This window comes from Zosterops lateralis, assembly GCF_965231275.1.
Source record: "Zosterops lateralis genome assembly, chromosome: 4".
NCBI lineage: Eukaryota > Metazoa > Chordata > Aves > Passeriformes > Zosteropidae > Zosterops > Zosterops lateralis.
In genome coordinates this window covers 70,862,691-70,967,206 of record NC_139765.1, presented here as the reverse complement: position 1 = coordinate 70,967,206, position 104,516 = coordinate 70,862,691, and the positions used below count along the sequence as shown (strand labels likewise).

The window sequence follows — 104,516 nt, the reverse complement described above, 5'->3', positions numbered from 1 at the left end:
CACTCCCGTTTTCCAGCTGTATCTCTGAGGTTCCCTCTTGCCTGCCAGGTTTAAGTGGAAGGCTCCAGAGAACAAGAGATGGGGATGCAGGTAGTCAGTTTAGATGGAGTCTCAGAAGCAATTAGACATGACTGTCAGCACAACTCTGGGAAGGGGAGACAGACGGCTCGGAACATGCTCACCTTCCCGCGACACACCGTGAGCACAAGACTCAGGACATAAATTACATCATCTCAACATGTGCCAGTGTCCTGCCACCAAGTTATTCAGCTGCTGAGGACAGAGTTGTAGGATTAAGCAATACATCATGACTAGATACAAATGAGGAAAGAATAACCTCTTCCCTCTCTTCCTCAGGAAACGCAAAATAAAACCCATCATCTTTAATCCCAGACAACTCACAAATCTCAAATTTTCCCCCATAGGCAAAAAGATCACTGCATGACTGGGTTTTATTTCTTTTTCTTTTTTTTCCCCCCACCTTTTCATCTTACATTTGCTAACTCAAAATCCAAAGTCAGAAAAAATATATATATTTAGTCAGAAGTACGTCAGTTACATTTTATTAACCTACTCCAAGGGAAAAGCTCCAGGGATTCACCATACAAGTATAAAACCCCTTTCAAACACCTAGGGGTTACTATATTAACTTCATCCCAGCAGTCAATCAATGCAGTAAAAAAATTAAAATACTGAAAATGGATGCTTTTCCCCTCTTCCATGTGTCCAGTGATTGCTCCGTTACAGCGTGATGAGGTCCACCAGGTTGCCTTTAGGAGGGGTCATGTTGTCTGGGAAGAAGTTGACTAACGTGTCAAACAGCTGAGTTCTCTGGGCATACGTGTGGTCAACGTCTGAAAATCCTGGGGGAGGAAGGAAAGGGGAAAGTTAAGTCACTCCTCCCAATCCCAAACACTCAGTTTAGCAGTGGAATTGTCCATTTGGGATAAATATTAACAGCTCCCTCTGCCTCCACTAATAAGGCTGCCAGCTCTCTGTCCCACTACTGTGAGCACATATACAGAGATTATGTCACCCCAAGCCAGCACTGCCATCAAAATGCCATAAAAAGTAATAAACAAACGCCTGTCAAGCTCACTGACAGCCCTGAAGAAAAGGGGGAAGCAGGAGTTCTCAGGGGACTGCTCTGATGTCCCAGAAAACAAAATCCATGTAGCTATTTTTATTTGGTGCCTCATTTCTTCTGTCCTCGGGCTTTCTTCATTATCTTCATTGCCATAACCAGAATTGCTCCTTGGATTCCTTGGAGTTTTTCTTGAGATAACTTCTGCTGACAGCAGGAGTCCCAAATCAGACTTTGTATTTATTCACTGCACTTGCACCTGGCTGCATCTTGGCACACAGGAGCTTTGCAAACCAGTTTCTGGAGTGCTGCCTCCCAACACGGCAGGGTTTGGTTTGCATTGTTTATCTAAATGCTACACTAAAACGATCAGCAAGAACAATAGGGCAGGCACACAATGATCTCCTCCACTTTGGATTACTTCCACTGCTGCTATCTCAAAGGAATGCTTTTTAATTCAGTGAACTCACTCTTCAGTTAATCAAAGTCAACCAAGTTAGTCAAACCAAAGAGGATTGGGGTTTTTATTTTCAAAGCATGTCTGGTTGTACATATCCTCCTATCTGTAAAACCAAAATCTGGATAAAATATTGTACTAAGTCAAGAACTAATTCGTCTTTTAAAATGCTTTAAACTAGAGAAAAGTTTTGAGGGTGGTGAAGCACTGGCACAGGTTGCCCAGGGAAGCTGTGGATGTCCCATACCTGAAGTGTTCAAGACCAGGTTGGATGGGGCTTGGAGCACCTTGGGATAACGGAAGGTGTCCTTGCCCATGGCAGAGGGGGTTGGAATGAGACAATTTTTGAAGGTCCCTTCCAGCCCAAGTCATTGAATGAGTCTATGAAAAATCCAACTTTTCTGAAACTTGGGTTTTCTTTCTTTAAAAAAAGTTGATCTTATAGGGTCAACTTGATGTCTTCCAAACCACAGAAACTCAGCAGAGCTTCCTCATCCAGCAGGGCAGAACTGCAGTGAGCTTTAATTTTCCCTCCATTTCTTAGATTGGGAATTACACCTCCATCAAAAACTGATGTCATCCATTCTCTTAGTGAGAGCTCAGTGACTTGAGGACACCCCAGCAGTACAAGGATGCAATTTCTGCCTGTAGCTTTCCCATAGCTTGCCCAGGATGAGTCTCTGACATCTCCCAAAGAGTTAACTGGACAGAGCAGCGAAACAAATCATGGCTTTGGCTCAGCCCTCCTGTTTCCAGCCCTTCACGCCACTGTTTTCTCTGCTCTTGACACTCTGCCCAAAGAACTCGTTCTGTAGAGAACAGAGCGAACCAAACTACTCCAGGAATTGCAGTTATCACAGCAAACAGAGCCGTAGCCATGCTGTGAGATTCCAAAGTGACATGACAGGAGGTGCTTTATTCTGACCAAAGCTTCTGTTTACTTGGGTAACAGTGAAGGATCAGATGTAATAAGAGACACAAAATGATCCCAGGAGGCATTGGTTTAAAACCACGGATGTTGACAGATGTTTTAAATATGGGTTTGAAGCATTGGACACTGGTCATTATAAATAACCTCTCAAATGTCTGGGTAGTGGCACTTTGCATATTGAAAAGAGCCTGCAATGTTGATAGGAACTATAACATTTGATATAAAAACCAGTAGAAACTAAGAGTAATTATCAAAGAGAACATCATGTAATTCCTCTGACACACAATACTCACCAAGAGTCGTGAAATCCGAGCCAGACTTAAATAATGCTGAGGCAAGAAGCTGGAACTGCAGAAGAGGAGGTAAAGGGACAAAGAAAGAAGAAAGTGTTATTAACCACACAGGCAAAAACCCCCAAAGGATTCACAGAAGTACAAGTAGCTTTAGAGTTCCTCTGTTTTCTCTATACAGTCCTGGTAACTCCTGTGCCATACACATGGATAACAGCAGCAGGCACTTTCACACGAGCACTACAATTCGTCACCTTGGCACAAGTTAGATGGTTTTTCTAGAATTAGAGCAGTGTGGACGTAATGAAAGGTATCTGACTGAGAGCTCTAAAAATCTCTTTTTTACATATAATTTTTTGCCTCTTTGGCAGAAGGTAAGAGTCCCTTCCACAGAGTAACATTCCCAGGGATTAACATGGAGCAGGCTCAGCAGCCAGGGATTAGATGGCACAAAAACAGGGTAACTGCTGGAGTGATCATGAACTTCTTGAACACAGAGAAAGATCTGCCCAGAGAAGCTGTGGAGGCCCCAACCCAGGCAGTGTTCAAGGCCAAGCTGGACTGAACAACCTGATCCAATGGGTGGCATCTCTGGCCATGGCAGGGAGTTTGGAACTCAATGATCCTTAAGGTCCCATCCAACCCAAACCGTTCTGACTCTAATCACAACAACCCTTCTGAACTGCCAGAGATCTCGTATCACAAATTTAAGGCAATATCTTCTTAACTAAAAATAAAAATTCTTTGTTTGGGAACATCAAGACCATGAATAAAAACATTTTAATTAACACATTCATGGTTTTATTCCCCCTTCATGTCTCACTGATAGATGGTGACCACAGTGTCTTCCTCTGCCCCTGACTGCTGTTTCCAGTTACCCAAGGAACAGCAAAGCTTAATCTTGTGCCTCCTGCCTGTGTGTCTTTTCAGCACACAGCCTGAAGGAAAAGAAGGGAAGAAAAAACCAGAAGACAGGCAAATATGTTCAGGAAAGGAGTAGAAAGAACAGCCAGGCATTACATATCCATCAGTTTAATTTCAATTTCAAGAAAAAATGGGAACACAGACAATTTGTAGGCATGTAGGAGTGGAGAAGGTGATGAGTAGCAGCCAACGTGAATTTGGCAACAACAAGTTGTAGCACATCAATCTGATTCCTCCTATGAGGCAGAAGGCCCTAGGGATGGGACTTGGCAATAGACCTTGTCCATTCTGACTTTCATAGGAATTCTAACACTTTTATATGATATTTAAGGCACACTGTCAAGGCATCACTTAGATTAGGCCAACAGGGGAAAGACAAACAGGTGAAATAACTGTACTGTGGGTGGCCATCAATGGTTTGACATCAAAATGGAGCCTTGACTCAGGAGTGATTCATCTGTGCCCCAGGGTCAGCATCACCCAGGGTTTTCAGTGATAACCTGCTTGGTAGAACAGGGCAGGATCACCAGACCTTACACCACACTCAGACTGACTGCCAGCATGGAACAGACAACCTTCCAACTGTTTTTCCACTTAATCCAAATTATAATGATGGATTGAGGTGCATTTTGCCAGGGCCAAGTGCAAATCAACAAAAACAGGAAAAATCAGTTATACAGAACAGGTGCAGAGGCTCTGTGAAAATGCACTTAGGAGCTACAATAGATCAGTATCACTTTATTATAAAACTGACAAACGCATGAAAAGGAGCAGAATCTTTAAATAAAATACTCTTGCTGTTATCAAGGTTTTAAAGTCTTCTCTACAATAAGGTGCCCATTTCTGGATGCCCTGTATCAGTTAGCAACATACAAGGAATGCAGTAGAAAAAGAATTAAGTGTTCTGAAAACCAAGTTCTATGAAGAAAGCTCAAAGGAGTCAGGGCTGCAGAGCCTCGACAGAACAATGGCCAAGAAAAAAACTGCCAGAAGTCACAGATGCAAAAGGCTGCTCAAAAAAGTAGACCTACAACCAAATGCAAGAAGCTACAAAAACACTTCAGTAAGATCAGTTTCAATGTGACGTCAAAGGAAAAAAACAGGCTAAAATAAGGACTGTAATGTTCTGGGGTAATTCTGCATCCTTTGGGGAGGGTATGGTGAGAAAGATACAGGATTGACAAACTGGAGATCATGAGGAACAGGGTGTGAAGTGCCCTCCTGAGTGTAAGGCCTGGTTACACAAAACCACAGTAATGCCACACGTGGATTCCACCGTGAGCCTCATTTGTGAGAGCAGCTTGGCTTCCCAGCAGCGCCGCACTTAAACAGCTGCCCAGCATAAATAGCTCCAAAAGTTCCAATAAAACCCGTGGCTAAATCCGTGCAGCTTCTGAGAGCAAATGCCACGCTCTGGCCATCCTTCCCTCCCACACAATTGCCTCAGGGGCCCGCTGCCAGCTGCCTGGTGGCACATGAAGCCGGGATAAAGGGGATGCCACGCACTTCCAGGGGTTCTCATGCTCCTGCAGGAACGCCCTGCTGGGAGCACAGAGCCACACTGGGGCTCAGGTGCCCGATTAAGGGGCCAGATGAGCAGGGTTCAGCCAGGAACTCGCTGAACTGAGACCAAAACCCCGCTGAAAACTGTCTCTGCCAAGTATTCCAGCCTCATCTGCACCAGGCATGATGGATTTTCATGGCTATGAGTTTCTTTGGGGCTTTTTGGGGAAGGAGGATCTTGTTTCCTTCTCCACCGATGGTGCCGCACTTGAGTTAACCTTGAGGGCCGTTGTTGGTTTGGTTTGAAACTAAATTTGTGTATCAGCTCACACTTGAAAAGCACTTTCTGATGGAAAAGTCAAGCATGTGAGTTAAGAGCATCAGTTAAGAACAGTGCTGAGCCTAAGCCAGTTCACTCTGCATTTGTATTACAATCCCAAACCCTACAATGTTCTCTCAAAGAATCCCTACTTTTCTCCCCAAAGTGTAGGACAGTTACTGCTCACTCAATACCAGGTCTCCTACATACCATTCCCAGCAGATATACAATGTACTATTTTCTTCACAAAGTTCAAGCTTCGTTCTAAAGAAAGAATCCATTTCTTTGTCGACTTTCTTATCATATTAATTGTTATTCTAACAGATGGCACTTCAAACTCTGATTAATATTGGGTCTGTTTGAAACTAACAGTATCTGATTTTTCAAAATATGTAGTGTTATGCAACAGCTTCTGAATTCACAGGAAAGCAAAGCCTTCAAGCAAATCACACCTCAGATCTCTCCCATCAGGCACCAGAATAAAACACCCAATTAATGACCATCTAGGAAAAACAATTTGCTTAATATCACACAGCAACTCTGTTATGGAGGCAAGAGCAGAATTCAATTATCCAGCAGAAGCATCCAACTGCTTTAATCACACCACCACCCATTTTCTTCTGACAATCCCTCTGGCTCACTGGCTTCATCCATTCCAAATTAAGCCTCCACTCAAAAGACAGCACTTCCCTTTGTTATACAATTAACTTCTCTCTCGGAGATCCAACCAGCCTTCTGAACAGAGCCAGGGGTTCCTTGGAGATAAACAGATCTGGTTAACTAATAAAAGGTTATATACCATGTCTATTTTTATATATTTGCTGCACACCTCTGCCTTTGCACAAACAAAATGATTAAGGGGGAATGAGTAACTCTTGTTTGGGATACCTGGCAGGTTGTATGAATCAGACACAATTCCTCCACCTCCTCCTCTGTAATGCCTGTATGTGAGTTCTCAGATCACAGCATAAACCAGTTCCTCAGCTTTGACCAGTTCTCTGGGGCTGGTGACTCTCAAAGAGGCAAAGAGAGGCTCAAACCCTTTGAGGATGGAGCTGTCGCTGAAATTGGGAAGGCTGAACACTGTTTTTGTAAAGGTTCCTTGGCTCCAAAGCCTCTGCTCCTGCAGCACTCAGGCTCTGAGGCTTTACAAAGAATCACAGCAGGACACAAAGAAGAGAAATAGGCTTTTCTTAGCTCCTTCCTAGAACTATTTTTCCCATTTGGGCTTCAATTTTCTCAGAAATATCAGTCTAATGCAGATTCAAACAATACTTCTGGGCCCTGCTGGCTTTATCTGTCAAATTTATTAAAGACAAGGTCTTAAGAATGGAAAGTATGAAGCAGCCTTGAACAGGGGCCTCCAGCCTTAGTCTACAAGCAAGTCAGGCCTCAGACTGGCCTCCAGGTCCTTGCCCTTTCTCCTACCATGCTCCAAGAAAAACATACTGGGAGTTTTCCTTGTGCTTTGTATCTATTTTACAACAATCATGGGATTGAGCTTCATCAGTTGTTGAATCTCCATGTACAAAATTATCCTGCTCTCCCATACTTGGAAAGCACTGGACATTTTTTGTGTCATCTTGATTTCTACTGCAGCCCATTTAACAGCAGCAAAGTTCTGGGTATGATTATTGCTGTGTTCAAGGGGCATTTTTAGCTTTTGAACATGAACTACTGATGTTTCTGTGCTTTAACAACACCTGTTTTTCTCTAAGAACAAAACCTGGAATTCAATTCGATACTTATTTTGACCATTCGTTTATCTTTAAAAGCCTGCTGTTGTAATTTACCACCAAAGTCACATCTGTGTGTGACACAGAAGAACAGCTATGCCAGCAGAAAATTTTACAGCAGCAAATACAACTTTTAATCAGTTAAATCACAGGCAAAATTCCCCATTTTCTAGGGATTTACCCTCCTTTTCCTACAGTGTCAGGGCTATTAACCCGCAGCCAGTAAAAAAGCTCCACTGATTTGGGAACACTGAACTGACTGAAGAGGTTTAAATGATGTGAAGCAGAATCACAGTTAAAGAGAACTGGATCTGTGTTTGTGGGCAGAGAAATTGCTGGCACACAGCCTGTGGCTACTAAACCAAGCACCCATGCAATACCTGTTACTTGCAGGCATCTACTTCATCTCAGGGTAATAAAAAAGGGAAATAAAAATATAGTCCTCTTAGCATCCCTAAAATTCACAGCAACAGAATGAAAATCTTGGGGTATGTTCCTACTATCAATCATTCATGCTACTTTAAACAAAATCGGTTACTAACGCCAAAGTAAGTTTCAAGAACAGTCTGTTTGTTTTCCTTGGCATCCAACTGCAAACAGCTGAACGGACTTGCCTAAGTAAGTTAGAAGGAATTACTTCTATTACAAAGCAAGCAAGCCTCACCACAAGGGGAAATTCTGCTTGTAATGGTATATAACACCACCCAGATCTCCATCCATAAAACATGAAGCCATACAGGCTACTCTCCAGAGTTATTGCACAAAGTTGAGGATAAAACTGCTCAACCTGGTCCTTCCCAAATTTAACAGTTGCCCTGGAAAGAGGGAAAACAGGCAGGAATTGATTCCCTAAAGCTCTAAGAAGCCTTACAGCATTCAGTGGCTGCAGCCAATCACATCTATCGCCTCTGCTATTAATCAAGATACAAATCAAATAAAAGCAGGGTATGGAGGTGTCTGGGCTGAGAGACATAATCAAACTGGTGCTTGAAATTCGATATGGAATCCAAAAAGCCTGCGTCAGTCCTCTGGAAAGCACAGGAGCTATTTGAAGATGCAATGCCAGAGCAAAAAGCCAACTCGATGTGATAACCGGAAGGTAAATTGACGTCAACTGGAAATGCACCCAGTCAGTACCAGCCCAGCAGCTGGCTCTGGGCCACAGCCCTGGCAGAGCTGGCCCAGGGTAAAAAAGCTTTGCAAGTTAAAGCTTTATGACCAGCACAATAAAGAATAATTAAAAAAAAAAATACAAAAAAAAATCTCCACCAAAACTCAAACAAAAAAGCATCCCAGAAAATTGTTAGATGATTTTTGGAGATGGCTGGAATGGCTGAAAGCTTTAATTCTGCTGAATGGCGTGTGCTGATCCAAGGGCTCAGTACAACAGACAGAAGCTATTGGATTTTGTTTGGATCAGACATTAGGCCTGCAGAGAAAGAATCCACAATATATTCACTCAGTTGGACTGAACTATGTAAGCTCATTCACTGGATCATTAATGTTCAGACACCAGTGTGCTCTCTGAAAAGGGGTAATTGTTTTTTTCAAACATTTTATTCTATTTCTACCTGGTATGACACAGCTTCTACATTCCCCCAAAATCTCAGAGAAGCCTATGCAGTCATGTAAATTCTCCATTCCTAAAAGTGGACAAGTTGAACACCGAACCGGAAAAAGGAAAAGCAGGATATTAAAGGCTTTCCTGTGCCAGATGTGCCTAATGTGCAGCTTCTGCAGCAGCTCCTTCGGTCTGTGGGCGACAGGAGGCAGCAGGAACTAGGAGAGGAGCTTGCTCATCACACCACAGATGTTTGCTGCTCAGGGAATAATAAAAAGGCCCAGCCAGCCATGAGAGGCAAGATCTCCTTATGAGTAACTGGCTGAGGAGAGACAGGCTACCAGCACACAGGTGTGACGTGGAGAAAAAAGGAGATCAGAGAACACAGGACACATCTTACAGGAGTGGGAGGGAGCAGAAGGGAAAAAGAGAACATAAGAATGGGGCTTGTACTGTATGGGTTAGTACAGGCTCAAATAGGAAGAAAAAACCTTGAATTCTGGGTTCAGTTTTGGGCCCCTCACAATAAGAAAGTCGCTGAGGGGATGGAGTGTGTCCAGGGAGGGGAATTGAGCTGGGGAAGGGTCTGGAACCCCCAGGAGTGGCTGAGGGAGCTGGGAAAGGGGTCCAGCCTGGGGAAAAGGAGGCTCAGGGGGAACTTTGTTGCTCTGCACAATTCCCTGACAGGAAAGGGCAGCCAGGGGGGTGTCACTCCCAAGTAATAAAACACAGGACAAGAGGAAATGGCTAGATATCAGAAAAACAATCACTAGAAGGGTTGTGCAGCTCTGGCACAGACTGCCTGGGCTGTAATCCCCATCCCTGGAGGTATTTAAAAGCCATATAGATGTGGCACCTGGGGACATGGTTTAGTGGTGGCCTTGGCAGTGTTGGGGTAATGACTGCACCTTAAAAGTCTTTTCCAACCTCAAAGACTCTGGAAGTGTAACTACACTGGGAAGATGGCACATATTGGGGAGGGGGAAATAAAATCTCCTTTTCTACCTTAAGAAAAGGAGGATCATCTGTTGTCTTTCCTATGTTAGAAATGACTAGAGAGGATCTGAAACTACTTGATATGGAACAATTTAAACAAGAAACTATTTACAGAGAACAGAGAGTCACAGCACTTAAAATGTTTTGTTGAATCACATGTTTATAAAGGCTGATTAGAATTTATGACGAATGCGATCACTTCCAAGATCCTGATAAGAGTAAATTTTTTCCAAATTCTAACCCTACAATTCCATCCTGTGCACACGCAAAAAGCATATTCTCCTCCAAGACCTTTCAGTGTCTGTATAATCTTTCCTTTAGCTAAAGTAGCAAGTTAAAGCCACCAGATTAAGAGATTTAATCCAGGGACACAGCATGGAATAGAACTGCCCCTCCTCCTATCATGATTTTATAAAAGGAGCTGTTGAATCCCTTCCCGTGTCATTAAGGAAAGAAGACAGCAAGAACCCCAGACTTTTCCTTATCTACCCATCAGGAGCTGAACATTGGCACATCTCAGCTGGCTGCCTCAAATTCCATGTGGAAATTAATGCCAGAGTCAAACCAACCACCTTATCTGACACTTCTCACTATTTCTTTAATCCGTTTTGTAAAGTGACACGCACTGTGGTACTGGAATCAAAACAGGAAATGGGAACAAATTCCTGGAATAAATAAAGAACATGCCTACTGGAAAATATTCAAAAGGCAAAGGAGATAAGATTTTAAGGGTAGCAAGCAACATATAGGTATAAACTACTTCCAGAAATAGTGATCATCTTTGGAAAAGCTGTCCCTCCCTAGAGATGTTGAACATTGAGAAACCTGAGCATGAGTTAAGCTTCTACTCCCTTTCTACTGCACAACCAACTACAGACTGGTGACATTTCAGAGAGTTTACATTTCAATTAAAGCTCCCAAAATATACACCAGCACACTGGAATTAAAACAAAGGCTCAGTCTTCACTCTTAGGAGTACAAAAGCTATTTTATCTGGACGTGCAGTTGTTAAATGACTGTTTCCAAAACAGTATGACTTAGGTGCAGAGAAATACATGATACAGCAAAGTGTCTGGCACCTGCAGAGCTTTTACAAACTGAATAAAACCCAGGTTAAAGAGGCTCAAAACTTTCAAGGAGAACAGAGTTTAAATTTCTTTAGGACAAGGATCATTGATCCTCACCTCCTTTGTCTCCTCGGGGTCCGAGTGATCCACGGTTACATATAAATCATTCTGCAGGTACTTCAGTGCACTGAGAGGGTCAGTCTGAGCTTTCTCTTCAAACCTGCAGAGAAGAGACAGAAAATTTGAGCAGAGTCATTTCCTTCAGGCCTAAATACTACTGGTTCAACGGAGAGCAAAACTCCTCTGATAAACCCAGTATTTCCAAAGAAAAACCCATTAATGGCAGCCCATGTTTGCTGGAATTTTAAGCCAGACCAGAACATGGAAAAGGGTTTTTTGGGAGTGTAAAGGAGTTACAAGGGCAAAGTATTATGTTCTCTCTAAAAATATTTAAGAGTATATGCACAGAAACTTCTTAATATATAAACTACTGAGTACAGCTTGTTTTCCCCAAATGAAATAAGGTGTGAGTAGCACCTCAGAGATCAGATACAGGCAAGCCTTGAGCAGTTCAGTCCCTGGGATATTAACATCCCACCTTTGGAAAGAGCACAGCTCCATAAAAATCCTGTGCACCACCACCATTATTTCCTCATTTTCTTTTAATGAACAGGAACTGCAACTTCTGTGAATTCCCTCCAGAAGTGAACAGAGCCCTCAGGAAATGATTCTGGGCTCAGCATCCTCAGTGAGCAGAGCTACTTCCCTGCAGCACTGAATTGGTTGCATAAGCCTAGAAAGGATGAGGTTTAAAATCATCTTTTTCCTCCTCTCACCTACTCACTGAGTGCAGCATCACACTGTTTGTCATTTTCTCATATTATTGGTGTTTGTTGTTTGTTTTTTTTTTTTTTTTGGGGGTCATTTACCTGGCTATTTATACCACAGTGGACATGTGTAGCCTGAATTTTGAAACTGCCTAAAGATGTCAGTGATTGAGCAGTGCAGGGAGCACAATGACTTTGTCTGTCACCTGATGCATCTGACAGATTGGTCACTACACATGGTTTCAAACATAGATTTTCTCAGATGACACCACCATGGTCCAGAGAGCTGAAAAGCTTTAAATGAGTGGAACCACTGCCACCTTGTCTTTTTCCACCTGCCCGGCTTGGGTGACTGGTGCTGAACAAGTTCATAGGAAAAACAGGAGTCCTGCTGATCTGTGGATTTGCTGTGGATGCAAGACCAGTACCTGTTCTGGTACCCAGAGCTGAGGGGAGTACAGGTAAAGGACATCCAGTGACTGCACAGCAATTCAGCTCCAGCCCTGCACCCATCTCACCATCCCTTGGTGCTCAGGTTTGGCTTTCACACAGATCCCAAAACTGGGAGCAGAGCCCATAAACCCCAAATTCTGCCAAATAACACACAGCAGCATTTCCTTCAAGTGCAATTTAAGCAAGTAGAAATAAATAATCCAGAGCTGTCTCTGGAGGCTGCACAGCTGCATTTCCATACCACCACATCTGGGTTTAATAAGCCTCCCAGATAACTGGGCAAGGCTTTTGTTAATTCTTGCAGGTATTCACATCTACTGTGTGCCTAATCTCAGTGTCTCACCCAGCCACAGTGGCTGTGAGTTGAGTACAACAATTTCCTTGCTGCCTCAGAAATAAAATACCATCAGGAAAACCTGACCTTCCAACTCTTGTCAGAGCCTGATAACAAAGAATTCTCCCCCAGAATGCAGGGAGAGCTATTTACTGCCTTCAAATGATTTGCTGGGTCCTGAAAGGCTCTCTCACTGCTGCAATTTCTTGACTAAGGCAACACCATAAGCTTGATTTTGAAAAGCTGTTACCCTAAATAGCAAATCTAAGGCAGCTCTGAAGCATCCAGAGTGCAGGAAGCGCTGCAGTGTAGCTGAATTCTGCCCAAGTGAGCTCTTTCAGGAGTTTCTGAATGAGAAACTCTGATGACCTCACCACGGTTGAGAGTCTCAGATGTGCAAAGGCATCCAGCCCCCAGACTTCATTAGCATCCTTGCAGGCTGTTACTATCTCCAAGCACAGTGTTTCCAAAACATACTCCATTTCCTTGGGAGGTGACAGCACCAAAACACATGTTGATGAGCAGCAGAGTGAAAAGGGAATCTAAAAATTCCCCATGACTCCCCACACAATAACCAAATTTTTCTAGTTTTAGAATAGCATAGGCAAAAATGAATCAAGTTAATTTTGTAATTCAGCCCTGGCTCGCTGCTTTTCATTAAAGTAATTTCAAAAAATAATCAAGACACCTGCACAAGGTTTACAAGGGACCTTGGAAATCCTCTAGTTCCATATAACCAACAAAATGACATTTCATAAAATGGTTTATGAGAGATTTGAGCCTTAGCAACTTGGAAAAAAAACGAGACACCTGAAAAAGAAAATTGCAAACCACCTTTGTTTCTATACCTGTGCTTTCTGATGAGGTATTTGCAGTGTCTTAGCAGGTATTCCTTTGAAGGTCGACAGAGCTTCAGAGACCAGAAATCATCTAATCTCATCTTTGGAGAGCAGGATTTACCAGGATTCCCTCCAAATAAGTAATGAACCTAAGGAAATGAGAGGCAGATCAAAAAATTGATTGTTTGTGTAAATCCACTGAACAAAGACAATTTACTATGTCAGCAGCTTTGCAGAGGTTTATTCTGGTGGGAGAAACTCTGCCTTTTAGACAGACTCTGCTCCATCTTATTATTAGTTTCACTTTGTCCCTCTGGAGACAAAGAAAGTTCTCTTAAACCATTTACATTTTAAGATAATAAAAGAATTGTAATGTTAGAGCATCCCTCTAGCAGATACCTGAGATATTTATAAATAAAGATCCAAAATCCAAGCAAACTCTTTCTTTAGGAAAAAACCTATGAGCACGGTAAGTCCTTAAGCACTGACAAAAGTGAGTTGGAAGTCCTAAAGATGTCCAAAGTAAAGTGACAGCAAGCCCAGTCCAGCATAATCCAGACTTACAGAGAGAGGCAAATTTCCAGAAGACTGGAAGTGTCACAAAAGGACTGTTTATTTCTTCACTACATTTTTCTTCCCATCGTGTGGTAATTTCAGACTCTGAACTGTTGATATTAAACACGCTACAAAGGACCTTCAAATACTGAAGTTTAACGAGTCCAAGAGGCTACCTTTCCCCACGGCTTTAAAAATAATCACTCAAAACAATGTATTCTGCATCCCACTGCTGTAGGCTCTCCTTATTTATATCAGAGGAGTTTAGAAAGGTCATTGGAACAGAGGTTTCTAAAAATAAGACTCTTCAAAACAAGCACATCAAACAGCTCCTCAGATAAAGCTGGGCAACTGCGATGATTTAGCAACCTTCAGAGTAACTCAGAAAATACTACTTTGTCTTGTAGTGCCTTACACTTAGAAGTAAAGGCAGAGCAGTCTTTACTTATTTACTGTATCATTACAGTGAAGACAACAAGCAATGCAATTTCCCCATACAGAATCTGGACCCATTCCTCCTTAAAATCGCTCTTATTGTCAAGTTTTGGGCCAGCTGGGTTACCAGAATTTGATTAATCCCACAGAATGCAAGAATAAATTATGTTTTTCTTCAACGCAGACTGTTTAGGACTAGGGAGAATTTTTAGAAAAATCCATGAAAGGATCAGTAAACGTGTCACAGTAATTTAAATTTATGAGTTAAGGAATTTATGAACCTAATCTGTGGGTTTGTGCTTTATTGGTTCATATGCACAAAGCCCTAAGTTTACTGAGCTTGTGTGTCATATGCACTAAATCAAATTTTAAGTCTATTTACGTATGAGTTTGTCCATTGAAGGCTGACAGTGCTAAAGAATGACAGTTGCTTCTGATGTGCAGGACAAAGTCAGGCACCTTTGGTTCAGAGAATCCTTAACTGTGATTAGTTCATTCAAACATATCTTTTTTTCCTAGGAATTTTGATAACTATCTGTTCTTGTTTAGTCACCAACAGGTGAGATTAAATCCCTGAGGATAATGAATGAAGCTTTGTGTGTTCTGAAGTGTGAGACCAGCTCTCATGTTTACTTCATATTGACATAAAAAGTAGTTTAGCACCTTATTTCAAAATATGGTAAGTGAGAGCTACTCACCATATTAATCCAAATATTCAAGAAGACTATTTATTGTACCATCTTTAAGAAAATAGCTACATCTTAAGAGCAAAGAGACTAAAAAAAAAAAAAAAAAAATCACTTCATACCTTGTGCAACTCATCATACACCAGCTGATGGGCAAACCTTGGGCAGGGCTCCTCTTCCTGAAGGCTTTTACCTGGATTCTCTTTTGCTGCTTGGTCATTCTTATAAACACAAGACCTGAAAATTCAAAGCAGTAAAGAATTATTAGTTGTACCTACAGGAAGCACAAAAAAGTTGCTGAAAGGCTGGAAGGTACAAATGATGTAAAACATCAAAGATTTTCTTACTTCTCTCTATCTTGTCCTCTATTATCCCATCCCATTCCTAGCTCTACAAAAAACCCAGCCAGCAATCAGAGGTCACCTTGGCTGAAAACAGTCCTCAAGCACAAGCCAAAAAGGAAAACAATTCTAGAAAATTATTTGTCACGAGCTTTGGGGATCTCTTCAAATGTTACATTATTTGCCTACAGAACTGTCAATATGAAGTATTTTTTTATTATGGAAAAAAACACCTTGGATCCAGAAGAGCTTTAGACCACAGATTATAGCAGAGGTTGTATTTTAGTCAGTAATTTCCAAGCAGATTTAAGTTATAACTGAGAATTCACTTTAAAAAACCAACACTGACACCTTTTGAAGTGATTGACCCCACTTTAGAAGAGGCCTTGAACACAAAATCTCTGCCAGTTCTGCAAAGGAACAGTGGTAACAAGCTACTAAGTACAACTCAGTGAACAAACCAGGAGATATTTTCTCAGAATATCAGATCTGGCACAGAGACTCCTCCATCACCATTCACTTGCACCAATTTCCTCAGTTTTTAAGAACTAGAGCCATGTCCACTGCTATTATCAACTTACACTGGACTGAATCTGCTGCACTGGTGCTGAATCCAGGCCTTGAACCCTTCCTTCCTACAGGAAAAATCTTTTATAACTGCTCACTTCCCCTCATCCTCTCCACCTGGCTCCAATAAAGATGTTCACACGATTTCTCTCCCTCATTTGGATTATTGCCATGATACTGCTAAAGGCAATGGGAAAAAGAGGTGCCTCAAGGGAACTCAGCTGTCTTCCACAACTTCCAACAATTCCATGGTTAATAGAGGTTATAGAATTACCTCAGGGAGACAGGATTGCTTTCTAAATATAGTCAGTGTAGAAGTCAGAACTTAGGACTTACCAACTGTTCCTCACAATGTCATAAATCCAGAAGGAATTCCTTACGTTTTCTTCCCGCTTCTCCTTGTCTTTACTGAGCCCTGACAAGACATGGATTTCATTCAGTTCAGGATCAATGGTGGCCCTTTGAGTGAAACCTGTCATTGGAACTGGGAAAAGAAAAATAAAAGTTACATGCTGAAAATAACAGAGAATGCAGGAAAGGATCCAAACAAATGAGTTTCCTTCCCCTTGCAATTCAGCAGATCATCATCCAGAGGCCAACTTCTTCCCTGTTAAAGCCAAGTCCAATGAAAATTCTCTTCTTCTCTTCCTATCTCTGACTCTTGGAAGAAAAAACAAACCATTCTCAGAGCTGCTGTTTCCTAGGAAAATCTAGGGACAGAGCCATTTGGGAGACTACCAGCTCAGAAATGAGGACTAGGCTGCCTAACATAGAGCTAAATGACCAGATGACCCTCACAAATATGAATGGAGCGATTTTGTTATTATCTCATCTGTAAAAGGAAGCATTGATTCCAGAAAGCTTAATTGCAAAAGCTGGGAAACTCCAAAAAATTCAAGATGACCTCACAATTCTATAACTCAGAACCCTACAGGACAAAGATGTCAAAGAAGCTTTTTGTATTTTCTGAATAATCGTGGCGTAATTACCAAACTATTCTTCTGTCCCACCTTCGGATTTGGAAACATGGCGAAATCCTGCGGATTCCAATAGTTTCCCTCATAATTCCCCGAAAAAAAAGGTCAGCAAATTTGTTTGGCAGTCCTTTTTGTTTGTTGTGTAATTCCCCGTTTCCTGTTTCCCTGGGCAACCATCCTTCCAAAATGTATTTGTGAAGGGCACGTGATCTCTGTTTACGGATCCTGTTTGTCTCCTTTCCCTTTCTGGGTCAGTTTACAAAGGCTGGTAAAGGTTCCTGGCCTTCGGTCAAGATTTTGGCATGAAAAATTCTCAGAACTCTCGTGTTTTGCAAATTCTTCCTTGCAATTAAGTGAACTGCACCCACGGCCCAAGAAAACGAGTCCTACATTAATAAAACATTTCATATTGTCGTTGGGGAATACACAAAACGGTATTTTGGAAACTCGTTCTGTAACTGGTTTCATTCTCACGCTTCGCTCTTTTCGTTTGTTAGGCTAGGAAAGCAATAAAAGAATTTAAAAATTCTGAGTAGAATTTGTTTTTCTACAATTTTAGCCCCTACTGAAGAATTTAGCAACACCACAAAACCTAAGCATGTATTAAAAAAAAAATTTAAAATGCTTAGTTCTCATGTAAATTTAAATAGAAACTGGAATATATTTGGATAACTCATTCTTGGACTCACTTCGACAAAATCCTTATGATTTTACAGGAGGAAGAGGCTTTGGAGCCCTCATCAGCATAAACCTGTCTAGTTTGACCTCCAATTTTGCCATAAAGTTTTAAAGGAAAATGAATCCACTTTATAAGCAAATGGGTGGTAGAAAACAGAAAAAAAATAAGGGAATAACACTGACACAACAATGACTACACACCTTGTTTTATCTGCAAACCACAAAGAAGTTAATTTTTAAATAAGGCAAACAACGGCTGTGAAAGTCATCTCATAAAGGAAATTGAAAACAGAAAGATGACTATTGCTAAAAATTGCTAATTTTTGAGAAGTATCATGCAAAGTGTTTGCTTGCATAGCCAGGGACTAAGTTGCTGACCCAAAAGGATTAAATTGAAGGTCTGTTTGAGACATTTCTGGCAGGAGAGCCATCTAAATTTGATCAGCAATGCTAATGCACATGGAAAATGTCTTTGCAACCCTATCTGCTGCTTTGAACACTTGAGACCACACCGGGAATATTACAAAAAAAAAAAAAAAACCCTGTGCAAATCTTCAGAGCACTAATACCTCATTGAAATGAAAATTATTATAATCATGAGGAACATAGCTGCTCTATTACCACTGATACTCAAAGCATCTGAAACTTGTCTATGGAAGTCCCATCCCTCCTCCTGAAATGTTGTTAAATAAATTAATTTTGTATCTCGCTTATGCTCGATTTCCCGAAGCTGAAATTATTATTTAAATAATGAAGGAGGGAAAAGCTGCCAAAGTTCAGTGCTGGTGGTTTTTTCCACTTGATATTAAGAATAGAATTAATCTGCAGCAACTGCAATCAAACCCAGATTCAAGTCAAGTAATTTTAGGCTTCCCTCGGTTGTAAATCAAACTCTTCTTGAGACTGTTTGAAATTCAGAATGCCTAGAAAAGTATCGGAAATATAAATCCCCACATTTACTAAGGACCGAAGACAAGGAGTAACTTACATAAACTCTGTGACCTATCTAAGCAACTGTGTAGAAACTGTATTTAAACAGTGCCTTAGGCAAGAAAGAGTTGACATCTGGTCTTTTGCAGAGGAGGACAAAATGAGAAAGTTGGATGCAGTGTCATTAAAAAACCCCACAACACGAATTTGATAAACAAGTCCCTGAAAATAAACAGACAAGACACTACACAGTGAGCAGGAGAAGCTGTGACATTTTAAACCCAACAGAAACGTCAAAAAAGATGTTTTCCAAGGGAAGTCTGATCCTTGACAGAGCAAAAGGGCTCCATAAAAACCTCAGGACTGAAATACTTCCACTAGGGGGTAAGAGAGGTTCATCATCTGCAAATGCAGCAGACTGGCAGGAAATGTTGGACAGAATTCAAACGAGAATGGTCTGAGTATTAGAGAGGGACATGGGCTGGAAACGTCGGAAAAATACTTGTGACATTTAGGTAACAAAATGTACATTGGGAAGGAAATCTAATTCTGCAGGGGCAAAAAAACCTGAACCTATAAAAATGGGCCTATAACAGTGACAATAATTGATTGCTTAGGACATAGCTTTTTATATTTCAGGACTTGGGAGAAAGAAGTCAAATAACAAGAGGTGAGAACCAGAGCACCTCCAGATCTGTTATTTGCAATGCACTAGATCCAAGGGGTGAATGAACGGTAAGAAAGGCTTCATGCAAGTTCCCTCACTTGGGCTTCTTCACAGAGATGTAAGATCAACTTTGGAGCAAATCCCCACCAATTCCACACCTTCCAGGGCACCTCTTGTGTCAGCTGTGGGCAGCCAGCTCCAAGGACAAAGCAGTCACTGAGGATTTAGCCCTTGGTGTTTTGAACACTGGCCTGTGGCTACGTGGTATTAACTTGGCTCCTACGACAAGACACCACTTATTGAAGAGGAAAAGCTGTAGAGATAAACACAATCCCAACACAATCCCAAAAAGTCTAGAAGATGGTGAATGCTTTTCCTGTGCTACTGAATTTTTTCTTTCCCTTAATCTCATTAACCAGCCCAGGGTATAAAGGCAGTAACTACCTGAAAATAAGAGGTCTGAATCCTTGCTCAGGAACTTAGTATTCTCATTAATTTTTACACAGTAAAAATTAAAAGCTCACGGCCTCAATATTTAAAAACAATATTCAGCCACACAGGCTTGGAGTTCACAACCAGTTCCATAAGCAAGCAATAATTCCTGAGCAAGCTCTGAGGAGATGCTATGGAGCTCTGTACCCTGTAATTTCCATTTAAATGCAACACATGGGGAAAGCTTTTCTCTGAAAGTGACACCTAATCATGGAACAGCCATGTTCCCACTACCACAGTCCCTGCTTACAGGAGTTTATGGGATCAGAGTGATCATTTCAGCCAGCTGAATATTTTTTGGCTTGTGAGTGCAAACAGCTACAGTTGTTTCAAGCGCAACCTTGGCTGCTGCCAGTATCGAAGCAAGAAAACAGCTTTTACACAGAGACAGAGCTTGCAAAGCAGGAAATTTAAATTCATTTAATTCTAGGGTGTTTTGAGTTGGAAGAGACCTTAAAGATCATCCAGTGCCACCCCCAGCCATGGGCAGAGACATCTTCCACTACCCCAGGTTGCTCCAAGCCCCAACTTGGCCCTGGACATTCCCAGGGACCCAGGGGCAGCCACAGCTTCTCTGGGCAAGCTGAAGTCAAGTTTATGGTTACACAGATGTGGTTCTCATACTAGACAGCATTTTGGAAAGTAAATCTCATCTCTTACATCCACGGGGATACTACAGCAAATTTTTAACACACTTTGAAATGCAACAATGGCCAAACAACTCTATAAATTTACAGTCTACAGGCCATGCCTGAAGGGTTCATGAAGGATAAATAAGAGAAGCGAGTTCACTGACAGGGTTTTAGTGCCACCTGAGTTATGAAACCCTCAGAACATGTGACTGCCAGTCTCACCACAAGTCTCCTCCCTCCTTGTGATGCCTCATGATTACAAAAGTGGGAGAAAACTGCATCACGTGGACACTGCTGCTCACCAGAACCTGGCACCTCCCAGTGGATTAATTTTTAAAAAGTGAGAGTTTGGCAAATTATTCCATGCTCCTCCTTGTAGTTCCTACAAAGCGGAAGCAGCACCTCCCACAGATTTTAATGGAGCAAGTCATGGTGAGTGATAGCACCAGGCCAGCTGTTGACACAGCAAGATAATGATTATCCTCTTGGATTTTTCCTGATGAGACTGCATCTGGCAGTCTGCCAAGGAGCAGCTAAGGAGACCATCTGAACAGTTTGGTTGTCATGTTGACAAAGCAACAATCCACCGTCCAATGCTTAGATATCTTTGAGAGTTTGGAAAAAAAGGGACCAGTCAGTAAATCTGAATGGATTTCTGAGATCTAGACCGCCTGCTCTTCTCCTCACACTCACAGGTAGAGGAAAGGATTTGAGGATTATTTTAGAGAGGCATCTCACAAGATGAAAAGCACAAAAAGTCCCTCACAAAACAAAATGCTTCCATGGCAAGGGATATGCTGGCCACTGGGCCAGACCTCACCTGAACACAGGCACACCATGCCAGGTGTCACTAAGAGATGATGAAAATGGGATATTGAGGCTGCCTGTCTGAGCTGGACCCCAGCCATGCTGATCCAGCTGTACTATCTATTTTGATTCATGTTTTTTCTGACTTTGCCTTGTTTCTTGGGCTGGGCTGTGTCGCCTCTGTCCGTGGTACTTATCCATGAATTTCCCCATCCATCAGGTGCACAGTTCTGTATGTGAAATGGGCACCTGCCCAACAAGAGACCTGGGAGCTTCACTGGTAGCTTACAAACCATCTGTAGGCTGCACTCAAGAACCACTTCACCACTACAACGAGCCACAAGAACTTTCAGTCTTGCTCACATTTGACTTTGGAAGTTCCTCAGTGCCAAGGGATATAAGATGCTCTGCACATCCTCTTGCAGAAGGAATTCTCCCTCTGAGCAGGAGCTCTTACACTACTTGTAAGTAAGGGCCAGAGGGGATTATCACAGGAACCTTGACCACAAATGTTGCCATAAGCTCCCTCAGAGCTGAAATGAGTGTCCATGATTAGTCATGGATTGTGCACTAAGGGACTCAGGAAAATTCCCAGTCCAGCCCTTGGGGGCATCTCCAGACCACCTGTATCCTTCAGATACACACCATTTTAGTTTGTTAGGGGGGGCTGTTGCTTGAGTGTTGTTTAGGTGCTTTTTAAAATATAAAACTGCTCTAAAAGCGCGCCCATCAACATTCACATTTCTGCCACTCCTCGAAACACAAACTCTATTCAACGGTACTAAAATTCCTCTGATTTGCACTTCTGTTATCTTCCTTCACATCCAACACATCACCACAGTTGCAGGTTTAAATTTGTTAGAATTATGTATTTTATTTCAAATTATGAAAATTTAAGTGATACTTATCGCCCATCATTCCCAAACACATCAGCCATCCAAGGAGCTGGTCACAGGATCAACATCAGAGGCACAAACAAAAGCAAAGAAATGCTGAACAGCACAAATATCTCAGCAGATGAGAGCAGCAAAATCAACATATCATCACCATGGTTTTATAGCATTGCAACGACTCTGTGTTACTGATAGTCCTTATTATCCATTTCACTACTTTTCAAAAAGAATCTCCCTACTCCACGAGATATTTAAACAAATGCACAATTAAGTTCTTTTAGAGAGGGTAAAAAATCAGAATAGCTCAACTAAGAATAGAACTGAATGCCACATGCGAGCCAGGAACAAAATGTAATCATGGGACTTTATAGGAACATTTAGGTCAGGCATCCTCAACTTGACTCATCACACTGAGCAGCTTAAAACTTCACAGCGACCAGGCAGGCAATCACTTTGTTCAGACAGATCAAAAATGGTGCATCACTACCTAACAAGAGCACAATAAAGACTTGCTTTTTTGGGGTGAAAACAGTGCTGTCAACATTTGCTGTCTGAATGTAATAAGCATTTTGTTCTCTTCCTGTTAAAATGCAAATTATCCCAGCATTTTCTTTCAAAAGCAATGGAAACGTTCAAATCCGTTTGTTTACTTTCTACACGCACAAGAACAGTAAACCAAAAAAAAACTACTTGTGAATTATTTCCAGTGAGTCATTTTCTTATTTAAAAAAAAATAAATAAATCTTCTATTCATCACTTCAGGGCCTGTGGGAATGGGGAGAAGGGCTAAAAATTTACTTCATTTCTCATTTTCTTCACTGAACCTCACAGTTCCATGTATGAAAAGCACAGCTCAGTGTCCTGACAAACTCAGTATCTTTAAATCTGAAGCAGAGAAAGGTGCCAGCCTAAAGTCAGATGTTTTCAAGCTTCTGGCTATGAAGACACATAGCTTGAAAAGATCAAAATTGCAGAATGTTACTGATTTCCTGGGGGGGAAAAAAAAAATCAATTTTTTAAAAGCTCTAAGGACAACAAAGGGAGCGTGGGTGTGTGCAGAGCAGCATCAGGCAACGTGCACCTGAATAAAGGAGACTGTCAACAAAATGAGCTGGTTCTTTCTTGGAAGCACTCAAGTAAATAAATGACTCCAGAGAATTAGAGCTTGGGTACTTTTCTCCCTTATTGGCATAACTAAATTAATGAGCAAACAATAACTCCTCAACACCAGTAATTCACTTCAAAAGTTCAGCAAAATTACTTGCTAAAAGTTAAGCCTGATCAAAAGGAGGAGGGCATATTAAATTCAAGATTAATTACCTTCCTGGGGTTTTTAGTAACTAGAAGAAGAGATGATTGGGATGGAATATACAAAAACATGAGACATACTTGTAATTTCTGTCCCATAGTGGTACATGGTGCAACTCAAATTTCAAATTCTGAGTTGTAGAATGAAGATCAGGGTATTTGTAACAGGAAAATGATGTGCTTATACATGCAGAAATGCTTTTTGGGAAGAAAGGAACATTTTTCTCTGCCATTTGAAGAGAAAAGGCATGAAATCAATTCTTTATGGTTGTGTTACAGGCCTTCTGGGTGTTTTTAAAGACTTCTGTCATACAGAAATACACATAGGATATGTAGCTCCAGTGCTTTGAATCACACAGAACTGAAGCCCGGCTCCTTCCTTTTTCTTTTTTTTTTTTTTGCCCCTTTCTGATATTTATTACAAATATAAGAGGACAACAGTTTGGTCTCATCTTTCTGATCAAAACAACTTCTGTCCCTCTACTCCAATTCTCTGCCTCCAATTCTCTACTTTACCTGCCTTTCTACTGATTATCTCATGATAATTTTCACTTAGTGAAAACCAGAAAAATAAGAATTTACCTTCTCCTTTCCAGGTTTAAGGACTTCTTTTTTTTTTTTTTTTGTCTTCGCTAAAGTTTCCAGAAGAGGTATTCTTTGTTCTTATTTTGCTGTTTTTTGTTTTTATTTCTTTTGAGCTGCTATGTGGTTTCATGCATCAATTATTTGTATTGTGCTCAAGATGAAGAGTGTCAAATGACAGAAAGGACAGAAGAGCTGGCATGAGTTTAACCTGCACAGTGTGGAGTTTACCTGGGTTAGTTAAGGATGCCAACCACAGGTTGTGAACCTGGCCTTTCACCTACATATTTCTCCTTTTACAATATGTCACCTTTCACAGTACATTTCTCATTTGTACCAACAGAATGAAATTATTATATAGTTATCTTATCCTCTTACCCATCCCTGAATCTTTCTTGGTGCCATCTGAGATAATGTCCACGTGGTCACTGTCCACATCATAACTGAAGAAGTCGTTCAAATAAGTCTTTGATCTCTGGCCACCAAATACATACAAGCAGCGATTTTTCTGGAATAGAGGGAGAAGAAAAAAAAGTCTTTACAAGGTTCAAGACAGTATGTTGGTCAACTGTGATCATTAACAGAAATATTTATCATAGAATTATAAGTGGTTTGGGTTGGAAGGGATATTAAAGCCCATCCAGTTCCAATCGTTTTCTGCTGTCCCTGGTTGCTCCGAGTCCCACCCAACCTGGCCTGGAACAGTTCCAGGGATCCAGGGGCAGCCATTAATGAATCAAAGAGGAACAGAGATGTCTCTTCTAAGTTTAACATCATTGTGCACAGGTAACTGATGCAGCCCTGCCTCACCCAGCTTTAACTTCAGAACATTAAAGCAGCAGCTCATCTTTCAAATTTATTATTAAAGAATTAACAGGCTCTGTCTCTAAAATCCATCATAAAAATCACTGTTAAAAACCCAACAGGAACAAAAGACAGACTGTAGGAGAAAGCATCCAGGTACCAGCACATAACTAAATTCAGTACAGGCAACTGGCAAAGAGCAAGCCAAGAATAACAGGTTTATTGCTTCTCTCAAGTCTGCCAAGTGGAAAGTCCGTAAGAGGCAGATTATTTTTCTTTCAAATGGTTGAGAAAACAGAAAAAGGACTTAAACTTCCATGACCTGTGCTTACAGAAACCAGTATTCTTACATTTACCACAGACACCTACTTGAAAGATCCTCAAGTCCTTGTGCAGAATTTTGTGTGGCAATATGTTTTTCCACCAGATTTTAAAGAACCATTCAAAACAAAAATAAAACTGAAAGCTCAGAAAGCCCCAGTATTCACTGTAAAAATTCTCATCTTTCACTTGAAAGGGCAAGAGAAATAAAAATCAGCAATTTCTTCAAATTGGTAGGTTTTGAGTTGATGGTATCAGTAAATATTTAAATGTCACAGCATTAATTTTAATTCTCTGTGGTTCTCTTCTCTTAAATAGACATGTGTTTGATGAACACAACTGGAAAGGCAATGGAGGGTGGTTTTTAATACCCAACATAAGAGTAAAACGCTAAATACACCTCATACCCACCCTTTTGCTTCTCCATGAGGCTCTGGGTGAAGTGTCCATAATTCCAGCTGTTTACAGCTGTTTGCAGGTGCTCAGGACAACAAAGAGCAGCTCCAGCACCAAAGGCTCTGAGGCCTGTGCAACTCAATGCACATCCATTAAGTCCCATTCTGGTAAAACACAGAGCATCTACCACGCCAGAAGCTTCTAAATCACTCTACTAACTTAAAAATAATACATTTTTAGGTCAAAATGAATCACAGCTTTTGGACCTATTTACTATTATTCCATTAAAATCAACTCTTTTAAAATTCACCTTGATTTTTACTTGAAATTTTATTCAGTTGGAGTCATGAAAGCTCTGAAACTTGAATTAGCACCTCCTGCACTTCCCAAAGGAGCATCAGAATGTCAGCAAACATCGACTCAACTGAGACAACACATCACTTGGGAGTTTAAAGAGCTCAAAATTTGCAAGAAAAACCAAAACCAGATGTTCTCCTTCAAGTCAGACACCATAAATCAAAGCAGGGTGTGGATACTTACAGAATGGAACAACATGCAGTGTCCTATCCGGGACTGGATATCCTCGGGTCCGGCGTTGCAGGAATCCTCCCTCAGGAGTTTCCATGTCTGGCACTGGCAGTCGAAAGCAAACAAGCCACTGAACTGGGGCTCACTGGCTCTGCTGTCGTCCACACTGCCATTGCAGGTCAGAATTCGGCCCCCAAAGGTGTAGATCATGTGTTTTTCAGAATCCATGCACATCTGCAAGAAGCGGGGAAGAAGTTTTAGGCAGGGACAGTAAGACCTGAACACTCTGAGATCTAACATTAAACACTCCTCTCCTGCAAGCAATGCCTGCTAAGCTAAGACAGTGCTCTGCACACCTCCTGAGACTCCAGCAAACAGAAAAGGACACACATCTTCATGGTTGTCAGGTCTTAATCTCATAAAAGAAATTTAAATCACAAGTCTAATTTCTATATGTCATTTAATATGCAAAGGAAAAGACTAGATGTACCCTTCATCACCTAAAACACCTGCTGGTTTCAAGGAAAGTACTTGAGAGTCTTCCACAAGGACTCACAGGGTTCTTTTCCATAGACCCACAGATTCCACAGGAAAGATCCACAGGGATCTTTTCAAGCCACATCCTTATAGCTAGAGTTAACAGAGTGTCACCTTTGGCAATGGTTGTGCAAGGGAGAAATTCAAACTCACTGCTAATTCACTGCTCACCAATCAACTGATGCAAAAATCAGCCTGTGATTTGTTACTGAGATTCCATGCCCAGCACACATTTATTGTTACCCCCATTACCGGAACACAAAGTAAGAGCATAACCTGGCCAAAGATCCCTCATGGGAGAGCAGCAGAAATATGTTTCATCTCCAAACCTAAACTGAGGTTATGGCACTCATGAGAAACACTGCAGCACAAATCAAACCAAACCCCATGACTCCAGGTGATGTTTTCAGACAAAGTGTAAAGCAGAGGTTTACAAAATACCAGAGGGGGGGCAAAGAAAAAGCAAACCAACAAACAGACAAGATTACAGTAAAATAGAGATGCTACTCAGCAAAGCCTACACAACACACTTGTAGTACAGTACATTTCTGAAGGTTAAACAGAAACTGCTATTGCAGTAGGTGCTGAGGGAGAGCTGCAGATTGACAGAAGTCAGTGAGGCCCTTCTTCTCTGAGAGACAGAACGGGGGAAAAAAGGAATCATTTCAAGAGGCAAGCAAAGTACCCAGAGTAGCCTTGCCAGCTGCCAATTTCCTTGTGCCTCTTCCCCAACACCTGGGAGACTGGCATTGGTTATTAATAGAACAGAAAGACTGATTGGCTTTTGTTCTGCAGACATGGCGTATCTTTAATTTTCAGTGTCAGCAGAAAGGCACATTGTGCTGGCAAACAACAGCTTTGGTTACAAAACAGCCAGTACCAATAAAAGCTGATCTTGGGCTGCTTTAAAAATGAGTCCTGATGTGCTGTTTCTTGGCGATGCTTCATAAAAAAATAAAAAAAAATCAATTGAGAACAAAATACCTCCTTCAAGTAGACAAAAGCCACTGAGTACAACATAAGTAATTAAGTTTTCAATTTGAACACGTGGACAAGATGTGACTTTTTAAAGGATTAGTAGCCATTCCTCTAAGGTGTTTCAAACTCTACAAAGAAAGCACATTCTACCATTTTTAAAGGTAACCAATTTGGAAAGAATCCTGCTTCTGTGTTGGCCTCACTCCAGCTATTTGCTTGGACTAATCTTCCAAAGGTAGCATACACAGCTTTGCAAGTTGCTCCCCAAGGCCCTCTAGGCAAGGAAGATCTGCAAACCCAGCTCAAGGAGACTGATTAAAACCAGATGAACTGTGGTTGGAGCTTTAATAAAACGTGTCTTAATAAAATGCATTTGTTTGCAAAGGTTTTTATGATCCTTCTGACTCTGTTTGATTAGAGCACCAGCAGCCAGTGGTGCTGAATGCCATTAGGATTTAATTGAGTGCAGATCACACCCTCTCCATCCCTGCTCTGTCACCTGGAGCAGCACCTCAAAATCACAGAGACTACGATCAAAACTGACTTTTAAACACTGAGGACTTGGGATGGGAGTATGAGTGTGGCTGACCTGATGATCAAACACCAGCTTGGGGCCTCCATCTGCTGCGGTGTCCTCACTCAGCAACATCCAGGTGTTGGTGTCGATGTCGTAGCGGTAGAAATCACTTTTCAGGGACTTGCTGTTCCTCACAGAGGAATCCAGGTACCTCCCCAGGGTGTAGATCTGCCGTCGCTGGATGTCAATGCACATCTTGTGACAGGACCTGGCACTGGGACCACTCTGGGAAAGCAAAGGATCACACAAAAATGAAGAGAATGATGGATTTTGTGTTGCTCTAGACAGGTCACTAAGGGAAAATAAGTGTTAGCAGCAATCAGAAATCCTTGGGGAATTCAGGAAAATCTGCTTGTAGTCAAATACAGGATTAGTACATCAATAACTGCAAGAGCACATCCCGTAACTTCTGTCCTTTAGAAAGACACCAGCATAAACCTTAATGCACTTGTCACAACAAACTTATGATTTGAACCTTTCTTGTCAGATTCCTTAGAAAACAGACAGTTTCTCCCAGAAGTGATTCTCAGAGGCGTGTGAAAACTACTTGATCTTTTAAAATAACAGAAGTCGATGCACATGAGAGGCAAATTAAGATGTCACAACCTATAAATAACTACACAGGAAGAAGATTAAGAAGTGCTCTATTACAAGAGCCTCTGTTTTATTAATAGGCTGTTTTCTAACAGATCATAAGCAGACACTCCCCCAAGCAATCATACCCCGTAATGGCTCTGGGAAGGTAACAAAAGCACTCCCTGTCCTTCACAAATAGATATGAAAGAAAGTTTCCCACGGTAAACAAAACTGCCCTGAGTTATGATCTTCAAGAGAAACACACAGAGTGCCCCACGTCAAATTATTATGGGCTTAATCCATCCAGGAGTGCTCAAGTTAAATGATGGAGTAATTTATTTAATGACATTATGATGATGATTACGCCGTCCTGGGCAGTTTCCTTTCTGCTTCCCAAATCTCATTTTAAAGGCCTTTTTCCTGAAGCATGAGACTGATGTTCTGGTACACCAAAACATTAGAAATCAACTTTGCAAAGCCTCATGTGCAAAATATCAGACAAAAGAAAATCATCACGAGTGTAGATCAGGTCTGTAGTTTATTTTGAACACAGCTGGGTGACAGGACACAGAGAATGGCTTCCCAATGAGCCCAGAAAAGCTGTGGTTGCCCCATGATCCCTGAAGTGTCCATGGCCAGAAAGGACAGGATGGACAGGGCCTGGAGCAACCTGGGATAGTGGGAGGTGTCCCTGCCCATGGCAGGGCATTGGAATGGGATGATCTTTAAGGTCCTTTCCAACCCAAACCATTCTGGGATTCTATACCAAAAAATCTATTAAAAACTGCTGAAAAGTAAAGATTAGGCAAGTAGGCAAGGATATAGCATATCTTTAAAATCATTATTGAAGACTTATAGTTTAAGAAGAGTTGCCATATCACACCAAATAATCGGCACAATAGTTACTCTGTGTGCTCCCAAGTATTGCCTTATGAAAAAAATCTTCATAATTGTACCCTTTCACTTAAATTCTGCTGAAATTTAAAGTACACTAATGGAATGCACAACACTAAATTGGATAAAACAAGAAAGGCAGCATTACATCTTTGTTGACAAAAGCTTTTATTATTCATGTTACAGAATTCAATTTCATGATTAAGCAATGGTTCCAGGAAACTGTTTACAGTAACTCAAAAGACCATGTGAAGAGGTGAACTGAATTGTTCATATTTTGTAAATATGAAGCATTGTGTCAGCAGTGATTGCAGCTTTGAGGATTAGTTACTTCAGGGTAATTAAGATAATTTTATTTTCTAGGGGAAAAAAAAAAGTACTGATAGCAGTGAAACATTAGCATAAAATCCTGAAATGCAGCAAAAGCTCATTGATTGCCTTTGGTCACATGGAGGAAGATGACACAGAAGGCAACAATACAATTTACTTTGTTCCTAGAAAATACAAAAACAGTATCTTGCAGAGGACCCTGTTCCAAATGCGCGGGGGAGTTCCTTTGCATGAGAAGCACCAATCAGTGCACTCACAAAGGCTCATATGGTTCACAAATAAATCACCCCAGTGTGCAAAGTCCATCCCAAGCCACGGAGCTGGGACACTGAGGGATATGGCACCAGGCCCCTGCCAATGAGCATCTATTTGCCTTGGCACAGCAGCTTTGTAGGTGAGATGTGAGGACCCACCTGTGCTTTCTGACTCTCTCCTCTGGCAGGTCACTGCAGCTTTTTAATGGACTTGGACAATTCAAGAATCATCCACTCTCTCACCTCAATGCAGACTAAATTAAATCCTCCCAAACTTGTTCAAATAATGTCTTTGGCACTTCAAGGAGAAAATCTCCAATTTAGTAATTTCCAGATCTGCCTTGCCACAAAAAGCTACATCATCAACTAAAATTTGTCTGAGCTCAGACACAAGGCTGAGACACTTCACAACTCAATGCCCATTTCAAGGCACTGGCACCAACAACACAGTTGCTGCACTAAATATGCAACATACAGATTTTCTAAGACTATTTTAAAATGAGAAAAGAATTCAGGAAAAAGACCTTTTTTCTTTAATTAGTCCTGGCCACATGTCACACGGTAATATCTGCTTTCTTGAACAGCTGTTAAGGTTAACGTTTCACCTCTACAGACACAGAATTTCCATCCCCTCAACTTCACTCAAACTTCAGAGCCTGCCATAGCATGAACTCTCTCTTGTAATATAGGAAACTTCATCCAATTTGAAATCTGTTCTCAAAGAAAGCTGGAGTTCTGCCTGCACACCACTCACAAGATCATGAGGAACATGCCAAAGTTTCTTCCTTAGCCTGCCTGTTTACCAAAATGAGTAAATAACTCCATCAACAGTGATACACGCTGGTTTGACATTTAAGGCAAAAAAAGGGAAAGATCTAAATCTGTGTTCACTTCTGAGTTCAGCTTGACCATGGCACCCCTTGCAGCTCATAAGTACTTCAAAGAGGGACACAAAGTCCATTTACAAAGACACTACAAAAAAGCAAAATGCTCTGAGGCACATGTGATGAATCAAGTGCCCATGGATGGCTGTGAATGCTCATCCAAAGCCGTGTGCTCCATGTGGTTACAACAGCAGCCTGTTGCTCACACAAAGAACACACTGCCACTACTTGTCATGGACACAGCAATCCAGTAAATTCAAATGGGGAAGTTTGTTGATTCCACAAGTGTTCAAAGAATCTGACTCTTTAAAAACAATGAGTGAGAAAAACTGACCATAACAGAGATGACTCTCTAACCCAAGGTTGAAGAGATCAAGCATGGCTAGAGGGCAAAAGAACAACCTTTTGTCCCCCTGCCAGGATGTAGGCTGGTCATAATCCATTAATTAATGTCCCAGGCTGAGTGGATCTTACTAGAGATAGACCTCTGTGCCCTTCTTCAAATTCAGGCTTTATCACCAAGTCACAGTTTTGTCAGACTGATTGCCTGAACTCGTAACAAACCCGTGCAAAACTTCTCATCTCTGGAAGTGCCCAAGGCCAGGCTGGATGGGGCCCTCAGCACCTTGGCCTAATGGAAAGTGTTCTTGTCTGTGGCAGGGGGCTGAAACTCGAGGGTCTTTAAGGTCCATCCCAACCCAAACCATTCTGTGATTTTATAATTAAGTACTTTACTTTAGATCTGGTTTCTTCTAAGTTGTTAGATGTGGAATCCACACTTTTGCAGATGAAGCTCCATGACCTGACTGACTGAGGTAGTAGAGGTGTCACCTCCCAAAGAGAGTCCATCTTCCATAAGACTCTAGAAGTCACATCCAGCAACAACACCCAAATGACTTGAACAAACACTGGCTCTGGGGACTCCTTCCAATTCTCATCAGAAAGCTCCTGGCACACACACTGCAGAAACCACACGTGAAAGGGGCTTGTGACTGGGCTAAGTCCTTATTCAGATGGCAAGCAGTGTGTCAGGCTGCTTTGGCCAGTGCCTCAGCTGCTGCCAAGGCTGTAATGGCAAGAGGAAAGCATTAGCATATCACATTTCTAACCTACAGGACACCAAACAATACCAAAAACTACTAAGCACAGCACTGCTGGGTTTGTGTGGGACTTAATAAGTGCCCACACAGAGCCAGGACTGACCTGAACAAAGTGGCTCTGTGCCACCCAGCCCCACTGTACAATGAGCACAGCACAGTCACAGCTAAAACAGATTAAACAGCATGTGCAGGGTCCTGTTTGGAAGTGCTACAAAACACTAAGCTTTATGCCCAGCTCCAAGGCTCTTCCTCAAACAGGTTGGTGTTGATGCAACTCCTCTGGTCTCTACAATACAGATAAACACCCTGGTGAGGGTGGGATGGTGGGGAAGAGAGGTTGTATGGCCAGGAGCACTTAAGCCAGGCTTTCAATCCTTTAAGCGCCCAGGGCCAAATAGGATTTTTAGGTTTCGTCAGTGCTACACGAAATTCAATTGTGCAACGCCAAGTGAATACACAGTATACTTTATGAAAAGCCTTCTCAACATGCTAAGCCACTTTATAAAATCTAATTAGAGCTTTCTTCATTTAACTTGCAAATGCTGAAAGCAATTATCCCACTTAAGGACTAACTTACAAAACGTTTTCAAAAAGCAACACAACAGCACCGAGAGACAACACCACCTCCTTGGAATAATTGATTTGTTCCTATACAGGGGAGAAAGGATTGGGACTCAACTCCTTAGGGTCTGCTCAAATCACTATTTATGCCAGAATCAGCAGGCATCATCTTAGCAACAGCATCCTGGCATGCTACACCAAGGCACAAACATGATGGCTTTCACTTTTTGGTTTGTTTTTAAATAAATGTCCTATGAACCTTCTTTAATGCGAACATGACTGCAGGAGGCCGGTTCCACTGCCCATCCCAAACAAAAACTGGGGGAGCTTGGCTTCTTCTGGTTATCATAACCTTTTGCAAATAAAGGGGTTTCAGTTGCAAGAAAAATCTCTTTTATTCAGACCAATCCAGATGAAAAACCTCAGGAGCAAGCCTGGATCCTTTTCAAGAGTCAGGGAAATAAAAACAAAGAACAGCTGACTAATTCCCCGTTCTTGGTCCTGTAAAAGACTGAGTGGAATGTGAACACTGCCTCCAGTATGAAGTTCAAAAATAAGCATCATGAGGTAAATGCTCTTGTCCTAAAGCAAACTAGGACGAGGACATAAAAAGACACAAACAACCTACTTTGTTTCCAGTCCTGAGAGCAGCCTGTCAGGCAACAAATAGTCCCTCCTGCCTACACAACTGCAGAGATTAATTGCTCTCATTTCCCAGTTTCGGACTATAATTCATTTCCATCTCCCCCCCCCCCCCCCCCCACCAAAAAAAAAAAGGGGAAAAGTTCTCCACAAACTTGAAAATTAAAGGAAATGCATATTATTCCTGGCATTAATTCAAGTCCATGTGCTTTAAGATTAGAGCTTGTCAGTGCTTTATCAATGCCAGTCTACAGCTAATGCGCTCCCAAAATGTTTAATCTGAGCTGCAGCAAAGATTTGCTTTGCTCTAGATGAGCACTAAGTTCGGCAAGAGAAACAACTGCAGCCGTACAACAAAATAAAACACTTTCATCCCATATAAGTTACTCACAGAAGGCATTCTAAGTTTATCATTACCTAAAGATGCCAGAAACATGAGAAAATAATTTGATCTATTCTTTTGGTTTTTATGGTAGCAGGGAGAGTTTTTGTATGGCTTCTCAACACAAAGCAGAAGGAGTTGGGGACTGATTTCATTCCTATCACCCACAAAATCACCAATGATGTGCCAGGAGCACCAAGCCATCAGAGGGAGGGTCCTGCACGTTCAGACACACAACAGGAGCATCTCAACAGTGCTCAAGGCCAGAGCAGCCCAGCACAGACACATGGCAGGGGCTCAGAGCCCTCTGTAAGGGTTTCCTCAGCATGAAACACCTTCCCTCAAGCAGGACATCCCAACTTCCTACTCTGTATGATGGCAGAAATCAGTGCCACTTGTATCGTTTGATGCCCAGGACTAGAGAGCTCCAGCATTAGAATTAAAAACCTTTGGATGTCACACAGGGTATGCAGCAAAGCACTGAATGTTTCTAGGAGTATAAGATGGGAGTTTACCTAAAAAAAAAAAATATTTTGGATGCTCCATTCTTTAAATTACTCTGCAAATAATCCCTGGAAATGTTTAAGGCCAGGCTGGATGGGGCTTGGAACAAGCTGGTCGAGTGGAAGGTGTCCCTGCCCATGGCAGGGGTTTGGAACTAGATGATCCCTAAGGTCCCGTCCAACCTTTAAGATTCCATGATTCTTGCCACTATTTATAAAAGTAGCAGATACTCCAACCTAATTTTAAAGTTGCTTTACCAGTTATAAAGAATATTTCTGAGAATGTGCAAGTTCATCAGCCACAGAATGGTTTGGGTTGGAAGGGACCTTAAAGCTCATCCAGTCCCACTCCCCTGCCTTCCACTATCCCACGCTGCTCCAAGCCTCATCCAGCCTGGTCTTGGACACTTCAGGGATGGGGCAGCCACAGCTTCTCTACAAAACTGTTATATATAAATTAAATATGTTCTGCCAATAAATATTTTGAGAAGCCTAAGAAATAGACCAGAATCTAAGAGTCACAACGCTGAAAACTCCTCAGGACCAGTACTGGAAAGCCATGAATTTACACGATTTTTCATACAAGAGAGTTAAATGTCTTATGATAAATATTAGGTTTGGATATTAAAAAGTTGTAATTAACTATTAATAAGTCCAGGCACAGGCAAGACAGGGAAGGCACCCCCGGTCAGGGAGCTGACACAGAATTTGAGCTATGGCTAATCTGCTTACTGGTGCCCTCCTACAGCGATGCCACGGGATAGATTTACCAGCAAAGTCCTTTCTGGGCATCTGACTCAGACATGATGGAGCAGATTAAAGTCAGAGACAGCTTTTAGCTCACAGTTTTGTGTGCACATCTCTTCAAGGTGGGAAAACAAAAAAACTGAACAGGATTAAGCTTTCCTTTTCCCTTTCCTAAAAGCACGCTCACATTTGGGACAGTCCTAATTTCCCACTGCTGATGCTGCTCAGCCTTGAGCTGAGCTTGCCACAAAGAGACTTTCCCTGCTTAAATTAGAATTAAAAAAATAAATGGCCTGATGTTCTATTTTTGAAAGACGGTTCAATGAGCTTATAAGTCAAATGATCAGGCTCAGAGATCATACGACAGGATCCTTATGACAGCAGCAGGCTGGATTTGATGACCCTTGACAGCCCAACCCTTCCAGTCTGACATGAACTTGACTCCAAGTCTTTGCTCCATCCTTCAGGGATCAGCACAGGTTTGCCACTGCACAGGCTCTGTGCAGCACATCAGCACTGGTATGAAAACAAAGAGATAATGCTCTATTCTCAGGAAATTATTATTTATTAGACTCCCTGCCAGCCTGTGCTTGCTGAAATAACTAATTTGAGAGTATTTTCATAAAGGAATGAATTAATACACAATCTTCTGGCTTCTGATGTGCTCTGATCAAGGCACCTCTAAAGACCAAGTGTGTCCTCACAGCTGAACTTTCTAAAGCATCAACATTGTGCTTTGACAGCTGTGCTGTCTGAATTTTCCTACAGTGCAGAAACAGCTTTAGCAGCCAATGCCAGAGGAATTGCCAGTGCAGGAGTCACATTCCTGGATCTCCTGAGCGCTCTCTCCCACACCAAGGTTTCATCAAGGCCTTCCAGCAAGGCATAACACCATGGATCTTATGTTGCAGTAAAACAAGACATCTTACAAGACAAGTGGAAAAGGGAAAGGGGAAAAAGCTCCCACATCTTCAAGCATTCAAATAGTGGGAAATAATTTGTGGCCACTCAGTATCTAAAAGGAGGTTATAAAAAAGATGAAGGGGGGCTTTTTACACAGGCAGATAGTGATAGAACAAGGTGGGAACAGTTTTAACTGAAAGAGGAGACATTTAAATTAGTTGGTAGGAGGAAATTCTCTGCTCAGGAGGGTGGGAAGGCCCTGGCACAGGGTGCACAGAGAAGCTGTGGCAGCCCCTGGATCCCTGGAAGTGTCAAAGACCAGGATGGAGAGGGCTTGGAGCAACCTGGGATAATGCAAAGTGTCCCAGTGCATGAGAGGGGGTGGAATGAGTTGATCTTTAAGGTCTCTTCCAGCACAAACCACTTTGTGATCTTTAATTTATGTGAAGGAGGTTGCAGGAATGTATATGAAGGTCTTCTGCAGGCTTTAGCTTACAGTCAAAAATAAAAGTCATCCAACCTTTGTGATTCAGCTTACAAATGCAAACAAGAGAAGTACTGAAGGAATACCCCAGTACAGAGTGACCTTGCAGCAATAGGACATCAATTCTCTGTTATTTCCAACAAAAGGCACAATTCACCTGCAAACAAAGTGCTGCTGACACCAGTGAAATATGAAAAAAATTGTAACTGCCTACATTTTACCAAGTAAATTGTCAGTTTGTTCCACATCCACTGCTCAGCTTTGCTTTCAGCAGCTCTGATGAAACGTAACAGACGACCCATCAGAGAACCAGAGCTTTCACCAGCTCCAAGATGGGCCCTCAGAGGACAACATCCCGCGTGTGCCGAATTTCAGTGACCCCATTAACAATTGCAGGATGTTGAGTGAGGTCATTTTTGCATGCATCACAAGTTCACGCTGTCCTCTCATTACCACTAACAATGGCCAGAGCGAAGGTCCGGCCAAGAGAGATTTTTCCGTAGACAACTCGCGGACCAGGAGGCTGAAAAAATTTAACTGGTTGCTTATAAACTGTTAAGCCACAAAGGTTACTAGCAAAGCTACACTTTCAGAAGTTGATTTTTTTTTTTGTAATTAATTGTCCTTGAGATGTCACTGACAGACAAACATGAAATTTTAAGTAAATCCTTTGACAGCCACAGGCTCTCAGGTGTTTCTGAGAAAGTGAAAACAGTTTTGAACAGGTGATAAAAGAGTAGTTTGCACCTGAAGGTGTTAGCAAGTTGTAAAAGTGGCTGTTTTATTTGCTAAAGCCCAGTATCAGTAACATCTCCATCACATGCATGGCCTGGAAAATTCATGGATTAAGTCCTATTAACACACTAAGCTCTTTCAGGTAGGTCTGAATTCAACACATCATTGCACCAGCCACTGTGCCAATAAGTTCTCTTGAGATACTCCAGAAAGCTCAATTCCTAATTACCTCCAAAACCCAGTTGCTGAAATACCTCAGTGGCAACGTCCACAAAAACTTACTACATTTTCAAGCACATAATTATCCAGACAATTTAGCTACAGATTTGTCTGTGATATCACTTGAGACTTCTTCCCCTGTGTTACCACCTTGGGATAACTGGTATTTCTTTAGGGATTTCTGTATTTGTACAGACTGAGGAATGTTAATGTAACATTAATGTAACAAATCTCTCAGCATAGCTGAAATAAGACATTACTCCCAAGGCAAAGTTGACTGGTGTGTGAAGCTACTTGAACTCACTGGCAAAAGTGAGTGAAAGTTTTCCTTCTACCTCTGCATATTCCCCAATTTCTTTAAAATCCTTTTCTTTTAATCCCTTCAGTGTGAAATGCTGGAGGTCCTGGCATTCCAGCTGGGTCATCTCACAGGTGCATATTTCTGTGTCTTTAAAAGCCAAAAGGCTATAAATCAGAATTCTTTGTACCAACGTCAATCCCCTCACTGAACTTTTACCAGAAAACCCTGTAACGTCGTTTTCCAGGATGCATCCACAGCCACCCAAGAATGACTCTACACTGCCTCATCTACAATTTACAGGGAATTGCAAAACACATTAGGATGATGCAATAACGTCCTAATAAAGCCATGTAAGTAAAATAAAGTTCCATTCCAGACCAGAGATCAGAGCATTAAACTCATCATAAGCTGCAGTCGAAGTGGTGATTTTTATCGGAACATAAACGCCACAAATCAACTCCGCCTGATGCATTACTTCAAGGACTAAAAGTAGTTTTCCTTTGCAACTGAAAGCTTTATGATGACTTGGAAATTCAGCATAACCTGAAGACTGGCACGCACAAGCTCCAGGGCTGCCAGAGTTGTGCAGCCTCCAGAACATCAGGCACAAGGTATTTATTTAATGCTCCTTTCTCCACGAGACTGACTTGAACAGCACCGTGTGGAAGAAAGGGACCTCCACTCATTCCAGCATCTGGTGTGAGGAATAACTGAAGTTTGGCTGGATTTCTGGGCTTTTTTTCATGCTGGAAGCAAGAAATACAGGCACCTAGTGAGGGAACTGAATAGCTTAAGACCCAAAGCTGTTTTCAAATATGATCTTTTCCTTAAAAAAATGTCAAAGTTAAAAAAAGACAAATAAACCAGGGTTAAGAGGACAGAATTCTTCAGGCACACGAGGTAGCATAAGTTAGCTTTAAAAGATGAGAACCTTTTCCAAAATATTTAAAAATAAATTATTCCAAAAAGCTGAGGTGCTACTCCCTCAACAGGGTCTTTTTGCTTTAGGCTGCCTAAGTGGAAATCACTGGGGATGTCAGTCAGGCATATGTGAAAGTCTCTCTCTAACATTCTGCTCAAAGAATACTGGCTTAGAACATTTTAAACCATTATGCTACTAAATAGGGAGGAAAATAAACCATTTGCCTGCGATATTTAGGATCAGCCTAGGATACTTTTCATTTGGTTCACTCCAGCATCTGCTGTCTTTGTCCCTACTTTTGTAGGCATTTGCACTATTTAGGAAGTTGGCTCTGAGGTACGTCTGCAGTATCCAAGTTTCTTTCAGGGACAGCTGCCTTCTCCCTATGCGCTTTTGTGGCACCAGGCATCTCGTACAACTGAGCATCTGTACCACTGGAACTGCTCAGCAGTAGGACATGGCACATTCACTGCATTAGAGCTCAAGTCCGTAAACATCGCAATATTTGCAACAAAAAGCCCCTCAAGTCACTTGAAGTGTTCTTCCAAACTGTATCACCATCTGTGGGAAGAAGTCAATATTTGAGACTAGTTCAATTCCTGCACTTCAAACAGCACAGGGTAAAAGCTTTACATTGATAAGCTCATAACACCCCCCCAAAAAAAAACAACAGTTAGAGGTGTCACAAAGTCCTACAAAAAATGCTTCTGTGGTAATATGACACTGAAAGTTTGGGTAATTCATCTATTTCAACAAATGCAAAGAAATGCATGCAGAGACTGGAGAAAATTTAACTGGAAATACAATAGCAGCTGAAATTCCCCCTGGCTCTCACCATTAGGAGATCTTTCTACACTTGTCAGCTTTTACTTTCAGCATCCTGGAAAAGCACTTGGGTGTTCGCAGTAAACTGTCACCTCACAATATACCCATTTTCTACATCATTTTGAACCTACTGAACAGGAGGCACTTGTTGACCTACACTTTCCCTCACTGTGAGCAAAGATTTATCCTCTCAAGCACTTAAACCATGACAAGACCTTCACTTCTACCTTTAGTAAGGAAACACTTCAACAATTTTTGAGAGAAATATAGTGTCACCTAAACCTAACCCATTTACACAATTTCCATATCCTTCACAGAGCTGATTTGTGAGCAGGGTTTTCCTCTGAAGAAACCAGAATGAGGATGAGTCAATGTATTTTCCAAGAAGCAGCACAGAAGGTACCAATCAGTGCAGTGACACTGTTTGAAGGGAGATTACCCCCATCTCTTGTCTCTAGGAAATGCTAAAACAAGGTACAGGAACACCAGAGGCACACAAAATATGCCAACTATCACACTGCTTCAGTCTCATTTATCTGATCTCCAGAGGCATCAACATCCCTCAGCATTTTGATCCTATTTCAAAATCCTCTGACTATCAATTTACACCAAAGGAAGACTTTCCTACACTTAAAACTGTCCTCCTGCACTGAATTTCACTAAATTACCCTTCAAAAGAGAAAGTTGCTGCTTGGAAACCAGAAAGAGAAATCAAAACACACACATTAAATTTCTCTATTAACTGACGCTGGCCTAGAATAAAAATGTCCAAGGAATGACAAGGTTTGTTTTTTTAAAACTATTTATTCCCTAATCCTGAAGAGGTCTGTTGATCTACAGCCACTAAAAAACCCTGAAGACAACAGCATTTGTCAGAAAATTCCACTTGATTCAGGGTAGAAACTCTTAAAGGCTCTTAAATGAAATGCATTTTGGCTGTGCCTTGTGCCAGCTGATTCACAGGGCTGTCACACTCCAGAGAGAGAAGCTGTGGGTAAGCTGAGAGGTGCTGAGCTGCTCCATGGAGCATCTCCCTGCAAGGATTCAGGCTAAGGAAGAGGATTTGACAAGCACAGCAAGAATCCTGCTGGATCCATACACTGAAGGGATGGTGGGGTCTGTCTGTCCATCAGCAGTGTTGGTGTGCTCACCAGCAGGTCCTCCAGATCCTGTTTTTTCATGCTGGAAGTGATCAGCTACTCCAGCATTTTGATATATTTTGATATTTGATACTCAGCATCCTGAGCATTTTGTCCAGACATACAAGACAGACATAAGGAGCTGGAGCATATCCAGGAAAGAGAATAGAGCTGGGGAAGGGTCTGGAGCCCCAGGAGGGGCTGAGGGAGCTGGGAAAGGGGCTGAGCCTGGAGAAAAGGAGGCTCAGGGGGGACCTTGTGGCTCTGCACAAATCCCTGACAGGAGGGGACAGCTGGGGGGGGTCGGGCTCTGCTCCCAGGGAACAGGGACAGGAGGAGAGGGAACGGCCTCAAGTTACATCAGGGAAAGTTGAGCTTGGATATTTGGAAAAATTTCTTCACTGAAAGTGTTGTCCATCCCTGGCTGCCCAGGGCAGTGGTGGAGTCGCCAACCCTGGAGCCATGCGAATGTGAGACCTGGGGACATGGTTTAGTGCTGGCCTTGGCAGTGCTTGGGAGAACAGTTGGAGCTGATCTCAGAGGGCTTTTCCAACTTAACTGTTCAATGATCCTATGAAAAAGAGCTATGGAGAATCAGCTTCGGTGGTCTCGTTGTTAAAAGAGCAAACAAATGCAACTTCAGGTGACAAAAAGACACCTCACTGGAAAATTCTGAAAAATAGCAGCAAAAATGTTTTCTAAAAAGGTCACACAAGGTCTTCTCAATGCACTGCAACAGAAGCTCCCTCTATCCTTATCCCAAAAGCATTACTGTGTGTTATCCCTACAATAACACTGGACAGGATGCAACTTTCACCATATTTTACTCTTATCCAAGTTTAATTATTGAGTGGTCAATTTAACCACTGTCACTGATTAATTAGAATAAAAAAGCCAGAAGCAGAACTAGCACAATACAACAAAACAAGATTAAGCTCTACTGGAATCTACTCTGAATATTTTTTAAAATTCCATGTCAACAGACATTTCCTTTTTGCAAATTGTTTGTGAGCAGTTGATGTCCCTATTAGAGAAACATCTGGAGTCTTTGTTTTTGAATTTACTTCTCAACGTTTGAGATTGACCTTTTCATTTCTAAATCAGGTTTCATCCAGATCTCTTTGGAAAAAAAAAAACAAAACCACAACTCACTGCTGGTTTCCAAGAACAGCAGCTGCCAGCTCACTGTACCTCTGAAAGTCACCAAAACCCTGAACTGCACTTCAGGAGGCCTCCTGAACACTGCTGAATGTATTACAGAACCATGGAATGGTTTGGGTGGGATGGGACCTTAAAGCCCACCCAGTGCCACCCCCTGCCATGGGCAGGGACACCTTCCACTGTCCCAGGTTGCTTCCAAGCCCCAGCCAACCTGACCTTGGACACTTCCAGGGATCCATGGGCAGCCACAGCTTCTCTGGGCACCCTGTGCCAAGGCATCACCACCCTCCCAGCCGTGAATTCTTTCCCAAATCCCATCTATCCCTCCCCTCTGGCAGTGAGAAGCAATTTCCCCTTGTCCTGGTATATCATGCCTTTGTCCAAGTCCCTCTCCATCTCTCCTGCAGCCCTTTTAGGCACTAAAAGGGGCTCTGAGGTCTCTCTGGAGCCTTCTCTTCTTCAGGTGAGCAGTCCCAGCTCTGCCAGCCTGGCTCCAGAGCAGAAGTGCTCAAGTCCACATCACTGAGACCTGTCGAGTTTCTCATCCACCAACATCCCAAGTCCTCCTCCTCCTCCTCCTCCTCAGGGCTGCTCTTGGATCCATTCTATGTTTGGCCCCTGTTTGTTCTTGGAACTGCCCCAATCCATGTGCAGGACCTTGCACTTGGCCTTGTTGAACTCCACGAGGCTCACAGGGGCCCCACCTCACAAGTTTGTCACAGAGAGTCCTTCCAGAATTCCCTTTCCAAAGCCACCCACGTTTCTCCACACTTTTCTCTATTAAGTACATCCCTTCTTCAAAATTCCTCACACATTCAGCAAGTCTCCACTTTTTAAAAACTCCTCTTTCTTCCTCTCCCTGCAAGACTCTTCCCATCTTCCATCTGAATTTCCTGAGCTTCCATAACACTCTGCTAATATTTTTCCCTCCAAAATCTCTTTATAATAATTTAATCACATCAACTCACAACTCATCTACTGTGTCTCCTCCACAGCTCTCGTTTTGTGCATCCCACCTTCCTCCCACTGAAGTCTTACCCTGCTGGAGTCAAGCATGAGGAACCTGGAGAGAAAACATCCCAGCCAGGCCTCCTAAGCTTTAGAGAAACTTGACTGGATGCGGCACCACCTCAGCAAAAAGGAAATGAATCTCTTAAATATGAGACTGAAACTACACTGGTTTGTGCAGGAAGAAAACACAGCAGCCCCTTTTTGACTAAACAGTACATAAATATAACAATTTTACCTCTCCACAGCTTGTTGTGACAGAAACCAGAGTATCACGTTCAGTTTTGTTATTGCCCATTTTGTAAAGGATGTTCCAATCAGTGAGTACACGTCACAGAGATTTGAGGGCTACAGGAAATGCCTGTGAGATTTCATTCTTTTTTTTTTTTTTTAAGCTCAGGCTATTTGTCCTACTTGATTACAACCTCTAAAAAAAACCTTTGCCATGAAAAAAAATGAGAATATTAAAGCGTTATTTAATCTGGTAAGGAAGCTCACAAAATTAGCCGTGACAAGAAACTGAGAAATACAAATAAGAAACAAGATGTTTTTATACTGTTTTCAAACAGCTGAGGAAATCAATTCCTGAACTTGTCAAAAAGTGGTGGGATCTCAAACTTCTCATACCTCCAAGAAGAGATGGTATGAACTTTCCTCTGACAAACAAGTAATGACCTCAAAATACACAATAACCACACAGAACTAGAAGATTTCGGTGTACAGTGTACAGACTACACAAGCCAAAGGTCTTGGACTTCTTTTGTCTCGTCCTACAACCCAAGCTACATTCATTTCAGGTCTCATACGTCAAATCCCGAGCAAAACAGGCCAAGGAAAATGGTTCAAATGAATTCCACGAAAGCTCTCGGGGTTGTGTAGCCCTTGGCAGTAACCCCTGTCCTCTAGATTTCCATCTGGTAGTTGTCCATTTCTATTCATTTTTGACAGAAGCTAAAAAAAAAAATAAACAATTTGTTTCTGAAGCTCCAACACCGGGATTGGGTCTGAAATGTTCATTAGCAAGTTCTTGGAACCTTCCAGTGGGAGGTGTCCCTGCTCATGGCAGCAGGGCTGGAACTGGATGATCTTTAAGGTCCTTTCCAACCCAAAACATTCTGGGATTCTGTGATAAGTCTGGTTGTTCAGCCACACAAAATTATTTAACTCGTGCTCTGCTTGCTGAGCTGATTTTTTGGCCGATGATTTCTGCTTTTGAGAAATAAACCTTTCCCCTCCAGGAATCTTAAACACTTCAAAGCCACCTCCAGCTCGTATTTTCCCCACATAAGCATTTCAAAAGTCTTCAGAACTTGAAGGTCTGAACTCTGTGGCTCTCACCTTATGCTGCACTTCAACACAAGTACTTTAGTAGGGGCATTTTTGAGAGCAACCATTGATGTATTTTTAAAAATACAGATGTTTGCAGAACTTACCTCTTTCTCGGTATCCCTGGATATACAGGTCCACTGGTTTTCCTTCACACTGTATGCCCAGAAGTCAGCCAGATCCTGAGTTCCATCCCAGCCACCAAACAAATAAACAGTTTCTATTAAAAAAAAAAATAAAACAAAAGTTAATTTTATTTTTAAAAGAGAATGTGTTTGAACAGGTTAATACCTACAAAACATCTGTGACAAAGACAAACTACCAGAAGAGAAATTTAAACTCTTTTTTTTTTTTTTTTTTTTTTTTTTCTTAAAACACTACTCCTCTTTGAATGGAACTAGTCATCAAGACAAAAATGTGGTTTGGTTTAGTAATGGAAGATTTTAGAATTGATAGACAGCCAATTCTCAGAGTCATTTTCTACTTCTACATTTACATAAGAGGCAATCAAACCCACAGCCTTCTGATTAAAATTCCAGACAGACAAATGAACAATATTTAACATTTTGGATCCTGTGCATGTAGTCTATCAATGACATCTCAGCCTATGCCCTGTCTGGTGCAGGATTTATACATCAACAAGATTTTGGAGATAGGAGCAGCAAAGTTTTTCTGTTTAGTCCATCCCCTAGATAGAAAAATCAACTACAAAATCCTCTCGCTGAAGTAACTTACCTGATGCCACAAAAGCCAGTGAGTAGAAGAGTCACAAATAAATCTAAGTCAGTGTTTCAGGGCTGTCACCTCAAACCCACAGCTGCTCTATGTACAGCAAGTTCTAAGGCTTCCCAGACTCACTGATAAGACCAGATGAAGCCTTTGAAGAGGGGAAGCATTTAAGAAAAGAGTTTCTGTTCTGCCATGGAGAGATAACCAAACTACTCCCATTACAGAAATAGCACTATCTGGTCTCAAATTCTAAAAATATTTTATTTTTAGGCTGCATTAAAACACGACACAAAGCCAAGACCAAGAAGAACAAGCTCCTCAAGACTTGTAGAGCATTGAAAAACTCCTTTAAAATCTACAAACAACTTCTCTTATGGAGGTAATGGCCAATTTTTAATCCAACACCAATTAAAGCAAGGAGTTAGAGCAGAATTATAAAATGGGACTAGTCCCTGACCCTTACCTACCATCAGGATAGTGGTCATCACCATGGAAAGGTTACCCTGGTTCATTAACTTTAATTACCCTTCCTCCTGGACTCAGGGCTCCCAGTGTTCCCTGCAAAGAGCAGGTCCCTTTGTGCACATAAATTCTCACAGCTCACAAAACCCACATTACCACAACAGCTTCATTGATAGCCGAGAAAAATAAAAGATTTGGCACTAAAGCTAAAAATCCTACTGGGGCCTTGCCAAAATGTCAGGCCTGCCTGGAAAGGCTTTGTTGGCTCACATGAAATTTAATAGCAAACCTGAATGACTCCGATGAAAACTCAGATTTTGGAAGTTACCTAAGCCAGGCTGACAGGATTAAATGTGAGCAGTGAGAGGGGAGCAGGGGCACCCAGCTGGTGCTGAGCATCCTCAGAGTGACACCCCAAACACAAGTGCACATGAACTCTGTGCCAGGCCCACTTTTCATCATGAAGTAAAACTGTAGCTCACATGAAAGAAAGGTTCCATCACTATCTCAACCCAATGGAAATAATTTTTTAGTTTCATGTCTTTTTGCAGAAGTATATGCAGATTTTAGAGAAAGGTTTCATGTTTTAAAAGGAGTATTTCTTAAAGCATAAATGCATCTGTTGCTGGTAATGTCAAGTAAATAATTTTTTTATAGTTCTTCCAAAATTTGGAATTGTTTTCCCATGGTACAAAGCGAAAAAAAAATAGTTGTTTGGTGGTTTGTGGGATTGTTCTTGTTTGGTTGGGGTTGGGTTTGATTGTTTTTGTTTGGTTGGGTTTCAGTTTTTTGGGCATTTTAAGTTTTTTTGAAGTCAAGCTTCACTCTATTTCCCAACCAGTATCACTGCTCGTATCCTAGCTGTTAATTCAGATTTCATGGGACGGATTTTTTTAAATTTTTTTCACTCTGCATGAAGAGACCCAACCAGGACAGATCTCAAAGGACAATATTTAAAGAAGAGGACAGAGGACACAAACCCCAGGCAGCAGCAGTGGGGCAGCTCAGGGGGAGCCCAGCAGTCCCACACCAATATAACTCTGGTAGCACTGGGGAACTCAGGGAGAAAAGGATCCTCCCTCTGCATCCAAGCAATATGGAACACAGCAAAATTGATGCTGCTTTATTAAAGCAAGTCTCTATTCAGCTTTAGGGGCAGAGCAGGAGAATTTTCAAACCTAGCTGCAAGAAAAAAAAACATGAAAGCAATTATATTTACCCAAAGCTTTTACCAGCTACGCTTAGGAAGTCAAATTTCTCCTCCAGCATCCTCAGCTTATTTCCTCTACATTTATTTCTGAATACAAATTCAACATATTGAATTAAATATGTTCTGTGAGTATTTCTAAACCGCTTGCTCAGTCAAAATTTTTTCTGTACTGTCTGAGTTCTTTTCTTCCTTTACTCTCTGGATGATTAAAAGGTGCCAGAGAAGTCCTCAAATTAGAGGATGTGCATTCCCCACAATCAACATATTTCCTGTCAACCTCTCCTTAATTTCTATTCCTCAGAAAAGCAGCAAAGCAGTCTTCTCCAACTCATTAAATATCAAAATTCTTGGGGTGGTTTCAGTCCAGGTTCACACACATTCTCAAGGACAGTTCTCTGACTCCTGTTAAACTCCATTTTCTCCATGTGGTGAAATCCTTGGTGGGATTCTGGTACAGGAGGTCTTCCTCAGTGAATACATTCCAGTCCTGGTGACATATTTAACTACATTCTTTGGTCAAGTAGTATTTCCATGTCTCTGCTAGAACAGTTCTCCATGGCATATAAAAGAATTGTGGATCTACAGCACCTCTGCAAGGTCCATCAGTCATCCCCAAATCCCTCACAGGAGGGCTGGCTTCAGCAGAGACCACGTTGCCCAGGGAATTAATCAGTCATACTTAGAGTATCTCCAAGGATGGACATTTCAGACTGGATCCCTGCTGAAATGACTGATTAACTTCATTACAATTTTTTTCCCCTAATATCTAACAGGATTTCCCTTCCTGTCCTTTACCCTATCCTTCTGCTGCCCCCCCAAAATGAGCCTGACCATCTCCATGCTCTCACCAGTAGCTGAAGACAGCTCTAGGATCCTCCCATGAACCTTTTCTCTACCAGATGAACCAAACCAGCTCCCTGAGCATCTCCTCACACATCACACGCTCCAGCCCAGACCACCTTGGTCAGTTCAGTTTGACACAATCCTTATTGTCCCAGAGAGCCCAAACCAGGCACAGCACTCCAGATGTGTCCCCAAATACCCAAAAGAGGAATATCACCCTCTCCTTTCCCTGCTGGCCCTGCTTGTGCTGGTACAGTCCAGCGGGAGAGGTTGGCCTTCAATGTCACAAGGACACGTTGCTGACGCACATTCCGCTTCCAGCGCCTTGCAAATCCTTCCATGCAGCCAGTGCCCAGCCTGTCCTCCTGCACAGCTCTCACATCCCAGGGGCAGGATCAGACCCTCACAATGCTCTCCTGCAGACCCTCAGGGTCTCCTGAACTCATGGCCCCATTCCCCAGTTCATCAGCCACTGCCCTCCCAGTCAGCTGCCAGCACAGACTTGCTGGGGCTGTACTGGAGCATCACTGTCTCTAAACTATGAAAGGATCCTCTCAGAAATAAGAAACCAATCAAGGTGTAAGATATCTCAAAAGCCTTCTACAAAAGGATGGCACCTCCCCAAGCAGCACCCACACCTTTAGTTACGTGCCAGCAGTGCTGCCCACTTTGTGAGGAGCATTTAAGAGCACAAATATAAAACTAGCCTTCTTCTTGCAGCATCACAGCCCTTGGTTTCTGAACCACAGTTCAGCTGAATACAAGTTGGCTGAATACAAGGGGTTTTTTTTTAAGGATAGGCATAGAGTCTCAAATGTGAAAGCCCCATGAAGTTGAGTAACCTCCAGGATTCAGCAGCTGTTTGTGTTTCAGAGCTTAGAAGCCATCTGTGTTTTGTTTCTGAGATCCCTTCATCCTGTACACAAGTCTTGTCTTTAAATATCTTATGGATAGCAGTGTTTTCCTCAGGCAAAACAGCATCCTTCATGTCTGCTGCTCTCTCTTCATCTTTTTCATCTTTCCATGCTGCTTTTGAACCAGCCTTGTCATTTCTGCTGTGCTGCCCACGTATCCAATGGGCACGCTGGGCCCAGTGCTCTGAATCTCCCTCTGTTCCCAGCCTACAGATTTGTCCTCATTTATCTAATGGAAGGAAGCAAACGGAATTCCTTCCAACAAAAGAAAAACCAAAATGATGTACAACTAAAATTACACTGCAGTTGCACTTCAGTGAGAGAACAGAGGCACCATATCAATAAAGACCATTTCGCTAATGTTTTCCCTCAAAAAAACTGTTTCACTTGCCAAAGAGAAGAAAAATGAAGACAGAAGAAAAATCATGGTTGCTTTGCTGTTATTTCTAAAGCAGGCTCGTGGGAAAACTTCAACGTTTAAGAAAGCCTGATATAACACCAAATATCTTTTTTTAATAGAATAATTTCTACATGGTCCATATTGCTATTGATTACATGGCTTTATGGCCTGCACTGTCATTCACTGTGTCTGTTCTGTAAGAGTAGAGGAGATCAATTCCACCTTGCCCATGGAATTGTAAACCACGTCTCCAAAGTACAGCACACATACTGTTCCTAAGTACTGACATTACTCCTTAAAACTTGCTTTTGGCAATTCACTTACCCATTCCCCTCTTTCTTCCAGAATAAGCACTGGAGTTTTGAAATATGTGGCATATCTGACCCATAAGGAGGCCAGGGAGGGCAGATTCAAAGAACTGTTAATAAGGAACCAGTTGCCAGATGCTGACACCCTCATCCAAAACTGCATTAGGATTCAATTCCCCAAAAACACAGTTCTGCACATGAGCTTGTGTGTTACTGCCCCAGTATTTCCCCAGAGCCTACACAAACAGCTCCTCAAGTCTGACATGCAGCACACAACGCTGTGTTCTTGTGTAGTTTTGGAGTTCTTTAGGGGACAGTTTTGTTTTAATCTATGTACCCTGGGTTGGAACTACTCAAATGCTTCCTCTTCCTTGTAGAAAAGCAGAGAGAACTCTCCAGCCTCCCACGCCGAGAGCCGCATGAGAAATGCACATTGCAGGGAAAAGCAGGAATAACAGGAGCTTTCTGTTTTCATTTGCAGCCTAGAGCTTTAAAGTACCTCACAGTGGTTTTAGCTAGAACTGTGAATTTCTCTTAGTTTGTCTGTGCACATATATTCCAAATCCAACTTCCTAACTCTGCATCCAGAATCATTCCAGTCTGAGTGTTAATGTGATTAAAATGATGGAGGATATTGTGGGAATCACTGACTTCCCATTTTTAATTTTTTTAATCTAGAAAGACATCAGGCTGCATTCTCAGCTCTGCATCCCACAATGCCTACAGCTCCATTTCAAACTGCTTTAAGCGTTTTCCAAAGCATCAGGAACACTGCACTTCCTCAGTCAGCTGTGGCAGGTACTAAGAACCAGATGGAAATGAGCTCCAGCACAAGTTACTGGCTGCCAGCAGAGAAGCTGAATTCTTTCAGTTACTTTCAGCCTACTCTAAGTGAAAGATAAACCATGCTAAAAGGCAGTTTAGAACAAGTTAATCCATGTTCTACCCAAAACTGATAAAAAAAGTCTCAGTGACTCCACGCACTAGCAGCAACTTAAGATCTAGTTCAGCTACTCACCAACCCATATCCTCTATGTTAACACCAGCATGTGCATCCAGCAGGCTCAGTACTATTAAATTAGAATGATTTTTCTAGTCAGTAAAAAGTGGTTATGATCTCCTTGAGGTTAAACAAAATGCCAAAGCATTTATAGTTCATTTATAGCTACAGCAGGTCTGGCCATCAGAGATGAAAATTTGCTTCCAACACTTAATTCTATGTGATATGAAACATCAGAATCTCCTTGTAAGTATGATTTTGCTGTTTCACTTCACTTCCAAAAGATTCAAGTTGAAGAAAATCCTGATTTTTAACAAGGACCTCATTCCTCCAACAGAGACTGCAAAGTGAGATGATTTTTCTTCAGTTGCCAAAGTCTTCTGAAAAAAACCCACTCAGCAAGTGTGTGAGTAAGGAGGGAGGATGTCTTTGAAGGGAAGAGTACACCACTGCTCCCTTTTCCATTAACACTGGATCTGTCCAAGGTTAGCCAGGGAGCTTTCCAGCTCCAGTCTGTAAAATGCATCCTGACATAACTGGCTAAATTCCCACCACCTCATTAAACTCCACCTATATTCAAAAGGAAAACTCCAGCAATCAGCAAACGGAAACAGCCCCAAAAACTTCCCCTGGCCTGTCACAAGCCAAATTAAATGGCAAAACTGATCATCTCAAAAACATTTCAGCTATTACAAGCCTCAGTGGACCTGGATGCAAAACTGAGAGCAACTTCCCAAACAGCCCACAGGGAAACTTTGGGAAGGTATCCCACCACCTATAAATAGAGCTACAGCAAGAAAGAACCACCATGAGAGAGAGAGGGAGGGAGATCCAGGACTCCACTTCTGTAGGTACTGTCCATCAACTTTTGTGCAAGTTAAAAAAAAATAAATAAATTGTATATATTTGATACATTTATGATGTACATTATATATATTTCCATAAATAATATAAATATTAATTTAGGTACAATACATATATCCAAAGTATATATAATACATATATATATATTATATATAAAAATACATATAAAATGTATCAAGAAATATTAAAAAAATATCTGGATGAGTTTCACTGCCTTGTTAAAGCAGAGTGAAACTGAAGTCAAAGGCAGAGCTGACAACCTTACTGGGACTTCAGAAAAGCAAGAGGAATGGAAAGAAAGGCTCACACTACCACGGATATTTTATTTTCAGGAGGTGTGCAGGACTATCATTTCCCAGTTGACAAGGATCATGTTTCTTCCACGCTCTTGTGAAACACTCAGTGCTAATGCCCGAGGCCACTAGGGAGCGTCCCCAGCCTCTGCATAAACACCGGCAAATCCTCCAGCAGCGTTCTTTCCTAATCAATCTCAAACCTCTCACACCAAATGAGAGAAGTTTACTCTCCTACACCAAATAACTCGAGTGCTTCCTCCAGAGCAGTAACTACTCTGAGCAAAAGCCAGAGGCTGCAGCTACTGCTGGATTTTTGCTTGTTCACTATGACTTAGCAAATTACTCTGGAAGGTCCTATCCTGTCACATGCTCTGTCCCCGTCCTGTGACCACAACAGATACGGCCATGGGCATTTTTTTTGCCAACTCCTTCAATGCCACCCTATATTCCTGTCCAATGCCCACACCCTGATCTTGTTTCTCCCTTCCCAAGAACAATCCTTTCCCTCACACAGCAAAGACCCGGGCAGATGCTTTCCTTATTTTAGTAAGGACTGACGTAGCACAGAAATCTGATTAAATAACAGACAAAGATATAGAAAATTATGCGCAACAACAATCACTGGAACTGTTCCTGATACACCACCCCACTTTCTTTTTTCTCAGAAACAAGAAATGGCTCAGAGGCTGAGCCATTCTTTGAATTACTGCAGGAAACATTTTTGCAAAAGATGTCTAAAGAATTATATTTAACAGGAGTTTCTTGTACACTGTGGGAATTAGAAGCCACTCCAACCAAAATACAAGGAATGTTTCAACACATCAGATCTATTGCTTGAGCACAGCCTGTAGCAGATAAGGGAAATTATTATCCCTAATTTCTCTTCTCTTGTTTGAACTCCTGCTCTAAGATGGTAGGAAGAACAAAAAATTAAAACCAATTGTTCTTGGTTTCCTATTTAAGAGAAGACAATGGCTGAGGCATAACTCAGAATTATTAGGGAAGAAGGGAAAATGCAGCTGGAATATAGATCCAGAGAGGAAGTAGAGCATTTAATCCAACTATTAGAAAGTGAGGTTTGGTTTTTTTTCTAAAAAACTGAAGCTAACACAGTGTCTGAAGAAAAACACATTTGAAAAATAATCTGGAAAATAACTGATTAAATAATTTAGTTAAGAAATGTAACAACTACTCACCTGTCTGCACATCTATAACCATCTGATGGCCACCTCTCATCCCTGGCCGACTGTCCTCCCCGTCTCCTTCAAAAAAAAAAGAAGAGGGAAGGGAGAGTTTTCCATTTAAGATTTTTAAACCAAAGAAAGATATAGCCTCAACATGGAAGCAGAGGAACTGAGTAACTCACCCTTCTTTAAACATTAGCATGTCACTTTTTCCAGGTAATACTTTTTGTACATTAAAAAACTGTACAAAGTTTTATACTGAATTATCTGGTGACTGACAGTACAGACAGCAGAAGTGAATACTGCAACTCCCGGTGCCTTGGAAAGGAGCTCCAACGTTCCTGACGCACTCAGTGCACACAAAAGAGCTCTGAGCTGTCCTTGCAGCTCTCCAGCAGGGACAACACAGCCACCCTTCGGCTCCCCTTCCATCTCTCCTCACCTGAGAGCTGCCTGAGGGCTGAGCTGTGAGAACTGATACTCAAATGACAGGGAAATGAGCCCCTGGGATGGGAGCAGGAGGTGATGTAGACAGAGAGCACAGCCAGCTCTGCACCAGCTATTCTCACATATAAGGGAATTCCAACTGTCCAATTAAAGCAGCTTTCCAACCACTCTATGTATCTTTAAGCATTCAGGACAGGTGACACAAATAACCCCTCCCAAGGGGCTTGGGGACAGTGCTCCACATTTGGCAATTATCACCTTCGATCCTACATTTGCTCTATGACAGTGATTTTTGCACTATGCAGTTAAGGATGCTGCTACAAGTCCCCTCTAAGGCAGACAGGAATGGAAAAGATCCTGTAGTTTGGATTTACTGTGTAACAGAGCAAGATTTCAAAAGATCCACCTCATTTAAAATATTCTCTGTTAAGATAATGTATTTATTAGCCAACTCTTCACTTTAAGTTGAAGTTACATCAATTCCATGTGCTAACACACAGATAACTTTTCTCATGTTTAACCAATATTCTAAGATTTGTTACTAAACTGATGATCTACCCCTAAAGTTACCACTTGTATTCCTGCAGTGTTCCTTACTCAGCCAGAGAGCAGGCTGAATTTCACTGAATTTGCAGACAAATGCAACTTTTTTCAGAGAAGAAACAATTCCCCAGAACTCTCCTAGAGGAGACTCTCTTGCATCATTTTTTTGCTCCATATTCTCAAAGGAACAAGACAGAACTGGCAGTACATGAGTTCTATCTTAAGAAACGTCCTTACCTTTGGTACTTTTGGGGATAATCTGCCCCCAGCGAGGTTTGTACTCTTGCTGACTGATATACTGATTGAACAAGCCATCTGCAAAACAAAAAATTTTGCTGGATAAAACATTTATCCTTCCATTATAGCAAAATCACTTTTAATGTGGGCAACTTCAGCCTAACTCAATCCAGCATATGCCACTCCAAAGCTTCAATTTTCAGTGAGTTCTCCATTATGTGTCAGTTAGTTTGTTAAACTTTTGTTAGTTGGTTAAACTTTTGTTAGTTTGTTAATGAACTAAATGCGCAAGCACTAAAATAAAAAGAATACTTGCTACTAGATCAGTCAAGAATTATCCAGTTTGCCTGCCAGGTCGTGCCAAGTGTCTATAAATCTCCAGTGTGGTGTATTTAATTAAGAATAGAATCCCTCCCCCTTATTTAAGCAAAAGGAAAGTTGCCAGTGCATATAAAATTCAACCATTTTAGTGCACATTAAGTTAAAACTAGGTCAGACAGCATCTCTGGAGCTTCATCTGAGAAGGGAAGGGAAGCAGAGCAGATTGTTTAAATGCTGTGATATGGGACAACCAAGCACTGGATGAAAAACAAAACAAGTTTACATTCCCTTCAGAGAGTTAAGCAAGAGGAGGCATTAGATCCCGGGCCAGATGTGCCAAGTGCAGCATTTCTGTGAGCAGCACCAGCTCCAGCACTTTATCCACATTCCCCTTGTGCCCTCCACTTCCTCAGCACCCAGAGGCCAGTTCCTAATCCTGTTCAGATGTTATCAGTCTATCACATAAACACCAATTTTCTGTAAGGGAGACTTGTAACACCCACACTTCCCTGGGACTGCTCTCCAGTCTGGGAAGGGCTTGGCACGTGGGGAACTTGGAGCTGGTTATTCTTCAAATTTCTCCTCTAAAACACCTACCTCACCTTCTGTAGCACACACAACAAACTATGAGAGCACCTGAGCGCTGTTTGCCTGGCTACATCCCACCCAGCACCCACCAGCTCAACACACAAGCTCTTCCTGACAAATGTTTCTGCTGTATTAATGTATTAATGCATTACCTGGAAAACAAACAATAGGAATTTAACGTTTCAAATTTAGACAATGAACGCCTCTGCTTATTTATACAAAAGCCCTTTGTAGGAATTATAGGCAAAAAAGAATGATCCTTACTGAACACATCCCTATTTATTTAGAAAAAACTAGAAATCTTTGTTAAGCATGACACAAGGCTCAGAGAAAATTTTGAAGTGTTTCCTGGCATCCTGTAGTTTGTCGTGACTGAAATCTGGGTTTTAATTAAAACCCAAGCCAACAAGTATTTCCTGGGAGAAGATGAATGCTCTATTTAGAGACCATCTAGCAGGAAAACAAGGGCACTCGAGAGCTCCTGAAAGGTGATGAGTTTGGGCTGAAAATATAAAACTTCCATAAACTCAGCTGTGCAAGTTTTTCCAAATAAATACTCTGAAAACAGGGTAGATTTTACTTTCACCTCAGAGCCAAAACCAGCAGCTCTCTCCCCACATTAGGTAATCGAGGAAAGCCAGAAGTTTGCTCAACGTATGTAGAAAGAAGAGTGGTTTATTTTGGGTTTAATAGCAGGGTTCTTAACTCCCACTTCTTCAGCATTTATGAAGTTGGGACAACACACGAGAGGCTTGAAGCTTGAGATCTCATAAATTCTGATTCAGAAAAGCCAGGGCTAATAGAACAAATGCATGTGCTGTAAGAAATCCCACAGTGACTCAGCCACAAACCCAGACAGAAATTTAGCTTTTTGGTTATTATTACAGCCTTGGGTCTGCAAGACAGAAACCAAAACCGTATTTATCCCGATGGCACCCAATAGATAATTGGACATAAATAGCTCAGAAGAATGAATTACACCACATAGGATCTGAAAGGGTGATTTAACCTCTCTCCCATGCTCTACACCCACAGGCTGCACTTGTCAAGATACGACACTTCTCCCCTACTGTGCCTTCAGCCTCTTTTAATAATGCTTCTTGTCTTCCATGGGACACTGGTTTGGAAATACTCCAGCTTGCTTCCCAGAAATGTTTCCTTCTGCTGGAAGCAGCTCCACATTCACTCTACTTGCATTGCAAACCAGCAGCAGCTTGTTTTGGAAGCTGAATCACCACCTGTCTGACACCACCAGGGAAAAAAAAGGAGGATTTCTAGGTGGATTCTGTACCCGACGCCAGACCTACGCCAGCGCACTCCTTATGTTCCTTGTCAGGAGAGCACTGCTGACCAAAAGGTCTCCAAAAGCTCCTGTGAGACACTGAGGATCGGATCTAGGCCTGCTCAGGTCTGTCAGCTGTTCCCAATGAATCAGGAGTTTAAAATAAATTCCAAGACTCTTGACAAAAAAAGAAAAAAAAAAAAAAAAAAAAAAGGTGTCAGGTGGAAGTTTTTAAATGAAGTGTTTTCGTTCACTCCGGAGACCTCTCACATCAATGTCCACGTTTACTAAAATTACAGCCAAAAAACTGACTTTGTACTATTTTCAAGCCCCTTTTGCAGCAAGGCATGACGCATTTTGGATGTAACAACACGAAGTTCACCGTGATTACAGCTCAGTAAATTCTGCCTCTCTGATAACTCTTTATTTTGCCAGCCAATTGCAGGTTACCCAGAAAGGATTAGGACAAATATTGCAAACAAAAATATTTAACTTGCTGAAGCCAATCAGGGGCAAGTTGTATAAAGTTTGGGGGTTTTTAGACAACACACAACTCCAGGTAGGGTTGCTGAAATCCACTCACTTCACTGCCATTGGCTCAAAAACCTTCAAAGGGACATTTAGCCCATAATTTCTGGGAGCTGGGGTTTGAAGTTTTAAGATTTTTCTCAAATCAAACAAAAGTAACCAAAATACCTAAACAGTTTGAGGCTTTTTAAGTCACAAACTACATTCTAAAGAAAATCTGAAGGACAGAAAGGTTCTACCAGATAGAAATCCTGCCATCACTTGACAATTTCCTCAAGACATGGGAGAAACAAGGAAACATGCAATTTTTTTTTCCCCAGCCTCAGAGCTGTAATATTTTCTTGCACTTTGTTCTTCATAAAAACGAAACAAGGTTTGCTCTCAAATCCATGTAAGTTATCATTCTTCTACATAAACCCTACCATTTACTTCCCGGAGGCTTTGGATCCCCAGCCAGCCTCTCTCCTCCATACAGAACAGCTTTCTCAGAACCAAATCCAAACAATATTAAATGGTAAAATTCAGGTATACGTGTCTGTCTAGAGCTTCCAGGGGAATACAATTGTTCTGTGCATCCTGTTCCTGTGAATCACGAGTTCTGGGAGACACTGGAGCCTGCAGGCTGCACATCACAACTTCTTGTTTGTCGCACAGGACTGACTCGTCACCAGATAAACACATGTCACACACACTGACACGAGCAGTGCCAGAAGGAACACCTCAGTCCCTGGAATACTAATAGGAAACAAGCAGCTCTTCCAGCCATCCCAAGCAGCTTTCCATGTCTACAGGAGCTGCGAGAGGCTCAACCAAGCAATTTGTGCTCCACGTACTCTCTGTAGGAATATTAAGCAGATTTTTTTTTTTTCCTTCAATAATATAGGCCCGAAAGCTATAGGAATGGATCCAAATGTGAAGCATTTGAACCGAGTCTGTGAACCAGCTGAGATTTAGGGAACCTTTTCTTCTTGAGACGAAGTCAGGCAGCTGCCAGAGTTTCCATTTGCCCATTTTCTAAGTGTAACGCACAAGTCAAAAGAATCAGTGGGAAAAGTGTGGCTGCCTGCCACCAAGCTCTCAAAAGAAATCATCTGGTGATGTGAGGTGGAAGACAGCGTTCATCATTAGCAATGCAAAAGAACAAGAGTTAGCTCTGCCAGCACTAATTCTTGACCACCTACTCTTTTTCTACATGACTAAGCCTATGGAAATAGCCCGCCAGAGATGCGGAGCGTTGCGCTTTGTCAATACCCCACCACTGCAAATACCAGCCTCTCCAGAAGACATTTTAGGCTGAACTGAGTGTGCAGTATCTCTGTCAACCTCGCTGCACTTCTGTTTGTGCCTTTAAGGCAATGAACTCCCAGATCAGCAAGCGGTCAGGAGTTCACATATTCATGCCCGGTCTGCAACAGAACAGTTGCTCTTTGAACGATTTCAGGGATAATTTAAGGATCTGTATGTCTCAATTAACTCTACACTTCAGCTACACTACACAGACACAGGACTAAAGTTAATCCTCTTTTATTTGGAAAAACAACACATCAGACAGGAGTTCAGTGGCAAGAACACCCACACCTTAGAGACTAAGCAGCAAGCTACTGAGGCTTCACGACAGAGCTGCTAGGAAAGTAAAATGATAAAAAAATCATCACAGAATGGACTGGGTTGGAAGGGACCTTTAAGACCATCTAGTTCTAACCCCCATGCTGTGGACAGGGACACCTTTCATCAGACCAGGCTGCTCAGAAAATGCTGGGGAGCTTGAGAGATGCAGAACAGAGTAAGGACAGGTAACTGTGGAAGATCACAGGGAGCAGGTAGTAGGAATACTGTAGGAGAACGTGCTCAAGGCTGAAAACCTCTATTCTCATCCTACCAAGAAGAATCCAGCTGTTAAGCATTAATACTCAGCACCCTGACTGCCACAACTTCAGACACAATGTTCCAGCTGCAGTTTGGGGAGGGTTTGTGGCTACCAGAAGAGATTTGTCCTGTCCTCTCCCCCACCCCAGGCTGATCAGCTCCCTGTCTGGGTCGGCCATGTGGCAGCACGAGCACCAGTGCCAGGGACACACTGTCCTGAGCAAGGGCAGGATTGACCCAGTTAGGGAAAACCCGCAGTGGTGTCAGCTTAAAGCAAATATGGGATGCAGCCTCAGTGTCTCGGGATGGATAGCACTTCTCTCCAAAGGGTGCTGGGAGGCAACAGAGCTTTAAATGGGTACACTGAAAGCTGAACACAACATAAGGAATGGCAGGAGGATGGGGGAAGGAAGGTTAATGTATTCCAAGACAAGCAAGATCATTAAGGATGACCAACAGAGCGATGGGAGATGCGCACACTGACATTTAACTTCAGCTAGCCAGGTGCTGGATTAAAATGAAGCAAAATAAACATCCCCATGCATATTTTTCTCTCCCTCAGAAGCAGTGACAAAACCTAATGATGCTCTTGAAGACTCTCCTGCTAAATTATCCACCGTCTGTTACTACCAAGACTTGCTTCTTAAATTTGCTGGAACAAAAAAAAAAAAAAAAAAAAAAAAAAGAAGCAGCTAATAAAACAAGCTACAGCATATTCCTCCAGCTCACCAAAGTGTGATGCTCAGCTCCTCAACCTCCAAAAAGGGACATGATTACAAAAACCAGGAAAGGAGGATTATCCACATCAAATCTGACAAGAAACAAGTGTCTGTCAGGCAGAACAATATAAGATCTACAGTTTCCTACCAGACCAGTCCTTTGCCAGTATTTCCACACCTGGAAAAGCAGAGCACTGCTGATGACAGCAGCTCCACCCTTACATTAAATGGTAAAAGAAATTAAGATATAGCAGCTCAAAAAATGAGGCTGAAAACATTCAATTCATTAGCACCCAAGAAAAAAATCCAACTTTTGAGAGTACTTTTTCAGCACATTCTAAGATTTTGAGTGAAATTCCATTCAAGAAATCATTTCCACTCCAGCCTGCAATGAAGTGGAAAGAGGACAGCCTTCAGGCACTGAGATTAAGCCATGGCCAAGGCAGCAGAGCGAGGCAATGATAAAATCATCAGCACACAGCACTCTTCTGACTGCTGCAGCATCACGGTGGGCTCATCAGCTCCCTCCAGGCACTCGTGTCTTTGAGACACAGACAGAAACAGCTCCCTGCTGCTTTCCCAGCCTGCAATCTTCCCTTGCCCTTACAATTCAGGAGGAAGCTGCCAGTTGCAAAATGCCCCTGCACTGCAGGAAGTTGTTCACACTCCCAGCCCAGCCAACACTCTGCTGTCTCAGGAGGATGAGGATGGACATGGCAATTCTCAGTCTCAACACTTGTGGAGCTCAGCACAGGGCAGGTCTGCACTGTTGTGTCTGAAGAGAAACCTTGAGCCAAACCCAGAGAAAACTATTTACTGCAGCTTTGGAAGACCTGTTGCAGTAAGCTTCTTAAAACTGTGCTCAGTTGAACAGTTTAGTCCCAAAAAGATGGTGGGGTTTCATGGAACACAACCCCTGATTTTCAAGCTATCATTTCTATCACATTCTGAGAACCACTTCCAGCTTCAGTGGTACAAATCACACTGATGGAAGTCAAGCAGGTACACCGGCATCTTTCCAAAGGTATTACAAAATGTCTGATTAGGCCAGAATTAGAGAATAACATCTCTGGTGCCAGCTATCCATGAAATTGGTTCACTAAGTCTCTAACCCTACTGGCATCAGACACAAAGTTTTCCTGTCACGCCAATACAGGTCTCCAATAACGAGTGACTGCAGAGTCAAAGAGCTCTACTCCCACAGCCAAGAGCACCTCTGTTTTATCAGACTAGAATCCAAAACTGCTGCACAGGTCTTGAGAGTCACTTCAGAGCAACAGCCCACTCTTTCTGTATCCTATTCAATCAAGAGAGAGTACATCTCCTTCCTTTTAGGAGTTGAGAGCTGTTTATACACTGTGTTTTTAAGCAGAAAGCTTCCAAGTAAAAAATTAATAGCAGTTCCAGTGAAACTGGCTGCCCTGCCAAGGTCCCACTCTGCAAAGGAAGGAAAACAGGCTCTGCCTCCAGTCCCTGACTTCCACACAATTCTCCAAGGATTATTTTCCCCATAAGCAAAGAGAGCATCCTCATCCAAACACAGCTGAAAACTTGTGCCTAAACACCAATTCAGTGGTGAGCTCCAACCAGAAATCATGTTCCAGATCACCACAGAGAACTCCAGCCTTCTGCTTCCCTGCTCACCATTCCAGTGACTTTCCTGACAGTTTAAGCCCACCCTCAGCTTGCCAACGCTTACATGAAGAACTTGCCTTTACCCACTCAAGTGCACCTCCTTGTCATTTCTGGGGGAAAGAAACTCCAAAAGTAGCAGTGATAAGAGATTTCATGAATTTTTATCCTTCATCACACACACGCTCCCAAGTCCAAAAGCTGCCAGCACACCAGAAATGAAACAACACATGGACCTGCCAATTCTACTACAAAGCACACTAACGCCCAAAAGAAGGTAATATTTCAATGCGCTTTTTTAAAAAAATAATGAAACTGATTCTCTTACCATTCACAGCTTTTTCTATCAGTTCTTCACAAGCATCGAAGTCCCCTTTCAACACCAGTTTGTCGTGCAGGTCTGTCAGCATGGGGTGCTCCAGAGCAATCTTGGTTTTCTTCTGCAGCGACTCGAAAGCCTCGGTGTAGTTGTGCTGCCGGAAATGCTTTAGGCAAAGGCGAATGGCTTCCTGTTCACGGTACTACTGGAACACAAGAAAACCTCTGAGACATGGAGATGTTTCCTTTGACCAGCACTGCTGGCAGCCACCTGTGAACCTGTCCAGAGACAGGATCTCTCCTCCCCACCGCACAAACGGCTCGCCAGCTCAGGGAGGAACGCTGTGTGAGAGATACTAAAAGCTGTGCAGGCATTTACTTTGCAACGGTATAGAAATTATACAAGTTGGTATCATCCAATTCAATAAGCATACAAGAAGAGAGTGCATGGTGTCCCAGATCTCTGGGGTGACCATTATTTCCCCCCCATCTGCTTGGCCCTGCTGTTCGAGGCCTACACGAAGCACAGAGCAGGAAAAAGCCTTTGCTATCAGCGTTACATAATTTGATTGTATGACTCTTACATAACAAAATAATTTAGAAGAGTAAGTAGGTCACAGCTTTTCTAGAAGCAGAAGGGAAGAAAAAAAAAAAAAAAAGCTGTGAGAATGGGAATACTTGCAATGACCAGCACTCCTGCCACGGAAAGGCAGAAGGCTGACCCCAAAATCCTGCAGGTTCGTGAGGGATCAGCAGCACCAAGGATTTATGTGCACACCAAAGTTTTAACTTATAAATATTCTCCTGCATCTTGAAGCAGAACCTCTGTTTTCACACCACGGATGGAGCCACAGCTGCCCATCTCCCACTCGGCTGTGGGAAGGGGTGAGAAAGGTGAGAGAAAACCCACGCTGGGTCAAACATCCTGGCACAGACACATGAGGGAGTAGTAAACTCTGAGTAAGAGCTACAATTTTCAAAGCTGCTAACGAGATGCATAAGAAACACAGATTTTTAAGTTGGTAAGTAGCAGAGCCACTTATTTTAAATAGACTTTTCAAGCCTAAATTCTAAGGCATTAAAGAAAAAAAAAAAATCTCAATTTCGATCTTTAAAACACAACTACTGTGGTAAAAAGCAAATGTAACTTTAAGCATCTATAAGACTGATCAAATTACAGACTAAAGATTTTACTCCTAAATGGCCATTACTGCTAAAAGTGAAGTTTATAGTATTTAAATGAATAGAATCTTTCTGAAAACCTGGAACTAACACTGACGTTCAACAAAAATTAGTGCTCTCGAAATAATGGCTCAATAGCAAGAATCTCATAAACTGAAGCAGCTAAAAAGAAACACGGCCATGTGCTGTATTTTTAGTTCTTAATCCATCAGTATTTCACAGCTGCAAATAGCCAGAACTATGCATTTTTAGAAAACCAGTTCCCAGCCCACATAAAGGCCAAGGACATGTACCGATAAGAATGCAAGGCTGCAGCAAAGGAATATTAAAGCTAAACTAGTTTAGCACAACTGGCAAAAAACAACTCCTTTTTTTTCTTTCCAAGAGATGCCTAAGACAGTCTCTTCAAGAAAATCTTCACTTGCATGAGTCAAGGCCAACACCAAATTAGATATTTTTGTTCAAAGGGATAGCAAGCAAAAAGAGAACTGCACACCAGTAACTACCAACTTCTGAATTTTTAGATCCTCCAGTTTAGAAAGCAGACAAAATGCAGACCTGGGACAGAGGGCACCTTCTCCCTTCCACTGAGCCTCTCATGACTGATCAACTTGGCTTAGATAGCCAGGAATGACTTGGATGGAGTTTGGCCACTGGATGCAATATAAAAGTTTATATTCAAGTGGCACCATAGTAGTACTTCAGAAGTTAAATGTAAAAACTTGCTTTAAGCAAAAAAAGTGTACAGAAAGTATATAAAAAGGCTTCTTTTTAAATGCTGTCACACAGGTTTAAACAGATGACAGCCCAAATAATAGCTTTGATCTGAAGCTGTAAATAATTCCTATGGCTAAAAACGTAACGAGAACATGAGACTAAGACATCAACACTGTCAAAAACACTCGTAAAATTAAAAATACTTATGTGCTTATTATCAGAAGTGGCACCCAGTGATAGAGTATCCCTTCTTAGATGCTGAAGTATATCCACTCCTCAGGAAAAAGGGGTTAGGCTTTTTGGAGTCAGTAGGCTGAGCTGGACAGCAAGGAGAAAGTGCTGAAGAATGTTTTAGTCCTTATCCATTATCCCCAGCTCCACTCCCCTCAGGAGAGGGAGATTTTGCTGGCACAGAACAAAAAGGAAGGGCAATGTGGTGTACAACCTTCCTCTCATCTGATATCACAGGCAGCGAAGAATTATTACACTTCAAAGACTCGGAGATTTCCAAAAACACACGTGAAAATGTTCCCACCATCTCAAAGAACTGCAAGAAGCAAGTCAACCTTTCTGCCTTTCCCCAAATACGGGGCAGCACATCCCTCTCCATGGATCCAGCAACATTGGCCTCTCCTCTGTGAGACAGAGCCATCAGTGACACATGCACTCATCACCAAAAACTTGGCAGTGGATCCTAGCAGAGCCCACACCACTGTGACTCAGTCTCTGTGCTGCTGCTTTGGGGCTCCAAGCCTCAGGAGAACAATGCTGGCACCTCCTGAAGAAGCCGTCCCTACACACAATGCTGACCAGGAAAAGTGCCGATTCCATGGGATAAGAGGGAACAAAACAGATGCAGACATCGTCACTGCATGACTCCTGACCAAAAAAATAAATAAAAATCAGAGCTTCCTGCTTGCAGCAACTGGTCCAAATTGCCAGACACACCACCACATGCAGAGCCAGCAGAAGGAAAACCATCAGTAGCTTCTGTCAGCTGAACTTTTCAGAACTGGACGTCCATCATCAGCTGACTCATGACCACAACACCATTTGGGCCATAAAGCAGCTCCAAGCAACTTCCACTGAGCTGGTTATTTAAATCCTCCACAAGGCAGCTCATGATGTTGGTGTAAATGGGCACGAGGCAGAGACCACAGTCACACACAGCTTCTTTCACCATTCTGACAGCACCATGGACTGGTGAGGGAGCCTCTACTCATCACACACAATCTCTATCCCCTTCTAAATTCTTCCTTCTGGAAGCACAGATAAACTGCTCCACTACTCAGTCCTACTCAGCTGGAAAGGACTACTCTTCTCTGCAACACAATATGAGTTTCATTAATCATTCCAGAAGATTCAATGCACAAAATGTACCAATAAAATGAGTTCTGGTTGTCAGTGGGCACTTCCCTCCCACGGGAGAGGCATCTCTTATAATTATTTAAATACAGGTTATAAAAATAAAATTGAGACCCTTTTAACTTTCTGTCTATCAAATGACAAATGGCGTAAATCATCTCATCTCACAGTCCAGTGGCACCAGCCCCACTCTGTTCCAGGGTACTCAGCAAAAAGACAGTAACAGGTAAACATCTTAAGTGCAAGACACCAATATGGATTCTCTTTAAAAAAAAGGTCATTTTAATATCCTCTAACAAAAGTTGCATCTGTAACCCAAAAGGCTCTGGACTCCAGGGACTGGAGTTAAAAGCATCAGAAAACAAGAAGAGGGAGAAAAAGAATCTGGTTTTGTTAAGGTTCATTTCCCTTCCAATACAAATATTATTTTACTAATGCCCTCCCCTTTGGTTCAGTGTTCCTTTCTTTGTGTTCTTCTTGTGATGTCTACCTGGCAGGTTTTCTGGGTAATGCTGGTGGTTTTGGGGTTTCTTGGGGCTGTTTTGTTGGTTTCTCAAAGAGAACAAGCAGATAAAATTCAGAAAGTTTCCCTTAGGGTCAAAGTCGGCCATGTGGTTTCAACTATGCGTGTTTGCTGTTTTAATAGCTGATGTTCAAGGAATGAAAAGGTCACATCACTCCAGTCAGAGAAGTTTCACAAGATTCTGGGACTGGGAATCTTTAAACAAACAGGCATCTAAAATGCAGGCCTACCTTGCTGTACCAGTTGAGGCACGGCTGGACCACATCTGGATCATCAATGCCATTTAGTTCAACATACCAGATACTAAAATTGAAGCTAGGTCCCCAGGATAAGAGTGGAACTGGAGAAGAAAGGAAAAGGAGAAAAGGGATGCATAAACATCAAACAGAATTGAACTATTGCAACAGAATGCTTTTAAAGTTTACACAAAATTCAGTGTTTCTGACTTAAGCTCTAGCTCATTTAACTTAGCTTAGGAAAATTACCAAATACATCATGTTCAAGTTTGTCATTTAAAGCAACCTGTGCTGAGCGACATTAACACAGCAGATCATTACAAAGCAGAAGCTTGCTTTAAGCAAAAGAGCAAAAACACTATCATTAAAAACAGCTCCAAGAGGCAACAAGCTTTGACAAGGATGGGAGTCACGAGCACACTAGTGACAGTATTTGCTCCTCATAGTACATTTATTTCCCCATTTGTCAGCAACAATTATTTTCCCTAATGGTGAAGACAAGAAGCTTGGGTATTCTAAATTTTACAAAATTAGTAACATCTGCAAGTTGTGGAGGAGGGAGGGAGGGATAACTGTCAATTCCTAATTTAAAAACTCTACTTTTTTTAAGCTTTAATCTGTGCAGTTTTTTTGCTGATATTATTTTATCTGAATATTGGAACAAATGGACTTGAAATACTAAAAAACCCATGAAACACACTACAGCCTCTTACCTACAGCTTCTCTAGCACTCTGGGTTAACATCTCTGGCCTTGCACTGACTTTGTGGTTAATCTGCTGCTTAAGACCTGGTTCTGCTTTTTGAAGCAACTCCAACTCCCAGAAAACTTGTGTGTGAACTCTGACTCCTTAAAACTGCAGTGAAATCAAGTGGTTTCATTTCAAATACTTTTGTTTCCTTTTTATTTGACTGTAACTGATAAACAGGAAAAGACAGTATTAAAGTTGAATGAGCAGTTACCAGCAACAGCAAGGAGTCCACTACCTCCTTCCTTCCACTATTTTTGCCACAGAGAAATTGCTTGTTGCCTTTCAAACCACCATGAAATACCACTGAGATTAACCTGTTGAACTCATGTTTTTCTGACTGACTCCTTGAGGAAATAAAAACCCCAAACTCATCGTAAAGTTGTTCTTGAGCTCTCACAGGCTCCTAAGTATTTATACTTCAAACAAAGTACATCTATGATTGTCTGCAATGTGTTTGGGCACAAGGCATGTGTTCAAACACATGATTTTCTAAGTTTTAGAGGCTGTATTTACAAACCTATTGCTAAAGACTCATCATAACTTCTGGGAACAGTGAAGATCCAAAGAGACTTTGAATATGCAACTCTTCACTGATTTTAATATCCTTAAGAAGGTACTTTCTATGTTACAGCTCTCAAATCATCTTTTCAAACAGCTTTTTTTCAACTTGATCACTCAGCACACACAGCGTGATGCTTTCAGAGCAGCTCCTTGTAGGTGCATGTTTGCAGAGACAAGGGAGGAGTGAAGTGGTCAGAAAAACCAAGAATCACCTGTGTCCCCATCCACATGCCACGCTCCCTACTCAGGATATTTCCCTCTTGCTGACTTTCATCCCCTGCACAAGCTGAGTCCTGCCAATAAAGTAACTTAATACCATAAAACATGACTGCTGCTAAATTGAATTTGGGTCCTGGATATCCTACCCAGTACTGCAGCAGTCTGACAAAATACCACATCTAAGGGTAACACCTTTGGTCTATCCTCAGACCTGACCACACAGACCAGACAAAACCGAGGTTAAAATTGGTATTTTATAAACATCAAAGTCTATCCATCAGCCCACTGAACTGAAACACCCAACTAAACCACAGACCACCTCAAATGGGCCAAGACAATACATTTCCTGATGGTAAACCTGAGGCCAGTTTCCAAACTGAAGTATTGCCACCTTCTCTATCCACTTCTATTTCTTTTCAGCAATTCTCCTCAAAACTTATACAAACTTTTCCCAGAAAAAAACTAACAATTCATCCCCTTATCTCTGAGGCCAACTACAACATGTAAAAAGTTATTGGGATGTACAGAAGAATCCAGGGCAGCTCTCACCACAAGAAAAAGCAAAGCCATCAACTTACTGGCATTTGTCCTCCTCACAGTTAACTCAGGTCTTCCAACAGTCTTTTTTACCAAAACAAAATAATAAAACACCAGAAACTGTGATTTTTAACAGCAAGATTTTCACGGTGAAACCATCTTTTCTAAGGAAAGCACATGAAGCTACCCAGGGAAGGGAAGGCAAACACTTCCCCAGAACTGCACAGGCAGAGAAAACTGAACCTGAACTTTGTCAACTACTCCACAGGAGCAGGAAAAGAAACAAAGCTGAAGGTTGAGACCAGAATGTGATTTCTATTCCAGTTAGGCAAGTTGAAGTGCTCTGCTGGATCATCTCCCCATTTTTGAACTTCTTTCCTGACTCCCAGGAGACACCTTTCACCCCTTCTTTTTCCCTCTCTCTTTGAGGCTTCCATAGGAATGCTCAGATCTTCAGAAAAATCTCCTTTGAGAGCACCCAATCTGACTTATACCTGGAAAGAGGAGGCACTAAGTGCAGCATGGAAACACTTTTTTCTGCACACCTTTGAGATGGAAATACACTACAATCAAAGGTGCTGAAAGCCTAAAGCTATATAATTCCTCCACCTTTTATCATAAAGTCACCTCACCATGATTTTTTTCCTGCAGCTACCACAGCAATCCATTTTAAAAGGTGCAACTCTTCAGAATACTTGAATTGTCACTCCACAGTGAGAGAAGCTCAGCAGAGGAAAAAAAAATTTAAAATAAAAAAAAAAATCAATATTCTTCTGAGAAACAGAAGGTATTTGAGTCACTTAAACACTTAATCCATACGACAATGATTTTAGGGGATACTTCTCAATAATAGCTATGCCAAGACAAGGACTGCAACTCTATAGTAGAGAAGATAATAGCAAAGGCAATAAACATGGTAATTTTAAATACCTCTCTCGAGCTAATTTCTGTGTCCCTTATCTACAGGCAGACATACAAACAGGCATGCTTGCAAAAATGAAAGAAAATATCCATTAAAAAAGTATCCTTCATTTTTGTTCCATCAAAGCCTAAAAATCTTGAAGCCTAGTTACCAAATCCCATGCTAGTAACAAACTGCAATGAGAATTACACCTGGCATTTTTCAAGTTCTTTCGTGGCAATCAGTCTTTACACCTTCTGCTTTCAAGGACACAGCAAAGAAAAACCTCTGCTTGGAGGAATCATGAGAACAGAGCCAGAAACGAAGCTCAAATACATGAAAAAGATTATTCTTCGATATTTTGTCTGGATAAATATCTTCTTCCCTCTCTCCAGTTCTTTAATGAGGTGCTACATGAAATTGTAAAATTTACCTGTCAAGTAGGTCAAAAGCCTGCACAACTGGGCATTTCAGTGCTCTGGAACTGAAGTTGAAGTAATTAAACTAACAGAAGTGCAAGGCTTTTCTTGACAGAAGGAGAGAGGTTATTCTGTGTTTCATGAGCCTCAAAATTTCTCCGATATGTTGAGCAATGGAGGCTGGAGAAGGAACTTTCCCTTCTCCCAGATCTCCCTGTGGTTCCTCCTGCCTCATGCTCCCATATAAACCCCACTGTTGTGTTACTGACAATGCTGTTGTAGGACCCTGTGCTGATCTGTGGAATGATAAAGCCAGTTCCTGATGCAAGTGCTGCAAACCCCCAAACCCAAACCTCACTGATAGCGGGATTTCACCCTGTCAGTCCCCAAGAGTCCAAAAGGGCAGGTTTTGGCCTCATTTCCTGGCACTGTTACAAGGAACACAGCACGGTGCTTGAAATTTTGAGTTACTTTGGCTAGCAGCTTGGAAATTTTAACAAACTCAAAACATTTTCAAGCTGTGAATCTGAAAAATAACAGAATTTCGTAACAGTGTTTTAAAGTTGTTTCGCAGCAAAAAAAGGCTCTCACAACTTCATCAACAAAATGACACTGGCCATCAACCGGAGGCTTTCGTAGTTTAGGTGAAAATATCATTTCCAGGTCTGTCTAAATTTCTTCATGGAAGACAGCTTCAGGAAATGAAAGGCTATAGATAAAGGAAAACTCATCTCAAACCATAACCAGTGAGGAAGTGACAGCTCAATGGAAACCTAGTATTAATGGAGATAATAACATTTATTCATGGAATGGTTTGGGTGGGAAGAGACCTGAAAGAGCATCCAATCTCATCCCCTTGAGGTGGGCAGGGACACCCTTCCACTAGCCCAGGGTGCTCCAAGCCCCAACCAACCTGGCCTTGGACACTTCCAGGGATCCAGGGGCAGCCACAGCTTCTCTGGGCAACCTGTGCCAGGCCCTCTCCACCCTCACTATCAGGAATTTCCTCCCAATATCTAATCTAAATCTACCCTCCTTCAGATAAGGCCATTTCCTCTTTTCCTATCACTACGTGCCCTTGTGAGAAGTGCTACACGAAGATTCCATCCCAAGAAAACATGGTTCTCATGTAATTTCAGAGGAAAACATCCTGGTAATAGAAATTAATCAGCATTTCACTTTCTTAACAAGTTTCAGCTCGCTGCTACACTTCATTTCATCAGGACACACTTTCCTGGAATACAATTTACACATCCAAAGAAGCAGCCAGAAATCTTTCCACTGACCCCTTTAGCCCTCCAGGAACTATTTGCTGGTTTTTAGCCACTGAAAAATAACATTTTCCAAAAACTTTAATGCTTGAAGCTTCAGAATAAAAAAATAAAAAAATAACGTTTTTAAAAATTCATTTAACTTCCCTGATGCAGTCAATCTCTAACTCTACTACTCTTGAGGTTTCCTAAAGCCAAGCACTACAGTTGCTTCCAAAAGTAGCAGCCAGAAACCAGCCCAGTGAACAATCAAATCCTCTGCTTCTCTAAGAACAGGAAACCCCACAAATGATTACTGGATTCCCAGCCTGAAGCTTTCAGTTCCTGACAAACATGAGGAGATTTAGGAAGAACACACTGGAGCAAAAGGCTCTGAGGGGAGCCCCCTACACAGCCACTATGATGAGAGTCTTGGCAAAGGAATTACCCAACACATCAAACCACTCCTCAATTCATCTAAATTAGCCAACAGGATCTTATCTCATTCTTCAGCAACTACCTCCTTGCTCTATTTTTAACCTTAAACAGCTAGTTTAAACCCAGTCATTCTTGTACTTTCTCAGTAAGTAGGAAGGGAAAAGATAAATTTACTGAGCAAGCTGAAAGGCTCCAAATCCTTGGATTACATCCAAGGACTACAAGGCTCTTGTTCTCTCTGGCCTGTGGAAAGCAAGGAAGAGATATCCTCACCTGCTCCCATCACATGTCCCAGTCCCTCAGCCCCTGCCCCAGCCAAAGCACATCAGGAGACACAACCCCTCCCTGCCCCTGGGTGTCATCATTAGCCAGAGGTGAGTGAGACATGCTGATAAGAGCAGCAGGGAGAGAACAAGGGAGGCTTCTGCTGTTGCTTTGTGTATTGAGAGCGTGTTTGAGAACAAAACTTTTCAAGCTTTTTCACACTCGAGGGCTTGTCAATGCTGAAACTTTTACTGGTATTTAGCTTAGTTATTTATTTAAAGCTCTATATAGCAATTCATAGGAGGACAGTAAGCAGCTTCTCCCGCAATTAGTTGACTCAACAGCTGTATTTCTGAAAATTGCTCTGTTTTGCTTTCACTCCCCAGGATCTAAATTATGAAGCTACTATTTCTTATTAACAGGACTTCACTGTGTTCCAATCTAACCAGCCTAAAAGATGATGAAATGGAACAGCTATTGTGGATACTTTGCCTGAGTACAATGAAGTCACAAGTGCCAAGACAGGCACGAGTATCAGAAGAGATTATTTTCTACTCAGAATGCTGAAAAAATGCATTTACCTATCTTAATGAATCGACAGGGGAACATCTGTTCATCAATTTTATGCTTCAAGGTGAATGTTTCTTTGTTATAATCATTCTTTAAGCCACTGTGGGAAAAAATAAATAAGGTTACTAAATCTTACCTTGTATTTTAGGACTAGCTAATAAATGCAATCTAGGTCACGCCTGAAACACGCAGCTTGTTTCACACCACTCTGAATCATCAGTACACGTGCTGGACCCAGGCCTGGGCTGCTCTCCACCTACCTGGGCCTCCCTGGGAGGCAGCACTGGGATTTTGGGAGGGAATTGGCTTTGGATCAGTGCTGCTCCTCTGTACCTGGAACCCTGAGACTTCAGCTCCTGATGTGCTGAGCCGCACATTCTTCCATTCTCAAGAGGGAGATGGATCAGATCTCAAAGTTATCACCCTGACAAAGTGCTCTGTGATTCAGTTTATGGGCATTGCTTTCTAAAAATATCAAATATTTAGTATAATTTATCAAAAAATCTTAAGTCCATTTTTACTGAAAATACAGGTACAGCTCCCAAAATGAGGATTTTTATTAAACTTCAGCTGAAGTGAAATGATATTAAATGCCAATAATTACTATGATACTAAAAGACCTCTTCCCCCACAACTGTAACAGCAATAAAGGCAAATTTCAAGACTGATTTATCTAAACAGGGGAAAAGTGTGGGAAGGGCTGTGGATTGATTCTATATGGTCTTGAATGATACCTGCAATATTTGTCCATGGCTACTCTGCTTGACTACAGATGAAATACCCCATACATTCCCTGGAGATGGAGTTCTCTTCTGTAGGCCTCCCAAAATACACCAGTTCTTGCTACTCTTTTCTCTTGTACTCTTGGATTTTAACTCTCATTTTCCTTTCTGAAACAGCACACTCCTTAAAAGGCCCTTGCAAATTTATATTAGCAACTACTCAGAAGTTTTGGATAACCTGAACAGCCAAAAGGCTTTTTTTCTAGTCCCTATCACTACAACTCCACTAAATCCAGCTAAACAAACAAAAATGCTGGCTTCCATTTGCCTGCTTGATTTATTTACCCATCTGAAAAAGGCAGAGCAGCTGACTAGTTCAGATCTTTAAGGTTGCAATTGAGGGTTTTGACATGGAGAGGTTACTTGGGCTTTTAAAAGTTACTTCGAAGTCCCCCACACCTGGGCAATCATTTCTCCCATGCCCCAACCACAGGGAAGGAACTGCAATCCAGCACTCAGCTCTTCCAAATCCCCCAGAGCTTGCCCTCCACAAACCCTCTGTGGTTAGAGCAGGATAAGGAAGGCTCCTGGAGGGAGCATTGGGATTGCTGCTTTCTGGCCTGACCACAGACAGGAGGGCAGCCATGGCAGGGTGACAACCACAGCTCTGCCCCACTGCTGGCCATGTGTCTGCTGGGGAGACAAGGGGGAGGAGGGGGAAAGGGCATTTTGGTCCAGCCTTTACAACTCCCAGAGCTGACAGAATCATGTCTTACCTGGATAAGAGATCTGTCATATTCTCCTCATTCATCCCACCAAAGACTTTAAACTTCTTTAAATTGCAGACATGTGTTTTCTCATATTTGCCAAATGTGATGCTCTGGACTATGGCAGGTCTTTCAAGCTTCAGAATCAAATACTGTGGAAGAGAAAACAGTAAGTTTGAATATTAAAGCCCAGGTTGCAAAACACACTAAGGGAGAAGCATTACAGCCTTCAAATATTCAGTTTACAAAGCCAGGGAATGAAAGTAAAGATGAAACATCCCCATTACAGTATTTTTTCGTTTGTCCTGGAATGAAGTAAAGGTTTTTTTAAAAATATTATTTTAAAATCAGCTTATCTAAGAAAAAGATTTGGTTGAACTACTTATGCCTAGCAATTCTATTCAGAGCTTACATACATTCCTTTAAGTTGGACACAAGACTTCCTGAAATCTGGCAAATAGGATCAAACTCCCGAGAGTGAAGATTCAAACGCCCACTACAGCCTGAAATGAAACCTAAACTGAATACACAATTAGATAAATACAGCATGTTCCTCATGCTAAGAGAACATCCAATTACTTTTTCTCTCTGGGCTGACACTGTTTTAACCACTGAACACAAAGTTTGGTGTGTGGCGAACACAGGAACCAACCGCTTATTAACCATACCAAATAAAACTGAGCCACTTAATTACAGAAAAGGAGCTCTGCACAGAAAATGGTGAAAATGTTCTCCCTGGTCAACATTTGTTCCTCTCTCACAGTGGGGGGACACAATCTGTGTATGAGTAGTCAGATTATTTATACTCAGGCCACAGCTACCAGCACTGCTGGAGGAAGATGTCTGTATGCATGGAAAAGCACTTGCACCATTCACCAGGGACCACTGAGTGCCTTCCCCTACCCAACAGCCCTTGGGGGGAGTCTGGAGACACCTTGTTTTGCAGAATACATCGAGTTTTATATCTGAAAACAATGTGTTTCGCTCTCTTCTCCGATTTCTCAGAAATAAGCAGTGCACCACAGAGGCAAAGCACAGAACGACAATTACTCATCGTGCTGGGTTTTGTTACAAAACCCTGTCATCAGGACTCCAGCACAAGCAGATCAGCACATTGTAGGACACCTCCCACCCCAGGCTCTGCTGGTGGCCCTGTCCTCCAAGCAGCAGCACTGCCAAGCCAGACACAATGCCTGAGTTTTGGTCTTTCATCGACATCAAGGAGAGTTATTTGCATCTGTGTGGTTGTTTTCTGTAGGTTCTGAGAGGAGACTGAGTAGTATCTCCTATGCTACACATCTTAGGACAGTATCTACTATCCTAGACAACTCCATCAGTAGGGCAATCTTATCCTAGAGAAAGGTAACTGCTGAAAAAGCTTGCTCATCCATCTAGTTCTCAGTCTTTTTTTTCTTTTTTTTTTTTTTTTTCTTTTATTTTTTTTTTGTCTCAGCCCTATAAAGCAAATAATTTTCAGTCTAGGAGCAGTACTGATATTGTTCTGGAGAGGAGCAGGATAAAGGGATGAAGAATAAAGGTTTGATCTCAATGGCTGGTTCCTACTCCATTTACAAAAAGCTTAGATTTTAAGAGAAATACTTGTACATAGAGCAGCTACAGATGAGGATGCAGACTGGATAGGTACTAATAGCAGATTTACTGTCAAAGATGTTTCCAGCATCTCAATTATTTTCAAAATTAAGAAAATAAACCAGTAGCAGCACTGTGAGGGTACAACAGAATAATGCTTTGGTACTTTGGTATGGAAAATGCTTTTCTAAATACTTTTCATGAAAATTTTCTACTTTTGTGAAGAACACCATCCACCTAAACATCAGAACCCACTGATTACACAGCAGCAAGCCATGCTGATGTCTCAAATTACTTCCCAAACTTCAGGAAAAAAAAACAAACCCTTAAAATTCTATAGAGAAAACTGATTTTCTTAAGCAGAAGAAAGAAAAGGATGAGCAAAAGGACGGTCCTTTAATGAGCAAGGCGGCACTTGATACATGGCACAGCCTGCTGCCAAAATTCTCATACAGAACAGACAGTACACAATGTCTAAGAACTCCTCCTACACCATCATATCGTCCCTGCAGATTTCTCCCAAAGCTGGAAAAGTGGAGCCAGCACTACCAGCAATTGCAATTCTTAATCCTGCTGGAATTCCAACCCTAATGCCTGGGCCATGAACGCATACTTTCTCAAGTACCACACAAGGTTTGCAGGAAACTTGGCACGAATGTCATTCTGCATTATTCAATTCTTACCCTAAATTAAGGGAGAGAAAACCAGGACTGCAGTTAAATCCTTTATGCCTGGAAGGGAGCAAGGCATAGCAATTACTCCACATGGTCAGCAGTGATTTCTCAACCCTACAGATAAGAGAGGGAATTCTGCTGCCCTCCTTCCCACTTCCACACATCCCACCACCTGCTGAGTCATGCAGACCTTACAGAAAATAGAAGCACAAAAGCTAAACTCGATCTTTTTTTTTGTGAATTATCTGCTGATTGATATGGAAACAAAGGACAGATTTGCTATAAAACCTTGTGCCTAGATAGGTGTTTTTCTGGTTTATGATGCATACACACGCACATCAAACTGAAAGACTTTCAAACTAAAAGATAAATTTAGATTAGCTATTAGGAATAAATAATTCTTTACTGTGAGGGTGGTGAGACTGTGGATTCCTCATTCCTGGAAGTGTCCAAGGCCAGGCTGAATGGGACCTGGAGCAACCTGGTCTAGTGGAAGGTGTCCCTACTCGAGCCACGGGGCTTGAAATGAGATGTTTAAGAACCCTTCTAACCCAAACTATTCTGAAATTCTATGATAGATATATGTAAAGATACAGACATGTACTTTTTGCGTTTTATTACAAACACACATCACTGCCCCTGTGTGGGTACCAGCCCTGAACCTCACTGAAGCTGAAAAAACACACTGCCCCAAGAGCTGCTGACAGCTGGCTGCATGGATATTTTTGGACTGCTACCAGGATTTTAGCTGTGACAGACTATTCTCTGTAGCTCTAAAAGATGTGACAGGAGTGCCTGTAGGATCAAGTGATTTATTCAACCTGGAGAGAACAAGTCTATGAGATTTCAGGCAAATACACCAAGATATTTGACACTTTTCCATTTTATTGCTGTGAGCATCAGTACACTTAATGTCGACGTATTCATGCAGTATTCCAAAAATTCAAATTATAACTGAAGTGTCTATCCATTAGAACATGGCACACAGATACTAATTGGCATGACTGAGCAAAAACCTCAGCCCAGTTGTTAGGACTCAAATCACAACAATAACAAAAAAGACACTACAAAACACTAGAAGAGGAAAACTTCTGGTTTCTGATTCAGCACATTTGTAAGTAAATATGCACAGAGAGGAGAATAAGTCACATATGGCACTTCAGCACCCCAACAGCTGCTTACAGTGCACCCTCAGAAAAAAAACTAAGTCCAGCTTTGTTACATTGGGAGCTGCAGTAAATTCCAGGCTTTTCTGAAGCTCTGGTCTGTCCTAACATTTGATGACAACCATATGAAGGCTGCTGCATCACACAACGGAGTGTAAATTTTATTAATATACTTTAAATTAATTCCTGAAGGATGGAAATCAGAGGAAAACTGGCCTTCAGATACAAAACTAAAACCAATTGTTTGGACAACACCACTAACTTTATGCATATGATCTTCAACTGTTCAAAATTCCCATCTCCACAAGACTGGAATGGGCTGCCCAGGGAGCAGGTGGCAGAGTCACCATCCCTGGAGGTGTCCAAGAAACAACTGGATGTCACATTTCACTGGACCCTGGCACTGAGGAGGTGGTGATTGCTCAAAGGTTGGACTCTGATCTCAGAGGTTCATTCCAACCTAATTGATTCTGTGATCAAATATGATGAACCAGATTTCAAACTGCACTATAAAAACTGCCTGTACAATTAGAATCACACCAACATTTATAATTTTTTTTCTCTTTAATCAGTTCTGCTCAAGTTGTTTTTTTGTTGTTTTTTTTTTTAATTAGGGAACAATGAAAGTTATATTGCATGTAAAAATAAGACTCACAAAATAAAAAAGGCTAAAAGGGCTGCCCTTGTCCACAGCACAAACATCTCGATTGCTCTCGCAATTAAGTCGGTGGCTAAATAAAAATCCGTGCTTTTGTTCGACATGTTATTAATCAAGCCACTCAAGGGAATTAAATGCTCTGCACAGTCTTCCACATCAGACCATCACTGCAATCATCAGGATGAGCCTTTCTGACAGGGCCGTGGTCCTCAGCATCACCAGCCTCATTGCTTCACACTTCCAATGTAAGCCGAGAACGGCATTAAAAATAGAACCATCAGCCCTCTCCTGCCTGAATAGGTTACTACATAACAGGTTTGTTATTAAATATATAATTTCTGGGTCATCTATTTCAAGACTCAAGAAAGATATCTAGTTTAATAAACAGAAAAACAGCTGTCAGATGTATTTCCTTTCACTGGCACTCATTCATAACCAACTGGTGGCTTTCATGGCCACGAGAATTATTTAACTCTACCATATCCAAGGAGCCAGGAACACCCTTTACTAAATATAGTCATGTGGCAGCATTTCAAGCGTCTTTACTTCCACTTTCATTTTCTTCCTCTTTTTAGAAAGGTTTGGTATGGAGTTGAGCACATTTACTGCATTTTCATTGAGCTACTGAACCCATTTTGATGTTTTTACCTGTGTTCTTCTGATTCGTGCTCTGAAAGAAAAGGTGCCTGGAAAGGTTTTATTTTACTCAGTGAGGGAACGGAATAAACTAATGTTTAGGGACTCACTCATATTTTTACCTCTAAGCCAGCACAACATCATCACCTCAGCAGGGAATTGCTAAACCCTGGCATTAAGGTGAGGCACTAGGGAGACAAACATGAGCAATCAGGGCTGCAGAGCTTATTAAAATATCTCACATTGAGCACGCTGGTCATCAGTCCTTGTGCTGTGCCTTAGCCCTGGTTTCAGCTAATAAAGCTGGGAACAAGGAGAGCTTTATTTCCCTGAGTTTTAGTTCCTTTCCTGTCCGGCCCATTATGGCCACCCACACACTTGAGCAAGTGCGTCACCGCACGAGTGACCAGCTTTTAACTGAAGAGCTGCCAACACAACACCCAAAGAACACTTTCCAGCTTCATTTCCTATAGGACCTGTGATGTTTATTCCAGAGATTAAAAGTCACGTGTAGAAACCAACATTTTTTTTGGAGCATGAACTATTCAACTTGATTTTTCCCCAAAATTCTATCCTCGTCATAATTCAGTCATCCATTGTTTCAAGTTAAGTTTTCCAAGCTAAGATCCTGCTGCAAGAACTTCAGTCACTGGGGAAAAAAAAAATCAAGGAAGCAGAACACCTATATAAATGTTTTCCCTGCATTTAATTTGGCAGTCTTTCAATGGACAAGGTGCAAGAACTATTTTGATCAAAATGCAACCAAATCTGGAGTTCTTTCATCTGTCAAGCATGAGACAACACAAATGGGAACTGCTTCTATATACACAGAAATAACAAAAACTGCACTCTCTGCACAGAGGACTCTTCTGCAGATTTTAATTCCCCACTTCCTCTTTCCAGCTAATTTTTCAACAGAGAAATTAAACCATAAAAAATGTTTTACATGAATAATTAAACACTTAGATTAGAAACACGAGAATTAGCTGCAGTATATAGTACTTTATATAGTATAAAAGCACTGGAAATATATTGTCTCTCTTAATCAGTGCTCCAGGATTGGGCTTGCTGAACACACCAGAAACTACACAATACTTTATATTCTCATTATTAGATACAAAAAGATTCAAGCAAGAGGATCCAGAAACATGGTCTTTTCCAGTCAGGCAGCCAGGTTTTCTGTTAGTTTTGTCTTCAAGTAATAGAATAAAACTCAAATACTGTCTTGCCAATCTCAGTTGCCACATGAGGACTGGGTTTTTTTGCAAGCCAGGCCTTAATTCTGGATATCTAAAATGAGTCTTGATATGTGACACACAGGTGGATAAAGCCAGTGTTGATTCATCTCTCTCCTACCAAGAAGTTCTGGTTAAATGCCTTGCTTAGCATTCAGAGCAGCACCCAACTCTCCAGGGCTGGAGTCAAGTCATTCTGCAACAGGCTCTCCATTCAGGTCACGACTCATACACATGAAATTTTTTGGAAGACATCTCTTTAACAAGCTCGTGTGGTTTGTACAGAAGTCTGCCACTCTAATTAATCCCTGCTTAATCTACATGTCTGAGTGTAACCTGCATCACTCCTTGTCAGCCTTATGTATAAATTGGAAATATTCTAAAGCATCCACTTACAGGAGATGTGTTTCCATTCCAGAATCAGATTTATAAAAGTACTAAATGTTCAGGATGGCTCAGAAAATTAAAGAGTGAATTTAAGCAACAACTAAGAGCACATCTCAGCTGAAAAGATCAGTGCAAAGACACACCATGAGCCAACCCCATCCTGGGAACAAAAGCCCCCCAAGAAAAACATGTGCTCTTTCTGCATGAAAAAGTAAAGGATGGCACAGGCTGGGATACAATCCATGCTCAATACCCATTACTCTGCCATCCAGAGTTCCTAGATAGACTGAACTGCTTCAGGCTGTGGATTAAAAACCTACGGTGCTTATCAAAATATAAATAAGTAAAATAATCAAATTCAAAGAGCAGTAGATGCACAGGGGCATCAGAAAGATCAATATCAGTCTTAACAATCAGATTTAAGGAACATATTAATGGAATACAAAGGATACCTTTCCTTCTCCTCTAAAAAAGCCAAAAACCCAATTTTACAGACACAATGACATAGAAGGATTGACCAGAAAATCCAGATGAAAGCTCTCAGCTGCAGATGACCTGCTGGTCTAGGGAGCCATCATACAGGCTCTAGATTTTTAACACAACTCCAAGACAAAGCAGCAAGATTTACCTGGAGAAAAATCCTGTGAGATTTCACTCATGAGGAATACTTGGATTAAATAAGTAGATAAGCACAACTTTGCATGAGAGAGACACTGTGCAAGTCGCTCTGCTGTGCTTTAAACAAAGAATTGCAAACAAGCAGCATAAGAGACATAGAAGCTGATCAAATCATACCAGAGTAATAAAGTACAGATCTAACACAGAGGGAAGGATAATATTCATTAGAGAAAAAAACAAATGGAAAAGAACATTCTTCTCTGTGCAAAGAGTTCTGTAGGTTCAGGCATGACAATCACTAAAAGGGAGAGTTTTCTGGATAATCTAACAGCCTTAATAATAGTGAGAAAGCAAATTAGATGCTAAAATCAATACAAATCTTATTTTAATAAAGTGCTTAACCAGCAGAAGAGGCGACATTCATGTCTCTAACCAGAGGCCACAGTTCTGAACGTGCTGTAAGGAGAAACAAACACCAGCTCCTCAGATCTGGGATTCAAGGCCAAAAACCTACAACAGCCTCCAGTAGTGCTGACAAAGGGGGACCTGCACGCCTCATTAGCAGCCTAATCTCACCATAAGGTTTGATTATTTCCAGCACGGCCATGACTGCCAAGGAGGAAACCTGAAACATCCCCCGCAATGAAGCACTTCTAGAAGAATCACAAATTGCCAGAAATGTAAATATCTCATGTACCAACCACCTGCATTCTCCTCAAAAGAAGGAAGCTGTAAATATGTCGATGTCAACAGCAGCAGCCCACATTTAAAATAAAAACCCCAGGATATATTAAATTGTACAACTATTACACTACTCTGTATTGCTACAGAGCAGCAGATTCAGAAGCTTACCTGGGGAGGATAATTGCTTTCTGAAGACCATCTTGATGACTGATCATTTGGCCTATCCACCAAGATATTCCTAAAAAAAGAGAAGCCAAAAGCAATTGAAATAACAGATGCATATTTTACATCTTCAATAAATGTGCTGGACATTTAGATCAGTAACATTCTCATGCAACTACCTAAATCATTAGGTACAAACTCAAGTTCTCCCCATTCTTTATTAAAAATTTGCTACACTGCTATTTTACAGAACCCATCAAAACACGCCTCCGAGCTTTGTGGCTGTGAAACGGAGCTCCAAGCTGCAAAATAAAAAAAAAAATTCAAATTGAGAAATAAATGTAAAACAGATGAATTTACATAGGCTTAAGTCTGTAATGAAGTGAAAAAAAATGGGCTTATACACCTTAGTTAGGTAGGAATTTCTCAATAAGGTTAAAATGATGAGCAGTTGGAGGGTTAGTAAGCCAAAAAGTCTCCTTTAGTAGATAAGCAATACTGAAAGGGAGAGAGGGGGCTGCTAACCTACTTAAGCTTTCCTGGTAGAAAGATGACCACCAGAATCATGCCAGATTTTAACCAGTATTTTTCATGACCTACAAGCCCAGAACAACACACAAAAAAGCAGAAGTTCAACTCTTCAACCAGCAAAATTGAGTTGCTTTCTTCATTTTGAAATAGTACAATATTTTTGGTATTTAATAAATTCAAAACAGTTATTTTTTGGCTTAAATGAAACAGATTCATCATGACAGTTACATGACACATCTGCTTTCTCTTCTATAACCACGCAGTAAAGCTCACATCCCAGATTAAACTAAAAAAAAAAAACCTCCTAAAAAATCCCTAAAATATATATAATTATTGGCAAGGTGACAATGCACCACCTGCTGGACAGGGCTTGTGAGCTCCACCACTTCCAACTAACGAACTCGTCAGCTCATAAAACTTATGTAAAAAAGAAGGAAACAGTCATCAAAAGGCTTCTGCCATCTCCATCTGCTGTGTAGGAGGAAAAGAACACGAGCATCTGGATTACTACAAAGGGCTGGAGGAAAAAGCTCTCCAACGAAAGCTCCGAAGGGAAAGAGGTTAAGTCAGAGGTTGAGCATTACCAGACAGAAATTAGCTGGCCTTTTCCACACTGGGCAGCCCAAAAATCACAGCAGCAGCAACGGTATCCAGGCGGTCCCATGATGAGACAGGGGACACGGCCAGGAGCCACACCAGGGTGGCCTCTTAAATCTCAACACTTTTGAGAGCTGGCCAAGTGACTGTGTCTATCCATAGGCTGGGAGAACACCTCCGGATTTTCACACAGTGCAGGAATAAAACTGAAGTTCCCCCTCTCCCTTGAGCTGATTCCCATCATAGCTCGGCGTTTATTAACACAGCCCCGATCCAGGTCTGTGGCTGTTTTATTCACCCATCCCCACTTGGGAAAAGGCAATGGAACAGCACTGCCCTCTGCTCCAGCCCCAGCCAACATAAAAAACATGGCTCTACGTAATTCAACATCCAGCTAAGAACATCATCTGCAGTGCAAAAAGGCTCAGTTCCAAGAGAAAACCTGGCCCTGCCTTTAATTACAGCAGGGACAAAACAAACCAATCTAAGCAAAGGGAAGAATTTGGGAACTGAGACACAAATTTCTAATAAAAGCTGCCAGTCTGAAAGCTAAGTCACCATTAAAAACCACAAGACAACTGCTTTTGAGAAGAATCACCTGCAGTCTCCTGTGCCATGCCACAGGCAAGACATGGTATTTAATAAATTCTTAGTACTTCTTGGTATTTGGAGAGAAAAAAAATTGCTAAACTTAGATATGTATCTTATACTAAATACTTTAGGGATACAAAGGCAGATAAAACTAGATAATGCTGTATGGCTTTTCTCCTTTATGGAACTTTATCCTAATCCTGGAACGCAAGAAGACAAGTTACCCTACGGAATAAATTCTATTTATGATTCCATTACATTTGTTTAAACATTAGACAATGAACTCTTCATACACTGAGCAACACTCACAGGAATTGGCACTGCTGCATGGTCAGATAATGCCCAGCTGGAAAGAGGCATTTTGTACCTGGGACAGAACCCAAATATCATATTTTTAGAAGTGGATTTGTTTGCGTCTCCAGGTCAAAGATCAGTTTGCCACAACCAGGGAAGATCTCAATCAGTACAGCTAGACAAGATAAAAATCTCTCCACAGAGAGAAGGAAGGAACAGGCAGCTGACATAAAATAAAGGCTAAAAAGAAATGTAAAAGATAAAGACAGCACTATCAATGGAGTTGGTTAGAAATGTTTAAAATGTATGGGTTATTAATTTATTAATATTAAACAAACATTGAAGACCAAAGTCCATGTGCACAAAGCCAATTTACCATAACAGTTTAGGAAAATTTATGGACTGGGAGGAATTCAAGCACTGCAGCAGTCATGAGGCAATAAGAAACAAACAAATGCATGTCCTAACAGCAGATGCCTTTTTTCCCTGTAAAAGCCCTTTTTCTGGACATCACAAAACTCCTACACAGTACCCAGAGGGAGGCTCTGCAGATATGACACCTAGATTAAAATCTGAGAAACTTTACAAGTGAAAATTCCATTAACACAACGAATTTCCATGTAATTTTCACAAGACATTAAAAAAAAAAAAATAGAAAGAGGTATTTGTAAGCCCTGGAGCTACCACAAGTACCAATGGGTTTACGCAAGCTTTTCCTGCGAAAAAAAGCAACCCATTAAACGTGGTTTGGAGATAACTCCTCATCATCAGCTGTGGATACAAGATCAAGTCTAGCAGGAATCTACAACATTGCCAAAGGGACCACACCCCACCCACTCGCAAAGGATCCTCCCCCTCCCTACACCAGCAGCTATAATAAAGACTTGCATAAATAACTTCTTTCGTCAGATCACTTCTCCTGTTCAGCTCTTACTGACTAAAAAAATGAGCAGCTGGATTGGGACAAGGGGGTTCCCACTCAAGTGGGAACTCTCAATCTCCCCTCTTCCCACTGGAAAGAAACTACTAAAAAAAAAAAAAATGAGGTGACGTGGCACCTCTGCTATGAGAAGCAAAGCAGGAGGGGCCGTTTTATTAACACCACGAGCAATTCCAGAGGCGGCCCTGCTGTGCTTCATTTCCTAACCTGGCTGCCTGCACAGCTCTCAGCACTCAGCCTTACTGTGAGCATTCCCATTGCTGAAGAGGGGATGGCTCCATGCAGAAAGCTCTTGGCAGAGCACGGTGCGAGTTTCTTTTTATTACCCGGGCAGACACTGGTCTCACAACTGCTGGAAGGAGATAATTTTTCCTTTGACCAACCCAGAAACCGTCAGATCCTTTCTGCCAATTGTTGGCTGATCTCTGCTGACATGACAGAGATGTCCCCATGCCTGGGGACTTCTCTGTGCAAAGAGCTCTGTAGGTTCAAGCACAACAATCACTAATGGAGAGTCTTCCTTTGCTCCAGTGGGGAAGGGAGGAATAAGATGACTTTGCAGAATGTGCTGCAAATTAGGTTTAAGGTTGCTATAATTTGCATCTAACCTAAATATTTTCATGGAGCTGCTATTAGGGAAATCCATGACTTTAGAATGAGTCTTTAAGAATAAACAAATCCCAAACACTCTATTTGCTTGGCACGTTCACATGGCTCTTCACAGAGCAGCTGTGCAGGAAAGGGCACAGGCTTTACTAAGAGAGGACTTGGAACTCAGACTTTCTTCTTCAAAACCACAGAGCTACCACGGCATTACATGGCAAAAAAGCACTTGGAGTGCTAGGAAAACACAGACTGGCTGGAAATGGACTAAACACTTGCTCCAAGGTTGTCCACGTGATGATTCTTTCAGTTTTTCCTACACCCATCCCAAAAGAGATTGGGAAGAATACAGCAACTGGAATACAGGGGACCAGAATTTCCACTAAATCCACTGTAAGACGTGGTGGACTGAACCATTCCAAACATGCAGAACCCTCAGAGCAGCCAGCAGAGATAATCCTGCCCAGCCTAGACACTGGAATGTACACACAGCCTTAACCAAGAAAAACAGGGGAGAAAAGATGACTTACCACCTAAAAACCCAATGGATCTGGAAAGAACTACAGATTTTTTTTTTTTTTTTTTTTTTCTCCTGCAACTCCCATAACTCACTAAGAGCCTTACTGGTTTGGAACCACCTGACTACAATGTTTGAAAACCTATGGGTGTCCCCTAAAGCAACTCAAAAAACACCTTTTAGGTTCTGCTACAGTTTCTCTCCTCCTGGCTGGAAAAGTTCTCTGCTCAGAGTGCCAGAAGGATGTGAAGACATGAAAACGTCTTGATTGAAACACAGTAAAAATGGGAAGTTATTATGCAGTTATTATGCAGATCCATTCAGGAAAAAAAGTGGGGAGTTCTGGGGTTGCTTTTATACAACACAGGATTTCTTAACCTCTTGCACAGTAAAACAAAGTTTGAATAGAACACGTACAGAAGTGCACAGTTTTAAATATAATAATGCCACTACATTGGCCAATTTGCTGCTCAATTTTGCTTCACCTCTTCAGCAATCTCACATTATTATCTAGTATATTATAAACTTATTTCTATCAAAACTAAAATAGCTTAGTAAATATGGCATTACAAAAATACACTGAAGGATTTAGAAATCTTACAGAAATACATTCATCAGATCACAGCTGCCTATACTGGACAAGAAACTTGGCATCACTTAGCTCTAGCCTAGAAACAGCCCAATTAAAATCAGGTTCTCAATTTTTTCAGTGAGAAGTTTACTTTTGTTTTTTGATCTGCCCATCATCATTGCCAGACCAACCAAACTGCTTCTTAAATGCTAAATGACCCTGCTGCAGACATTTCCAGTAAGGCAAGTTAGGAAATAAGTGGCTTTTTTTACTCCCTTTATCTAGTTAAGACTTTTAAACAAGTCTAGTTATGACTTTTAAACAAGAGTTTTTTGATTCATCAAGTTCTTCCTCGAGACATGAGAGGAATTGAATAGTATCAACAGTGACTAAAACTGCAGCAGTGCAGGAAGTTAGAGAATCTCTTCGGGTTGGGAAAGCCCTGAGATCACCAAGTCCAACCATTAAACCAGCACTGCCAAGGCCACCACTAAACCCCGTCCCAAGGTGCCACATCCACGTGTCTTTAAAATCCCTCCAGGAATGGTGACTCCATCACTGCTCTGGGCAGCTGTGCCAGGGCTGGACAACCCTTTTGGTGAAGAATCCCTTCCTGATATCCAATCTAACCCTCCCCTGGCACAACTTGAGGTCATTTCCAAGTTATCAGAGCCCAGTAAATAACTTCTATTCCAGTGACACTCGACAGCCCTAAATCGCAGATTAAACTTTTGACTGTATCACTGAGAGATTCAAATCCTTGGTGGCAACAGCTCCCAGCTCCAGGCTGGGAATATCAGTATTAGCACAGAGGGAAAACAAACAGGAGAAAAAAATAGTCAGGCTTATTTACTCAGGTTGGTACCCACAGTAACTTCACGTCTCACAGATGATTACCAGCCTAATTGGCCCAACATTTAGGGATTATAGTTTAGATGCAATTTCACTGCTAAGTGATGCTGAGAATCATCTAAGCTTGAAAAATTACTGAGGTTCGTTCTCTCCCTGCACTAACTTAGGGTTTAAATTTAAGAATTGTTAGATCATTAAAACAGATGTTTTCTATGTAGTTCAATTAGTGCCTATCTGCTTTTTTTTATAAGAAAATAACTAAAAATACCAGTGATATTAGTGAACTCAGTGATTTTAAGATCTGATGCAGTTTCTTTTACTCATTTCATAATCTGTGTTCACCTGTACATGTCCACTTGTACATATTATTATCCTCAATAAGGATATTTGAGCACACAAGGACATCTGAATTCCAGCCTTTTAACTAAGCCTAGGTAAGATACCACAAGACTCCCTGAGTAGAAGTAAATCCCTGGCTTAATAAAAAGACCAAGAATAGCATGAATTCTGCCCTTCAATACTCAAGGAAAAAGATGAAGAGATTACATTCTTCAGCTGACTGAATCTGTAGCCAACAGATAAAATACTGGAGGTAAATCTTCCAGAGTTTAAACCATCACCACCCACAACCACTGGATAACAACGTTCAGTTTTCATTTTGAGAAAATCTCATATCTAGCTTGAAAATAGTTTGGATCATGCGTGAACATAGGGATTTCTACTGCCAGCAATCACCAGAAAAGTCACTGAACTTTGACTTTGCAAAATCTTCCCCAGTTCTGGTGGAGCAGCCCACTTCAGCACTGCTCCAAAAGCATCTTCTTGGGACAGGACAGATCCTTTTTAAGTAGATTAGAGGAAAGCAATGTCTAGCACACATCTATGTGAATTCCCTGTGCTGTATTTTTGGAAGCATCACAACCTCAGTAAAGTATTTCTGTTTGACTAATGCACATATGGAAAAACTTCACGAAGGCCAGGAAAGAGATCAAGGCCTTCCACGATTTCACAACAGAGCAAGGATGCTCTTATACTCCACAATATCTGTAATAATTCCACTCAGGGGAAGCCACAAAAACCAGACTGAGTGATTACATGCAAAGATATACATTGCTAATGTAAGCCATAAACACATCTTTAATACTCATCAGCACCGTAACCTCATACCCAGTAAAAGTTCATCCAAAAATCTGACGCCTGTAAAAGAATTTAAAGCAGACTTTGCTCAACAAAACAGACTGAAGCGCCCTCATGCCCAAACTGATGTCAAGTTTGGATGTTTTTCCACCAAAACTCCATGGAAAATGCCTCCTGGTTCCAGGTGGGAAAACTTTCACAGCTTTCCTTTCAAAATAAAGCTTCTCTCACTGACAATACAACTCAGGGAATGCAGAAGACAAAACACTGATGTGGGAAGATGAGGAAGTATCAGCCTGTTAAGTGCTGGTTATGTGGAGAAACACAGCACAGGTCAAACATTTGACCCTGGATTACATTAGGGAGTAATTCCTTATTTTGGATCAATATACATAATTCATACTAAAGGATACAGCAGTTCCCAGGCCAAAATTATTTTCATATTTGGCAGCTTCCAAACCCCTGTAGCAGAAACCAAGATTCTTAGAAGACAAAATTGAAAGTTAGCAATAGCACTGTCACACAGGAGTGGAGTGGGAACTCATTCATCAATTCCTTATTCACGGGTCAATTTACCTAACCCAAATTTTTACCTATAATTTAACACTCTGAGTTAAAAGCACCTCTTTGCTAATAAAACTTTTAAGTGGAGAACAGGCTAGGAAATTGCTGTTTAAATATAATTACCATAAGAGCCAAATGCTGTTTAAACTACGTACTGACAGAAAAGGATTCCAGAAAAATACAGGTCATGTCCCAAACAGAGTGTCAATGTTTTTTCAGGCATCTTCCCAGAGTTTGAGCATGACATTACAAACCCAGCCAGTCTCAGGAGGAAAGGCAGGGGAAGACCAAGGAAAACACCACCAAATTCAAACTGACCAGAGCACAATTTTTCTCCATGATGAAGATCCTGTCCTTTTCCAGGAACAGCAGAAGGTGCCAGCAGAGGAAGAGCAAGTGTTATCAGCCAGTCTGCTCCTGCAGTTTAAATTCAGACGTGCAGACTGCTGTCCTCAACTTAAATAAATGGTTGTGTTCCTTGATTTAAATTGATCCAGGAAATAATTTCTCAAGGATTATGCACACTGAGTTGCAAGCGATGACTGAAATAGCAACTACCTAAAGCAACAAACCACTCTGCATCTTCAGGGCTCCTCCTCCCCTTCCAGTAACTGGTGTTATTATGGAATTCAGACCCAGTGAACTTACAGCTCACCCTTCCCACAAAATTCAACAGGCAAAAAAAGCAAAATTACATCTGAGTTTACAAGTTTATATTGACATGCAATGAAGTCAAGCACTGGTTTGCTTTGGAACAAGTCACCATCTATATAAGTGATGGAATCAGTGCTACTCACACCACTTAATCTCAGAAAAAAATCAGGAGCAGATCACAAAATCAATGGTAGTGATAAACCTGACCATTTTACCAGCAATCTGATAAAAACATAATGAATGTACAGAATTAAAAACCATATTCTTTGCCATGAAAAAAGAAAATAAATCGAGCAGACTGTACATGATGCCTGAGCAATATTTATCCCAAGGAAAACTCTGACTCAATAACTAGTTAGTCTTTAAGCCAGTAATTAGTAATTAAAGGCTGGAAAATTTTATTGAACACACAGGCTATACAGCCACATTCACAGCAAATGATCCACTATTTGATGATGTTAACACCTGCCATGAAAATTTTACATTCTTAATGCTCCTAAGATAAAATTCTTAATGCTCCTAAGGTAAAATGCCATCCCAGAATAGGCTGAACATCAGAGCACTACAGGTTCTGCCAGGTTGGGCACACCAGGGAACCTGAGCAATTAGCATTTCACCTTCTTCCTTCTGCCAGTGAATAAACCTGTCTAATCTCTTAAATAATGTCTATATTTTAACTGGAGCCTAAAGAGATTTCTCCTGATACTACAGCACTTGTATCTTCACCTGGGGAGCAAGAGATATCATAACACATAATTCCTCATAACTTCACAATTTTGTGATTCTTTTTCCACTCCCTCCACCTCTGACATTTTCTTTCTCACTAATTAACTTTATCAGACACCAAAGAAGCATTTTATGGTTATGCCTCCAATGTGTAGGCAACTTTCTTCTCTACAGAAGTATTTTGCTCTGTAGGTACTGAATTTCAGCACTCACAGACAAATCCTAGACTACAGAAATGATGTAAACAAGAGGGAAAATGCCTGTCAGAACATGAGGTTGTCTAGAAACATCCAGAAAGTCCACACAAACAAGGAGAGGGGGAAAAACTATTTTCCACTGGCCACTGGAAAGGATGAAAAGTAAAACTGAGAGCATTTCTATACACAGGGCTCAGCTGAGAGGAGAAGAGTGGGTCAGCTCACTGCTGGCCAGGGTTTGCATCTCCTGCTCATTTTAATAAATGTTTGAAGTATTGATCAATATTGAAAGTCATCAGCAGTTACAGAGTCCCTGTGCCTGCTCACCTTCCCGTATCTAAAGCCATTACAACAAGGAAAGTGAATTGGCTGTGTCAAAATACTGAAGTAAAGCTCGAAATGCTGACAAATTAAGGTGAAAAAAATACATTAATGTGTTTTATTAGTGCAAAAAAACCTCCAACGTCACAGTTCTACAACTCTTCCACAATTTGGGTCTGATTTAGATGCCTTTAAACTGCTTAGATCTCAGCAGAAGGAATCCTCACCTTGTAAAGAGAACAGAGTTTGGGCTCAGGGAACATGATAGTAAAAATAATGACTTTTCATCAACCATGACTGACCTCAGCTTGAACGTGAGATTTTTCAAGACCTGGATGCATCTACAAGGAGATTTCTGAACCTCTAAGGTACAGATCTGAGTCATCAGTTTCATGTGGTTGGAGGAGAACCTGAGAACCACATTTCACTGGCCACAAACATGTTTTTTCCTGTTAACAATAATCTCAGCGAGCATAGGAGCTTAAATTCAGGTTATTTTCCACCTGGGTTTTTTTTGTTTGTTTGTTTAGGTCTGTTGTTTTTAAAGTTCTTATGGACTTTACCCCAAAAAGTTTGCTACGTGTGTTCTCTTCACCTCCTTGCTAAGGTTCTGCAAGATTTGAAAACACTTAAGAGTAAACTTCCTTCAGAGTAAACCACTACAGCAGTACATTTTAGTCTGGCCAGGAACTTGCAGTTACATCCTTATAAGTAGAAAGCAAAAATGAAATTTGCATTCTCACTTTAAAAGCCTACGAGTCACTCATATTTTACTATCAAAGTATCTTGCACTAAGTTTTCTTTGCCAAGTTTGATGAAAATACAGAAAACCGATGAAAAGAATAAAATTATTTTGAGCATATTTTAACAAATCAATTGGATTTGTTAAAAGTGTCCTTGCTCCAGGACACTTCCTAGGAAAGGGATAAGTTATTCAACCTTCAGCATATGACACCACTCAAGGCATCAAACTGGAGAGGATTGGAATTCTCTGAACAACTGAAGTAGACTATGAAATAGATTCAAATGAGTTGCAGTGAAAAAGTGACACCAACTAAAAGGTTGTTAATGGTATTTAATTATCAGCTAAGAGACAAATCTTAATTTATATTCTTAATAACAACCTCAGCACAAGAAATAAACAAAATACTAATTAAAAATCTTGAAGTCAAACACAGGAAATATACTGATCTTCCTCTACAGAGATTCCCATGCAGGAAAACTTGAAGGACTGAAAATTTGAGCAACAGAAACAGGATGAAAGTTCCTCACTAGAGGATGCAAATAGAGGAACACAGCAAAAAGCTTTTGTTAGTCTCTGAAGTGGGATTTCAGCCACATACAACAGTGACAGAAGGACCTGAGTGCATTACCCAACACAAAATGCCATCATGAGGCTGATGAGGCCACTAGAGCCCACAGCCCCAGGATACAGTAACCTGGCAATAAAAAAGGTACAGGGCTGCCATTGCACAGAGCACAGCACTTCACCTCAGGAGGAAGTTCAAACTGGAGCAGGCACAAAAACAGGCCACTAAAAAAGTCAGGATATGAAGTGCTTCTCTTAGTGTAGAGAAAGAGCTTCTGCTTCTATTCCCTACATAAAAAAAATAATAATAATAAAAAAACAAGTTGGAGCAAGGCCTGCATTACCTTCTCTAACTTTATTCCCTCCTTGTCCAGAAAGAAACAAAGTGATGGAGCTTGAGCTCATCCCTTCCTGCAGGAAAGCAGAGAAGGGAGAGGAATGAAGTCCATCTCCCTCCTGTCTCTGCATGTCTAAAGACTCCAGCACTGGTTTGTGTCACTGAGTGAAGCCAGGGGAGTTCTGGGGCATTCCCAGGCCAGCCCCACGGGAGGAATGAGGGAGCAGCTTCTCCCGAGGCTCCATTCCCTGGGGAGGAACCTTGGAGAGGCAGGGAATGGATGTGACACAGCATCTCCTGATCATTTTCTGGATAAGCTGAAGCCTCTCAATGCCTCTGCACAGGCAGAGCATCTCTGGAAACACCAGATGTTTCAACGCTGAATTTCCTCTTGGATCAATTTTCTTCCCAAAGGCACAACCTCCCCTACACAGCACAGACTGAGCCAGCCACTGTAACCAGACCAGTTCTTTAATTTCTACCCAGAGAGTTTATAAAATAAATATCCAAGTCAGTCTTCTTGCTGGTACAAACCAATAGATAACAACTCCAGGGATCTGAAAAAACAGGAGAACTATTTCCTTTCATTAAGACAATCCTCACTTAATGTCTAGAAAGGTCCTCGCAAACATGCAGGGAGCTGCAGCACTGGTAAAACTGCATCCAGCACTAACTAATCCTCCAGTAGCACCACCAAATAAAAGAGGAAAGACGCTGACATTCAGCAGAGGAAACTTCTCTGTCACTGAAAGAAAATGAGTGTTTTTCAACAGACTACTGATCCTCAACTAGAGCATGACCAGAAAGGCCTTTGAAAAACACTTTTTGTTTTGCTTTGTTTAGGTTTTGTGTTTGTTTTTGGGGTTTTTTTGGGTTTTTTTTTGTTTGTTTTTTTTTTTTTTTTTTTTTTTTTTTTTGTTTGTTTTGTTTGTTTGGTTTTGTGGGGTTTTTTTTGGTTTTTTTTTTTTTTGGTGTTTTTTTTTTTGTTTTTTTTTGTTTTTTTTTTTTTAATTAAAAGAGAGGTTATCAGATGATTTCAGTGTTCTGAAAAGTTGCAATGTCAATTCAGCATCACAAAATCAGGTGAGATGTCACCAGACATTTAATTTCTTTCCTGGTCAGCAGTGATGGAAGTTTTAAATTCCTTAACTTTGTTTTACATTTAAAACCATACAACTACTTAAGGCATGTGTTTAAATCATGCTTAACTCCTCTGCTGCTCCTCCCCAAATACTTTGCCTGCAATACCACAACTCCCAACAACCACTAATAATATTTAATAAGTTGTATATTCATTCCTACATACATGAGGGCAGAGCCCCTTTTCTCCTTCAAGTTTAAAGTGGTTTCTTTCTAGCTATGCCAGCAAACTTATTTAAACTACAGTATAACCAGAATTCCCAATGCCATAGAATCATACAGGCTGGAAAACATCCTCTAAGATCAAGTTCTTCCAGACAAGCATCATTTTGTTCTGCATATTAAATACTAAGACAATCTTTAGCTCTGTGTGCATGTTCATCCCACAGGGTGTCATGGTCCTGTCCTAGAAATTTTCAAGATTTCCACCTTCAGTCCATCCCCAAAAACCTTTCCTCCCATATATTTCTTATTAAAACTTTCTCTTTTTGAGAGGCTGATGTTAAATCACAGGTCAAAGCCTCTCCTTTCCAACTCAGACTGTATTCCAGCTCTCTCCTAGACCACGGGAATAAAAAGTTAGCAAGCAAAACCCAAAATTTCCAGAGAATCCCTCAGACCAAGGTCAGCACACCAGAGAACAACTCACTGCTGAGACTACAGTGCTTAAAAGCAGATAAAATTGTTTTCACTGATGACAAGCACTTTTAAACAACATCTTAAAAAGAGCCAAACGCAAGGTCAGGGGTTTGTAAAACACCAGCCCAGCCACAGGAATGGGAATTTGTATCAGGGAGGGCATTAAGGACTTTGGGCAGCGCTGCAGATGCCACGTGAACATTAATTCCTAACACGAGTCTGGAGCAAAAGGGACTAATGGGAGCCCTGGAAAGGAACATGGAGGAGAAAGACAATACTTTGTGTTTATATCTCATCACTGAGATCAATATTGGACTGTCACCCCTCTCCTCAGGGAGCAGCACTTTAATAAGATTTTCCAAGCCAGAAATGCCAGTAGAAATAACGACAAGGCCATCAGAGACCTGAAAGAGGCACCCTAAGGGCAAACTGCTTTAACAGGAGAGGTAAAGAGATGGCTTAATTACCACCAAAGATTAACAATTAGAAAAGACACCAGTTCTTTTTCACATCTAACACAGAAAATACAAAAAACAATTTGGAATTCAGTTCAAAAGTAGAGGTTTGCTTCATTTTGGAAAATGGAGAAAATTGAGGATATTAATAATTAACAACAAAGGCAACTCTGTCACTTGTTGACAGTGGGTGAATTCAGGACACATCAATCAAAGGTCAGCAGATGCAGCACAATCGATGATCGGATGAGTCTCGACAGCCCATAATGACCTCGTTGTGCCGTGACCCCGGCAGCCCTCCCGAATTCCAGCACCAGGGATGACCTATCCAAAAAGTGCACCAAAAACATCACGCTCAAACCACGCCGTGGTCACTCCAAACTTTACTGTCGGCAACCAGAGGAATTCCAGAGGCTGCAGCTGGATGCCACATGGCCAACAGAGGATGGATCAGCTGCAAACCCACGGCTTAACAGCTCCCGCCAACCCAAATTCCTAAAGGCAGGGAAAGGTGACCCCTTTCCCCTAAAACCACACGCGGCAGGTAACACAGCCCAGCATTCCAGAGGTCAGGGGCAGGAGAGGACGCCCGGCTGCCAAAAAACACAGAGCGCACAGCACCTGACAGAGGCAGGGCAGGGCAGGAGGGGCACTCACCCTTCTCCTCGTTTCACCCAGTAACTGACCAGCCTCTCCCACACCGGTACCTGTTCTTCCCCCAAATCTGGGATCAGCTTCTCCTCTTTAGCCGCAACTTTCCTTTACCCGTACCTCGTGCTAAAGCTCCCCGCAAACCTGACACTCTCCAGGCCTTCCCCATTTAACTCATCACTCCAAACCTGCAAGCCCAGACTCTCTGCAAATCTCTCCATGAACCACTTGCCAAATATAACCAACATAACCCCAAGTGATGGTGCCCTGTCCCTGAACCTCCAGCCTCCTGCCCCACTGAGACCGCAGAGTCCCGCAGTACAAACCTCCGCCAAATACAGCCCTCAAACCCTACTGTAAACACACAGCCACCCCAAACTCTCCTCTAGAGACCCTGCTCACACACAGCGCCCCCAAAATCCTCTGCACAGATCCCTCCTACATACAGAACGCCGCTCACACACAGCCCCGGTCCCACTCCCCCCGCCGCGGCCTCCCCGCGCAGGCCCCAGCGCAGGCCCCGCACAGGCCCAGCCGCTCGGCCACCCGCAGAGCCGAGCCCGGAGCGCGTTGCGGGCGCGGTGCCGAGCCCGGCACTCACTCGGGCAGGTAGGTGGAGGAGAAGCTGCTCCAGCGGTGCAGGCTGTAGCCCAACACGCGGCTCTCAGCGCCCGCCGGACCCGCCGCCGCCGCCATCTTGTTGTCAGCAGCGGCCCCGGCAGCGACCGCGGGGGGCGGGGCCCGGCTCTTAAAGGGGCCGCGCTCTTAAAGGGGCCGCGCCGGAGGGGGTGGGGACGGCCCGAGGGGGCTTGGGGGGAAGGGCTCGGGCGGATCGGGGTTCAGGAGTTGCCCCTTGGGGCTGAGGTGTTGTGAGGGGTTTAGGGGCTGCCCTGTGGGGCTCAGAGGGGCTGAGGGGATGCCCTGAGGGGCTCAGAGGATCCCCCATGGAGCTGAGGTGGCCTAAGGGGCACAGAGGGGCTGTGAGTCTGAGGGGATGTCCTGAGGGTCTCAGAGGATCCCTCATGGGGCTGTAGGTCTGAGGGGATGCCTTGGGGGCCTCCAGGGATGCCTCAAGGGTTTGAGGTGAGCTTGAAGAAGTTTGGAGAACGCACTGTGGAGCATCCTGAGGGACTCAGAGGGGCTGAGGGGCTCGTGGAGTGTTAATTTCTATAGGAAATGCTCCTTCCCTTGCCCCACCTGGATGAGTGATTGGGAAAGGGAGCAAAAGAAACTCAGTGAGGTTTGATCCTACACCGGCTCCTGCAACTATAAAATTGTTAAGGTTGGAAAAGACTTCTAAGACCATCAAGTCCGACCGTCAACACAGCAGTGGCGGGACCAGCACGTAAACTGGGGATTCTTTGACAAGCTTCTCTCTGTCTGAAGTTGTTGTAGGGTTTTCCCTGGAGAAGGGAGATGTTTTCACCCAGAGCTCCCACCAAAGCAAGGGGGAAACTTGGGACACCCCTGGGGGAGCTCTGGGCTAATTGACAAAAAAGGGGAGATATTTCAAGACCAGAGGGAGGAAAAAAAAATAATAAAGAAGCCAAACCAATAAACCACTGTCTGTTGGAAATGACAGATTGGAGAGATATTATGAGGCAGGACAGCAGGATGCCTGGCTAGATTAAATTAGCACAAGGATTCTATTTTTTTTATTATTATTTTTTTTTTTTTCCCTTTATTTTAGGAAAGTGAGTGAGAATGTGGCAGCAAAATCTGCCTGCGGATGAAAAACTCTCTCAGCAGCCTTGAAGGCTGAACATCAACTGGGTGTTTCAAAAGTGAGGGGGAGCAGAAAGCACTTCATCTCAAGACCCTTCCCAGAGGGGGTTTGCTGTGTTTGTGGTATCAAAGCCACACGGCTCAGCAACAGCACAACAAAATCCATGGATGAGGCACAAACATCCACGTCTCCTTCTGCTGCTTCGCTAACGAGGCCCTTTGAAGTTTGTGCCCTTCCCGTGGCATTTCAGACTTTCACTTCTCCCAGCTCCAGCCTGCAGGCATCCCCTCCCAAAATTACCACAGGAGTAATAAACCAAATACTTTGCTGATAAATATACTCCCAACTCCAGAGGAAGAGATGCCACCTCAGTGTCACTAACAACCAGCCCAAGGGGAGCAATGCTGTGTGACACCTGTGACCTCTGAATATGAAATTTAGGGGATTTAGAGAGGGGGTAACAGCCCTGCAGCAGCCAGAAGGAGGAAGAGCCAGCAGCTCGCTGCTGCACAGTGAAACCACCTCAGGATTTCTTTGCCCAATATCCTGTTACCACTTGAATCAGGACCTGGATGCCAAGCCAGTGTATTTTTAGCACATTTTGGACTTGAAGTGAAGGGAATGCTGGTGAAATACGCAGTACTGACAGCCCTGGAAAATCTTTATTCATCTGCAGCACAGGCAGCAGGGAAGGCTGTGAGGAAGCAGAGCAATCCAAAGCTGCAAACCGAGCCCTCTGGTCCCTTCAGCACAGCCTGCCCAGTCCTGTGCAGTTACTAGTGGCTGCTGGAAAAGGGATTTTTCCACACTCTGAGTGGACAGAGCACCGTGGGGAGGAGCATGATGTGCAGGGCACTGTTGTGCTGTGGATTTGGACAGCCTGCAGCCTCCAGATGAGCTCTCTGTATCCCAACCAGGGCAGCTGCTGGAGCCCAGCTGGTGACAGGGCCATAGGAGAGGGGGAGAAAACTCAACAAACAAGAGTGTCTGAACCCCACTGTGCTGGTCCAGGCCTGTGCTGTGCTTGCTCTGCCAATGTAACCCTGGATCTGAGCAATGTGGGGAGCCCAGTGGCACCAACATGCCTCATCCTGCCTCCAGCAGTGACTGAGACCCATTGCTCCAGGGAAGTACAGCAAAGAGGGCACTTACATATAGAATCATGGAATCATTAAGGTTGGAAAAGACCTGTAAAATTATCAAGTCCAACCATTAACCCAGCAGTGCCAAACTCACCATTAAACTATGTCCCCAAGTGCCAGATCTACATGATTTTTGAATACTTAGAGGACTGGTGATTCCACCACTACCCAGAGCAGCCAGTTTCAGTGCTTGACAACACTTTCAGTGAAGAAATTTTCTGTAATGTCCAATCTAAAGCTCCCCTGGGACAAATTGAGGCCGTTTCCTCTCATCCTATTGCTGGGAGCAGACACTGACCCTCATGTGGCTGCACCCTCCTGTCAGGGAGTTGTAGAGAGTGAGAAGGAGACTGATCCTCCTTTTCTCCAGGCTGAGACCCTGCAGCTGCTCCTCATCAGACTTGTGCTCCAGGCCCTTCACAAGCTTCCTTGTCCTTATGAAGCAAACCCCGTGCAGAGTTTTCCTGCTTGGGACCTCACTGAAACCCTCTAGCACGTTTTGGTGCCTCCTGGCCCAGAGCTGGCTGGGTGGATCCGTGCTGCCTGTGGCTGCCTCCTCTCTGAGGATGGGGCCACAGAGGGGAAGTGAGAGCTTTCCTAGCAGCAGAAGGTCCCTTCGGCGTTCAGGGACCAGCCTGCCAGAGAGCTCGGAGGTCCCTGGATGTGTGCCTTGGACAGTAGCTGGAGTTGCTGGGAAAGGCCAAGGTGACCACAAGAGATGTTCCCCACGTCTCTTTGCCAGGAGGATGCGCACACAGCGTTCATGTGCTTGTCATCAGTGAGCTGGAACCCCAACTGCAGGAAACTTGGGGGTTCGACAATTGTTGGTGTCAGCCTCAAGACAAATAACTCATCCCCCCTCGTCAGAAAATCACTCCTCTACTGCGCGTGTGTTTCGAGTTTCCTCATGCAAAACCTCGCGTGGGCGTTTGGATATGTAATGAGCACATAGTTCAGGATGAAAACAAGTTGCGTGGAAGAGCCAAGTAACGCCAGAAAAATGAAAGCAATACAAACAACAACATGGCACGCAGCCATACCAGCCAGCTCGTGGGCCAGCCGGATCTCACGTCCTCCCCGGAGCTGCGGAGCCGATCAGCTGTTGGAAAAAGAGACCTTTAAAGACGAGCGAGAGAGGAAATAGCATTGGCAGCACAGGCCGCTGCAAGTTTCCTTCCAAAGCAGGACAGAGCCAAGGACATTAGGCAGAGCTGTAACATTTGGGGTCTCGTTGCTCAGCCATGAAGCAAAGGCAGAAACCTCAAGTGGGCTGCAGTTGTGTAAACTCCCATTGTTTAGGGAGCGGAAGCGGAGCGCTGGCCCAGCAGGGTATTGTCCTACCAGATTTTGGCGGTGCTCACCTAACCGAGCTCCTCCTGCAAGGCCAGGGCCTCGTTTAACTCAGACATGGTGCAAAGGGAATAAAATCTCCTGCTTGCAGCAGACCCAGGCTAAGAGTTTCCTCCCGAGCCAAATGCCTGCTGCTTCCCATAGCACCTTCAAAGAAAAATGTTTCTAACCTGTGGGCAAGGCTGGAGCAGGACCAGAGGGAATTCCAAAAACTCCTCAAACTGGCCTCACTCATCTTCATCTCTCATTTTGATGACATGATGGAAAAAAGTGGCAAAGCTCATTGAGACCTTTTTCTATGGGGCTGCCAGGCCCATCCACACCGAAAAGGGGTGAGAACAAGCCTCAAAACCAGATGATGTTTTATTTCTCCCCTTAGAAAGAGGGATCATCTGTGCCTCCTTACAATGCAGTAAAACAATACCTCCTTCAGCGTAATAAAATACCTCTTCTGATCTAGGACCTGATCCAAGCATCTGCTTCTGGGCTAAACACTCCAATACCTGCTTGAGTCCTCTTCACTGCCTCTTGCAGCATCCGTCCTTTGGCTGAAGGCTTGAATCAGTGAAAGACCTCACTGACAATCCAGAAGATTGAAAGGGGCCCAAAATGCCAGCGCCTCCACGCGCACATTGACATAATTCTCTGCATAAAAGCCAGCTTTAAAAGGCTTGTTTTGCAAAGCACAAGTGTGCATTTTTTTTCGAGTCAAGGTCAGTAACTCAGCTTCATTCACCAGTCTCCAGCTGCAAAACAACATGCCCCAGACAATGGAGGAGAGTGTACTGAGTCAGAAGATGCCTTTTAAGGGATGCAAGTGGCCCTGAGCCATACTGGGGAAAGAAGATCTTGGTACCCTTGCATGCTCAGCCCTGTCTGAACTGACACAGGGCACCCGAGAGCAGGAGAAGACAGTAAGATGGGAATGGTGGCACATGTCACACTCATAGGCTCCATCCTTTGGTAAAATCATGGAATGGTTTGGGTTGGAAGGGCCCTTAAAGATCATCTAGTCCCAACCTCACCTGCTATGAACAGGGATACCTTCCACTAGATCACATTGTTCAAGGCCTTATCCAGCTTGGCCTTGGACACTGCCAAGGTTGGGTCATCCACATCCTCCCACTGGTGTTCCAACGCCTCACCACCCTCACAATATAGAATTTTTTCCTAATATCTAGCCTAAATTTCCCCTGTTTTACTCTGTACGCATTACTCCTTGTCCTATCCCTACAGTTCCTGAGTCAGAATCCCTCTCCAACTCCCCTGTAGGCCCTGTTTGGATACTGAAAGGTTTCTATGAGATCTCTACGCAACCTTCTGTTCTTCAGGCTGAGCAGCCCCAACTTCCTCAGCCTGTCTTTGTAAGGGAGATGTTCCAGTCCACTTGCCAACTTTGTGGCCCTCCTCTGGACTTTGCTCTAACAATACTGTGTCCTTCTTTTTTGAAAAATGCAGTTTTCCAACGTCACCCCCATACCACTCTCCCTGTGCCCACCGGTGTGACGCGCCGCCATGCTCAGCCACGCTCCACAACTCAGCGCTCGTAGGAAGCAGACGAGACACTCCCAGCTGTGCCTCAGGCTAAAAATATTTACTCATCTCTTCCCCCCCAAGGCAGGTGTGCTCATCCCAGGCAGGACTGCTCCCACAGGGATGCTCCTGCACGGCAAGCACTCCCAGCTCATTGTACACTGCAGAGCGCTGGGGTGTTGTGATGATTCCTCTGAATCACCCAAAGAGAGCTCTGTCCTGTGTTTCAGATGCAAAATGTGCCTTGGAATTCAATAGTTGCTATAGTGCCTAATTACACATTTTTATGGCATACTTAGTCACAATGGCTAGAGCTCTTGTTACTAGACTTGGGCTCCTGTTGATAAAAACCTCCTCTTTTTGCTAAACGTTTTCTCTCTGCATTAGAAATAGTGTATTGCAGCATTTTCTCCCTCCAAAAATATCCCAAATTCATGGAGCACTGGTCATCAAATTGATAGTAGCGAGCTTGCAGCCTTCTTTCTGTTGTGGTGCTCCACAATGCTCATTGAAGTCGGCTCAAATGACAGCAGCAAAACATTTCCCAGGTTCCAGGAACTCTTGAGCACTGATCCTGGCAACACTGCAGTCTGTGGTTTGGAGACAAGTCACTCTGTCTGCTTAGGGCATCCCCACCTTCCCCTGGGCAGTAGAGAGAAGGTGGACTCCTTGGGTGCTCTTCCAGAAGGATGATTCAGCCCACCATAGTCAGACACGTCTTGCATGAAGCTGAATCACTCTCCTGAGGTGCTGGTCTGCCTAGGCACATTCTAGAAGGGCTCAGCTTTATTGCAGATGGCTGAGATGGGTAAGACAAGCCCCATGCTTTGCATTCCTCCTCTAAACTGGAGGAATTCAATTGGAATTGACTGGAAGGTCACACCCCACCTAAGATACTGTGTTCATCTCTGGAACTCTCAACATAAGAAGAACATGGAGCTGTTGGAGCAAGTCCAGATGAGGCCATAAAGATGCTCCAAGGGCTGGAACAACTCTGCTCTGGACACAGACTGGGAGAGCTGGCAGTGTTCACCTGGAGAAGACAGAGTTCTGGGGAGACATCAGAGCTCATTCCAGTGCCTAAAGGGGCTCCAGGAGAGCTGGAGAGGGACTTGAGACAAAAGCATGAGGTGACAGGACAAGAGGGAATGGCTTCCCACTGCCAGAGGGTAGGGTTAGATGAGATATTAGGAATTAATTTTTCCTTATGAGGGTGGTGAGGCCCTGGCACAAGTTGCTCAGAGAAGCTGTGGCTGCCTATCCCTGGAAGTGTTCAAGAAGAGGCTTGGAGCAGCCCAGTGGAAGGTGACCCTGCACATGGCAGGGGAGCTGGAATGAGATGATCTTCAAGGTCTTTTCCAACCCAAACCCTTCTCTGATACAGGCACAGGGATGTTCTCTACCCTACAGGACAGCATTGGTCTTTCCCCTATTAACCTCTTCTTGTGCCTGGTTTTCTTCACCAGGAGAACGAAGCTAAGTACTTAATTGCCTGCTTTCTAAGGAGTCAGGCAGGATAATTAACTGATGTTTGGGTAATGTGTCATGGGGTAGGAGTGCTAAGTAGTGTTCTGTCAGCAGCACAGTGGGAAAGTGAAGGACTCAATCTTGTTTTTCAGACGGGAACGGTCTCCCCTAAGTCCATTGTTCCTGTTGACTGGTTTGCTGAGGGCAGGGAACTTGGGCAAAGTGTTTAAAAGAAGAGGATGGAGGGGACAACAAAGAGCTGTTTGTGGTCCAGAAGAACTGTCGGAAAAACTGGGTGAATTTTGGAAAGAGAAGACTGCTAATGAAGCCAAAAGCAGGAAATATGCCTGAGACTGCACAAAAAAATCCTTACATTTGGAAGTGTGGTGTAAATATTCAACTGCAACATTCTCTGAGTAACAAAAGTCCATCAGAGAAACTTTTCTTGCACTGCACTTATTGCACACAGGCAACACAGTGGGAATCATGGTGCAGGGACCCATCTAACTCACCCTGGGGACTGAAGCAGACTCAGCCCAGCAGAGATTTCACATCTTTAATTTTTATTACTCTGCAAATTACGTTACGGATGAACTTCAAGCCCTCCTCATGTCCGCTGATCATAATTTATGAGATTTCAATCGCACCTCCTTGAAGTTAAACATCTGAGAGACACTTTGGTTAATAGTTTGCCTTTCAGAGCAGTGCATTAGTTCTCTTGTGCTCCTGTCTGCTTAATTTAGAGCGAGTGGCTGAGAGTGGTGCAATTAAGGAAGGAGGAATCTTGGGCTGAAGCTCTTGGTGCATTCAAATGACCAGCAGACCCTTCAGCGCCAACTTGTTTTTTACAGTAGCTGGAACAACACTTTCCATGACTCACTGCTAATTATGCTCTGAATTTGCAGACAAAGGTTTTTAACCTGTTCGGATTTCATATGAAAATCATAAAATCCAGTGCTCCCCCAATGCCCTCCTAGGATGTTCTGTCCCACCTCTGCAAGCCTGACTCTTGCCAGGCCAATCTAGAGAGGCACATTCTCCCCCTGCCTCTTTTCTAAACAGCCCAAGGCTTCTCACTCTCTTTAGTTATTTTCTCCTCTTGAGGACAGTCTCATGCTTTGATCTATGCAGAAGATGACTTTTCCAGTGAGGCTGTTGGGCTCTCCCTGTTTCCTGTGGAGTATCCAGCCACAGGCCACATGGAGATGATTCCAGCTCCCATCCCTTTTCCCTCGAGCTGCTTAGCCAGCTGAAGACCATCTCAGCAGCTTCTGACAACTTCTCTGCATCCTTCTTCTGACATCCTTCTCTGCATACAGACATTTCACTCAGGATCTCCACAGCCAGGAATAGGGAGAGGAAAAACCACAGATAACCTGGAACTGATCCTCTCCACCACATGTGTTCTCTGATCTTCCACACAGAGATCCATAAGGAGCAGTAATGCCCGACTTCTGGAAAAGGAAACATCCTTTCACTTCCCAGGCCTGACAAAATGCAATTATATGGCCACAAACATGAAACATCCACACACCAAACCCACCAACCCAACCCAGCACTTCCTGGGGAGAGGTTGTGCCCAGTCTCCAAAGTCTCTGAAAAGCTATTTTATTCCAGAGTATTGCTTCCTGTTGTGTCTGTGCCTGGTTTTGTAGGTGGAAATACTGGCAGCAGTTCTGGGAAGGGAAGGGCTTGGGGAAGGATATGCCTGTTCACCAAGGTGACCCTCCATGGCCATAGATGCTCCAGTTAAGAACCTCTTGAGCACTCAGGCACAAGTGAAAAAAAGGGCGAACACACTGCTCTCATGACGAGAGATGAGTTTTTCTTCCACTTAAGAGAGAAATAATATTCTATGGAGGAATAAGCATTTTCACTCAGTGCAAGTCATTCAGGGATCTCAAGCTGCATTTTACTGTTGCCCCAGCAGCAAGCCCACTCAAACAGACTCATCTGTTCTGTCCAGAGCCCAACCCTACCCCAGCCAAAAGGCTTTTTGGGAGGGGCTGGCATGACACATGGTCCAGGGCTGTTTTTATCTACAGATCCAGATCTTCTCAGTCCATTGCAGGACAATGCTTCCATTTTTTCGGGAAGAGAGGAGAGCCACATACCCAGTGGGAGGCTTGTTTCTTCCCAGGCACAGCTTCTCCTGCTTCATCAGAAGCAACTTCCCAGGAGCCACAGACAGGCGTGGACTGATGCCTGAGCACTCTGTGCTCTGCTGGTCCCTGTGGTTACATGGGTTTGCAATTTGCTTCCTGGGAAAAGGAGGGAGGCAACGGTGCTGTGACTGCTGGAGGCTTGGGATGGACTCTGCTTGCAGGCAGTCATCTGTGTGGGCTTGGAAGGCGGAGCTCAGAGGTTTGTGGGATGTGGGAGTGCCATCCCTGCCACTTTCTCAACTGCCCCTACATCAATGGATTGACTGTGGGGCTCAGGGGCCTCCCCAAATTGCTGAGAAGGAGGATGCCAGAAGAGGAGGATACACAACACAAAGTCAGAGAAGAAAGACAGGAGTATGACCCAAACCACCACATCCTTCAACATGAGCACCTGGAAAAGCACAGTCCAGAGAGTATCAGCCCAACATGTGCTGGAATAAAACAAGCTCCATCCTAACCCCATCCAGCTCAGGTTTTCCCTTGCTGCTTTAGACTAGGACATAAAACAACATTTGAGTTGTGTCCTGAAGTGGTGCTGCATACTGCAAGCCAGGCAGATCCCAGTTTCTCCTGGTTCTGGTGCAACAAGAGGGACACCAAAAGGCAGCTTTCTCTTCTTGGCGCTTAGCAAGGGACTTCTCTTCCTGCACAGGTCATCCCACATTACCTGCTGGTGTATTCCTGTTTGCCCAGGCTTAGGTGTGGAAATTCAAGCTCCTTGGTCACTGCGGGGGGTAAAAGAGTTTGCTCTGCATAAGCCCCAGGGTAAGAGCCTTTGTGTAGACACCTTGTTCCTGGGATTTGTCTCAATGGGGCCTTGGCTGTGACCTTCTGCAAGGTGAGGCCCTGATCCCATGGGACCCCTCCAGTTCACCCTCTTTATCTTCCCTGGACCCTTAGTTCTGCCCTTGGCCTTGAATCCAGTCATCTTTGTCAAGGATGAGAAATATGGCTCCATGCAAAACTGAAGGAAACTCAAGGGTGTGTTGTAATCTCACGGACTATGTCCCTACACATACCCCAAAGCTACAGATTTGCTTGTGATTCCCAGTGCTCTGTTTGTCCTGGATGTCTAGGTCTGGGGAGCACCTACCACCTGTGAGAGCTGCAGGGACCTAAAAATGAGCCCAAGGCAGGCAGAACAGCCCTGCCTCCTCCAGCAGGACAGCAGCAGCAGATATGGCTTCCCCTGGGAATACATAACTCCGAGGGTAAAAATAACAGGTCTGGAAATGGAAAAGGGCAAAGCAAGCAGGTTTTCTTAAGAAAAGGGAAGGTGGGGGGATGAGCAACAGCACAATTCTGAGATGGAGGTTGATCCTACAGAGCAATTAGGGAGTGTTGAGGCTCAAGAAGTATCAGAGACACAGGTCTGCCACTGGAGGACAAGGGCTGGCAGATGTGTCCCTGCTCTGTCACATTGCCTGGGCATGCTGGAGGGGATGGCCACAAAAACCACATTCCCAGGCATGCTCTGAGCCCTGTGCAAGGCTTTCCTCTCACAACAACAGCCCTACTGAGCTCCTCCCCAGCTCCTACATGTGTCCTTCAGTGCTGCCCCATCCCATGAAATGATGAAGATCAGAGCACTGGGCAGAATGGAGGTGCCAAACCTGCCCACAGTGGATGCTGAAGTACTTCATGCCAAGAGTCATCCAAGCCTCCCACTGCTGCTGC

At 42.5% G+C, this 104,516-nt stretch overlaps 1 protein-coding gene across 1 annotated transcript; it reads right to left on the bottom strand.

The window, feature by feature from the left end:
- Positions 1-531: 531 nt before the first annotated feature.
- On the bottom strand, positions 532-94,169 carry MKLN1 (muskelin 1). Its single transcript, XM_083860597.1, has 18 exons — positions 94,058-94,169; positions 79,837-79,906; positions 72,030-72,172; positions 70,543-70,631; positions 64,617-64,726; positions 60,610-60,802; positions 53,346-53,423; positions 52,131-52,196; positions 44,016-44,128; positions 28,025-28,237; positions 25,933-26,154; positions 24,250-24,379; positions 16,242-16,389; positions 15,120-15,234; positions 13,331-13,470; positions 10,986-11,088; positions 2,766-2,820; positions 532-863 (listed from the first exon to the last, which is right to left on the bottom strand). Exons 1-18 carry the CDS (start codon positions 94,150-94,152, stop codon positions 742-744), a joined length of 2,205 nt encoding a protein of 734 aa, XP_083716723.1. The 5' UTR covers positions 94,153-94,169; the 3' UTR covers positions 532-741.
- Positions 94,170-104,516: the final 10,347 nt, after the last annotated feature.

Excerpts from the sequence above, each read along its gene's own strand:
- MKLN1 (XM_083860597.1), bottom strand. The coding sequence starts at position 94,152 with ATGGCGGCGGCGGCGGGTCCGGCGGGCGCTGAGAGCCGCGTGTTGGGC. Across the intron at positions 26,155-28,024 it reads AGCTGGTGTTTGATCATCAG|ATGTGCATGGATTCTGAAAA; the intron begins GTCAGCCACACT and ends CGCTTCTTGCAG. Across the intron at positions 11,089-13,330 it reads TACCTCATCAGAAAGCACAG|GTTTGAAGAGAAAGCTCAGA; the intron begins GTATAGAAACAA and ends TCTTCTCTGCAG.